Here is a 143,727-nt window from a genome sequence, read left to right as displayed (position 1 = left end):
TTGGACTTGGGAGGTCCTATGTTTTGCAGTCCCAGCGCACAGAGTGGAAATCAGGTGTCTTGATAAATGATGGAGTTCACGGTGCCTCAGAGCAGGGGGTTTCACCAGCCTGAAACTTCAGTTGTTTCTATGGTCCAAATACAATGTGGTTTTTTCATTGGTTTTATTTTCTCTGCAGTTCCTAACTGTGGGCGAGCGCTGTGATACCAAGCTGGCAGATTTCAACTGCAGCATCCCAGGAATACTGGTTAACCACTAGATTATTAGCTTATGGCCTTAGGCAAACCTGAAGTCATTAACAGCCCATTTGTTGGGCTAATGACTCTTTTTTACTAGATGTATAATTTAATATATGGTAACTTTCATGCTTAATTATGCTCTTCAAAGCTTCTTTTGAAGGAATTTATTTTTCTGCATGCATGTGTATAAAAGGGTTGGGAGCTGGCTGACTTTGCTTGCATGACACTCTGTGTTAAAATCTAGATAGTTTATTTAAGAAGATCTTAATTTAGATACGAGTATTTCCTCCTTTACTTGTTCTTTCAATATTTTTATCTTTGAGTACTTGAAAAATAAATAATGATGAATTACCAACATGTTTAAAATGGCATCATTTTATACCCCATTGTAGCTCGCTACATTGTTTTGGACAAGACGTAAACCCAAAGTCCTGATCAACAGGGCCATTGTGCCAGCAGCTTCCAAATGAATGCAAGTCTTGATCTCAGTGTCCTGGCCATGTTCCAGCCTGGTTCACATTTTACTCAACAGCAAGTCCCACTTCTGTTCTCGCTAACCTCAGTGAGAACAGAGACAGATCACTGTAAAATGCTGCTAATCCCATGTGCCATTTGCATGCAGAAATTGTAAAGCATTCTGGGATCGGTTTGGATGAAAAAGTCTATGCATGTAAGATGTTTTTCATTGGCATCCAAAATCCGGTGGTATATCAATGAAAGAAAGTTATGACTTTGTCAATCGGGATAATTTTTTTGAGCTGGGCAGCTGATTGAGAAGGATAATAAAAATGAATTTGATTTTCTCTCTGTGAGCTCTAGTGTCCCCTTCATGGAGATTAAAAATTTCCCGGTACTGTTTTCAGCTCCACAGAGCAAGCAAAAGATAATCTCCTGCTTGGATATACTCACACTATTGCAATCCACTAATAGGATCGCCATACAGTTTTGACTTAACAGGCACTGGGAGAGGATAATCCTGTTTATTCGGTCATCCAAAGCACTGATGAACTGAGATAATCAGTGGACTGAGAGCAGGGGAGGAGGAGAGTTCTGTGAGGTTCTCTTTGCCTGGGTGGTTCATCTGGTTGGATGCTTAGCACTGGGGAATGGCTTGATCTCATTGCAGCAGCCCCGACAGGGCATGGGAGGGAACTGAAAACCATCTCACGACACAAGCCACAGAGAGGCCAGCCTGATAAAATAATAGCATTTGGCAGAGTCTGATCCAGATGTGCTCAACAATATTGAATTGTTATTTTTGTGACTGTTTTAATATAGAAAAACGGAGGTGAGTGCCCGAGTGGCCACATGAAGTAGTTTGTACAAAATGCTTTAGCGACCAGGTCGCAGTGATTGCGTGGTAAGTGGATCGCCTCCCCATATTCACTCACATTTGGTAAGTTAAATAAAGCTAGTGTCTTGTACTTGGATTCAAAATTGCTAAAAGTACAACTAATGCCATTTTTGCTAGACATGAGACACTGCTTTTTCATAGGACATCGAATACTTGTATGTGGCCACTAGATCTCTGTGAATGTAGGAGCACAATCTGCAAATCTCTTTCCAAAAAATGCAGTCTGTAAGACACTTTGAAACTGGTGTGTGCAGAATCTCTTGAGAGGGCACATTAGTGAACTTTCAAAGGATTTCTTTTTCTGTTATTGTGTTCATTAAAGCTTTCACACTTCATATTATATCGTAATCACTTGCCCATTAATTTATTGGCTTGGGTTTCTGTGAAAGGCCCTATCTTCTATTTTATCTCAGTCAATGTGTGTATTTAGCAGTCAGTACTTTCCTATTGTAGATAGTTTTGTATTTATAACATTAACCTTTACAGCTGACATGAGCTTCAAATAGTGATGTTGACTTGTAAGACTTATTTTATGGTCTCTGGGCTGTCATAGTCCAGATGACAGGTTTATAGTTTAGGAAGCCAGTAGCAATGGCTGAGCAATCACTCACTAGTCTTTAATGCACTGTAGCTAGGTGCAACCCCTCACCATGGTGACACTTGCAAATATTGGACACACATAAAATGATTCATGGGACCCAGCATAATGCTTACTTTAATTAATATTTTACAAGATACTAGCTTTATTTAACTTTCCAAATGTGAGTGGATATGGGGAGATGATCCAAAGGACAGAATGTTGCTCTGTAAAATTTATAGATGCTCATATTTGTGTGCTTGTTTTTAAGGTAAGTTTTTTTTAAAAATATTTTTTTTTCTTCTCTCTCTGCTGGCAGATGTTCAGGGCCCTGCAAGTGGTTCCTGTGCATTTTTTTGTGTGTGCGTTGAATGATGAGCTCTGAAATGTGGTGTTCTTGCTCTCCTGCCTTCCTCCCTCCCTTTGCATTCAAATGCAGTCAGTATTGCAGGGCTGTGTCCCTCCTGAAAGTGCTTTAGGATCTACCTTGGGCAGAGAGCACGGTGCAGTGGCACAGCCCCGGTGGGAGGTGCACAGCATCACTCTCTACCTGCTGTAGGCAAACGCTGCTGTACCCCAGCCACCAGACCCTTCAGACTCAAGATTTAGCCAATTTCCCCTAAAGAAACAACATGTTTTGGGCAAGTGACACCAGATTCTTTACTAGAGTTGGTAGGAAATAAAGGAGTATGGTGGTTACAGACCTTTGGGGTTCTGTGGATCTCTTCTAAAGAAACCTCAAGGCACGATCAAGATTAACAAGCCTTCTGGCACTGACTATAAGTGGTTTTGTAAATACATGAAAAATCTTGCAAGGCTTGCAAACTGGAAACGACTGATGTTATTCAGTGGGCTGAAGTGGATTTGTTAGGTGCTAGTACTTCTGAAATCAGCCCCCAGGGAGCAGTAAAGTGGCACAGGCTTCCTTTGGTGAGTCGTTGCAAGGACAGAGAGGGTTTCCCCTCTCCTCCTGCCTCTGCCAGTTGCTTATCCTGCCTGCCTGCAGTTCAGCCCCATCCTTGGGGGACCCTGGACAGCCCCTCTTGCTGGAGAGGACACTGTGGAGGTGGCTGTCCCTGACCTTCCTTCCACCCAGCAGGACCATGCGGCCAGCACGCAGTGAGGACCTAGCACCCAGTGATGCCCGTTCATCGGCCGAGCAATGCCGAGCCTCCCCCCACCCAGAGCTCCTGTTGATGCAGAAAGCTGCTTTTGTGGCACCAGAATCAGCCTCTGGCTGGAGATGAGCTGGTTGAAGCTGATGCCAGGTAGGTGATGCTGGAGATGTCAAGCTGTGAATGCTGTGCTTCCAGGAGGTCCTTTCTAATGCTCCAGGGCTTTCTTCTTCCCAAACACTGTGGGAGATCCAAATAGCCATGGCAGCAAAGTGCTTCCATAGGAAATTAGCCACAAGACTGTACTTCTGAAGTGGACTGCTGTGATGACTTTTTTCCAGATTTCCATGCACTTTAACTGGAATTAATTGGACCTAAAAATCAGTCTACAGACCAGGAAAGAAGTTTCACCTGACAGAAGCATCAACTCACCTACCTAGGTGGTGTTCACGCCATCCTTAAGAGTGATCATATTCAGGTGCTTTCCCTTTGGTTATGTCCTAACAATCTGAGATACCACTTCACATTCATAGCCATGACCTCTTATAGCAATGACACAATGACCAACAAGGAGAAGGCTTGTGAGCTTCACAGTGTGGAAACCACTGAAAAAACCTGTTTCTCAACGCTTAGATTTATATATAAATTTCCCTTCTACAACTAAGATTTCCTTTTGTAATTTTTCCAACCATAACTGTGAGTAAGCAACCATTATCCAATCTTTTAAACTCATGGGCATTCTTCTGCAAGCAGGATAAAAAATGGCCCATCGTTACGCCTGTTTGTCACATGGCTCAAAGAGAAGTGTCCATTAGTGTGTGTCCAACCCCTTTACATAAAACTGAGAGCAATGAAGACACAGCAGTTTTGTCTATTTTGAAAGCTGCAGAGATAATAGAAGGAAAAAATCCTGCATTAATAAAATAATAAATTCCTATTCACATTAACATAAAATACCTTTACAATGCTGAAAAAAATTGAGTTAACTCCAGTGTGGTTTTCCCTGCATGATTGGTTTTTGCATTTCTTTCAGCTTGCTCTTAGTAGTCCATTTCCAGTTGTGTTTTTTTTCCTTCCAAGTCTGACACATACAGCATGATGATACAAATTCTGGCCTGTGACAGCTTGAGGACTACGTTTATTTGTTTATACAAAATCTCTTTCCTTCCAAGTCTATTTTAAATGCAATGGAACCGTTCTCTTAGTCGTGAGGTTTTGTTTGTCATTGTTGGTTATTAAAAACCTATGCTCAAGGTTAGCAGTGACCCAACCATCCTTTGCAGGAGACATCTTCCACAGTCCAGGAATGGCTTTGGGAAGTCATTAGGGAATGATGGAGAGGAAGATCGAGGGACAAGAACTTTTTCTAGATGATATGAAAGGTTTCTTTTTCTTTGAAGTGTGTACAACCAGAAGTAACCACGAGGCAGGAGCTGAAAGCTGAAACTGTGCAACACTCAAGACCGGCACGGCCCAATGGCAGGAGACAACCTCTGGTTTCTTCCCCTGTCCTCACAGTTGGGAATATACCATGATTTAAAACTGCTGTAGCATTAACTGCCCCATTACACAAAGCAGAAAGCTGAGTGACTGACCTCATCTGCTAGAACAAGTGTTTTAATGCTGTCCAAAGTTCAAATCAATCAAAAGGTCAAACTTGTTTAAGGCAGTGAGTGATAAGAGAGGGGATGGCTTGGGAAGCTCATTCCCAGCCGTTGGAGTAGAGCCAGCCTGGCTGCAGGAAAAACTCTAGATAGCACAAAGCCCGGAAAACACTGACTGCTGAGAAACTGAGGGCTGAGCCTCCTTTTGCTGGAGTCAGTGGCTGGAGGGAATTCCCATCAAATGCAATAGAAGAAAACTGGACACTGTTGAATAGAACATCAGGTAGCTCTCCTGGCAAGGCCTGATCAGGAGTCAAGTCATGGTTTCTTTATTTTGGTGCAGTTTTCAGTCAGGTGATGGAATGGACTGTTAGAGGAAAATGTGATTTTCTAGCTGAAAGATTTGCCCCTGTGAAGAAGGAAAAATCAAGGTTACATTTGTAATTAAGTGTGCTCATAGCATAGCACCTCTCTGAAATAGCAGATCTCTGGTGGCAACTCCATCAGCATGGGCATGGTGGCTAAAGAGAGACGTGCAAAACTTCTGGTTAGTAAGAGGGGAGCTGAATCTGCCTGAAAAAAAGAGGACAGTTCATCCCCTTCGGGAGGGATGAGGAAATCATACCTTGCCCAGTTGAGACTGGTACAGACCTTTTTCCCACACCATCAAAGGCAGAGGTTTTCCCTCCCAGTGTTTTTTTCTGTGCAGGGGAGAACATGGGCTCTGTGGAAAACTTGCCTTCTGATTCAGTGTGGGGCTGCTCAGCACCTCCAGCAGCTCTTTGGAAAACTCTTTTCACAGTTTGTACTGGCTGTTTTTCTGAGGATCTAATGGCTTTATTTAAAAAAAGAAGAGGGAGTGAGGACTTTTTAGAGTATGTTCTTGCCATTTGAATTATGATGGGGGGCATTACTGGGGAACTAGAAAGCCCATTAGACTCCATGGCACATGGCCATGCTTTCATAAGCTTGCAAGGGATGGATTTTTTTATATATACTTTTTTTTTTTTTTTTTTTTTTTGTGTCAAAGAAAGCATTCTCTAAGGGCCAACTACTGAAAAAGTCCCTAGCCTTTTTGGCAGAATTCCCTGTTACTTAGCCAGGATTTTCTGTGTTCTAGCTCTTGTGTGTGACCCATGTTCTCAACACATCCAGAGCCAAATGAGGATCTTTTGGCTCGGGGCTGAATCTGACAATTCTTGTATGGAAAAGATGTAAATTATTCTACGGGCAGATGAAGAAAGGTGATACTCAGGATGAGGAGAGGTGGCCCATGCTGCTGGCCTGGCATTAACAGAAAGGATGGGTTGAGAACCAAACCACAGACCTGCAGTGTGACAGGACCACCACTGCTTGTTAGATCCAATGGGAAGTGGGGGAAGGACCATCAGACCTTGAAGGAGGCTACAGCAGCCTGGGAACAGCAACTCATTTGTCTTGCCATGTGTTACTCTTACCTAACTGAAAGTAAGCAATAACTGAAAGCAACATGACTGCCTCTGTGCTCAGTTCTGCAGAAGCAGTAACATGGTGCAGGCAACAGGCATTTTGTGATGTTCTGGGCCTCTTTCTCTTGATCACGGTCTTCTCAGCATGGAGCAATACCATGGCCTCATGTTTACCAAGCTGGTGGCCACTGCACAGTGGGCTGCACCCCAAAAATGCTGGCATGGGGGTACGAAATACAGGGTCTCCCTTGGGAAGGCAGGAGGCATCACGGATCTAGGATGCAGGTGAAGACCTGGCAAAAGTTCCCTGCAGCCCAGCTCCAGACTGCTCAGCCCAGGAGGGCGTCTGCACATCCCGTCCCTCCAGCCTCAGAGGTTAGATCTGCTCTGCTTTTTACTCACTCTCAGCTTCACTGTTGGCGAAACCAATACCAGCAACGCTGCAGCAGAGAATAGGTTTTCTCTGAGCTCTGATTCATGAAAGCAAATGTGCCTGTGTTTTTTTCAAGCTCATTTGAATATATGCAATGGACTTCTTGCTTTGCAAAATCATCGGTTAACAGATGTCTTTTAAATTGTCTACCTTGCAAAATCACCAGTTGCCAGATGTCTTTTAAATTGTAAACCTCTGTAGCCAGAGGTTAAATCTGTGTCAAAACAGTCACTGATAAGAATTTATATTACACTTAAAATACACTATGATTTCTTCCATCTCTTTCCCCTGAAATGTTCTCTCATGGAGATTTTATGGCTCACAAAAGATCTACCACCCGCCCATTGCTATAGTTTCAGTCCCAGATTTACTGATAAATGCTTTTAATAATTAACAGTTGCAGGGCTCTGTAGGTCTGTCTGATAAATATCTCTCTGACAGTAGAAAAAAAAGTCCTATTGTAACTGGAAGAGTCATGAGGGCTGTATGCTGGTGGAAGGTACCTGCAGCTGCACAGTCTGGGTCCAAATGCAGATCTTCTCCTATGACTGGAGTTGATCGTAAGCAGAATTTTCTCCTGAGCCCAGTTTTGAGCTTGAGGTAGCCAGAGGAGCTGGGATGCTTGCAGAGTTCCTAAGGTAAAAGAGGTTTTGGGGCCATGTGGGACTGGGAAGGAGCTGTACAAGTCAAGAGGATGAGCAGGTCAGGCTGTGACTTTCCTTCTTAACCCGGCTCTCCAGGGTCTCATCCAGCCTCTGTGCTCGCTGCCAAAAGCTCATACTGAGCGGCTATTTTGGGATAAAGCAACACCGAGTGTTACTTCAGAGATGTTTGGAGAGAGATTTAATAAAATCAACTAATAAGGTTTGACGTGCTGAAGATTAGAAAGAGCCATTCTGAACATCTGCCCTGACCTGGGTGGTGGGAGGCTTGAGGGAGACACACGTGTCCCGGGGCCGGGGTGCCCTCCCCTGAGGTGGTGGGACACGGCCCGCTGCTGCGTGCTGTGCAGACAGCTCACCTCTGCAAAGCCTCCCTGGAATTGGGAGGGCAAAACTAGCATGATAACCTGGCACTGGCCATTTGCCTTAAAATAAATAATAAAAAAAAAAAAAAAAAAAAAAAAAAAAAATAAAAGAAGGAAAAAGCATCTCTAAGCTGTTGTGTGTTCAGGGCTGGGAGCAGCCAAGCTTTCAGTGCAACAGGCAGCTGGGGGTGGGAATTTCGGCAGTTGTCCCCGTGTAAATCATCCTGTCCTGGGATCAGAAGGCTCACGTGGTTACCCTGGGGGAGCGGGGGGTCCCTGCCGACGGCCGGGCCAGCTCTGCTGAGACAGCACAGCCGCGGCTGCCCTCGCCGCTTGTTACGGGCACAACTGCAAATTGCTTTGGGTTTTCAGCTTCTGGTTTTGTTTTGATGGTTTGGTGAGTTTTTTTCCTTTTTTGTCATAGGACCAGCCCAGAATAGAATCATGAGATCGGGTTTTATTACTTTCCAAATAATCTATACACTGGTTTTAGTGCTGACACTGTGTGTGAAAGGCTGTGTCACCGCTGCGCTCATGTTTCCATGTGACACTGAAGCTTACTGTTTTTTCCCATTTCATAACTAATAAGTGAAATGAGTTTGACAGCCTTGGTTTCAGCTTTAGCCTGTTGGTTCCCATGTCACAGATAGGCTCGGGTAGCAGCAAATTCTTGTCAGAATTACGGTTCAATCTTGAAATGTGCTAGCTCTCAGTGCAAAGTTTTAAATTCTTGACCAAAGTTAGATGAAGTCAGCTGAAAGTGTGACATTTGAAATACACTATCTATTTATCTTTTCTTTCTGACCAAAAATACCTACAGTGAAAATATGTGTCTTGGTTGCATGCAAGCAGAGAACAGTTGAGCTCCTTCAAAGAAAAGAGTAAACACAGCATTTTAAATATTACATTTTTTAAAATCTATGCAATCCGCTCTCTCCCTATATGTGTATATATTATCTATATTAAAAAAAAAAAAACAACCAACCAAAATCAGTATGTATGTAGACACATGTCTTTAAAGAAAAAAAAAAAAAAGGAATGATTGGTTTTCAAGGTGTAGGAAAGCTTATTTAACTGGCAATAAGAAGAAAAACGTTAGCTCTCCCACAGTAGTCATTAATAGCTCTGAGTTCCAGCCTGAGTACAGATGGAGCTTTGATATTATCACAGTTTTGCAGTGACTATATGCTGTATATCCTGCTGCTAATCCTGTGGTGGAAATCAACTCCTCTTAACACCTGGTGCCAAGACACAGCCGTTTGCCTGAACCTGACACAACTGATTTCAGCTACAGCATATGCAGCCTCGTGTGCTGGATTTGGGCATATCCTGGCTCAGTAAGGCAAAGCCGGTCACTTTCTCTGGCTTGTGGTGTGTGTTGAGGTCCTCTTGCCTCCTCGTGTCAAATCGCTCCCCCAAAGCCGCTGTTCCAGGCTGTCCTCCTGGGTCTCTTTCAGCTCAGCTAGTTATTCAAGCTCCGTTTTTCTATGCTCATTGGGGACTGCTCCTCCCCTCCGGGCACACAGAAAGAGGATTTGTTTTTAGACAATGTTTTTAGTTATAGTTTCCAGCAAGATGAGCTATCTCACATCCCAGCTTGGGCGAGGGAGGAACAGCATGTGAAATATAGAGCAGCTTGTGGGGTCAAATGAGGAGCAAGTGCCTGTGGAGCTGGGAGCCCCGGGCTCCCCGGCTGCAGCCCTGGGATTTGTCAGGGCGATGCTGTTCACTGAGCCTGCCCGACTGGCTGTGGCCGGGAGGGGAACATGAGTGCTGTAAAACCGAAGTCAGATGTAGCGTCCCGATGTTTTTGGCCTCTTTGCTAACTTTCGGCAGTCAGGTCTCGTTCTTTAAGAGTTTTCTAGAAGCTGAATGGAAGACTTCAGGGGGTTTTGGAGGGGCTTTTTTTGGTAACGTTTTGCTAAATTTATGGTTTAGATCTGAAGGGACCCTTAACCTGACCTCTGGTTTATAACACAGAGGATTGAATTTCATGCGCTTAACTCCCACAGTCTATCAAAGAACTGGCTGATCACAGTGCTTTTCTAAAAAACAAAATGCTCTTAAATGCAGTCATTTCATCATGGTAGAAATGTTTCTTGTTCCTAATAACATGCCAATAGCTAGGAGTCACGTGGATTTTCAAGAAGGCTCTTGGACAAAGATCTCCTGACCAAGGGTCTCTCTGTCTTCCCTTTGACCCCATCGCTCTCCCCACATTGCACTGTCTGCCACTTGTCTCCTCTCCTGGTCATGCTGGAGGTTATAGACACATTAAATAAGCTAAAGGGGCAGAGGGGAAAGAGGTGTATCCACTTCAGGAATAAGGAAGGAACAGGCTGGAAGTGGGGATCATTTAACCCAGCTCAGCAGCAATGGGGCTAATCTGACCTTGCTCTTGATTTGGGTGGGAAATTGTCAACTCAAAATATGTATTTATTATTCCACACAGATGTTTGCAATGATGCATGAGCCATCACTGCTATTCCTTTGCCTTGCAATAGTACTGCAACACAAACACTGTTGGGCTGGGCACTTCACTAGTGCAGAGGAAAAATCTGTCCCTACCCCAGAGAGGTCTTGGACTTACAAGGTAATTACTTATCTTCATCTGTTAATTCCCCTTTTTCATATTTTTTTTTTCAGCACCCAGATAATATAATTTCTCTCCCAGACTCTCAAAATATGATGCCAAATAAATGATTTCATGTAAACTCCTGAGAGAGGGAGAACCAAGATAGACATGTTGCCAGCAGGCACTGACCCTCCTGGGGTAACGGAAAATGGGGGGATTCGGGGGCAGGGGGGACTGCACAGCTCTGGAAAACAGCAGCATGGCTTTTATAAAACACAGACAAAGATATTCTAGAGATTATACTTCAAAACCTCAGCGGTCAAGGGCTTAATGACTTAAATAGCAGTCAAATGTCTGCTTATTTTCAATCACCTATTGCCAATTGAACTGCGCTAATGAAAATTTCTTGATAAAAGCTGCCTTATCATCTGGAGCTGAAATACGTGGTCTAATGTGCTCCTGCAAGGCTTGAGGAAATGCTCCGTTCAGCAGCAACAGAGACGATGTGTTGCCTTCCTGAATTAGGCTGAGTCAAATGGCTGGTCAGGCTCTCTAGAAGGCAGCACTTTCTTTCACCTTTTGGTGTTAAAGAATTGCGTTATCCATGTGCTAGAAAGGATTCTGGCTGCCTTGCAAGAGTGTAGAGCCCAAGCAAACACACCTCGCTGGCCCTTTGCAGTGGCCTGGGCTGAAGGCCACCGCAGCAGCGCAGGGCAGTGTCATGACCCCCTGAGGAGAGAGCACAGGGTGTTCACTGTGCATCCTTCTGCCCTAACCCATACCTCCCTGGAGAAAATGGGTTGAAAATGGTATTTAATATTGTTGATTACGATTTTTCCAGATTTATTACCTGTTTTTTTGTTCACTGTTTGGCTGTTTGCTCTCCCTCCATCTGCCAGCCCTGTAATCCACCTCCTCTTATCTCAGCACAGTTCGCTCCACCTCTTGCTCGTTTTCATTTTATTGCCTAGCTAATCTCATCTTCCTGCTTTTCCTGACACTGCTCCCCCCTCCCCATCTGTGGAGATTAAATCACTGCTCCTTTTGTTTGATGCCACTCAAAATTCCCTCATTTCACTCAGGCTTTGGGATGCTTCCAGGCACTTTTGCTGTTGTTGCACAGATCCATTTTCCTGGCACAAAAAGGCCCATCAGCATCTGATGGAAGCGTTAGTGAGTCCTCGTTTCAAACAGTTCTCAGAGATGTCCTGAATCTGAAATGGAGCTGAGCTCAGCCTGAGACATGCACAGTGTATCAGAGGCAGCTATACGTGTCTAGTCACCACAGGAACATCATCAGGATGCTTAGGACAGCTCGGCACCTGAATATTAGCTGAGAAAAATCTAGATCTAAGTCATGGGCTAGAAAATCTCCAAATGTGAAGTTTTGGAAGTGGTTTCTAATATTGTTAGATGATGTATCAATGTAGTCGACCCATCATCTGTATTTACAGCATCTAGTGGCATGACAGTATTCATGGCCTCATCTGTCTCACATTCTAGTTACTGCTGAGAGTTGCTGAGGGGTTTAGTCTCAAAGTTGAAACCAGCCTCCCTGTTCAAGGGTACTAAGTGCACCCTGGTTTAGGATCACAGCTGCAGGTACAGGTGGGGACACTGGATTTTCAAGCCACGTGTTTCTGGCAGCCTCCCACTTTCCCACAGCTGAGAACAGTGCTGGAGATTCTCCTACCAGTATTTCCTCCACCTGTGTGACTGTGCAAATCCACTGACTTCAGCGCTGCTGATGTCGGCTCAGAACTGGGACCAGCAGAGCCTTTCACCACCTGGCAAACCCCAGACGATTTCAAAATGGCTTACAGCTGAGGGACCACGTCCATTTACAGGACTCCTCGCAGCTGCCAGTCTGCTGTCCTTCCCCGCTGTGAGCACCCAAGCGTGTTTGCTGCCAGCGGTTGGATGAGAACAAGTTCTAAAGCCTTTATTCAAATAAACCCCGCTATGAGCACATGAGAGATACTCCCCTTAGTGAAGACTGCTGCTGTTTGGTCCTAATCATTGAGTTTACATATTTATTTTTAAGCTGGGGTTTATCTCTTGCTTTAATTCTCAACTTGCAATGCCAACCATGATGCATTTGTTATATCTTCCCTCACTACTTTTATCTGCCAACATGTTTTAAATAAGTTTAAAGTGTACAAGAGCTAAAAGAAAAAAAAAAAAAAAATCAGGCAGCTTAAGATAAAAGCCAGCAGCATGCTTTTAAAAATAGACCGGGCAGCCCTGTGAGAAGTGCCGAGTAAGTGGGTGCACGGGAGGGGAACAGAGCAGGCTGAAGGGGCACTGTTTAAAAAGAAGGTAAATAAGTGGCAGGGGGAGCTGCAGTTCATTTTGTTCCCTTACGTGTTGCTCAGATAATGCAACATATCTTCAGGCAGCCTGGTTCTAAAAATGGATGCAGATCTTGGGTTTCACTGGGTGACACTCAGGCTGCGGCTCTTGCACAGTCTCCTGTGAAGCATCCGTGGGAGCGGCACGAGTGCTTGTCAGTGAAATGGCATTTAGTGTTTCAAAAGCAGCAGCAATACTTGGGTCTCAGCACTGGTACTTTATGAAGAACACTTTTGCAGTGAAGAATGTATGCCTTTGTACTACTGAGGTGCCTGATGCAGAAGAGGCTGCCTGTAAATCCCTGAGGTCAGGCAATGTTTTGTTAAAATTCTGTTTCCTGCTGTGGTTGACATGTGAAAACAGCAACTGTCTGACAGTGATAATGACGCTTAATTACTAATTCAGGATTGAAGTGTCCCATACAGTGAGTAACTTCACAGAAGCAGAGTTTAGGATTGAAGCTGATTTAATATAGCAAAACAATTGTCTTGAAAGCCTCCTTGGCATTTTAATGGTGTTTTTATTTGGTCTAAATATACATGAGAAGTTGAGAGGATGTATAAACCTGACTGGGGAATAAAAGGAGCTTAGAGGTCTTGTCCAAACTCCATGGTATTGCGCAACTGTGTGAGCCACTGGCTTCCTTAGGATAGGGCATCATCCCAGAGAGCTGCACTAGTCACCATTCCTCTCTCACTGCTCCAGGATGAGTGTTAGTGTCTTTATCTTTCTTCTTACCCTCCTCTATCCTGCCTAGCTGATCTCAGCTCAGCTGTGAGAAGAATAAGTATTTTTAACTTTCAGTGGCTGCAGCAATGTTCAACCAGCTCTTCCCTGTTCCCAAGGAGGCTGCATTTGAACTGGGCACATGTTCTCCATTTCTTGGCTAAATGAATCCTCTCAGGCTGTCCCTGTTCCGTAAACAGCAAATTCAGGAGATACAGGGCAGCAGCGCTCCTTGGCCAAACCATGGCAAGCCGTTATGTTCTCATAAAGAAGAAGGCAGAGCATGCAGCCTTCCTCCTGGGAATAGAGTGTTCCCCTGTAAAGTTGGTGCCTGTTGGGCAAATTGTTGCCTACAAGATTAATTAGCTGTGGAGAATGAGTTAGAATACTTGGGAGTAATGAATCATAATGAGTTGTTATATTTGAGGAGTGACAAGCTAAATTCATGCATGTTTTAGACTTGTTTTGGTCAGAATGGAAAATAGTGTTATACATTTTTCTGTTGTTCTGCTTTCATTTCTAGATGTCTGGAAGTAACTCAACATGGCATGAGTTTATAAGGTCTGGCAGTGCTTGATTGTGCAATGCTTAATCTCTCTCCTGAGTTCTTGAGCTGGTCTAGGAGCAGCAGCTCTTCTGGAAACAATATATTTGCCCTCACCTTCAACAAGTGGGGGTTTGACCCATTACTGAGGAAACGTGAAACTGCTACTAAGCTAAAAGAGAAAAAAAATGTTGTGTTGCCCTAATACTGTAAGTGGTAGTGTTATTTGGCAGTTCTGATTGAGGTGTAGCACCCTCATCTAGGAAAGCAGATTAAATGATAGATTTACCTCCCATACCAGGGTGAGTCAAGGGACCTGTTGGTCACAAGACTCATCAGATCCTTCAAGCTCCTTCTGTCCCCAGAAGAATCTTTGGAGTTTTTCTATGGGATTAGACGTAGCTAAATAGCAAACTAAGGGGTAGACACAAATTGTAGCCCTTGAAATACCTGGGAAGTAAGGATAAGCAAGCTACTCCTACCTGGAAGATAACTTCTGGAATCACAAGGTAAGATGAAGAACACCGTGAAAAAGAGGATCTTGATGAGAAGAATTTCTTCTTAGTCCCCTTCAAGAACCATAATATGTCCCTGGGTGAGCTGAAGTCTGACACAAGCTGGTGCGTTTGATTTTGGGTTTTTTGGTGTGGTACCAAGGTTCAGCTGGTTCAAGATTGGAGGAGCTGTGAGCTGCGGACAATAGGAGGATTTGAATTCGCAGCTTTTCTTTTAGATAGATCAGTGGTTCCAGGAGAGTGAGTGGGACTGCTGCAATGTTTAAGTTCTTTGCTGGATTGATGCCTCTGGAAGTGTTTGGAGAGATTTGACAAATCTTTCTGTCTCTTGAAGGTTCACACTGGTGTTAGCCCAGCCATGACTGTGTGAGGCAGGCTATTGTTTCTGTCACCAGTGGGAGAAGACATCTTTCTCATTCACAGAACAAAGAACACTTCGGAGCTCAAAGACAAAACATACCAACCGACATTTGATATTGCTATTAATTATGTGTCAAAAACTAATATAGGTTAGCACTGAATTAGTACATGTCTCCAGATGTTTTCACAGTTGCCCTGGCTGCAGCACAATGGGTTATGTTCTGAGCTGTTAGGTACGCATACTGGTCTTTCTCATCTCCACTGATGTGGTTGCTCCTAGCATGATCAGGTGCAGACTCCCACTTACTAAGTGCTATAAAAGGCATCACTGACACAAAGTGGAAAATTCTCCTAGGGGTGCAGAGCTCTTACAGGAGGCAGTCAGTGGGGGTGACTGCTTATAGACCTGGCCCCATGCTTTGAGATGTGAATTCATATACAATATCTTGTGTGAAAGCAGCTATTCTTGCTCTTGCCAAACTGCTCTGAAGACCCATACAATGATGTTAATTGTAAGCCACAAGCTGGCTCTTATCTTTGAATTGTTTTTCTCTAACAATTTTAAGAAGAGCTCAGCATGTTCTCAGTAGGAGCTGATAGATGCTGAGCACTTCTGAAATCCTGCCAACTTCATTTAGGTTCCTAAATGGGAACTGAGTGCTTTTGAACACATGATCCTAAGGGTGCATTTTATAACACTACAGCTCTGTCCATATAATTTCTTTCCTCTCTTACTATCCCCAGAATGCTCCCAGCAGTGACAATAACACTAGGAGCACCAGGCTAGTCAAGGCTTGAGTGATGTCTCAGTTATTATGTCAACTCAAGCAACACCGAACAGAATTAAATGGCAGCAGTTAAAAGGCAGGTGCCTGTCTGCAGGAGGATCTCCATCATTGCCACTAGCAGTACAGATACAATTGAGATGGCTTCAGTGCATTGTATGTATATGTATGTATATGAAATAAAAAATCTAGTGCAAACACTGCCTTCTTTCTCAGAGTATTTCATCCTGTGTTTCAGGCTATGTACACTGTACTTGGCAATGCTCTGACTCAATTTCAGGATTCAAATTTTCTCCAAAGTAAGTTCTTGGGGCAGATATAATGAATAGTTTTTAGTATTTGTGGGGCAGAGGAGGAGAGAGGGCAGGCCTTTATCTGAAGCTTTTCCAACAGAGTCAGTGCATGGGAGGCATCTGTTTTGGCCCTGTGAGGCTGACATCCTCTCCCAGCAGACTTGGCAGTGAGTGGAAGAACCACATGTCAGAAAATCTGGGGGGCCCACGCGCTGTGGACAAAAGTATGGCAAAGAATTTAAACATTAGCAACTGGAGTGATGTTGGAGGGCTGACTAAAAGCGATTAGCATAGAGCTCTGGAATGTGGCGTTTCAATAGCCGCTCCAGAAGGATCTGCAGCCCCATTGACTTTTGCAGCGTCAGGAAAGAGCCCTTGCACTCCGGCTTTTGCCAGTTTGAATGGGTGAACGTGCAGGGCAGTATGTGCAGTGATCACAGAGCTCCCTGCTCTGGCTGCTCACAGGGCACTGTGCGCCCTGCCCCACATGCCTGCTGACTGGGCTGTTTTCCTTTGCTCCAGAGAAATCTGATGCCCCACCGTCTCAGGTGGCTACAAGGTCCTCATGTATTGCCAGAACCCCCCTTGACAATCTTCATCACTGCTAGGCTATAACCTGGCTGTTTGTTTACCCTGGGCCAAAGCACTAAAAGCCGCCTTTGGATGTGATCTGCCTGCTGTTAGCTGTGCACTGGGGTGCTGTGTCGGTGGTGGGGTTTGGGTCTTTTGTTTCCACGTGTGTCGGTGTGGGGTTTAGGTGTTTTGTTTCCACTGCTGCCTGGGTTTTGGTCTCTTTGGGAGTGCACTCAGCAGGACTGAGCATGTGTCTGTGGTCACACTCACTTGTTTCGTTTCCTTTTCATTTTACTTCTTTTTTTTTTTTTTTTTTTTCCCCCCTTCTGATTTCTGGGTAGATAAATCAAAGTGTGGAATCAATTAAAAATAAAGCTGGATAGAAGGCCTGGCTGATGTGAACACATACATTTTTAGTTGAGGTGGGAAAACAATGCACTCATTCAAGTCCTCATCTAGGGCAGGGAATTCCCTAGCTTTTGTCTAAATATGGCATGCAAGAGCAGAGCACAGGCAATGCAATACTTCACTGAGTATTGTTTAAAAGGGTGCTTGGCACCAACCAGCAAGTAGGATTCTTGTAAAAACATGGCACGAGGAGTTGTTTGACAGATTCTGACATAGCAAAGTCTTTACAAGAGGAGAAAAAAAAAAAAAAAAAAGGAAAAGAGAGAAACTGCAGAGTAGATGAAGCCAGAAGCATACTCTCTGCCTAGGAATAATGCAGAATAAAAGGCACTTAGCACCAAGTCATACCCTGTGTGCTATATGGGTCTAATCCTATTAGTGATCGATGACACTGAGTTAAAAATCCACTCCTAAATGATTGCCTGCTGTCAATCATTCAGGAGAGGTGATGAAAAAGTAGTGAAAGCTGGGGAAGAGACTGCTATAGCTTGAACCCACTGACCAGAGTCTCTTATCACAGACTTTCCTGGTTGGATGGATCCATCCTCTGCTGTCTGGATGCTGCTGTGCAGTGGTTCACCCTGCGGGCAGTGACATTTCATTAGCATATCTCTGGATACAACACTCAGTTCCAAGCAAACCTCTGGTTTGGGTAGGTGTCTCCCTTTTTGCAAAGCTTATGCTGCGTTGTGGCTTTGAATATCTATTACAGCACGGAGCAATGATTTTGTGCCTGGAAGAAAACCCATCTCCCACTGCCTCCGCCATGTCTGGAGACACTGCAAGTCCCTCAGAGCACAAAGACCCTTACACATCTCAGAAATGGAGATTTTTGTCTCCAAAATTCCTAGTCTCCTCTTGAAACATGGTCATTATGTGAGTGCATTTTGAGGGAGCGAAAACTTATCTGGGATTCAGTCTACTTCTGGAGGTTTCAGATTAGGATACCTCACTCAGTGACTGACACCAGCTACTCAAGAGGCTGTGTAGCTCAATCAGAAAAGGTCTCATCTCAGTCTTCCCTGTGTAAAGAGAAGCCCTTCCTTGAATTCACCTGGAATGCAGCATCTATACTCAATCACAGCTGGAGCTTCCTCACGTCAAGGATAAGACACTCTTCCCCAGGTTGGTTGATTGGATGGTGTCTTGCAATATAAACTAGGAAGAGGAGACAAGAGTAGTCTGTAATTAGCACATAACCTCAGGCAGTTTGTTGTTCCTGAAATGCAAGGATTGTGTTCTGCTGCAATAGTATTGGCTTAAGGTGAGTCCATTAGTTGCTCTGCATTTGTACCAGTGTTACTGAAAGATGTTCCCTAGGAGTTGCAAAGCTGTCTGGTATGGAACTGGAACCATAAGGTCTCAGATCCACTCCTGTGGGCATCTTCCAGTGAAACCAAAGGGAATCCCATCACATATTTTAATGTGTTTACCATGAGATACACTCAATGGCAAAGCAACGAAGTCCAAGAGTTTCTGGGTCAACTTAACAAATCTCAGGAGATAGCAAATGCACAGAGCTCCCCCACCCTTTTGAGCATTTCAGTTGATGTTGTTAATGGTAGTGGAGCTGCTGCAAATATTTCTGAAAGCAAATATTTGATGTCCCCATCCACTAGAAAATAAGTGGAAGAACCGCCCGCCTGCCCACTCACTTGGTCATCTCAACAAAACCAACCCAGGACTGAGAATAAATAGCAGTGACTGCTGAGCTTTTGTAGTCAGCTTCTCTATGAACAAGAGATGTGATGGGAGAGCAAACAACACCTGCCCGGGAGGAACTGGGCACGGGCTGAGAAGGGAGGGGAGGCTGGTGAGCAGCGGTTGTTTGTGCAGCCACGGGTCTCCAGCGTGGAGCTGCTGGCAGGACCGGAGGAAGGTCGGCTCTCCACCAGCCCACGCTGAGGCAAGAGGCAGAATGGGCGAGCGCCCTGCTGGCCCGAGCCCCGGCTGGTGAGTGATGGGCTGCAGCTCCCCCGTGCCTGCCGGGAGGAAAGCCTCCGGAGAGGAACTGCCCCCCGAGCGGCCCTGCTCCTGGCTGGTGTGGGGGTCACAGCAGAGGACAAATCACAGGGTTGTCACAGGGGAGAAAAAAGGTGGACAGTCCCTTATCTGGCAGAGGAGGCAGATCTTCACCTCTCACACCTCTACCCAAGTATGAATCCTGCTAAGGAAACCATTATCGCTTTGCCCAAACTGGGAAGCAGGGGAGATGGCATGTTCTTTACGTGCTCTGGCTGGGCACACGCACGGCCCAAATACTCAGTGTCCAAGTGATGTGTGTTTGGGTGCTGGGATTTTTCCTTAAATTTTTTTTTGTTTGTTTGTTTTAACGTTCTAAATACAAACTTTGGATTAATCAGATGGAAACAATCTCATTGTATTACTGATTCACTTTCCTGGGAAGTTAATCTTCTGGTGTAATCATGGGAAATTCTCACCTGCCCTTTTTTATTTTTCTTTAACCGAGTTTCTATTGAAATTAGCTTGGCAGGCTAACAACCCAGAAGGTAAGGGACAAAAGACACCACTTTGTTACTATTAGGGTTTTTTTTTAATTTCATGAATTACTTACCAGTCTCATGATTTTGGGGAGATAGAAAGTGCTCTCTGAATATTTAATTAAATGTATCCAAATCTATAGAGAAGGCAGGCTCCCTCATAATACATTTTACCAACACAGTAGTCTGTCCCACTGCCAACAAAAAAAGAATTAAAACCCAATAATTAATTACTGCTCTATCTTTTGTAGTTTTCTTTGAGCTGCAACACTTTCTGTTCACTGCTACTCTTTTTCTACCACTTACAAATTCTTTGCACAACTGGAAACCCGGCTCCGCAAAGCCAATCCAATATCACTGTGGTTGAGCGAGGAAGGACTTGGCTCCTCTTCAAAGGGAGCTTTTATCAAGTGTTTAGTGTGATGTGACAAAGCAGGGAAGTGTGCCATGGATGCAATGCTTCCAAATCCCCCCCTTCTACCTTGATTAAACTTGAGAGCGATTACTCTTGCCAGGGTGATGAACCCTGCCAGTGTGCATCTTGTTTACAGCTGTGCTGAGATTTTAACGAGTTTTCCTGTTTTGGACTAGGACAACATGCTTCCGCTTTATGCTCTGGATAAAATCTCCTTTAAAATATCAAGTTTCTAATGTTTTGCCACCAGAATCATAGCAACCAGAAAGCCATGGTTCAGACTGGCACCCCAGATGCCCCATGACAGTTTCTTGTGTGTGAAAAGTTACACTTGGGCCCCAGCAGGCCTGCAAGGTCTTGATGTCAGTGCAGGAAAGCTTTGGATGGGTCCAGTAGAAACTAAAAAGATTTATCCTGGGACTATTTTATTGTGCTTGGGACAAACATATGCTGTCTGGTGTGAGTGGGCTTTAGATGCTGCTATAAATTCCAGAGGGAAATTTCACAGCATTTTCCATTTAATTTTGCCCTATTTTATTTTGTGTGTTTCTTTCTTATTTCTAGATTCTGCTTTATTCCTAGTTTTGATAAATTTATAACATTGGATCAAAGTGGTCTTTAAAAAAAAAAAAAAGCAATAAACCAAACCACATCACATTTTGGCAAAAAATACTTGGCAAAACATCTTTATTTTACCAATTTCTCAGCTGTCTATAGCAGTCATTTTTAAAATGGCTGCATTTAATGAATTTTACTTGAAAATATCCTCTTTCTTTTTTTCTTTTTTTATCTTTTTTTTTTTTTCCTTCACAAGAAGCAGGCCAGTTTTCAGAAAAACTTTAACAGGAAAACTGCACATCAGCACTCTGTGAAATTTCCATGTTTGGCTTTGAATCTGTCAGATTATGTGGAGAAAAAATGTGTTGTGAATTTTCTAGTTGAGTGACTCTGTAGTTTGGTGTTGTTGTCTTGCAGTTTGGGCTGAGTACACTGCAGGACAGGAGCTTTCTCCCTGGTCCTTCCTGCCTCTGCCCTGTGTTTCATCCAGCTGGCCCCAGCCCACTGCTTTGTGCCCAGACAGCCAACTGGCCTCCTCTTCTTTTCTCTGGGTAATCTTCCCTCTTTTTGTTGACTAGAATGACATGAAACGCTCTATTTCAGTTGCAGGAAAAATCAAGATGATGATACGGAGCTGAAGCTTTCTTTGCTGAGGATGCACAGGTTACCTCTGAAGCCATTTCTGGATGGTGGTGGGATACCAGACCCGACTCGTGGTTGACCTTGACTCTGTGCCGTGACTCCAAACAAGGCACAGAGCTGCAGCTGCGCTTGCGCCCAGGACCGGCGTGGGGTCACACTCAGCACGGTCCTGGGTGCAAAGGCACCTTCTGTGCCGTGAGGAGGGCTTTCTCACGGGCCCAAGCTGAGGCAGCACCAATTCAGCTCTTTGCTCTTCTGCCCACCCTGAGTGGAGAAAAAAAACCTTGGCTTGGCCTGGGCAAGATCTTACCTTTGAGCGTTTGGAAGGGGGAAGTGCCTAATTGCAGGTTGGTGCACGCTGCTGGGAAATAGCGTTGGCCCTCGGCCAGCCCGAAGCAGGGAGGTGGCAAAGCTGCCTTTGATGCCCCGGCTCCTATTGAGTGGTAGCTCCTGGAGGGGTGGCCCTGCGAGCAGAGCCGTGGAGAGGTTCTTCAACAAGCTGTTGCCATTCCTGTTCACCGTGGATGCAGCAGCCCACCTGCTCTCCGCTGTGCTGGAATATCAGCCGGCGCTGGCTCCTTGGCTCTGTTGTTTCAGGCCGCAATGAGTAATTTTTAATCCCTCTATTCAGAGCGTTTCGAGGAGCAGGAGGAGAAGCATACGGCATATGCTCACCTCAGCTCCCAGGAGGTGTGGGGGAGTGCATCCCAGCAGCTGCTGGAGTAATCTTTGTCCTTCTGTCCACAACCGCATCCAAAAGATGTGCTCAGAGTACCTGGGCATCACCCCACAAGCAGGACTCGGGGGACAAAGTCCCTTTCTCCCCTCTGTGGCCCAACAGGGTCACAGGCAACGGCACGTGCTGTGCAGAGGGACCAGAGGAGGGACTCCATCCTCTCCTGGGACTCCTTCAGTCAGATCAGCTCCACAGCGGCACCTAGAAAACACAATTTATCCCAGAACAGTCACAGTGGGGCAGAAGCTTTCAGGATACAGATGCCTTAGGTGACTGGAAGTTGGTTGTATTAAGGACTCGTGTTTGACCAGAAGGAACTGTGGTGAGATCCAGGCTGGATGCAGCTGTGGCCTCAATGCACATGAGATATCTGCAGCAGCAGTAGGTGGGGGGCAGGCTGCAGTCTTCCTGATGTCTTCCCTTGTCATCAAATCTCCAGCACATCATGCCTTGATGTACTCTCATTGATCATCGCCCTGGCTCTCATCCTGACCCTGCTGCAGTCAACAGGAACAGAGTTGATGGCACTGGTGGAACCAGCATCTCCTCTTCTCCCTTTGCTTGTTCCCTCCTGCATGTCCTCCTGCCTGCCCTGATCTCGCTCTCGTGCTGCATCGCCTGCTCTGGGCACCATCTGGTGAATTTTGGACTGTCTCATCTCACCAACTGTCGTTTGTCCTGGCTGTGGTGTAAACATGCTCACATATTGCATCAAAGGAGCCCTAAACCATTCACTTTGTGGACCAGCCAGCCTGTCAGAGAAGAACCAAGCAGTTGGCACTCAATAAGCAATGAGCATTAATAAAAGCATTACAGTGAGGTTAGTGCCTCATTAAAGTAATGCTAACGAACAGGCTGCCTTCCAGAAGCATGAAATTTTAACTAACACTTCCTCCTTCTGATTTTATGTATAATTAAATGTTCCTAGGGAGGCAAAATTCAGTTCTCCAGGCTGCTGCAGTATAAGCAAAGCCAAATTCAGAGGAATTACTCTGGAAATGCACCAGTGCTCCTGGGAGTGATCTCCGGCCCCATCCTGCAGCCTCATCGTCCATGTACACAGTGCAAAATCCCTGTGCAGCCATGCTGTGTGGTCGTGGCAGCGTCCTGGGGGCTCACTGTACCGTAAACGCCAGCACACCAGGGTGCACACCAGCAATGGGGGATGCGGCTGTGCCCCCAGCCCTCCCTCTGCCCCCGCCCTGGGCCTGGGCTCCGCTCGCCCCCCATCCACTGCAGGTTTGGTTAGCGTGGGATGAAGGCAGGCTCTGGACCCACGCTCCTAGCCCAGGTTAGAGCAGGCAAAAGGAACCACTAATTCAGCCCCAGGCTGGCACGGATCTGGCCCCGGGGTGCAGGCAGTGCCATTCATCACAGGTCTTCTCTGCTTGCCAGGAGCAGGGTGCAGCTGGGAGGCTGGGCCAAAGGCTGCCGTTAGCTCACAGAGATACTGAAATGGAAGGCTACACAGCTCGTGTTTGCTGCTAGCACCCTTTTCCAGGTGTGTCTGGGAGGGAGAGGTCCCACAGCTTGTGTGTGGAAGCTGCAGTGCCCTGCGGTCCACGGACACTCGCTGCTCCACAAGTAGCACCCGATCTTTGCCGGATGGAGATCGCCGGGTTCAGGGGCTGGGGACTGATGTGTCTTGGCCGAGTGTCTCAGATGGGAAGCAGCAGGGATTTGTACCAGAGGGGTTTTGCTCTGGGCCCCTCTCCAGCCTCCTCGAGCACCCTTAGGGCTGGCTCCAGGTGGTGCTCCTGGCTCCCCACACAGCCCCCGGGCTGCGGCAGCTCTGCACCCGCTTCGGCAGACACCCAACCGCCTGCAGAGCCCCATGGCTCCTTTGTAAAGCAAATTAACTCTCCCCTGTGCCGAGGAATAGTCGTGCTCTCGGGAAGGTTTGGCAGGGGCAGTGAGGAAAGCAGCTGCTCCAAGACTCACAGCCCCTTTTTATTTCATTTGCCTGGTCTTAGCAGCATGTGACGGGCACGTGAGCGATGGTGCTGCCGGACACGCAGCCACTGGGCGTCTTGCCGGGCGGCCGGCTGAGGCTGCTGTCTTCCCCACTCATGTGTGAGTACACATCTTCTCCTTGCTGGTCCTCCTCCTCTCACCTCCAACAGATTTTTATTCTCATGCTCTCTTTGAAGCAAATCCAGAGGATTCACTGTCAAAAGACAGTGTTTGATGGATGAATCCCTCTCTTTTACCTTCGTGATAGGGAAGGTTCAGGGCAAACCCAGTGTTATTAACAATAAATACCACTTTCTTGAATGGAAACAACCAATCCAAATAGTTTCTGCTATGTTTAGCAGGCCATTTGGGAGGTCTGCCTGGGGGAGAGGGTACCATCAGCATGAACTTGGTGTTACACCACTGTCTTATGTATGACTTGTTGCAGAGACTGACTCAGAGCTCAGCGCAGCTGCAGGTTTGTGCTAAGGATGTTCCCCTGCTGCTTCCTAAAGCTTTGGGTTAAAGGGAGCTCCACGAGCAAGCCCCCCCCCCCCTCCCCCCCGGCTTTTGGGTGTGCGTGCCTGGGGCTGGCAGTGTCTCAGGGTGTGGGATGACCACAGCCTGGGGGAGTTCACATCTCGCTGCAAAATTTCCTCTTCCTTACAGGCATCACAGCACAGATTTTCATCTTGCAAAGGCCCCAGCTCTGCAGACAAGCACTGTCTTTGCTGCAGTGAAATTAATAGGGTGTCTAGGGGCAAAGGTAAAACTAGAGTACATAAGTAAATGTTTGCAGGATCAGGACCTTATTCAGGCATAAATCAGGTAGCTTCAGCCAACAATAGAATTACCTAAGTATAAAATCCCATGTAAGCCAGTAAGATCAGCTCCAAACCTGCTATGAATTTGCTTTTTGTTTCCATGCCAAGAATATATCACTTCTAACTGCTGCAATCAGGTCTGGTCCTTTTTATTTTTTTTTAAGTGCTTTTGGGCACGTTTATTTCCCGTCACCAGCAGATACGCACGGAGCCTGACCCTCCTATTCTTGGGCATGCCCCAGCCTGCTTCGCCCACAATAAGTTGTTGCTATCAGGGAATATTTTTTTTCTTTTCTTGCCTTTTCTGTTACTGCATCCAGTAAACAAAGGGACAGCAGTGACGATCCTAAACCGTTCTTTATATTTGCCTGGGAACAGAGTCAACTATTTGTTGGTCTTTTGTTGTCAGGGTTTTTTTCTTCTTTATCTGGTGACCATTTAAATGGTTACTGGTACCTGTGGTGCAGCATATACTGGTGTTGCAGGATTTGTAACCAGATGGCACTGGGCAATCACGGCGGAGGCAGTGAAGGGGACAGAGAACTGCATGTGGGAAGTGTCAGATCAAACCAAAGGTCCAGGGCACAGTACTGTCCTTCCCAGAAAACATGAAAATAGCCTTGCAGGGTTTTCCTGGTTGTTGTACTTGCCTCAGTTTCCCCAGTTCTCAGCACACTGTTTTGAGATGGTGTTCCAAGACAAGAACTCTGGTGATGTTTGCACCCATTTGAGCCAGGATGAAACTGGCTCTTGGAAATGAACTTGGGCAAAATACCTCAGAGAAGGAAGGCAGGGAGGGGTGGTAGAAACAGAAGGAAGCTGGAGGCTCTTTCAGCTCGAGGGAAAACCTCTCCATCCCTGGGGTCTGTGCAGCAGCAGAGCAGGCAGTGAAGGCAGCTCCCGGAGCAGTCCCTTCCTAGCAGACACCAGGAGAAGTGTCCCGGCTCCCATTCCCATTCCCACCTGTCCCTCCAACTACATCCCACAAAAGGCCTCTCCGAAACACTGGGCAGAGCCTCCCCTGCCCTGTTACAGTGGGACACAGCAGTCCCCAGCACAGCAACTGTGAGGAACAGGTATGCATTTTCCAAGTGACATTCAGGCTCTTCAATTATTTTTGAAAACGGCCCAGAGGATCCTAATTCATGTGCTGTAGAAAAATGCTGCCTGTGACCTGCTTTGCCATGAACACACCGTACAGTGGGGGTTTTTTATAGGCTTTGCCATCTCAGTCTTGTGTCTTGAAGCAGAAGCCAAATCCACCAGGTAACTGTAACTTCTGTTCTCACCGTTGTGTTTTCCTTGTGGCATACATCTGCCATAATCACAGCTCGGTATCTTGGGTATGTCTGAAATGGGAGTCCTGTAACGCCACAGAGGGGATGGAGGGATGGCGAGGAAAATAAATCACCCTGAGCTGGCATCCTTTAGAAGCCATTATTTCAATAGACCACAAAAATGAAGAAGTGCTGGGGGGAAGCCAAGTGTGACTCGCAAACGGCCACACCGGAGCGCTCGCCCGGGCGCCTGCCCCGGCTGCTGGGCTGGGCTGCCAGCGCCCTGGTCCCGGCACAGCGGCTCCCAGGTGGGGTCTGCAGCACAGCAGTCTCCTCGCTCCTCTCCGGGTGGTTTTAGGAAATGTTTTGCAGCCCCATGAGGCTTTCCACTTGCGCCGTCCTGCATGGGAATGGGCAGGGGAGGCAGTTCTGCGCCGCTGCCCTTCTCGAGTGTTAGTTTTGTTTGGCTCCAGAGCAAAACCCAAGTCCTCTGAGTGACTGTTCAGACAGCATCAAATCATCCTCTTGCAGTTCCAGAGCTGTGCTTTCCTCTCACATGTCCCCATGCTTTGGGCACTGGTGTGGGCTGGGTACACCCTGGTGCCATCAGAGCCATTTGTCACCCCTGGGCACTCAGGAGCAGGGGTGGGAGCTGCTCCCCTGCCTCTGCCAGCCATAACCATTGTGCTGCAAACCAAACCCCTCCGCAGCAAAACATCCCTGGGAGCCATATGGCATCTCTGAGGCTTTGATCAAATTGAATGAAACCCAAAGCAGCCCAGCAGGTTAGACTGCAAGCCCCAGTGCGTCCGGAGGGGCCTGTCCTACCCTGCCTGGGGCATGCAGGCTGCCAGCCTGGGCAGTAAAGCAGCAGGTGAGTGTGTCCTGCCAGTGGAGATGCTGGTGGGATGGAGGGCTTTGCACATAAAGGAGAATGGTTCTGTGGTCAAGTGATACAAGCAGAGGGAACAGCACCTCAGGCTGATGTTTGAACCAGCCAGCAGACAGAAGGTGGGTCTAGGGGCCCTGGGGTACACGGTGTTTGCTGTAAACCTGGGCCATAAAAGCCATGTTTCAAACCCATTCTCAGGACTGAGGCCGGCTGTGCCAAAGCCACCATGAATTGCAGCAGAGCCCAGACCTCAACTCTTCTCTTTCAAGTGGGGATAAACAATCCTGGAGCACATCAGAAGGAGAGAGGTACACATGGAACTAGCCTGCTGTTCTCCACCAGAACACACTCTAAATTCACAGAGGCAAGAATAAATAACCCAGGAGAATTTCTCCTGGATTTTACCTCGCACCTCACTGCAGTACTTTGCAATGCTTTGAGTCTGCTATGGAAAAATAAGCAGCCCAGGTCTGTTGAATCCCAAAGCTCATATTAAGCATTTACTGTCTGGTCTCCAGGGCAGAGCCGTCTTCCTGCTGTCAGCCAGGCTCAGGCGTCAGACTTGCCCCTGGTCGGACTGGGGGTGGTTGTGAGCAGCATCCCCCCGTGCCAGGACGCGGCAGGCTGAGGAAGGATGTGTGCCCCCCTGCCAGGAGCCATGGGGGCCAGAGCAACTCCCTCATTTCAGGAGACTGTCCAGAAAGGACAACGACCTGGTGCAGAGGATGGATGCTTAATGTTGCATAGGTTTCTGGACGTTTGCTCTATAGTCCTCATTATGTAAAACGCCAGATTTCAAAGTTTACTCTAAAAGAAAAAGGCGGGTGGAGGGATGATAGTTTCTGACCGATTATGGATTCATTTTTTATTTGTGTACCCATAATGTGCTGTAATGCAAAAAAAAAAAAAAAAAAATCTAAGCTCTACAGAAACTCATTTCAAAATGAGCAACTGCTACATTTTTTTCAGTCATTGTCTAGAAGGGATGTTTCAGTATTGCTGGGACTTCCCTTCTCCCCCACTTCACCAGAATACAATATTCTGATATAATTGATCAGGCATTTGGACTCTGATAGAATTTGCTTCCACCCAGTTTCTTGTGAAAACTCTCCTGCCACCTCACAGAGCTACACAAAGGTATGTAAGCTTTACTGCCCTATTTTTCCCTCCCAGAAGAAGAATGGGAACTAGAAAATTCCTCCAGTTCCTCAGCAGAGGGGTTGAGGTGATACTGCTCTGCTCAAAATAGCTCTGGCAATGGACTCTTGCAGCAGTTTTATCTGCTTGCTGGGCTGAAAATTGTGACCTCAGCCATGGCAGCAGATGCTCTCTGGAAGCACCCTGCAATGAAATCTGTTTAAATGGCAATAGCAGAACTGTTAGAATAATTTCTACATCTGAACTAGCAAAAGTGTTAATCTGCCTCAAGGGCAAAAAAAAGAAAATCCTGTGAAACTTCTAGAGGCTTTGCTTGGGTTTTCTGCACCTGAACAGGCTCTTAGGCCTGTGCCTTGTGCTTGTGCATCGCTATGTGGAGGAGAATGCCCGCCACAGAAAGGCCACTTCTGATAATAACAGCAAAGTTGGTGTCTGGTCCTGCTGTCAGTGGGCTTTAGGTTAGGGAGAATCATGAATCAGCTTGCTTTGTAGCATTTTTACAGCAAAATAAAAGATGCCTGGAATTATTTGTTGGTCACCAAGCAAACGTTTTACTGCTGAAATGTTCCAGAGGCTGTTTACAAAGTCTTGATTGGCAAAAGTGCTGAAAACTTACAACCTTCCACATGCCCTCCTCTCCCCAGAGGCAACCCAGGCCCACGGCTGGGATGGGAGATGGAGATGGTGGAGATGGAGATGATGGAGATAGAGCTGGGGTCACCCAGGGCTGAAGAGTGGGGAGAGGCCCATTTGTTATGCAAATGTATGCTTGAGCCTGGCGTAGACAGTGGAAAGCTCTTGAATTATTTTAAGCAGAGGACAAAAGTTCTTTCCCTCCCCCTATCATCTTGGATCCTTATAAAAACAAAACAAAACAGAAACCTCTGTGTGAACCATCTGACAATGATCAGCACTCGGCTTTCCTGGCAAGAGTGGGGCGGCCGGGTGTACGCAGGCACATGGAAATAGAACAATTATGAAAAAACCTGTATTTTAATACAGCAACTGGGCTTTATTTTGTCTTGATGACAGCGTGAACTAATCATCCCCCAGCGTTACCTGTGCTGGGGCAGGCACGCTGCGGCGGGCTGAGGGGCTGTCCCTGCGTGGCCGGCAGAGATGGTTCCCCACTGCCTGCCTGGGTGGGAGGGTGGGCTGCAGCTCAGCCCAGGCTCTCCGGGCAAGGAGGGGAGCCGGGGTGGCTAGTCTGGATGCATGAAGCACTTGCAGGCTAAAAGTTCAAGCTTGCAGCCTGGCTGGTGCAGAAAAGCCACCCGTGCGTGGCGGCGAGCTTCCTGCGCCGGCCGACGGCTGGGCAATCCCGGCCACCCGCTCCCGCCCTGGGCACGCTTTGCATGAGCAGATGTGTGTGTCACGGCTGCTAAGAAAATCCCGTCAGTATTTACATAGCGTCGCGGGGCGCCGAGGGGACCAAGCGGAGCCTTTCCCACGTGGGCTGTGGGACAGCAGTGCTGCACGCCACGCTGCTGTTCCCGCAGGGAGAGCGGCCGAACCGCTGAGGTGTGCTCCTGGAGCTGTGCGAGGGAGCAGCTCTGCCCATACTCTGCTCCCAGGGTGCTGCAGCAAAAACCTGTTTTCCAGACAGATTGCACCTCTCCGGAGTGGGTGTCCCCTGAGCCAATTTCTCCCCCAGTGTCAACACATCTGTGCTCCCACACCGCACGAAAGCCAAGGTGGGCAGGGGAGCTCTGGTGTGTGGAGGGCTGGTTAAACTGGGGATAAATCAGCTTTTAAAAAGGATCTTCAGAAGGGTCATTGCCTTGTGCTGGCACTTAGGTGGCCGCTGGCTGCTCCTCAGCCGGGGCACCCATGAGTGGGATGTGCAGCACTGGGCCCATAGGACTGTATTTTGGGGATAGCAGCATAGCAGAAGGGGCCAAGAGAATGTGAGGTTAATTAACATGAGCCTTTTGGGGCCTGTTTCTGGCCATGTCGGTCACTGCTGGGGAAGCAGGGGAATCCCTGCTCCTTGTAGTGATGTCTGTCTGTCTCTTCCCTTGCCCAGGGCTATGGGAGGTGGGGAGGGAACCCTAAGGTTCTGCAGCTCTACAGTCAAATACAGGTGCAGCAAAAGAGCCCCTTCCCGTGGGGCTGCCTGCCTGCCTCGCTGGGCGGCTGCTGGCATCACGCTGGCACAACCTGGCCACTGATGGGGGAACTTCAACCTCGATTTTTCCACGTAGCATGTGTCATGCAGGTCATTTCTGATGATTCCTGCATGGGGTTTCCCCACAGCCCCGTCCCAAAAACATCAGGGGCATGAGATGCACCGTGCTACTCCTGCCTGGAGAAACCCACATCCCTGGGGCTTTGCTGGTGTTGCAGAGGGAGGTGAGGGAGGCCGGGGAAAACACCCCCTCAAAAGCCCCAGCCAGCCTGGCAGAGTTAACTTCAGGTCGGTGTGGGCTCTGCTGGCTCCTCAGCTCAGTGCCAGCCGGCATCCCGGGATCCTGCCTGGGCACGTGGCATCCCTGCGAGCTCATGGCTCGCCTCGTCCCCGGCTCAGCTCGCTCCTGCAGTGTGCTGGGGAACTGGAGGCACTTGGCCGGTACGTGTGGCACTGGCTGCACACGTGTGGGGATGAGCTGCCACGCTGGTGGGTTCCGAGTTGCACACCACTGCCCTGCCTCACTGCCACCCCATCCCATGGGAGCCCGCGGGGCGTGGGAGAGGAAGGAGCGTGTGCCTCCACACAGGGAGGTCTGGACAAAGCCCCCACCATCATCTGCACCACGGAGTATGAGCAAAAAGGCTCATTCCAGGGCCATGAGCTAATTGAAGTGAGCTCAGTTGCTTTTACTAGCCATATCATTAATAAAAGAATTAGTATCGTGAATAAAAGGATAAACATGGTGCGTCACAGCAGCCTGTCCTCAGAGCCAAACTGTGACTGGCTGAGACTGGAGGTGATGCTGCGCTGGGGAGTTCATGACCACCTCCCGAGCTCTGCAGTATCCACAGGGCAGAGCAAATGGCAGGATTTTTCTCGTCATGGCCAGGTGATGCTGGCAGGACTTCCCCAGTAATCCCAGTGTGCCTCCTTGGGGCTGCCTGCTACCAGCCAGGTGTGAGACGGTCGCAGTGAAAGGAGCTTGGGTTTGCAGTGTGGTAGCGTGTGGACCACAGTTTCCTCCCTAAATTAAATGCTTATTTCCTTAGTGCCATGTCTGCGCTGCAAATTCTCCGCTGCTATTCTTTACTGCTTAAAAGCAGTTGCTCTCATGGGCATTTTTGAAATTGTTAGAAAAAAAATTTGTGTGGGCATTACAGTGTTTGTTTTCTCTGATGACTATTTTTAATCTTGTTTTCCATTTAAAAAAAAAAAAAAGGATCAAGATAGATATGAATTGAAACTGCGCCTTTAAATATGGCATGCTAATAGCTGCACAAAACTAAACACAAAATTAGGGAGAGTTGGAGTGTGTGCCTAAAATCTGCGAAAGGCTAAAGCTTTTTATGATATTTATTTGGCAGCACTGCCGAGAGCCCAGGGACCAAGGCCAGGGCAGTGCCCTGGCCAGCTGGCACCAGAGGGGTTAAAGAAGTGGGTTCACCCTGCAAGGAGGGAGTTGGAGCTGGAGCTGCATTGGCCTCTCCAGGAGAGGATGCTGGCATCAGCTCCTCCAGTCTTCCCCACAGCATCCAGCCTCAGCAAGCCACTGGTGCAGCCTGGCCAGGCACACAGCAGCCCAGCCTGCAACGTCCCCAGGGGGGGGACGAAGGCAGCGAGGGGGATGTTTCACTTTTATGCCCCGTTGGTTTCCAGCGTTGGAGAGGAGCCATGCAGGGAGCTGTGCCCTCCCCCAGCTCCCTGGCCCGTTGCTGGGGCTCTCTGCTTTTGTTCCCTCACTGGGGACTTGGCCAAGTGGTGCTTGGTCCGAGCCAAAGGAGAGATGGTTGAGAGGGTGTGATGCTCCCTGCAGCAAGCTGGGGACAGGGGGGGCCCTATGGCAGGGCTCTGCAGGAGCAGGGGGCACCCCAAAAGCAGAGGCAGAGTCTTGCTCCGCAGTGATTGGTGCCAGGTACAAGAGCGGCTCTACACGTGTCCTGCTTTGGTTTTTAGGAACCCAGCCTTCCCCCAAAGCCAGGGAGGGAGGACGGAGGACAGCAGCGTGTGGGAAGTGCGGTGGCACCCTGGCGAATGTCACGCTGAGCTATTTTAAGATTTTTATCTTGCTGCCCTCTGACAAAAATGTGCTTTGGAGCAGGGCTTATCATGTGCAGTTTGGCCCATGTGGGGCTGGTGAGGGGGCTGTGGTGTTTATCCCCGGGAGCTGGGGGTGGGTGATGCAGCAGTAGTGGGGGCTGCAGGAGATGGGCCCCAATGGGCTCTGGCCTGACCCAGCTAGCCTGCCTGGAGGCTCTCCAATGGGGCAGATAAAAAACAGGTATCTGAGCCAAAATCCCAGCCCAGGTCTGAATCAGGGGAGCACCAGACTTTGCTGTGCTCCCAGCTTGCCAGCAACACTCTGCCCATGGGGTGGCCGAAGATGGACCTTGGCTGGGACCTTCCTTACCTCTAAAAAAAGTTTCCAAACTTTGGCTCATCCTCAACAGGGTGATTTATCAGGTGAAGGATGCTACCTGCTGTAGCCACCTTTCTCCATGGTTATGCCCCAGGGAGCACAGGGCATCAAGTGCAGAGGCTAGCTGGGCGGGCCAGGGTGCATGCCCTGTGGTTGCCACCACCACCAGCTCCTGGGGGTGCTGGGCTGGGGGGGGACACACTGCAGAAACACCCCCCCTCCCCGCTCCGAGGTGAGGGCATCTCTGCAAACACTCAAACCAGCAGCACCACCCCCCTCACTGCTTTGAGCCTGGGGTTTGTGTGAGTTATCACCCTCACCCTCTTGGCTGCTGGGGCTGGAGATTAGGGAGTTGCTCCTTATCGTCCGCCAGCCCCCCCACCCGGCCCCGCACCCACGGGGCTCCTCTTTCAGTCTTACTCACTGGAGAAATGAGTAAGCCTGTTGTAACCGTTACGCTGCGACGCTCTCAGGCAGCAGGCTCCAGCTGCGCTTGGTTGGGTTGGGGTGGTTGTCTTTTTTTTTTTTAAAGCACCTCGGCACACAAACCTGTAGCAACCAGGATGCGTTACAGACCCCTGCGGGAGCTGGGGCTGGGCTGGAGTTCAGTGCCTTGCACGTACGGAGCTCACCATGTGTGATGAGGATGGGAAGAGGAATGTCTGTGTGTGTGTGTGTGTGTGTGTGTGTGTGTGTGTGTGTGCGCAAGAGCAGGGGAGGGGAAATCCAGGGTCCTCACTCTGCCAACAATCTGGCAGTGCCTCACTCACACAGAAACCCCAAACGTGCCCCTAAACCCACTGCCTGCACACAGCTCTTGGTCCACTCCCTGAACCTGGACCCAACGCCTCTGTGTGTCCATCCATCTGTCCGAGCAGGTCTCAGCCCCCCCCCCCCCCCCCCCCCCCCGCCTCCTCCAGCACTGCTCCGGGATGCTCTGCACAGCAATCATTTCTGGCAGTTTAGATGGCAGCTACAAGAAAATATTCATTCGCTCTTCAGCTTTACTAGGCACATGACCTGGACAGTGCCAGTGGTATAAACATTTGGATTAAATTTATTATTTTTCTACAGCTCTGTCTTGGCTGGGCAACTGCATAGTGGCTCTGGGGCTGAGGCTGCTCCCCTGCCCAGGGGGACAAGGGCCGGGACAGGAGGCTGGCAGTGCCTGGCTGAGGCAGCCAGGCAGTGTTTACCCAACTCGATGGGATATTTTTAATTTTTTTTTTTTTTCCATTCAAGCCCATGCAGAGCTGCTGGCAAGACTGGAGCTTTCGTCCAGATTGCAGATGCCCAAAATATCTGTATTCTGGACTGAGCAGACTGAGGCTGAAGTGCTCATGGTTGACTGATTGAAGAGAGCATGCAGGAATGCAGAACGACGGACAGCCAGCCACCGGGCTCTGCTCAGCCCAGGACTCCCTCCAGCAGGAGCAAAAAACGACCCCAGACCGTGCGTGCCCATCTCCCAGCCCCGACTCTCACATCAGCATGTGATCTGTTTGCTAATTTTTCCAGCCTGCTGAAACGTGAGCTCAGTCCAGGACACGGTTTTGACCCGGACTAACTCATGTTCATCCCAGAGATGCCTGGGCACAGCTCAAGGGCTGGGTCCTGCCCAACCTTGTCCAGCCTCCCAGAAAACTGTCTGCGTCCACGCCAGCCATGGACAGACCTTACTGGGACAGAGACGGTGTTTCCAGCCCTAAGTAAATCAGAAAAGCAGTCCCAGATTTAGCCTTCAGCCCAGGGCTGAGCTGAGCTGGGGCAACAGTAAGTGACGGGGCTCCTGCAAAGCCTCAGGCAGCCCTTGGGGTGCTCTAGGGTGGGCTCAGCAAACAGGGAGCCTGGAAAGGGAAAACGCTGCAGCACACAGTGGGCTGGAGTGGGGGGAGTGAGCGCTGAGCCCAGCACGGTTCATGGACCTCCTGGCAGGAAATGTCTGAGCACCTGTAAACAGGTCCTACCTGCCATTAAATTTAGTTATACTGCTGTTTCTTATGTTATGTTATGTAATGTTTTATGTTATGCTATGCTATTCATTTTAGATTATTTTCTAACCTGTGATTCATCTGGCACCTTCAGCAGCCGGGATTTATGAAATAAAAGCTAAAATATCAGTTGAAATAAGGCATTCATATGTATTCTTTCACACACACATATGAACACACACACAGCTATTGATAGAAAACATGTGCTTGTTCATACATACATGTTTCTAATCAGATTTATATATAATAGACATATATAAATATTTTTGTACATATAAAATTTATTGGAAACAGGAAACCAAATTAGTTTACCTTACTAAAGTGGCATGAAATAAAGAGTAGCATACACTGTTGAAAATAAGGTAGGATGTGGGTTTTGGAGGGTTTTTCTTCCCCTGAGGGCTCCTTTTACCATGTTTATGTCTAAAACCTGCTAATTTTAAAGCCAGCTCACAGAAAACTAATGGTAGGGTTTATTTATTTTATTTCACTTTCATTTTGCAAAGTTCAAGCTTTGCTCAATGTGCTAGCATGTAAGCAGCTCATGTAAACACCTCCAGCTGATGCTCCCGGAGGAAGCAAATGGCTCTTGGTATCTGTGTGCACACACTGACTCCCCAGTGTTTATCTAGAGGTAGAGATTAAGCGGGAACCACTCAAGTGTGCTTAGTCTGATTTTAAAAGATCTTTTGAGTGTTAAACACATAAGATGCTTAGTGCTATTTTCAAACCAAGAGGTGTTCCTGGCTGATTTACAGAGGCCATGGTCTCCAGCTTTATGTGGGTAAATGTTTTTAAAAAGTGACTTTTAAAAAGTGGCATTTTGGGGCTCATCAATCCAGTAGGACTTAATAATCGAGCTGCTTCCCAAAGTGGGAGTTGTGCTCCTCTCTCAAGTCAGTCCTTTAGTTTATTTCACTTTACACTTCTTTAGCTCATTTATGCTTAGAGATGGGTATGGTCCCTCTTGAAAGAAGATGCAAAACATCCTTTAGTAAGGGGCCAGTAATACTAATGGTGTCTTGGTGCAATTTTTAATACCACTTGTCTCTTCTCTCTGCCATACCGCACTAGTTTGGTGGTGCAGCCCCCCCTTCGCTGCCTGGCACCGGGCAGGCAGCTCCAGGAGCCAGCCCCTGCACGGGGGATAACGCGGTCCATAACCTGGGTAACCGGGCATCATCACACCTCTGGTAAATGTGCAGCTGATGGCGTGGGAACACAGCAAGCCCAGGCGTTGCTGCAGACCCTGCAGCTCAAAGGTGCCCATGGGGAGCAGGAAAAAATATTTACTTTGTGTATAAGCATGTGTATTTTTATATATAAACTATATATGTGTGCTTAAACGTATCTGTATATAATTATATATTCAAATATATATGTTTAAATATATATACAAATAAGTAAATTTACTCATGCACATAGATTTAGGATCTCTGGAGATGGCACATATGCCCTGTGCTCATGGTGGCACTGCCCTTGCCCCACCCTGGCCCTGCATTTAGCAGCTGAGGCTGGGCACAGCCTGTACTCACCACAGTCTGGTTCACCAGGGGTGTGCTGTGCCTTTATTGCCCAGTTTCACCCTAAAACATTGCAGCACTTTTGGAACAACAATTTCTGGCTTCTCCATCTCTGTCGTCTCCATCTCTGACCTTTCCATCAGTAACTTCTCCATCTCCAACCACTCCATCACCACCATCAGCCTTCTGAGCACAGGCACACAGCTCATAAATCTGAGCCTTTAATTGCCCTCCCACACAGTGTGGCCTTATCTGAGCCATTGTCCCGCTTGCTGTGCCTTGTCACACCTCTGTGTTTCCAGGTTTGTGCTGCTGGTGTCAGCAAAAGGGTAAAACCACAGTTATTTGGCTTTGGTTTTAGGTAGAAATCCCCCCAGTAACACATTCTTGGTTGCATGGTCCTACATGATGTGTCTGCCACAGCAAAGTGGCTCTGCCTGGGGAGGGGATTTTACAAACCCTCTGCTTTTATCTCATCCAAGGTCCCACTTTTTTGACTATATATATGTAGCTAAAGCTATGCAAAAGTTAGGTGGGGAAAAAAAAACACAAATCCCACTGCTAAAGACATCAGTAAGGGTGGAGTGGGGTGCTGGGACTACTGAGGCTGGAGAAGCCCCGATCACCATTCGCAGCTGGTTGTTACTCAGGTCACAAGAAGACCTGATGTCTCTGGTACCCAATGGAGATTTATTTCTCCCCTCCACCCCATAAATTCAGGAAGTTTTTCACAGCTTTCTGGGAGAGGGGGGCTGGCGTGGCATGGGTGCAGTGGTATCAGCAGCCACAGGTCTATCGGGCTGAGCAGAAGCTTTTCCAGGAACTATCTAGTGAAACACATGACCGTGCCCCCGGCCGAAGGGCGATACGTGACAGGCATTCACCGGGCTCCCAGAGAGTCAGTTGACTTTGTTATTCAAACTATTTTAGTGATGGTTTTTAATCCCAGGCTTAAGTTTTTATTTTTCTTTTTTTTTCCTTTCTTTTTTTCTCTCTGAACAAGGGAATCTCTACGCTGGCAGGATTCAGAGAGGCACAAAGGAGGGAAAAACAAGTTTCAGCCAGAAGAGGGGAGAAATAAAAAAAAAAAAAAGGATGCTGTTAGCATTCCCTGTATGTGAGGGGGTAAAAACATTTTGCTGTGAACTTTATTTTAAAGGGTAAGTGCCAACAGCAGCCCAGTTACTATGCAAATAAATCCTGCGCTCGGCCTTTCCCTCTCAGCCGTAAAGTTTTGGCGCTGAGGCTCATTTGCTGCGGGAGCTGGGCTGCGGGGGCTGGCGGTGCCCCGGTGCCCCCAGCCCTCCCTCCCGGGGACCGACACTGGCTGGGGGTGCCACTGCAAAGCCCTGGACCTGGATGGGAGCCCATGGGGCTCCCCAGGCTTCTCAGCCAGGTAATGTGGGGCGGTGGGGGCGAGCACTGCAGAGACGTGGGCTCGGTGCCCCCCTGCCCCTTATCACGAGCAGGTTCGGGAAGCTGCTGGCAGCAGAGCCCTTGGCTGTGCCCTGTGACAGGGGACATCATGGGGTTAGGTGGTGCCTGGGAAGGGCAGAAATCTCCCCAGATTCACCCCCTTCCCGCAGCAGGCAGGTAGGGAGGGTCTGGCAGCCTGGGGTACGGGGCTGTCACTTGGCTGGCTGCTGCGAGGTGGGAAGGGAGGTGATGCCAGGCTGGAGCTGGACTCCTCCAGGCGATGACCAGGACCCCAGCACTGATATTTATGGTGATACTTCCCTGTGACAGCAGAGGGGCTTGCACATGCTCCAGCCCACACAAACCAAAGCTCACCCTGGCAGCCCTGGTGTGATGGTTTCCTATGAAAAAAATTTGAATTTGTGATGCAAATGACTGCGCAACGAAGGCACAGATGCTGGGAGGTGGCCTGGACCAGGTCAGTCACCAGCACGGCCGTGGGGATGTGCCCAGGACAAGGTCTGGTCCCCCACAGCTGCTCCCACCCCCAGAACCTGTGCCAGAGAGATGGTGCTGTCAGGACTGCCCTGCCAAAACCACCCAGCCCTCACCGCTCCTCCCTGGGGCTGCACGTTTCTGCACCGAAGCTCTTACAACGGCACCGTGACTGCCCAGCTCGTGCCCACCCTGGGCTCCCGTCTGCCTGGAGCAGAGCTGAGCTGCTTGGGTTGAGCTTACTTCGTGATGGGACAACATAAGGCACAGGGTGCAGGTGAAAGAGGATGTTCTGTCAAGCAGTGCATTAAAAAAATAAATTAAACAACACTTTTAAGGAATTGCAAAGTGCTTTAAACACTTGTCCTGTGCTATCCTGACCAGGCAGGAGCCACGCTGCCACTGCCTCATCCACACCCCACCACTCATACACTGCATTTAACTTCTGTCCCTCTAACACAGCGACCCATCGGGCTCTTCCCACTTTTCCAGCCCTGCACCAGGCCAAGGAAGCACTTGGGCTCCTTTTTGGGCGGCCACAGGCTTCCCCTGCCACCTGCCGCCGCAGCCCCACTTCCACCCGGGAAGCCTGATGGCAGATTTCATTATTCTGCCTGGCCGCAATTTCACAGTTGGGTTTTTGCGAGCAGGAAGGCAGCAGGTTGGGCTGTTGCTTTGATGTGGTTTCTCAAAACGAGCCCGGAGCAAAGCTGAGGGGGATCCAGGAACGGCATCGGGCAGCAGCGGGCTGGGTGCCGGGTGAAAGCGGCGTGCTGCTGCTCAGCGCCGCCTGCGCCCTCCCGCCCCGGCCAGCTTGGACACCTTTTGGGAAATGTCAGCTAAATGGAAAACCATCACTCTTTTCACTTCAAAATGCACTGGACGCCTAGGTTTTTTTTCAACAACAGATTAATTTTCAGAGGCCTTGGTCTTCCTATTGACCGGGGGAGATGCGGGTTCGCAGTGAAGACAAGCACCGACGTTCAGCAGTGCTGGAGCCAGGCAGAAGCGCTGCCCCGGGATGGGCACCCCAACGTTGTAGGGCCAGGACCAAGCGCTCCCCGGCAGCTCCCAGCACACCCACCCGCCTCCGAAATCCTCCCCTCCCTCCTCAGAAAGACTCATGACAGGGAAAAAGAATAATTGCTGAATAATCTCCAGCCCTGATAGTACTTCAAAGGCAGGTTTCTCCAGCCAGGCTGTGCTCCTTGCCAGCGCTGTGCTGGATACGGCACTCAGCTCTTACTCCTTTGGCAGCCCCACGGCCATATCCAGAAAGTAATTACTTAAAAAGGAAATAAATGTCACCCACATGGTTGTAAGCAAAACCCTGGGCAGGATGAACAGAGCCCCACAAGGATCTGCATTCTCATGCACTGGGAGCAAGGCAGGAACGAGCTGTTTCCATTCATCGAGATGGGCTGTTTACTCTGAGGCCTACCGATGACGTTAGACATGCCCACTGTGTGCCTTTAAGTTTACCAGGGCAGTCGATCAGACACGGTGCTGAACTGCTTCTGCTTTTGTCCCACAGCACCCTCTTCCCCCAGGATGGCTTTAGGCATCATTGCCTCCAACAGCAATGTACGCTGCTGCCAAAGACATGGGGACTTCCTGGCACCAGTTCTGCCGTAACCTTTACAGAGCTAAACCAGATATTTGGCATGATCAAATAGAATGATTTTATTTACTTTCAAGAACTGTTACTTGAAGTTTGTAATTGTCACAAGTTGAAAACCAAATTTCTAAAGCAAGTTGGTTGGGGAAAGCCAAATGAAGCCATCTCAGTAACACAAAGGAGGCTCAGGGGTGTGAGCACCCTGCCAGAGCCTCCCTGCTGCCTGCGGAATCCATTTTGGAAAAAAACCTTATTCTAAGCAAATAACAGAAGGAAAGAGATATCCTGAGGATTCTGGGATGAGATCTGATCTCAGCTGTCCCGGTTTCCCCCAGAGCTGCACCAGGACAGCAGGACCTCACATCCCCTGCTCCGCAGAGGCCGAGCGTGAGCAAGCGCCCGGTGCCGGGCACGAGTGGCTCCAGCACGATGCTCGGGGAGCTCCGAAGCCCCGAGGTGACCCGGGACACACGGAGCGGGTAGCGGTGTGTGGGACACACTGTGAGTGACAGCGGCACCCCTGCAAGGGGGGGCCGGGCCCCGCAGGACACTTGCTCCCAGCGCACCCCCCACGCTCACGGGCGAAGGACAGATCGGGGCAACTTGAAAATACTCCCTCGTGGACTTCAGCCAAGCAAACGTGGCACCATACAGTATCGAATAATTTTAAAAGTTAAAATAGTTTATTGCTGTTCTTTGTAGAAATGCACTTAACTTACATTGTCTGTTCTCTTCCTTTATCTGGCTGTTGGATTATAGGCATAAAAAAGTTACGTTTATCCATTTGTTCAATGACTTAACACCTTTTTTTTCTTTTGCTCCACTCATGATAGTCTCCTAAGATTTGTTGGCCAACAGCCCCAGATCTCTTTTACATAAATACTGTAAATGTCTCCATAGGTTGCAGCATTGTAACAAAAGATCTACCAAAGTAGACAAAATGTTCGGTATTCTTGGTTGTTTTTTTTGCATTTAAAAATATACCTAAATTTGAGATAATCTTAACAGAGTAACAATTACAATAAGAAAATAGTACAGTGCGTTGACTAAAGGAATATTCTGCTCTCCTTCAAGCCAATATTCCCTTTTGCATGTTGAAGTGATTCAGCAATTACTTAAGAACTTTTACCTACATACAATAATTTAGTAAAATGAGAATTAAACAAGGCAGATACTTACTACTATTCTTCTGTCTGCAATTCACAGCTCATGCGAATAAAATCGCAATAAATATTAAAAAATAGTTTTTCTTTTTCTTTTGTTTTTTTCTTTTTTCTGTAAGGCATCTCTGAGTATTACAAAGTTTTTGTACAACCAAAAAATAAGATTGCTTTTTTCCATGTTCTCCAAGTACCTCTGTACCTCAACAGTAAATAAAAGGACTGCAGGTTTGATGAGGAAGGAAGGGCTGACGGGGCAGGGGTGGAAAGAAGACCACGGGTGATGGAAGCAGACCGCGATGTGTGCAGGAATCTGTAGTTTTCCTGTGAAACATTTCAGTCACTTTTAGAACATCTTCAAGACAGTAACTGTCCAGATTGGAGAAAAAAAAAAAAAACAAAAAAAAAAACCAACAAAAAACTTACCAGAAGTCCATTTTCATAAGCACAGTCAGACTGCCAGGGTTTGGGTTCGCCCTTAACACTATAAATAGCTTAGGTATTGATATGCACCTACGTAAAGGGGTTAAAGGGGCAGGGTGATTTTTTTTGTTTTGTGTTATTGTTTTTTTTTTTGTTGTTGTTGTTGCTTTTGTTGTCCCAGCCATCTCCTTCCGTATTAAAAGACTGTCCCGGGTGGCAGGGCCGTTACTGCATGCGGTCGGGCTGCAGCTGCTGGGGCTGGTACTGCACGAAGGCGGTGGCGGGCGCCGCGGGGTTGCTGGCGGTGATGGGAGGCTGGACGGCGCCCGTGTAGCCATATCCCACGAACCCGGCAGCGGGGGAGGCAGCGTAGGGGTACTGGTCATAGGCAGCTGTGGTGTACTGGGAATAGGCTTGGCTGGCGGCGGTGTAGTCAATGTAGGGAGACGTGATGGACTGCACAGGGGTAGGGATCACCACGCTGGGCTGGATGATAGCTTGGGGGTAAACATAGTGAGGCGTGAGTCTGTGGAGGCAAAGGGAGAGAGTGAGCGAGGGGCTGGGCTCCCTCCAGCCTGCACGTCCCCCCCAAATCCATCTGCATCAGCCCCAGAAATGGTGCTGCCCAGCGGTGCTGCCCTCGGGTGAGGGGTGCTGCTCGGGGTGGAGGGAATGAAAAGCAAGCCACTCCTAGACCCCAAGGGTGGAAGTAGTGCAAAATGAAGCATGGACTGCAAGAACGGGCACACACCCTGGTCTCCATGTCTTCAATCTCCCACTATCCAGGCTGCTGGTCCCCAAAATAACCTCCTTGCATGGCCACGACACAGCCCCTGCCTGACTGGCTCGCCCCATCTCCCTGGCCACAACATGCCCTGCCTGTCCCTGCCAGCCTTGTCGCCTCCAGTATCCTCCAGGTCCATGCTCCACCCCACCACCCAAACCCTGGTGAAGGCTCCTGAGGACCCACAGCACCGGGGACACCAGGTCACTCCTCTGCTTGTCCCACCAGGGATGACCACTGTACCCACGCACGGCCGCGGGCCTCCCAGCTTGCCAGCTGTTATCAGTCACTACACATTTAAGCCTATGTTTCCATAACACTGGATGTTTAGGGCAATGCTACAGGGTGTTTGTTGCAAAACTCAAGATATTAATTCTGTTGCTTTGCTATTTTTTTTTTTTTTTTTTTTTTCAGTAACACTCCTCAGTAGTGACCGTGCCAGCAGCCCCCGGCCTGGCAGTGATATCTGTGTGCCCGTGAGCTTTTACATCCAGTCTCTGTGGCCAGCCAACCCCCGGCATTTCCTCTGCCCTTTCTATACAGGTCCTAAAGCGTTGCTTTTCACCAGCTGGTTTGTCCCTGCCCTGCGGTAGCCGTGCTGCTGAGAGGAATTTAACAACGCCACAGTCAATTAAAGTCCATAGACTGAAAGATCCTAGAGATGATTAATGCAGGATTGCCCACCAATTTGCTAGAAACTTCTAATCAGGTGGAATGAAAAAAAAAAAAAACCCAACAAAAAAAAACAGCAAAATGAAAGGGTTATATTTTCCAAAGGACCTACAAGAAGTCAGGACTCAGATGAGCAAAAACTGTGCAAACCTGAAGGTTTAGGTCCATCCACACAAACTGCCATTGGCCAAACAAAAATGGGCAATTGCACATCAACTGCAGAGTGCAAACAGTATCTGCCTGCACAGCCCCCAGCAGCAGAGCACTCCACTGTGCACTGTCTTGACAGGTTTGGGGCTTGTTTAAGAAATAGGGGGGTGCAGACTGTCACCAACAAACAGCATGTGACCACTGAAAGATCAAAGCCACATGCACCAAAAATTGCATGTGGTGGCAAAGGTTCCTCTGGCCGGCTGCTTGATGAATCACATAAGGCAACAGCATGAACCAAAAGCCATCCTCTGCAGAGCTCATTCCACCCTGCCCCCAAACCCAACTCGTTTTGGCAAACAAAAAAAAAAAAAAAAAAAAAAAAACAAGGTAAAACTCTGAAGAGAGCTTATGCAGATTCAAATATTTTGAGGATTTTTGTGTGGATGTGTGTGACAGCACATTTTCAAACAGGACCACTTTTAAAAGCCTCCCACAGGCTTTTCACAAGACACAGGCCTGTACGTGCCTAAACTGCTCTTCAAAGTTGAGCTCAGCTGCTCAGGGAGAGGATATCTTGCCCACTCGTCCACTTGATCTCGGGTTGGCTCCAGCAGATTCACCATGCTGCCCAGCAGCGGGACCTGGTGCTCTGGTGCTTCACAGGGATGCGCAGTCAGGGACTGGACATTTCTGATGGATGGGTCACTGACCACCCTCATTCCACCCAGGTGTCCATCCTAGGTCTCTGCCCCCACCTACAATGTACTGGGGTTCACCTGGGGCTGGTCCCTCCCATCCAGCAGTTATGGGGCTGTTTCCATTTGCTTTACAATCAGCACTGGATGGTTTAACCTGCTCTTCAGGCAGGAGAAAGCTTTCTCACAAACAAGTGCCCATCTGAACCGAGTTTTCTCTCATTTTCCCACTCAAATACGCACTTTGTTTTTTCTTGAGGCAATCTGCATGATGTGAGAATGATTGTTCTGCTCCCCCCACACAGCAACACTGCCTCCAAAATCAGGGTCCTTAGATATAATGAGGCCACCCCCAGAGGAGCAGCACCAGGGAGGATGGATGGTGGAGAGCAGCACCTCAACCTGTGGCTGATTAAGTGCAAGCCTGTCTCCCCAGGCCAGAGCCATCCCCGGTGTAGAGCAGAGAGGGACCGCACAGCCCTCCAGTCCATAAATGAATGCACCATACCCAATATCACCCTGGGACAAACAAGAATGAGATGAGGCAGCAGAAATTCACTGAATCACTTTTGGTTTAGCTTTCACCTAAACTGAGGCCAGCACAGCTGAATCGGAGCTAGAGCTTATGCACCATTTCAGACCAAGGGCACTTAATGTCACACACTCGCATCAGGCAGCAGCCGCCTCTTCCAAGGAGATGGGTCTAGTCCCAGCCCAGGGGTTCCTCGTGCTTGGTCACTGGGGGTTTGTTTCGTTTTGTTTTAAATAATGCAGAGGTGCAACACTGCAATCTCTTCCTGCCAGGGTCTGGGGAAAGGCTCCCCAGAGGGACCCCATGGCACTGGCCCATGCAACCATTGGGAGCGAGACAAGCAGGCCCCCCCACACGCCTCCTGCTCTACGCCCCCGTAAATCAGCAGCTCAGACAACAGCCTGCATCCCAGATTGGTGATGGATACTTGGGCTGCCTGTCACTTCTCCCTACATGTGGTGTCCCACTACCTGGCTTCCTGCTGCTCCAGGTCTTGATGTTAAAACCACTCCACAAATGCAACAAAAAGCAAATGCACAACCCTCACACCCAGGATTCACTAAAAAACACCCACCAGAAGGAACAGAGGAGGGGCCTGCACTTTTCCTGCTCACAGGCACTCAGCCTGCACCTGCAAAATGACCAGGAGGATGATCCAAGCGCCTCCCAGCAATCCACTCTGAGCATCAGCCTGTTTAAGCAGCTCTGCAGGTCACCCCCCCCCACGTCCCTCACTGCCACCCAACTGCTCTTTGGAGCTGGCACACCCCACACAAAGGACGAGGACACGGCCACGTGCGGGGCCGTCGAGGCGAGCACACACTCCCAACTCGTTCCTGGGAAACTCCGCATGTTGGTTTTGCTTTCATGTACTTCTCCATCGCAGCTCCCATGGTGTGCTCCAGAGAGACAGCAAATCCACAACATCCTGCATTACTTTTTTTTTTTTCCTCAGCAAGGAAAAATTCCAGCTCTTCAATGCTACTTTGAATAAAAAGCACCATTAGCTAGGAAGACAATAAGTACTCCTGTAACTCTGTTTCCAGAAATACATCCCAGCCCAATGCATACACAAGCACACATCACACACCATAGCTTACTGCACTAGAAAAATCACACTCAGCAACTCCAGAATCTGCTTCTATGTAAAAGGGAAGGTTCTTTTGGTCTGTGGGGTTTTAATAATTTAGCTAGAATTTTCAATCAAGATATTATGCAGTTTGGACTTCTGAATTAGGTGGACAGATGGCAACTCATCGATCAAAACAAAACACACAACCAAAGGTAAGGTCACTTTGATAACTTGCAGCTACAAACAAAACAGAACAGTGCAGTACAATGAAGTTCTCTGCTGGCTACATTTAGCATCCACAGAAAGTCTTAAAATATTTTCCCCCTTCCATTATTTCTGAAGAAGATCTTTCAAGGAAAAAAAAAAGAAGCTCTTTTGGAGTTCTTTTTCTAGAAATCAGCAAACTCTAATCTGAGTATCTACAGAATGAGTCACATCTGTGTTTTAAGATTCCTTTCCCTTCCTCCCTCCCTGCAGTTTTCCTCCATCCCCCACGATAGGCCCTGCCAGCCAAAAGAGAACTTCATCTAGAATACACTCAATGTGATTATAAAACATCAACCAAGTGATCAGCCATTGCCACCACACATCAGAGTCATCCCGTGAACAGCAGATGCACGAGATGCTTGTGGTGTTACAGTTAATTGCCGGCAAAGGCCACAAAACGCAACGAGCACAGTCAAATCCAAGTCTAGAGCCAGCAGTGGCCGCAGGAGGGACTCGGGAGGCCGTCGGGGCCACCACGCTAGCCCACGTTCCTAACTACGTGGCACGACGCCACGCTGCCCCGGCAGCCAAAATGGAAAGACACAGAACAAAAGACGTGGTTACAGAGCCATTGGCAGAGGAGACGCGGGCTCGGCTTCTGCTTTTGCTGTGCAAAATGCGAAGGACAGACCAAAAGCAGCCTGGTTTTGGTGCAGTCCTGGGTGGAGATGTTCAAATGCATCAGGTGAAGCTTGTGGCTGCCAGCGCCCTTGGCTCCCAGGAGGTGCTGCCTGCTGAAAGAACGGACTTTTTAAAACCTGCCATCACCTCGTTCCCTCCACCGCAACCGCAGGGCTGCCGGGGGCGAGCTGCAGGGCAGGGGTGGCTGGCGGGCAGCTGCAGCGCAAGGGCAGCCAGGAAGAAGGGACAAGTCAGATGGCCATGAGTCCCACACCTCTTCCCAAACAGGGAAGAAGAGGAATGAGCTAATGAAGCCCTCTCCCTTGTCAGCAGCCCTATCTGGCAGCTCATCTGGGAGGCACTTTATATATTTGATTATTTTACATCAGATTTACACCTAAAATGTGTTTTAGCTGCACCTTCTCAGCTCTCTCCCATCCTGCAGGACTTCCTACACGAGCCATGAGCAGCTCCTGCAAACTGCACAGGTCTGGGAGAGCAGTGAGCAGTCCCTGACCCTCCTGATCTCTGCCAGCCACGCTGGGAGTTGGTTTTGCTGTCTCTGGAGAGGTGGGAGACAACTGCAACCCTCTGTCAGGAGGGACACAGCATCACACAACCACTTGGGCAACAAGGAGGGGCACAGGGCTCTTGGCAGCCTCATAGAGATCAGCACACAAATGCCACCATCACGACCAGCCTTTTATTCCTTGAAGAATAAAAGAAACAGAGCCCTTTGTGTCTGGCAGTGAAGGCACAAATTCTGGCATTTGACCCCAGGAATTTGGCCTCCATTTCCACTAGAGTTGACCCATTAGATGCTACAGGGACACCCACACTACCACGACACGTGATGGCAGGCGGTGCCGAGCTTCAGTTGGTAGGTGGTACTGCAGAACAAGCTGAGCACAGCCACAGCTGTCCACGACAGCAACGTGAAAGCTACCTCTGGTGAAGTAACACCTCCAACCGCAGCCTGGATGACAGATCTGAAGCTGTATTTTGAAGTGGGTTTATGAGCTTAAGAGCAGCAGATGGAAGCTGCCCTGGGAAGCACACCCCAGCAGCACAGCGGAGTGCCGCAGCAGTCCAGGAGCTCTGCACTGGCACTAGCAGTGCCGCAACACCACCTCGGAGTCGGTGATGCACAGACACATCCTGATGTCAGTCGTGCCCCAAGAACATCACTCCTGAAGGACACTCCCAAGAAAGCAAGCACCCACCTCGCGGAGCCACTTTAAGTAAACCTGTGTGGAGTGGTGGCAGGCTTGGCAATACCTACCATATGGGCCCCAGCCACACTGACAGGCAGTAGAGACATGACAAACTCAGGACCTGTTTGCAAATCCAGACATGATGAGGAGGGGCTACAGGCTGGAGCATGGCCAGGGCAGTCCCTGCCTGCCAACAAGGACCCTTGCTCCGGGAGGAGGTTGCAGAAGAGTTTATCCACCAACACCCTGGCGCAGATCAGAACATTCACCATGCCCTGACCACTCCACCATCCATCACCAGTCACTGGCATGGGCACTTCAACCACTGACGTGACAAACCTCCGAATCCTGAAATGTCCCTAACTAAAGCAAATTTAAACATGCATTGAAATGTCAATAGCTTCTGCCTCATGAGCCAGCTCAAAGCAAGACAAGGATGAACTCTGCAGCTCCATGCTACAGTATTTATCCTCACCTACCACAGTATGACACAAACACAAAATAGCAAACCAACCAACACAATTTCTGCTCATCTTGTAACTAATTGGCCAGTCTGTCTTCTACTCATCCTCCTCTGGCCCTGTGAGATTTACACAGCAGCCTGTGGTACACAACTGGGTTTCCTGCTTCCCTGTCAGGACCATACATCACCACAGAACAACCTGCCACAACAGACTGTCCCACGCTGGAATCAGTACAAGAGAAAAAAGTGAGTATATTGCAGGATTCAGTGATAAACTCTGCTGGTTGCTGAGCCTACCAAAACCATTGCTCGAGAAATACAAATGTCAACTTAAGGGTACAAGAGCAATTTATGATTTCAATTTATTTTAAATTTGGTAGGAGAGGGAAAGCTTAAGGAGCAGGAGGCACTGCAGTAGCTGAGAACCTATCATAGCCCAGCAATGTCCTCATTTTAGAGTGTAAGCACATCTTGACTTCACGATGCAACAAACCAATGGCCCGCAGCAGAAGGTGGTGGATTACACAAAAACAAGTAAAAAGAAATGCTATCTACACCTTCCCCCCATGGCTGGTGCAGAGGTGTAAGGAAAAAAACAGAAGAAATAAAAAAGGAAAAAAAAAGGGGGGTTTCAGACCACAGATGAGAGTACATCTTCTCATAAAGATCTAATCCTTTTTCTCAGCTTAACCAACAGCCCGAGACCAACATGCTGAGCTCCAGCAAGAGTTAGCCAGGATCAACAATTTACAGCTTTATCCTCTGCATCTTGCTTCCCCCACACCCAAAGGAAAAAGGAAAAAAAAAAAAAATAATCCCAAACAAAGGCATGTTAGGCCAGACCAAAAATAGTTTTGGAGAAGCAGACTGAAAAACACTCAGGTAGCAGAAGATAACATCTGCCTGAAACAAGAGCCATCTGGCACCAAGGAAAAAGCCACATGGAAGTTTATCCGCAACTAGTCAGCTATCCAGAGAAGGAAAAACCCCTCCCCTTTCAAGTTATCAGCACAGCCAAACCAGAAATGAACTAACAGAAGAAACAGAAAATGCTTCAAACCAGTGCACTACAGGGGCCCAAGTACTTCAGCATCGATGTGAGAAACCCAGGAGGATGCTAGTCATCCCATCCACAGAGGAGGAAAACCAGAGGCTCTGACAGATTAACCCAGGAAGTCCCGGGAATTCTGCCTTTAACTAAACTTTCCAATTTTCTTTTGCAATCTGGAGAAAACCAAAGGCTGCAGAAACATTCCTAAAGTCTTCTCAAGTACCTGACAGGTTTTGGCACAATATATATTAAACTGACTATTTTCAGCTTGTTCCATTTTTTGACAGACTTACTTTCTTTACACATGATCCCTTCCACTGACTTTTAATTAAAACCATCCACATATTTGATTTATCAAAAACTTTCTTGGATAGATTAAGTATTTTGAAGTAGAATGCTTTAGCTTTGGAAGAAGCAATGAAATATCTATTTTTCATAAAAGAAAGCCTACACTGATAAAACAAGTAATTTCTCAGGCAAGAAAGAAACTCCATTTTAAGAGTTTCTGTGATCTCTTCTGCCAGTGGTGCCTTTGTTGTTCTGAGGTATCTCTCTCCACACCTTCCTGCAAGCTGGAATCACGGGGGGAGGCTGCGAGCCTGCCCCCAGCATGGCTTCCCCCCTCTGCTTTGGCCCGAGCAGAGCCAGCAGCACCTCAGCTGGGACACACGAGAGCTGAAACACTCAAAGCTGGCGACAGGGAAATTGCAGGGGACAACACGATCCTGTTTACAGGATTCGGAGACCAATAAATAGGAGAGTCAGTTTTAACTCTGAGGTCCACAACTTTTCATCTTTTGTGATCATAGAGTATATTTAGCTCTGGTATGTAGCTTGCTCCCATCTGCGCGGAACAAGTTCTTCATATAAGTCATATTTAGAAGTGACCCGGTGTCCTTGCTACCAAATTATCAGCACAACAACTGTCTCGTTCCCCCGCTGGTATCCTCAGCTCAGAGGCAGGACAGCCAGAGCTGCATTTATCATTTGGATTACTGGGCATGTGTTTAATACTACAGTTAGGGACCAGTGTGCCAACAGCTGTGCAAGGGAAAGATGAGATCAAGTACAAGCTGGACTGCTCTGAAAATTCAGACACGTGCATGAATCTGCCACATTGGGACTAGGCGGCACCAGCCAGATCAGAATTGGAGAATTTTGCGTCTGCCACTCCCCAGGCTCTTACAACATGGGGAAAGGACTTAGGGCTCTGTTGCTAAGGTGGCTGCTCTCATGCTCATGAGGATAAAGAGCAAATCCACCAAAGGCAACGGACGCACGCAGAGAAGACGGCACAACTCAAGTCATACGCTGTAAAGCCAAAGCTAGGGCCAGCTCAGCCCGGCTCTCCATCACACACAGGCCTGCGCCTGGACTGCACTGGGATGGCGCACAGCTCCCTCCACCCCGAGCCTGTCCCCTCCAAAAGGTCCACTACTGCCTTGAGTCTGGCACACCATTTATGTAGCCACGTGTAAGGTCAGTATATCAGACCAGGCTCTCTTTTTGTATTGTTCTATGGGCCTATACTAGATGCAGGGAATGAGCAAATTGTGCCCAAAACCAAAATGAATTCTATACCAAGCCCTTGGGTCTGAAACCAGAGTTTGCCACCTTGAAGCGGATGTTCAAGAAAATTCACAAAGCCATCTGATCTGCTTATAAATACATATTTACTCAAAATAAAAAAAATAAATAAATAAAAAGAGCTCTTTGACTGGCAAGCATTTTGTCTGAATAGCAGTAACCATGCCCAAGAACTAGCAGCTGAAGCCATTTGGAAAATGGATTTGAATGTTTTTTAGGAAATCCCCCCCCTCAAAGCTTTCATGGTTTTGGCACATGATTAACAACAGGTGCCGGGTGTGCCATCCCACGGGAGCTCTTGTGACCGGCAGAGCGGGCCAGGGTCCCGCAGCCGGCCAGCTTTTTGGTTAGTGGTGTGATAGGAAGTCGAAGCCGGGGGGATGCCAGCTGACAGAGGCTGAGCAGAGCAAGGCCAGCGTGTGCTGTTTTATAAGCGTAACCACAGAAAAGATGAAAGTTTGTTTCCTTTTTATTTTTAACCCAATAGAGAAGTTTTAAGGATAAACAGCTGCAAGGGAGGGTGGGCTGACACAAAGAGGGACTTTCTTCACTTCCTAACTGCAGCAGCATCACTGCACAAAATTTCAAAGATATTTAACTCTTTCTGATGCTGCCTGAGACCAAATGTGGGCCAGAGTCAGAGGGCCACCAAAATAAGAAACTGCACAGGGATGGGCAGGGCTGCCTCTGGAGCAATGACATCCAGTGTGCACATATGGCAAGAGCTAGATCCTGCTACAACAGACAGCTATATGTTTCCAAGAGCTCAGTCACTTACTCAGTCACTGGTAGATCTCCCACACAGATAGCTCCTCCGCTGAGGCACAGCCGCAGGAATGCATCCGCCATACGCTGTTTGCATCCACAGCAGCAAGCACGGCTGCAAAGACGAGAACCAGGGAATCCCCGTTCCCCACACAGGCTTAAGCCTGTCCCAAGCACTGGGAGTCACAGAGGAGAGGACCAAGAGACAGGCACCAAGCAGCTCTGCCACGTCACCACGTACTACTCCTGGTCAAACAGTCTACACGGTTGCTCCACGCAGCTTCCAAGAAGTTTCACGTATTTCTCAAAATTTCTTAAAAGGGACACTGCTGCAGAAAGAGACAGCTCCATTTGGAGGGAGCGGGTCTCTCCCTTCTCTGATGGCATAAGCGCAGCTCTGTGCTGGCCGGCAGCTGCAGGGACACGCTGGGGCATTGCCGGCTGCTCCCAGCAAAGCTCAGTCTAAGCTCCAGGCTAAGCCCCCAGGCCTAGTGCTCCTTCCCTAAACTCAGAAGCCAGATCTCCGAGTTACCCTGACACGGACACATCCTTTGCCATGTGTTACTGTTAAGATCTCCAGTTATGACAATCTAGAGACGACTTTTCAGAACAGGATTTACTACCGACTCCGTGTTGTCTGCTGTGCGAGTGCCTCCCCTGCCAGGACAGCAGGAGGAAGGGGAGAGACTCTTCATGGTTTCTCTTTCTGTTCCGCATACCCCAGGCAATATTTACAGCTGCGTCTGGGTGCCTGAGGCTGGGGGGGTGGGGTGGGGAAGCCTTCAGTTTATAAATAATCCTCACTGATGTTTGGGTAATTTTCATAGTTTCCATTCATTTCAGGTTTCACCAAAACCTGCATTTTGTGGCTCGATAGCTGGAACACAACTGGCTGGCTTTCTCTTTATTTAACTGCTTAGCTGTTAATGGGTTGTTCATTCCTTCCTCACCAAGTCCAGCTTGCACACCTAGTACCGTGTCCCACAAGAACTGTCTTTTGGAAATCACATGCCAGCCCCTGGGCAGAAACACACTGCAGAGACTGGAGCTGCAGGGGGGAGAACCAGGCAACGTCTTACACCATGGGCAAAGCAGACAAGCCACTGAGCTTCATTTGGGGAAGGTCAGGATCCACTCCACCATGCAGAGCAAATGGACAACAGCAATTCAATGAAGCCTCCAAAGACAGACAGATCCTGATAAATTCATCCATCCTCAAATCCCACAGAGGGCCAAGGAAATTGTAGGTTCAAAAGAATGCAGGAGTTGAGCCTGGAAGGCTCCTAATTTTGTTGGTCTACTGATGAGACAGGGAACCGACAGCCAAGCTCTGTTGCTTGACTGAGCACCTGATGCTTTGCTCAGAAACTACAGAGCAGCCCCAGTCGTGGTGCTCAGGTAAAGGGCTCCACATTTTGCCAAACCCACATTTTCAGTGATTCTGCTCCAGCAATGCCTGAACACAACAAAATTCTTGTTTACTGATGTTTGCAAATAATGATATATAATCCCCTTTCTCCAACCCTCCAGTCTCCTGGTTCCTGTCTCTTGGCAACTGATAAATAATTTATAGTGCTCTCTGCTGTATGTGCTAACTGCAGCTCTGCTGGTTTAATGATGAAACCAATGCCTAAGAACTGGAACAGTAACTGTCTAGATCACAAGGAACACACAGACAGTTGATCCCACACTCCTCTGTACGTGAAACTAAAAGCAAAGTGTTCAGAACAAAAAGCTGTGTTTTCTAGAGCTGCAGGGCTGTGGCTGGCTGCTGGGTAGAAACGGCACCCACAGGAACAGCAGATTATCTGCAAGAGGAACAGGCGTGCGCCAGCACTCCTGCCAATATGAGGAGTTTAACGCGGTTCACCATTTTGCTCTTTTCTGTTAGCATGCGTGGAAAAACTCACAACAGGCTGGTTTTATCATCAACTTCTCTTGTGCATGCTTGTGCAATTTGGAAAGCCTCTGAGGTTCACATCTTGAAGGTACTGCTGCTGCCTGCTTTGGGGGGTACAAAAGCTGTTGTGGCTCCCATGCACGGAGAGCTATTAAAAAGCAGCATCTTGGCTGTGTAGACTACTGTGACTCTTGTACCAAAAAAATAAAGACTCTTCATTTCATGACAGATGTTCTTTGAGTCTTTCCAACAGATCCATAACCACTTATGAACACTGGCATGTTTGAACCGTACACAGCACACGTACACTGGGTGTGCACTATTGTGGCAACACAGTCTCTTACATCCATAAACTCATTGGAATGAGATTACCCAGGCGGTTGGCAACTGCAGCCATAAGGGCAGAGGAGTGAAAGTTTCTGTTTTGTTGTTAGCAGATTTTTTTCTTTACCAAAAAAAAAGAAAACACACCAAAAAAAAATACAACACACCCCAAGAAAACACAAGCAGAGAGCAGGAAAGGGATAAAGTATTTCTGTTGACAAAGGCCAAAATCCCATCTATTTATATTAGAGTCACACAAAAACCACAACAGAGCAGTGCTCAAAAGCTTTAAAAAATGCACCTACTTTCTAATGCTCTTAGAAAACAATAATAAAAAACCCCTATCAATATTCACTTTCTGAAATGGTGTAAAAAAAGAACTGCATCAATCATTAAACAGTTAAATGAAGGCAGTATGACAGTCACTATTGTTCTCATGAAGCACACTTGTCTTTTGCCGAGCAGCTGCCAGATCCTATTAGATGTATAAAAAGAGGACTTTTCTAGCCGAGTAGGGATGGTATAAGCTATTGAAAACAGCAGACAAAAGCCCACTTTTGCAGACTATTCAAGCCTTGTATAACATCTGTCCAAAATCAATTTTTGACCTAATGTTACTTTCATTAAGTAACAGACTTTGTTTCCAATGCAATTTGTTTTCTAGAATAAAACTGTATCCTGAGCATTATTACGTGGGAAACGGCACAGAGGAAGCAGAAGATCTTATTTGAGAAACATGAGAACAGAATTTGCTTAATTGTTTTGACACCTTAAGTACTATAATAGAGAAACTATTTTCCATTTATTTGAATTCTTGTGAATTCTTGAAGTTGGCAAAGCGGCAAGCAATGCATTGGGTTTATTATGACTAAGATTTACTGAGGATAAAGGAGGATCTTTGGGAATTACATTAAAGCTGACAAATGCACAAAACTTCTGAAATCTTCACCAGAAATAAAGTACTCCAAACATTAACAACAGCTGTTGAGACTGTCCGCTCCTGATGGCTAAGGCTATTTTCACGCATCTTAAATAATGAGGAAGTTGATTCATGAATTTGATTTCAGACTGTTAAGAAACATTTCCACTTACCCAAAGGGCCTCTGAATGAAGGCTGGATGTAGCTGCTGCACACCTATGGTAAAACCTAAAAAAAAAGTTCAGGAAAAAAACCAAATATTAATGAATGGCATCCATTGTACCACTGAACTTGTAATATACATCCATAATTACACCTCAGACCACAAGTACTATGTGCATTTTATCTGCTATGCATGTGAGCAAATTCAGAGTCCCGTTTAGAAGCAAGTTAATTTTAATATGCGTATGTGATATACACGAGGGCCAGATGGGAATTCACATTAAAGAACAGTGTGAAAGTGCTGTTATTGAACAGACAATGGGGTGTAACGCCTTATTTTACACACTGGGTACTGTGGTCATTAAACCAAAAGGCAGAATGATGAAACAGATCTTACTGCTAATACCAACGTAACAACGAGGATAACAGGAAAATAGATTAGCCATGGAAAAAAACTGCTTTAACTCAGTTATATGAACTTAAGTGCACAACACTACTGTAACAGGAACGAGTAAGAAGAGATGGAAGAGAGGTAACTGGACTACACAGCGTCCTCAGTCAACAATCAGAACTATGAGGGGTAAGCACACATCATCAGATGAATCCAGCCTGAGGAACTAGTTTCCTCGTCTTACAAGTTATTCTAATAGAGAGAGACGGGATCTCCTGGATGCCTCACCAGTTTGAATACTCCTTGGTTTTGCTCCCAAATATGCCAGGTTCACATTTGCTTTCCTGCCATCAATGATGGGGTTCGGGTCTTTGCATGCTCTTTCAGCTGCAGCTCTGTCTGCCATGGTCACCTGCAATTAAGCACAGCCTTGTTTGTAGCAACAGCGCTTTGTAAACTCTCCGGCAACAGGCACTAAGCGGAGTTTATTTATTGGTCTATTTTGAACCAGGAGCTAAACGCCGGTTCACGCGGTCCCGCACGGCAAGATGCGAGGGGCTCCCGGGCTCCCCCCTCGCCGAGTCACTCCAAAGTTGGGCTTTCGCCGGTTGTTCTTCCCGTGCCTTTCCACCTCCTCCCCCGTGCTTTTTTAAGAAGTCGGCGGAGCCAGCCCCCCCCGACCTGGCCGGGGCTGAGGCGGTTGGGGGGGGGGGTGCTGGCAGGCGCGTACCCGCGCCCCCGAACACGCGCGACGCGGAGGCCGTGGGCAGCACGGCGCGCGCCGCCGCAGCCCGCGAAGGAACGAGGCGGCGGGACCGGGGTGTTGGAACGAACGGCCCGACCGGGGCTTTCCTCCCGGGGCTCCCCCAGCACAGCCTTTGTCCTGGCCGGGCCACCCTGCTCCCGCCCGCACCGGGGGCAGCCCTCCTTCCCCGGGGCGATAGCGGGGGGGGGGGGGGGGGGGGGAGCAACCCCGGCGCCCGTCACCGCGGCGCCCGTCCCGTCCCGCAGCGGGGGACACAGGCGCACGGAGCGGCACTTACAAAGCCATATCCCCGGGATTTGCCGGTCTGCCGGTCGGTGATCACCACCGCCTCCTCGATGTCCCCGAAGACCTCGAAGTACTTCCTGAGGGAGGAGTCGGTGGTGTGGTAGGGCAGACCCCCGACGAAGATCTTGGTGAAGGTGGTGTCCTTCTGCACGGTGTGCATGGTGCCGGGCGCGGCCGGCCCCAGCCGGCATCCACCCCGCGCCGCCGGCGACAAGAAACACCTCCCCTTCACCACCCCCACCGTCCCCCCCGAGCCCCCCGCGGCGGCCGAAGGGAGCGGAGCGGCGGCCCTACAGCCGGCTCATGGCCGCGCTTTGTCCCGGGAGCGCGGGCGGCCCCGCGCCCTCCCGCCGGTGCCGGTGAGTAGCGGCCGCCCGCCGCCGCCGCCGCCTTTGTAGGGCAGCGCCCGGCCCGCCCCGCCCCGCCCCGCCGCCGCGCAGGGGAGCTCGGGGCGCGTAGTCCGGCACCGCGCCCGCCCGGAGGAGGAAGAGGAGGAGGAGGAGGAGGGGGTCGGTCCCCGTTGCAGCCCCTGGTCTAGCACCGCAGCTGCCCCCCTCCCCCACCCGCTTTGCCCCACGGGGCTCCTGCCCTGCAGGCAGAGAACCCCCGCGGGCATCGGGGACCCCCCGCTGACACCCCGCTACCCCCCCGCCAGCAGACGGGGTGCTCCGCGGCCGGCCCCTCAGTCTGAGCCTGGCCCAGACTACAAGTCCCGGCGGCTCCCGGGGTGCAGCTACACCACAGCCCACACCCCACACCCCGCCCCGGGGCGTGGGGGTAGGTGAGGGGACTGCCACTGCAGGAGCCCGCCAAAGAAAACCGCTTCGAAAGAGAAATGGGTTGGGTTGGTTTTGTTGTGTTGGTTTTGGTTGTTTGGTTTTTGGGTTGTGTTTTTTTCTTTTTTCTTTTTTCTTTTTTTTTTTTTTTTTTTTTCACCCCTCCTTCCCTCTTTTCAATTGCACAATAATCTCCACTGCAAGTGTTTAATCCCTGGCAGGTTCAGACACCGGGACAAAGCCGTCAGGCAGTTTGCCAGCCTTTGGGGCATGCCGAGTGGCAAAGGCATGTTTGGAAGCCAAGGGAGGAGGAAGGGATGCTCCTGAACCAAGTCAACAGGGAGGAAGAGCCAGAGATCCCAAAGTATCTTTCGTAAGCAGGTTCCCAAACTTCCTGCTTCTCCACTGGTGGACAACATCAATCTGTGCAGCCTGCCTCTGTGAGGCAGGGATGTATTATTCCCAGTTCCACAGGTAGTCAGGAATGGGGTTCTTTCTGCATTTTGTTCCCTCTAAGGATGAGCAACTCACACAAAGGAGGCTGTGAAATGCCCCTGCCTTTGATTTGACCTGCAGTTTTCACCCCTCACTTGGGAAGGCTGTGATTCAAATCTGGGAGTACTGTTAGTGTAATGCAGCCCCATATTCCATTCATGTACCCCTCCGTTCATAAATGCAGGGAAACAAAATCTGAGAAGCCACTCGGTGCCTCAGAATCCACCCTTGGAGAACACTCCAATGGCGAAGTGCTTGCAATGCTTTAATTCCTCCCCCTCCAACATTGGTTAGAGTCTGGGGTATGGGAGGGAGGCCTAGAAATATTTTTTTATTCTAGAAATCATTTTTCATTCACAGCTTCCATTACCCAGATATTCATCAGCCAGAACCTCAACAACTGCCCCTGTGCCTGAAGTTTATCTTGCCTCTACAGGGTTATCATTTTGTAGAGAAAGAGATATTTTTTGCCACATGATAAATGTAACATTTTAGCAAAAAAAGCCAGTGAAGTTCTAAATCACCAGCTACTTTGGCTTCTGTACAGCAGGTTCAGGCTCTACAGACATTTTTCTTTTACAGAGAAAAGCCAGTTATTTCAAGACAAAGGAATGTGTTAATGTCTGCACTCCATAGTTATTCATTAATATTTTTCTTGCACTGCTTCCATAGTTCTAAACACCCCATGCTTCATAAGGGGAGGGGGGGGAAAGCACCAAGGAAAGCCATTAAGCTTTTAATTCCTAAAGCACCAGACTTCAAGACACATTTCCATTGATTACTGTGGACGAAAGATGGAGCTAGGCCAGCAGCACCCAACACCACCACCACACTATTAACAGCCTTCTGCAAAAGGGTCTGTCATGTGGGAATCCTTGGAGCCTCCGTGGCTTATGCAGTGGTGTGTATTTGTGCTGTCCCTGGTCCATCCCAACAGCAAGCCCCGAACACACCTTTGGGGTCGGAATAAAGCCAGAGGCCAGGGCCTCTCCACCACTGAGTCATACCCCTTCTGTCTGCATGACTTCCACCACAAACTGCACATCAGCTGCTTCCCGGGCTGCCCGAGCTAATGGCAACCCAGTTGGCATTCAGTCACTGTCCTTTTACAGAGCTTAATTCTGCTCCAAATGATGGCAAAGATTCAAATCATCCAAATAGACTCCAACTCCTCTGCAAGGAAGGCAAGGCTCATAGTTCTCAACAGCTACCAGAAGCATCTCAGTTCATGATGCTTGTACTGGTCAGGGGGAGAAAAACATCATATACTTTTTCCCACTTCAAACATGAGCCCTGCATCTTTCAAAGGAGGAATCCCAGTTCCTCTTCTTTCCTAGAGGCAGGAACAGAAGTTCTCTTACAGGCTGAACAGAACAAGAAAGAAATTAGGGCTAAGCCTGTACTTGGTGAACACTGCAAACCCCACAGCACTGCAGGTGTGGATGGGGGGAGTGTGCATTTGTTTTGCCACACCCTGGAAAGCAGGATGGGAAATGAAGTCTCCTGGTACAGCTATTACAAACACAGGGTCTAATGAGCGGTTACACAAATACTGTAGGAGAGAGAAGAGAAAGCAAGTAAGAGTAACTTTATGGATTATTTCCCCCACCTCCCACCCCTCCCAGTTCTTGTGATAAAGTCATCCTCCCTAAAACACCAACAGATTAAATCCATCAGATCAAAACTGCAGGAGCTTGGCAGAGCTAGTTTGCTGATACTTTCCTGTGCTTTTACTACAATAATAAGAGTACCCAAGAAAAGTATGTTTCAAATTTCTCTGGTCAAAGAGAGCTCCTGCAGAGATAGCCGTATCTCAAAGTACGAAGCTGCCTTGGGGAATGCTAGACAATGCTTAGCACAAATCTGAGAGCAGACTGCAAGCAAAAAGAGGGACACGCATCTGATACGTGTTCTTGTGGAGCTGTATTTGCTTCTTTGTAGTTATTAAGAAATAAAACTACACTGGTCAATCAATGAGGAGGCTGAGAGAAAAGTCACCTTTAGCAGCAGTGTGCAACCATCCATATTCTTAAGGTATAGGCTTTGTATTGCAAAATCCAGAGCATCCTATTCTCATACAGATTGGGAAGATTTTTATGGTAATTCAACATAGTTAAGAGCACTCACTGGCTTTTTACTTACATGTTAATATATTCCTTGAGGTTTATACAAAAGTGATACACAAAGGCTCCTTCTGGTGGACTTCAGCAGCATTATCCAAGATGTAAAATGGAGGAGCTGCAGATCACCAAACCAAGCATCCTGATTCCACTGAAAATCTTAAGAGAAGGTGGCACTGCAAGACCATCCAAGTACAGAACCACGTAGAAATGGTTCCTGTCTAAAGGAAGAAAAACAAATTATGGCAGAAGGAGTTGTATCTCTAGGAACACAAGAACAGGACAGAGAGATGGGGAAAGAGTAGCAAATTCATTGCAGGGGAAAAGCTAGCCCTGTTCCTTGCCCTCTGCAAAGCCACAAAGTGTTTTCTATTCTCGTCCCTCCCTTGACAGGGAGCGGTAGAATGAAAGTCAGTGAATCTCTGTGGCACTCTCTTTGTATACTTGCCTGAGCATTTCCCTTTCTTTCCCTGGTGTCTTTGGGAGAATTGTGTTGAGACATCTCAGGTCTGATCTGAAAGCCCTTGAAGAACCTCCTTCATTTCTTAGGAAACTGATGGGTTTTATTTTTAAAATGGAGCAGGGCTACTGTGGAGCTCTGACCTTTTTCAGTTTCTGCTGCTGTTTAGCCAAGACTTCATTGCTGTAGGGCAGTGCCCTTTGGTTTTGTCATGGATACCCGCTTACTGGTTATTGCAACAAGAGTAAATGAAACATCCCTCTCAGAGGCTCCGCAGTTAAATAAGTTAGCTGGAGAGCAAGGGACTTACTGTGGGAACTGTTTGGTTTGTTAGTTTTACTAATGCTCAGTCTGGATGCTGGCCACCAGCTAGGCTGTGAACAGTAGCGTAGTTGGGAGATCTTGAGGGAAGCTGCATGCAGTGGCATTTTGTTTAGGTTTTAGCAGGAAATTCTGCATCTAGGCCCTTTGTCTCAGATTTTCTGCTTTGATGCCCTGAATACATCGTGACCACTGCTTAACTCAGAGCTGCTGCTGCAACAAGAATTAAAAAATAAAAATTCTTCCTCTTCAGGCCACTTGTAACAAAATATTTGAGCAGAGGATGTTCCTAATCAGGACTGGTTTTTGAATAGCCTTTTGCTTCAGTAGGAATCTTCCAGTAGGATTATTTCCTCTTCTGAAATATTTCAGAACTAGGGATGCTGAGTAAGCTCTATTTCCTTTGCTGGCTGTGCTAGTTACATAGAAGCAGACCATCAGCTCTAGTAGTCACAGAATGATCTGTTTGAATGATGCAGGTAACCTGCAGTAAAAGAACACAGTAAGATGGCAGATGGATATGGACATTGGTAACTAGGACTGATAGAAGCAACAAATTGCACACCTGATTTGATTCTGCTGGACCACAAACACATTTCAGAGAGTGGTGAAAGGAAATGTCATTAAAAGACTAATTCTATGTCTCCAAACTTTCCTGCCTTCCCACTAGATATCCCTTTGCAAAATAAAAATTATGGGTCTGTGCCATGACAAAGGACAAACTGAATTGTGGTAACTTCTAACAAGATTCCCTAAAAATAAAACAGAGCCTAGGGAAATTGCAGAGCTTGTAACTGCTTGGAAGATCTTGCCACAGGAAGGCACAGCTGCAATGCAAGCCTTGGATAAAAGTCTGGAGTAAAATATAGGTATAAGAGGAATAATGGCCAATGTAGCTAAGAGGCTGTGCTGTCATATTGCTCATACACCTGCAACTACCAGAAAGGAGAACTTCTACACTCAGGAATGTTGTGCTTTGTTCTTTTTTGATGGTATGTGTCCTGAGCTTGCTATTTCTTTCCCCACTTCCTCTGGTCCTGCACTTCCCAGGACCAATAGGCAATGTTAGGAATCAAAGTCCACTGGATGGTAAACCACTTCCAACTGCTACTGCTGGGTGCAGCCGCTGTCAGAGCTTCCTTTGCTCCTATCTACCAGGAGATGAGCTGTGGCAGTAAGACTCCCTGCAGCTCACAGCTCCACAATCACCATTTCCTCTGAGTTTCGCAGAGACTAGGCTCAGCTGCAACACAGCAGCTTGGCACTTTTTCCTCCACACGCTCTTGTGCCGATCACGCGTGTCACAGGGGAAAGCGAGCCACCTGTTTGGGACCAGGAAGGATTGGGTCAGCAAGGAAAGGTGCTTCAGTAGACTAGTGATGAACATGTGCTGCAGCATGCCCTGACTGGTCAAACCTACATTTATTGGTGCTGGTGTCAGCAAACTGGTGCTGGTTACTCTGTTCTTGGGGAATTTCTCCTCCGTGATCTATGATGCACTGTTAATCACAGGTAGCCTCCTGGGAGTTGTGTGTGTAAATGTCTGTCAACCAGCCTATAGCCAGTCTTGGCAAAGCATGCTAGGGAGCTGGAATGACCATGCGCTGAGGATGCTCGGGCCTGCCAACTGGTAGTTGTCACAGCCTGGCAGCAGGGAGCTGGGCTGGCCTTCTGAGCAATGAAAATACTGCCCTTGGTTAGGATTGTTTTCTGGCACTGTTGGCATCTATACCAAACAGTTGTGTCATCATCAGTATTGTAAAGTCTCAGCCTAGAGCAATGGTAACCCTTGCCTTTCCTGGGACCTTGGGAATGATCGCTCTTTGGCCTATTAGTTAATAGACTAATGAAAAGTGCTCTGATGTTCATACTGCAGATAAATTATGTAACAAATCTATGAAACTCTTCACTAGCTGATTTCAGTTTGTTATTTACTTTGTAGGAGAAGGCAGGAAAGGGATGATGAAGGTTAGAAACAGAAAACAGAAAGGACAAAGAAAAGAATTCTTGTTGGTTTCTGGACCAGAGGTTTCCAAACAGATTTTCTACCACAACTCCTCCACTGATAATAAGTAATGGTGATCGGAAGCTGTAAGTTAAAGAGAGATCCAGCACACGTTTCCTGCTATTGACAGCATTAGGTGATGTCAGAAGAACATTAAATATGCAGGCCAAAATACTGCTCATTTCCTCAAGTTTACCTTTGGTGATGCCATAGAGGAAGAGTCTCTTCAGAACAGGCTCGGGTATCCCCAAATCTTAAGGGGAAGGCATGGGGAGAAGGGAGAGAAAGATAAAGAGACAAAACCATTAGTCATCATCTGCTAAACACAACCTCTAATAAAGATACTGTTCCTTTCTTGAATTTCTGCACAGAAATTCTGGCGGTCTTTAATGGAAATATTGTCCCATCTCTCTCAGGCTGGGATTTAATTATCAAACAAAAGTGTTGTCCTGCCTGAAAAAGTTTTTTAGAAAAAACACTCCATTTGAGTCAAACTGCAAAGCTTACATCTCAAAATAGTTCAACAAATGTTTTCGCTATTTCCATTTTATGTTGTGTTTTGGTAAAATATTAATTGTTACTTCATACTTTTGTTAGCATTTTGAAAACCATAAGCTACATTTTAAAATGACCAAGAAATCATTGCATGTTCTTTAAAGGAAGGAAGTAGAAAAATTCAGGCATTTTGAAACAGCATTAATAATTATTTTTACTTTTTTTTTTTTTTTTTTTTCCCCCAAATATTTATTGAGCTGTTATATTAAACCTAAGTGGTATTTTCCAATTTAAAAAAAAGAAAAGAAAGTGCCAGAAAGTTCCTAACAATCTCTGCCAGAGCTGCCAGGGCCATATCCCATGACCTTTTCATGGGATTGCACGTGACACTGGTAGCACAAACTGAGCAGGAACTGTCCTCCCACTCCAACCAGTGAATAGTCAGGACACAGAAGAACACTAAACAAGATGTCTCAGCTCTGGGACATACAACATAATTGTATGGACATAACAGTCTGAACAGCTAAAGAAAAGTGAATTCAGAGCTGGAACATATTGATGGCACTGACCTGAGATCTCAGGTGGGCCCTTTCTATTCAACCTCTCACAGGCAAGCATACCCAGGTCTCAACCGTCTGGATTGTCTCCTTAATCTGGTGGTGTCCTCTTCTCCAGGTTGCTGTATTTTAGACCTCACTAACACAGACTCTTTTGTCACATCCAATGAGATAAATAATCCATCTACTCCAATATCATCCTTCCAATTTCTGACACTTTTAGAAGGTACTTAATGCCTGCAATGAACCTGGCCGAGTGCAGAATACCAAACAAACAAACAAACAAAGATTGGCATGGTATGTAATTAACTTTCTTTAAAGGTTTAATTAGAAACTCTTAGAGCCTTCTACTTACCATGTCTACTCTATTCAAACACAATGACTGTTTGCAGTGGTGCTGAACAGGATATGAACACAACTGAACTGTCAAAACATCAAAACAACGTATCAGCACTGGATACAAAAGCTATATCCGTGGACCCTGGAAAGGTATTTAAAAAGAAAAACATAGTTACCTGAAACCTGGGAAGAATTCCAGCTTCTACGTGATCTCAAAAGGCCTAAAGTGTGTCTTTTACAGAAACAGTTACCACACTGCCACAGAACGGCAGCCCCACCACAGGCTGCAAGGGTCAACACTTGGGTGATGCCATCCAGTTCCCAACAGTACAACACCCACACCCAACCCGCTGGAGCATCGCAGTCATTGCTGATGAGGAAAAGCAATCAATAGCTCAACAGGCAACTGCCAGCAACACGATGTCCCCAACACTGCAGCAGGACAATGACTTCAGCTGAACATGACAACTGAAACAAAGGCAGGCCATTTCCTGCTAAATCACACAGACCAGTTACTACATCATGCTTTTAGTTAGTGGATAAGCGCATAGAGATGAGCATAAGACAATAAAAAGGCTATGTATTACATGCATTCTTAGAAAGACAAAAAGGTTGGTAGGTCCATTGATCTGTATTTTTGAAGTAAAGTCAAGCTCATGAATGAAGCATATGGATTGGTACTAAATCAGGAAATCCAAACGCTTCGTGGAGTACGGTTTTCCTTTTGCCAGCCTGGGGGATGCCAAGGCCAGTCCTACTTCAAAGGACATTTTCCTCAGCCTACAAAAAGAAAACAACTCTTCTGTTACCTTACCACAAGGGTAGCTTTGACAGCACTGTCCATGAAGATAAGGAGGCCTAGTAAGAGCAAGAGAGTAGTAAGTAGGTGCTCAGATGTCTCCATAATGGGGAAGTTACTATTGGGGAACTTTCCCCTGGGCCAAGCCATGTACAGAATAGTTTGGAAAGTTCAATTATCTTCTCTTTCATTTCCCCACTGCTGCTGGCAGGACCACCAAAGAAGGTGCTCAGATGATGAAGTAGATGACCCAAGCCATTGTGAAAGACGCAGGTCAGCATTACAGCATGACTCGAACAGCATCACACAGCCTATGGTTGAACAAAAGCTTGATAGGAGAAGGGTTCAATGAAAAAGCTTTTGCTAAGCTGTTCTCTTTTAATAGACATTTCCCATCTTTCCGTGTTTTTGTGGCAATCCCAATCCCTTTCAGTCCAGTGAATGTGTTTCTGAAATGCTACATGCTAATGTTTGAAATCTGACAACATTCAACAGATGCAAAAGTTGTTCTTTACAAATATATAGGTACTGTTCCATAAATTAAAAATTAATGCATAAACAACTGATTACTGTCTGCAACCCTGCTGCTTTAGACCATGAATGAACACGATGTAGAAAAACGAGACCTCTAAGGAATAGTCAGATATCTGCAGAAAGCAATTCCCTGTCAGTAAGTGATGTCTGTCCTTTTGAGTCCATATAAATCCCACTGTGTTACAGCAGGAGCATGGCAGACAGCTGTCTTTCCAGAGTAAAAAGACTGTATTTTTACTCTGGTTTTAGCAGTTTTACACTAGTTTGAGCTACTGCATTATGTCTGCACTTCACCGAGTACAATAATCACGGCCTGTTCTAAACAAGATGTATCTCCATTTGTTGTAGATTAGTACTGTAGGCTAGCAGAGGAAGGTGACTGAACCAGTTGACAGTGGCTCAGAAAAAGACATTTGAACTTACACATTTCTGGAAGATGGCACAACTGTGATAAAGCACTTTGTGAGGGTCTGAAGAAAAACTGTTACTTGAGTTTTGCTTCTTGGCGTTCCCAGGAACTGAACATTATCATTCTCCTCATCTGGTCCAGCAAACCAAAGAATGTAGCGCTAATGATTTGCATTTAAAAAACATTAATGACAGAAAGTATTCCGTATCAAACTACAAAGCATTTGTTAATACACCATAAAGCAAGGAGACTTAACGGACCCAGGTATTTAACATACAGCTTCCAGCATTCTTCTATTGCTACAACAGATTCATTATTGGATCTCAGCATATACTTACTTCACATGTATGAAGCAGCTATTGCCTGCAAGTATATACTGGACAGTGAAGGGTAGACTCTTCCTATTCGCAGTTAAGAGCATTACCTTAATCTTTTATCCAGGCCTGTTTTTCAGTGGCACTTGATACAGGAGCTATACGAAACACTTCCTTGAATACATAAAGCCAGAGGTTCAGTTACACATGATTGAAGATCTATGCCACTAGTAAGACAAAAGCTCCTATATTACCTGGCACATGCCTGCTAAATTATTGAAGTGTCTCTTCAAACTGAATATATTCACTGGATAATTAGTCAACAGAAGAAAACGGTCTCTCTTTACAAAGCTAATGTTGACAGGTATTGTATCTTTCATGCACTGTAACAAAGAGTATTTGCAGAACTGATGCAACACAAACATTTGGAATTGCTCTGTCAATGCACAAGTGTTCCTGAGGCACATGGCCCCCTTTGTGATATTGCCTCCGTCTCATATTACCTTACAAGCAAGTCCTAAACTGTGTGACTTCCTTTTACCTAATGTAGCACTATCTCCACTCCAGAAGCGGGTAAACGGTACAAATAAATGAACGCTTGCTTTGCATTTGAGGAATGAGCCTCACCAAGCTGAAATCGGTACCTGCAAGCCCGACTCCAGCCCTGTGCTGTGCTAGCCTCTGCTGCCGTGTCATGCGGGCCCCACCCAGGGCAGGGCAGACAGATCACTGCCACTCTTAATTCCCAACACTCGTAGTCGCGATATCCCAGCGTGCCGCTCCAACGGCTGCATTCTCATGAGCTTGTTTCCTGCTGCAGATTCTTGGGAACACAGGCTTCTCCATGTGCACACAGAACATACTGTACAATGAAAGTACTAGCATCTGTCTGCTGAAACCATCGCAGCCAGCCAGCTGATGTTGCTTCATTTATTCTGACCTGGCAAGGGAAGAACAGTAGCAAGTTTCCACATTTAAAATGGCTGTCCTATTGCCGAGAGCAGTAGGATGGTCTCTGTGCTGCCTGTATATAAACCTAAGCTTACCTGGAAATAATAGATGGCTTTCAGTTGTTTGACCAGCAGCTGTAGGATGAAATACACAGTTCTACCAACTCCAACTCACAGCCTGAGGTGTGCAAAGACAACATTCTGTCAATGCAGATATTACTCTTTTTTCTTTAAAACTAGCCTGTCACCTGACACTAAGGGGACAGACAGGCTCTTTTATGGATCCTTAGCAGAATGATGACAGCACTGAGTTGTAGTTACTTATGATTAGTATAGCACAATTTATTATGAGAATGGCACAGTATTTCTACAAGTACAATCGATATGGTACAATCTATAAGTAACATAAAACAGAATTTATAATACAGCTTAATTTATAATTGCTTATCACATGAACCCTCTACAGATTGGATCTTAATACATGGTTATCTGTATCAATATAACAATCATAATCTAGATTTGAAAATCATATAAAAGATGACAAGTCACTCGATCCTCAAGAGGAAGCGGACAATGGTGGAAGCATCCCTGGTCACTGGGGGGGTCACTGGTCTCACTGTCCAGCAGCAGTTTGGGTCAAAGTTCCCCAGTTTGGACTTGTAACTGCTTGATTTTATGGACAGTGCTCCCTGTTCTGTGGTGAGGTCATCACCAACACCGGGCTGACTGGGTGCCTGGGACCTTCAAGGCCAGCAAGGAAGGGAGTAATCGGCCTGGCACCCAGGAATTCTGAGGTCAGCAGGGAGGGGAAGAAAATACCTATTTGGTTTGTCTAGTTGGTTCACAGCACCTTCAGGGACTGATAACGAGGGAAAGGGAATGAATACGTTACCCACTTAGTAACCCAGAATGGCTGTTCGCCTTCTAAAATGGTGTTAGTTATGCCAACCACATTACCAGAGGTTGGGAGCAGGGGCTACCAGTCACATATGCCCCAGGGACAAAATAGCTGCATGGGGTTAATAAGCGATTTAAAAACATATTTATATCTTGTTACTCAAGACTATTCCTCCCTTTTATTATCTGGTGCATTTCCCAGTTTTAAAACAAAAATAAAAGACACTACATTACAATTTTTTGGAACAAAGTGCCCTTGGTTTTAAGTAGCTTGTCAATGAGCTTACCTGTTTGGGTTTTAGTGAAGTATTTTTACTGTCCTTTTAAATTCCTCCAAGAATTCCACTTTAGAAAAAAAAAAAAAAATCTAGAGTTGCTTACCAGTTTTAAACCTAGCCTCCTATGACAGCAGTATGAAAACTAGTGTAAGTTATTAAGATTTGCCTTAGAAAGGGAATTTAATTAGAACACTAGCCAGTAGTCCAGGTCATATGCTAACTCAGTCAGCTCTACCCCCACCTAATTCTAAACTCCTTAAATATCTGGTACTCAAACATGCTATCAACACCTTTAATACTACCTAGGCCACAAACTCAGGCAGCCATACAGATGTCTCTTTGAGCAGCTAAAAGACCATCACATGGATTGTTCTAAAAAGGTCTTCATTTACATTTATGGATAGGTATCATGTACAGTCCTGTAAAACTCAAATTGAAAAGTATTTCCATCCTGTATGTATCTTCATCCATTCCATGAGTATTTTGAGATAGGTCGATATTACAAATAACTGTATCTTGTATGACAGCACACGTGCAGTAGCTCTGCAGGGCACTGCCAGCTCCACAGAGAACTGCAATGGAGCCAGGGGAGCAGCAGACCATGCTGCAGGGAAAGCTTTCGTTAGGAACCATCAATGCTGCCATCTCCTGGCACAACAGGAGATTTACAACAGCTTTAATTTACACATTTAGAGCGTTTTGTGCACAATACAACTGCTAGTGTAGAAAATTTTATTAGGGAATTGTTTTTTACTCTGAACTTGTTCATTCATTGTTTTGTGTTGCAGCACTAGATGATGATTCTCACCTGGCTGATATGCTGAACAGCCTAAGGGAAATGCTATACATAGTGAAGCTCCATCAGAAACTTTTGGAAATAGTTAGGTTGGCCTTACCCCAGAAAGCAAATGACAGTTAACAAATCTGGAGATGTAAAAACATAACAGCATAAACCTTAATATTTAATTTTTTCCCTGGTTCCTCTCTACAAACAGCAACAGCAGAAAGGCAAACAAGGTAAGTGGCTTCTATCATTTCAAAGGCCATAGTGTAAACCTTTTGAGACAGGTTTGACAATTCCCTATAGTGGACAGTTGCTCAACACCTCATCTGCAAACAGCACTTGATCACAATTAAATTGAACCAGGCCTAAGCAACAGCCTTTATGAAATTTCCCACATACACCTAACCCCGTCTCTATCTCAAATCCATACTTCTCTGGAGAACTTCTCTAACTTGTTTTCCTAGCCTAGGAGCTAGGCTGGAGTAGTCACCAAATTGGCTATTGCATTTCATCTGACAGATGGTAAACTAAGATACTCTGCCTGACCACCTGCCATTGTGCAAGCATGTCTTGCTTTACTTTGTGAAAGGCTGTAGCAGATGATTTCTTCATTTTCCAAAATACATTTTATTAAACTAACGTGCAAGACCACTAACATGTGAGACTATCAGGAAGAAGGTTGAAACAGCTTATTTTGTAATGTTTATAAGATGTCCCCATTTTTGCGGGCTTAACTGAGTTTCTCCTTATGCCAAAGTTTATTTTTCTGCAATAAAACACAAACACTGACAGCAAACTTTCCAAAAAATCAATGAAAATGAGTTTTTTTTATAGATCTAGCATTCCTGTGGTTAGCTTTTTGTTCATACATTACAATCTTACATTCTACTTCATTCTTTTTTGGACAGGTAACTGCCATAGAGTAGCAAGTTAATGCATTTCCAGAACATGCACTAACACTTATTTGTGTGTGAATAAGCTCTCACTACATGTTTGATGCTCGAAGGGATACAGCTGTGTGTACTTTGCAATATAACCTTGCAAAAAATCCAAGGAGGAGTACATTGCTAATGCATTCTCTTAACCTGGGTAACGGAAAACAATCAGTTCAAAGTTTGACTCTGTCCTCCCAACTGAATATATCTAATGTGCACAGCAACACAACGGGAAATATGCCCTTCTAAAATGAGTCTGAAAAAATTAATGTGATGACTAAATAATTCTGAACCCTTGCTGACAGATAAAAAGAAACTGATTCCAACAGGAGAATAAGGACTCAACATATTAGTACAGAACTGTATTACCAAGAGAGACTTACCACTGCTGGCTTCATTATGAAAATATATGTGGCCAAACTTAGTATCCACTTAAGTAGGTGCAACTCCATTGGATCCAGTAGAAACGTACCTGCTGAACTGAAGTGAATCTATTTTCTGCCTCACTCATTCACACAGTTAAGTATTTAAATGAAGAAACATTTTTTTTTAAACAAGAAACAGATGATACATTCCATTCTTCCCTGCTTACACCAGTGGGAGTTCTGCACACAAGAGATTAGAATATGTTTTAATTTTTTTTTTTTTTTTGCTATCACTGATGACACACATGTAACCTTGAGCCTGCAATTGCTTGATAGAATTAATTTGACATGGGAGACTGGAAAAACGTACTAAACCCCAAAGATTACAGCAGAACAATCACAATCTTTAAAAATAAAATTCAACATAAACAAAAGAAATGTTTGAGCAAATGACCAGCTATCGATGTAACTGCTGGGAACTCTTTCCTGTCTTCAAGAAAACAAATAGTCCATGAATGTGAAATCTAAAATCATATAAAAATAGAAGTAGCAGACAAAAAAAACTAAATTGAGAAATAAAACCCAGAAAAGAACATCTCTAAACAACAGCAGAATGTATTGCATGGACTTTCCTCAACTATATCAAACAAGAAATACACACCCAACAAAAACTGATGAACACCCTAAAGAGAAGAGTCTGAAGTTAAAGGACCTATAGTAAAGGCTCTGGAGGGTTTAAAGATAGTACGATTCATTTGTACTAAAGACAAATTGTCAGGTGTTTGGCTGTTGAGATAGCAAGGAACTTGATTCATTCTTATAAAACAAAAGGCCTTTCGTAGTAGTCCTCTTAATTCTTGGACGCAAAACCACAAGAAACATTCATAATGAAAGAGCAACTGGAAAAAAGCATTAGATTTCCAGCTCAAGCAGCTGGGGGAAAAGTAGTTTCAGAAAACGTATCTGAATTACAGCGAAAGGACAAGAAGCTGCTTTTGGAAGTCAAACACACCATCTTGTCCATGTTATTGTATATAGAACTTTTGAATATAAAAAAGTATTTAGTAAAAATTTTATTTGAAACTTAGCATGAATCCATAAGTGTTACAACATACAGTTTTACAGAGAATTTGTACATTATGACAGATACGTCTATACATGTGCTCCCCCACCCCCCATTTTTATTTAGTCATTATCAAACAAACAACAGTTAAACAGGAATAATAAGCATTCACTTCTAAAAAGAAAACTTTGGCATGTATACAACTGGCTAGTTAAAAGTAAACAGTGGTAAATTCAAGTCAGAAAGAGACCCTCTTGTTTTGTTTCACAGCATTTTTGATCAGGATGAAACACACCAGCACAATTTTCTAGTTAATACAAAAATGAGTACTTTTTTTTTTTTTCAGTCCAGAAACCCCTGTTAAGGGACAGAAACATGTTAGGAGAGATGCAAAGGAACCAACTTTTAACTCTAAAAGGTGTCAGTTTTAAAGCAGTTTAGGCCACATGTATTTTGCACACATTGGTTTGGTCATGAACAAAACAAACCCTTTCATGGTTTCCTCATATTACTGAACTACATACCACTTGGCACAACTGACATTTTCTCCTTTGGACTAGAATAAGCATGAGTACAGCTGGCTCAAAGTCACCTCCATTGCTGGAGTGTAAGAAAAAACTAACGTAGAATTTGCACTGTGCCCATCTTCTGTCTCGAGTTTCTGTCACTGCTGTTGGCCACTTACATACCTACTAAATTAATCCAAAAAATGAGGGAAAACAATTTGCAATGCATTTCTTCCTAGCATACAGTAGACAATATTTCCATTTTGAAAATCAGAAAGCAATGAAAGAACCCCTGAATAATAAGCAATAACAAGCTTCCTTTGAGAAGAATTACTTGCAATTCTTCAGGTACCTACAAAAAATACAGTATTTATACAACTTCTCCAGAACTATTATAGTTAACATATTTTAATGTAGTACTAATAAAATAAATCCATAGATACAAACGGTTGCACGTATAAGCGGGAATATCTACCTCAATTTAGATTTTGCTGCAATTTCATTATTGCTGTGGAACAGACAGTGATTAAGTCATGTGAATACTAGCCTCTCTTTCTCACACACATCAGAGTATCTAATTTGAAAAAACGTACTCCAGCAAGTCAGAATGCATTTAAGGTTAATTTTTACAGTTCCTGCTAAATGTTAGCGATCCAAAGTTGACGGAACCGTGGTGCAATAGGGCGCAAATGGCAGAAGAGCAGTGTAATAGAGGCAGGAATGGCAGAAACACAGTAGAGTAACAGAAGTCAGACTCATACTCACTACTTCTTATTCCTAGGCTTTAACTCTTCTGCTGCATTTCGCAGAAAAATGTAGTTTTTCTTTTGTGGATTATAAAATTCATGACCCTAAGAAGAAAAGGAATCTGTATTTACTCTCTTCAAAGAAGAAATAACAACAGCATTATCTTAAAATGTAAGAATATGAATATTCCATTAGTTTGGTTTATTAAGATTTAATCTTAAACTCTTTAAGACCAGGTATTGGACAACACTGGTGGATTAGAAACAGGTTACTGTAACAAATAATTACAAGACTTGTATATAGAGAGTAAAATTTAAGGGACATTTATCCATTTTTAAGGTATAAAAAAATAAACACATATCCCTAAGGTCTACTTTACAGATGCAGCATAAGAGCTCAATATGATTTTGCTTTAAAATGTCATTCCAAGCAGAGAAGAAACTAAAACTTTAATGGCCACCCAATTTCACTTTATAGTATCTACCTTTTAGATAAAATAAGGTCACATTTTTTCAAAGCGAAGCCCAAGTTCCACAGGCAACTGCAAAAATATCTGTTCCCCAATTACAAATGCAAATATACTATTTTGGATATTGACATTATTTGCATACACATTACTGACTCAATATGCCAGTATTCAAATCAGGGAGAGTAGACACTAATGAAGCTATTAAAGTCCAACGCACAACTTGAAAATTACCAACTCCGCTTGACAGAAATGGTTCTGGAAAGAAAATTTACTGCCTACTGGTTTTACTACTTAATATTGATTTACAGATCTGAAAGAACCTCGGTACATATCTACCATTGCAGTCTACCCAAGCACTCAAGAACAGAAGAATTCATCTGCCCTAGCATCTAACAAAGTTATCTTACTGTGGGCAGCATCCAGAAGCCTAGATACAATGCAGTAAATTCAAACGTTGCTCTCTGTGGCATACAGTCAAGCTCATCTGTGCGATTTCTGCATTCATTTCAGTTAAAATCACAAAGAACGTTATCCTCAAATTTAAAAGCACTAGTTATAACAGGAAAGTAATACTTTAATTAAAAGTTGCTGTTCTATTGAAATCAGTTACATTTCAACCTGGTTACCCCTCCTCTTAAAACTATTAAGCCGCATTGATTCTTCAAATATTATGGTTTGTTGTGATTCTCTTGTTGAGATTTATTGTTGAGTCAAGTTTGGAAGAGAAATACATAAATTTAAGTGCTATCAGTAAGCTGCACTGAATGGTACTGGAAATTTAGTACATGACAGTCAAGCACTCGTTTAAGTGTTCATAACCAGAGTCACAGCTTTTTTTAAAGTTAAGTTAAAGAGAATCTGCCCGAGCAACAGAGATGTGCATTTCAAAGAGATCTGTAGCAACTTGTTAGGGTGCCACATTGCCCCATGACACTCTCCACAGCAGAATACATGTGAGCAACCAGAATAACTTCTGAAGCATGTAACTTACATGTTGCTCATCCACATTTGCAAAATAGCATTGTTTAGCAACCCTATCCAACTGAAGCTAAAAACCAAACGCACTGCTTCAGTGTTAAATTTCATAAAAATGTCTAAAATGCAGACCATTGTAAATTCTCTTGCACGTTTGTAAAATTAGACTCAGCTACTATTTATAAAGAACAGTGAAAGCCTCATGTGAAAAGAATAGTCTTAGTTGTCAACTATGAAGGAGTCACAACCTTTCTTACCTTTGACCAATCATAACTTGAAGCATATGCAAATATATTGCCATTATGGTTAAAACAACAAGCAGATATCGGCTGGTCAAGTTGTTCTGATGTTTTTAGCTTTGTTCGTGCATCTTTATCCCAAAAGCTGAATCTACCATCAGATCCTACTGTTGCAAGAGTACCATGGACAGGGTGAAATGCTATTCCATTTACCTGCAGAATCGTAAAAAATACCATGTAAAACATCACATGTGAGAACATTCACAACACATCTTGAATCCCGAGACAGTAAATACACATGAAACATTGTTTTCAACTAGATATAGGGCTGGTTTTTTGTTTGTTTGGGTTTGGTTTTTTGTTTGTTTGGGTTTGGTTTTTTGTTTGTTTGGGTTTGGTTTTTTGTTTGTTTGGGTTTGGTTTTATTTGTTTGTGGTTTTTTTTTTTTAATGTTTTCAGATGTGTTCTCTGGAAACAAAAAAAACAAAACCAAAAAAAAAAAAAAAAAAAAAAACCCACAAACCACCTCACCAAAGCAACAAGGAAAGCATCTTCTTTTCTGTAGTACCTAAAAATTCAATGCATAATCCAATTACCCAAATATATAAAATATTGCTTCAGTATCAGCAAAAGCATCATTTCCACCGAGATGATTTAATTAATGGCTGATCTGGATTTAAGGGAAGTACAAAAATGTCTTTCCTCTTAATGTACGACTACGACTGGTCTTTAAATATATCTCTAAGATAGATTTAGGCAAGGTCAAGATCAAAGAGAACAAACAACTCATAGCCAATTTTACATTAAGAGTGTAATTGTCCTGTATAAATGATCTATGGTTTATGCTGAATACTTACAGCATAGATATCCTGAGGTGCTGATGTGTTTGTTCCATTGGAGCGATGACATTTAAAAGTGAAATTATCTTTTGCACTGTGAGGAAAAAAAAAAGTCTTTTTACCTTCCTCATTGTAAACTGAGCAATAAAGAAAGGATGCTTCTTAAATGGTACTTACGGATTTGGGGGGTTGATATAATGAATAGCTACTCTTCCTTCGATACTTCCAAGGGCAAATCCAGTAGGTTTATTCACTTTGTCTTTAAAAATAGCAACACAGCGATGCTACATTTGAGAAAGATAGAGGATTTCAGGCATAGGCCTGAGGGCCAGATTTATTCTCAAAGCCGTCTGTTTTCCATGGGACACAAAACATCATATACATCAACGCAAAGTAAAGTGAAAACACAAACAAGGTCAAGAGATAGGTCAAATTCTATTGAGAATTTGGGCCACAGTATTCACATTTCTAAATTCTTACAAAGACCAGCAATAGATCAGTGGCAAACCAGGACATATGCCATAAGAAAATAAAGTACTCTGGCTTTGAAACACTGTTTTTACCAAAAAAAGGCAAACCCAGATTTTCAATCATCTCTATAAATACACTTGCAATAAAGATAATCATTTACCTGGTGCTTAAGAGGAGATTCTATTCTTCTGAATTCAGACGGTTGATTCTCTAGCTGATAAACTATCAAACCCCTTTCTGCAGTGGCCACAACAGCCATAGGATGAACCTGGATATGGTTGTACAAACAGGTTGGAAGAGACACACTTGTGTTAATAGCATGGCAGAGAATTCTATTTATTATTTCACAGAAATCCCTGAAGAAGTTAAAGGAATTAGACTATGATCTGGGGCAAATAGAGGGAGGGAAAAAGGAAAGAAGAGAAAGAACAAAGTTAATTTGTAGGCATATCTCAAACAAACTTGTATGCAAACTCATCCAGAAATGAGGGTAGGTCAGTCCTAGTGCTGATTTGGCTTTGTGTTGTTAAAAAGTCACTAAGCGTGTTTTGGATGATGCAAATACCGACTTTCTAGAGCTTGATTAAGATCAATTTCTGTTTTATTGCTAAAATCACAGAGACTGAATACTATTCTATGATTCTATGCTAACAGCTGGTGTTTAGTGTTAACCTTCAGACGCCTCAAGACAGCCAGTTTATTCATACTCCCAGTCATCTAGCTGACACTAGTTTACCGTACATCACGGCTTACCACATCTGCACAATAACATCTTTCAGGGAGCTGCAATGTCATCATAGGTGTTGGTGAACGGGTATCCCAGAACTGACAAAAACAGAGAAATGAACAAACTTACACCTGGAGTTGAGGATACACCATTTAAATTACTTCAGTAGAGAGAATGCAATTGGTACCTAGTTGATTCATTCTTGACTGTAGTCAGAATACTGCAACTCTCTGTGAAGTGAGGCTACTACACTAATCTGTTTCTTTGTATTAGTGTTTAATAAAATATTTTCACTTCACATAAATATTTTCATACACAGATTACAAGCATGCTTTGTGTCCATTTGTTCACCTAAAAATCATACCTTCAAAGTTTTATCCCAGCTTCCTGTCATCAAACAACTATAATTTGGTGCTTTAATCCAATGGATAGTCTTCACAGGAGCATCATGCTGAAGGAAAAAAGGACAAATACACACACATTTGCTAAGATAACAGTTCATATTCCTTGTTTATGCTCCTCCTATTTTTTGTATGCATTCATACTTCTTATCCATCTAAGAAAAGTGATTCAATATTTTAGTCACAGTAGTTAGGATAAGGGTTGGTCATGACCTTGTGTTGTGTAGCGAGTGCTGTAAAAATCACTCACATAAGAAAAAAATGGTTCCTGACACAAAGAACTACAATCGTCACCCTATACAGGAAGATGGTCACAGCAGAAATACAAATTACGAACAGCATGACTTTCTAGTTATTTGTAAAGGATATTATCCCTTATGCCAAAAATCAACGCTTTGCAATAAATAACTTACTATACTAAATGCATAAAAAAAACCCAGCTTCTGACAACAGGTATGGAAGAAAGGCCTATGTTAATTACACCAACAAGATTTTACAAGGCTGAGAATCTGAACTTTATGACCTCAAGTAAGCTACAAGAAGCAATCATTAAAAGGACTCACTCCCAACTTGTATAACTGCTAACTCATTTTAGTCACCGTAACTACATATTCTGTCAACAGACACTCACTTCTAAATTAAGAATGCAAATTATAATCCATGTTACTGCTGCAGCAGAAAGGCGGTATTTGTGAAAGTGGAATCAATGATTTCTTAAATTTTTTTTCCCCATTAATGCAGCAAGGTGACTGCCCTGCCTTCCACTGGGATAGAGCTAATTTTTTTTTCTTCTTAGTAGCTAGAATTTTGGATTCAGTATGGGATTTGGTATGAGAAGAATGTTGATAACGCACTGATGTTTTCAGTTGTTGCTTCAAAAACAAGGACTTTACAATTTCCCATGTCCTGCTAGTGCACAAGTACACAAGCAGCTGGAAGGGAGCACAGCCAGAACAACGGACCCGAACTGGCCAAGGGAATATTCCACATCATCTAATGTCGTGCTCAGCGTACAGGTAAGGGTTGACTGGGAAGCTCCCTCTCGCTTTCAGGATTGCAGTTTCATGATTCTTGCTTCTCTGGGATCGCTAGCCAGGAGCAGGCTGGGCATCGGTCAGTGGGTGGTAAACAACTGCACTGCACATTATTCGTTTGTATTTTCTATTATTATTATTATCATTATTATTTTTATTTTATTTCAAACACTAACTTGTTTTCATCTCAACCTATGAGTCTCCTTACCTCTGTCCCTCCAATTCTCTCCCCCAACCCCTGGGGCAGGGGAAGGTGAGTGAGGGGCTGCGTGGTGTTTGGCTGCCAGCTGGGTTTAAACCAAGACAGGGACTTAGTGAGACAACGGCAGCAATGGAAAGAGCTCTCAAGTAAAATAAGAGGAAACAGCTGCACAGGTTATTCAAATCACTTTGATTGCAGGTCTCCCTATTCATGTGCACTTCATTACCTCAAAAATGTAAAAAGCACCCTACAGCCTCTTCTTCATATAGCAGGATCTACTTCAGAAACACTAAACGTTTGCTTAATTTGCTAATAAAGGTAGCTTTTAATAAAAACAGAAAAGGAAAAAAAAAAAAAAATCACCAAATAGCTTGGGGCTTACTTGTGCAATCTGAATAGCTTGATTACTGTTGAGATCCCACATTTTGGCAGTTTTATCACAGGAAGCAGTAAATACTTTACTCCCATCCTAAAAAAACAAGAATAAGGCCAACAGATTAAATAGCTCGATCATGCAGTACCTATTAGAAAACTGTCAAGTCTTATTCTCTTCTAGTAATAGCGTAACATTAATGTAACATATATAGGGATTACAAGACAGAGAAGAAACACAAAAATAGAAACTTATTTACAACTGTATGTCATAAAAGAGAAAACCATGCTAGCTATTATCTAGCTTTAAATACATTCTTAGTTTTAAACTCACTTTTACCCTTACACTCATGTTATTCTATTAGGACATGCTTAGCACATATTTACAGTAACGTAAATCCATACAATAATCACACACTGCATCTACATATGGCACTTTGTCTGGAAACCACATGCCAATTTATTTAGTGTTTTGGTAAAAATTGTTTATTTTTTTTAATAAGAACATACATCACTCCAGCAGCCATCTAGTACAGGCCCTGTGTGCATCTGCTGAGCCTTTGGAATTGTCTGTCCATTATCCTGAACTTCCCAGCAGCGAACCTGCAACAGGAGAAGTGTATACAGACACAGCATATTAACACTGAGAACTGAAAAGACTTCTCACCTTGAGGACCCCAGCCTTAGCTTATCCAATTAAAAGTATCATTATAAACACCAAGCTTTTTTCAGAACTAGTGAAACCTTATTTTCTCTGATTACGTTGCTCTTACCTGTACAGCCACAACTCAACCCCAACTCAGACGTACCTTATGACCACGTAACACCTCCCAGTGCTCTCCTGGAGAGCCCTTAACTGTCAGCTAGAAAGAAGCTGCCTGCTGCAGGCTAACAGCCAACAGACCAAACAGAGCAGTTAAAAAATGTGCTCACATTGTCTTCCCTCCCTGTCTGTGCCAGTTGGGATCTCACCCTTCAATCCAAACACACTTCAAAAACTGGAGGATTTACCATTACAGTCACAGTTCTTTCACTGGGAAAGCATAACTATGTCAGCCTAACTGTATAAGAAAATTAAGCTAAAACCAAGTAAGAAAAATCAAAGTAATAACAATCTAACAAGGAAAACACTGACTTCACATTGCAAGCTGAAGCTCGTAACACAGAGTCAGAGGAATAGCTTATCTGGAGATCACAACTGAATTCCTCAGTTGAAGCAGCTCAGCTGTGTCAAACTTAGTGCCCTGGCACCAGACACAAGTTCTGCGGTTCTGCAAAGGGAAACATTTTTCAGGTGTCCTGGCACAAGTTTTTAGGATCACATTTTGCAGCGCTGACACCAATGCTCCCCCTTATTCAGCTATAGGTCTGATTGTGAGTACTTACATCATTCGCCCATGACCCTGCAATGAGGAAATTTCCCGGCAATGTTGGTGGACTAAATGCTAAACAAGATATGCTGTCATCAGGTGGAGATGTTACTTCAATATCCTACAACCCACAGAAGACAGAACAAAATTATCCACATTTGAAAACCGTGCACTGAGATCCTATTACTTCTATAGGGTGAGTCAGTAGGTACTGCTGTGACACATGAAAACACAGCAGAACAGTGGCTCCCAGAGACTAACACACCTACCTTCATTGGATTATGGTTATCTGCAGTCGTACTTCCAAACATGCTGGTACCTCCAGTCCCAAACCCTGATGTCGATCCAAACAGACTCATCCTTGCTCTGCAAACAAGGAAAAGGCTTACTGAGAGCTGGAAGGCCCTCAAGCATCCCTAGGGGGTCTCTGCGCGGCCGTTACAGCAGCACGCCCCTCACCCCGCCTGGCAAGCACCCGGGGACAGGAAAACATAGGAAGTTTTAAAATTTTTAAAATGAACGCTTCTCGTTGCAGTTAGATCCCTCGCATCTCCCGATCGGCCGCCCTCTCACCGCTGTCACGGGTCCCGCTCCTGGCGGCAGCTCACCCCTCCCCGCCTCCCCAAACCCCCCTCCCCCAGCACCGCCGGGCTGCCGGAGCCCCGCACACGCTCTCCCCCCGCCACAGCGGCCAACCCCGCTTCTCCCCCCACAGCCCGCCCGGCGGGGCGGCCAGAACGCCCAGCAAGCGAGGACGCGCCATTTCGCGGGGGTCCCACTTCCCCGCCGGCACGAACCGCCCGGCGCGGGGAGCGGCCACGCCGAGGAACCGGGGGTGGGGGGACCTGCCGCAGGGAAGGCGGAGCCGGCCGCCGGCCCTCACTCACCCGGACGGCGGGCCCGCTCCAGCCCGCGGCCTCCAGCGGCACGGCCCCACGGCGAAGGCGGCCGCGTCGCTCTGCGCAGGCGCCCTCGCCCAGCGGGGCGGGGGCGGCGCCTGCGCGCTGGCGCGGCTGCTGAGGGAAGAGAAAAAGCATTAATAAGTTTTACTTTCCCTGCGCTGCGAGGGACGGGGCTCGGGCGGGCCAAAGCACGTTCGGCTGTTGCCCGGTGCTGCCGTGGCACTGAGCACAGTCAGTGAGCGTGGGGAAACTTGGCTGGCACAGCCCGCGCTTCCCGCTGGGTCGGGATGGGCCCTGCACCCGGCCTGCGGGTGCCACCGTCGGTGGGAACACCGCTACTGGGCGATAAAGAAGAAGAAATTTCAATTCCTTTTGAATTTAATGCTGGTGGAACAGTGGTAAAAAGCCCCAACCAGATAAGTCGACTAAAAATACTAGCAGTAAGATCCATGCCGATGACTCGGCAGATCAATTTTGGAAAGGTTTTCTATGCAGTTGATCAGGTTTCCTCACACAATTCACTGAGCACTTTAATCACCACAGTTTTCTGCTCCTTTTTACAGTTTCAGGGCTAACTAAAATAAAATGAACAAGGGATTCTGTTGTCATGGGCATCATTAACAGGATTGTTTATTAAATTCTCAATTAGTAACATCTGCTCAATTGTTCATTGAAGACAACTAGTAATTTGGTTGCTGGAATGTTCATAGCTGCTGGAGATAGGCAGTAATGGAGCATTATCTCTGACTTTTCAGTCTGAATTCACAACAAACACAAAATGCCACAATGCTGTACTTAATTTCCAAAAGGAGGCACGTGTGATAAATTAACAGTATTACTCTCTTCAAAAATAAAAAGGTTGGTACAGCATCATCTTGTGCTTTAAAACAGAAGGCAAAGCAATTCCTCGATAGATTTTTGAACTTCCTATTTTCTGACCAGAAAGAACATAGTTCATTATCTTTTTACGTACGTACCACTGCATTTGGCATTGTTACACTTCAGAAGCCACACAATGGAAGCAACTATTCTATAAAATAATTGTAGTTTCTCTTATGGTTTGAAAGAGGAAAAAGAGATGATGATAATCTAGATACAGTGATAAAGAAACCTAACAAGAAGCTGAAGCATGCTCCTGTCTCTATGCGTCTTTTTATAACAGCAGTCAACAAATCAGTATCGAGAAAAAACATTTCATTTGCAACAAGCATTCATAGCCATCCACCAAATTGTAGTTTGTTTGGTAAATAGACTCTGGAAAGGTAATCTGATGAAAGAGAAGTTAAAACTTGAATTTCAGCCTTCAGTTTAGATGCTGCCATGATTTCCAGCTAAAAAAAAAAGAACAAATTAATGTGTGATGCTGTAACAGCCTGATCCAGGGTTAGGTAATTATTTAAGTAAGAATTACACTTGTTGGATGTGCATGTAACACTGAAAAGTGAGTATTACTGGAAATGGTGCTGCAAAATCCCTGTCACTGAGCTGAGATTAAGTTTATTGTATGGTCAGGGGCTCTCTAGTGTGTACCTCACAGCGACACAGACAATTTACGAGTATAAACAGGAAGGAGAAGGTACACAATATCTTTTCTTCCTTTCTAACAATTTCACAGAATCTATGCCTGAACTGAGATGTATGCTTTAAAAGTACAGGCAAGATTAGAGGTCTAGTACTGAGTAAGTAGCTCCTGTAAGCATTCCCCTATTTGGAAAGATGTAATATATTCTGTAATACTTAGGAAAGTAGTAAAATCCCATGTGATCATCAGATGACTAATAGCAGGAAAGCTTAAGAGGCTGCCAGTTCTGGCCTGTGGGCTGTTGAGGCCAACTGATTCAGAGAGACATCCCAGGGCATGGCATTTCTCAATCCTGCCTTATTTTAGGGCTGCAAAACCTTACTGGTTCTGCTGTAGTAAGGGTTTATCATCATAAAGATGAACAGGATTGCAGACAATAGGATTTGTCCTGTGCAGAGTAAGAAATAGGAAACAATAGGTTTATACATACTTCTTTTTTCCACATTGGCTGACAAGCAATGTAAGGTCTCTTCTGTATACTTGCTAACTTATTTTGATCTTGCTTTGTAAATGGAATCAAGACATCTTTGTGTATATGCAATCTGAAAATAAAATAAAGTTGTTAAATTTTCTCATATACTTAAAATATATTTATTCCAATTTATTTCTTGATATTAAGCCAAAATAATCTATGAAAGGAATAACAGATTTAAATGTCAGTTGTCTTTTTGTGCATTAAGTCAGACTGCACTTTCTGTCTGTGAAACAGAAGAATACTTCTGTTTCTTTTGGGGAAATAACTAACCTCTCAAGATCAGATGGAAGGAGACCAAGCCACTTTATAGATGGAACGGTGAGACGGTGGGCCTCAAAAGACATTGACTAAAATAAGAAAGCTCAACTATAACATTCAGTGACTTATTAATTTAAATTATTTGAGATACATGTTTTGCAAGGTCATGGCAAGATTTTATTACAAAGAAAATTAGGCATTTTCACTACCAGAATGGTATAGGAGAACACAGTACAACTGAAGCTTACCATATCCCCTTGTCAGAAACTCTTCCTTTGCCAAGATACGCACCCTTCAGCCTATGACAGATTCTAGGCTAGTCCAGTTTAGGCTGGCCTAGTCTGAATAGTTTTGTTTCATCTTTTACAATAAATATGAGTCTGATTGCCAAAAAAAAAAAAAAATGAGTAATGACAATCAAATCTGGAAATTTCTGATATTTTCTGCTGGAAAGCACATCATATAAAAATAGCCCAAAGGTTCATCTGGTCCAGTGTCATGGCTGCAGTAAATATCTTAGTGAAAAAATGTACAAACAAATACAGAATTAATGATACTTCTCAGAATACTCCCCCTGCTCCCAACTGTTTGTGATTCCAGCTTTCTGAGCTAGAAGTGGTGGTGGTGTAATACTTGATTTTGTCAGGTTGCTTTTAGAATCCATGAAAACTTCTGTCATCTACAGCCCCCTACAGCAAAGTATCACAGTTAAATTGCATGTTGTATAAAGGAATACTTCCATTGTTTGTAAAGAACTTGACATATTCTAGTTTCATTTGATACACCTGTTGCTCTGTAACTGAACAAAATAAACTTTCAAAAGAACCTGACAATTTAATTGAATCCTGGAAGTGTTTTATCAGTTTACCCACTTTTGTAGCAGAGCTGAAGGCGTGACAGCTCACCTGAAAACTTGGGAGTTCTGTCTCCCTGGATGTCCTTGATGCATATGTTACAATATATATTTGAACTCTTGACATCATTGATGTCTGACAGTTTTCTGAAGTTCGTTTTGCTTTGGTTTGTTTTGTTTGGGTTTTTTTTTGTTTGTTTGTTTTTTTTTTTTTTTACTTTGGATGTTTTTTCTTCTATGCTTTACTGAACAGTTCACCCACCTGCTCCTGCCTTTTGCTTTCACCTTAGCCTGCCTGTCTTCCATACTGTCTTCCTGTACCTCCTCTTTTAGCAATGTAATATAATAATGCCTTCTTGTTCCCCTTGCCTCTTCTTCCATAAAGTTCCACACTAACACATGTATCCATAAGCAAATTCTCACCCCAAAACAAAATCTTTACCAACATAACATGATTTTGTGGTTATGTCTTCCTCCTCCCAAGGCCCCTCCAGCTGTCGTTTCCAAGGCAGAAACAAAGCAAAATGGAGAACACTTGTCTATTTGGACTGTCTGAAAACTGCCTGTGCATCAGGGAAAAACTGAAATACAGTTAAATGAAACACCAGCCATTGTTAGCCAGTTTCTTCTTGTTGCAGGAAGAAGCCATTTTCTGCAGATACACAAGGCCTAAAAACTGTGTCTCTGTGCTGAAACAAAATGATAAATGGCAGTAACTATTCTAGCAAAGGCTATAACATTTCATACATTCTGGATTCAAGGCTGGGCTACAAAACAGTGTATTTGAAGTGGAAAAATTATACTCACCACAGATCCATATTTGTAGATACACATTATTTCTACACCTAGGTTGCAGAATACCAAATGTCAAGTGTCTGTTTATCTGCACACTGGGCATGTTTAAGAGGACTTCATTAAGAATTCAATTTTATGGCATAATGGTTACAGCTTTATAATTAGTGAGGTTCCTTCTGGTTTACAATTGTTTTTAGAGCATGTCAAAATAATCAGAAGTTGAGCATAATATTTCACCTTTATATAGTTAAATGTTTCATGCTGTCTGTGCATAGTCAATTCAAAACAAAGGATAATCAGCTATTTTACACATTGTCCAACATCTATCATGAAAAGCGTCTTTCTTTATCCTGTGTAATCCGTATCTCTTCATGCTTTGAGCAGCTGCTTCTTGTTTTGCAGTAATCTCCCTAATTTCAGCTGGGATCAGTGGGGATACATTAGAGGTTTACTACATTTTGTGTATGTGAATTCAGATTCTGAAGTCAAACTAAGGCATACACACTCTCATACAGAATCCATTGTGAAATGAGTTAAATTTCCGACCTACTGCTGATGTAATAGAATAGCACATCCAGAATGGGATGAACTTTTTTTAGGATTAACTTTATTCCTGCTAGCATCAGACTTGTAGTTGCTAGCTTTCACTACTGTAAACTGTTGACATCAGTGCTGAATTATTAATAGAAGTGCACGTGAACTACTTTAAAGCCAACAGAAGACTCACTTTGCTCAAACATACTGTGTTCTTTGTGTCTGTCTGGCCTAAGGATCATAACATAGTAAAAATTTTGCTTTATACTAAACTGAGCAATGTTTACAAAAGTTCCTGTTATTTCCTTTTATTTCACAAAAGGAATAGTATACCAAACACTTGGAATTCCTGACAGAGCAACATTTTCAATGGTATTGAAATCTGTAAAGACTTAGCTAGGCTATATCCTGAGGCTTTTAGAAGTGGTCATTAAAATCAGTGGAACCATGCAAAAATAGATCATAAAATGCCACTATCCTTATCTTCATTTTCAGTCCAATAGGTACTTTCAAAATATAGCTTTATTCTGAGCTGCAAATTCTTTTTTTTTTTTTTTTTTTTTTTAACTTTTTAGGTACAAGGTAAGATTCTTATTAATACCTCAAACCACAACAAATCTCTGCAACTTCTTTCTTACTCCTAGGTATATTCTGCATAAATTCTGCATAAATCAGGATTATGTTGAAACTCTATGCTCTGAGTACCTTCCCATAAAAGTGAGACAATACATTCTAAATAAATTTTGCTTTACTTTTATGTCATTGAAGCTCTACAGATTTACCATGTGGATCTGCATCCATGAGGGTGAAAACAGGAATTTGAAAAGAATCCCACAGCTTTCTGACCAAAAGTCGTGTATTAAGATCTGGTACGCCTCTTCCCTAAGGAAATAAAAGCAGTTTTAAACTAATTAAAACAACATCTGGCTACATATATGTTTACATTTGTCATCTAAAAGCAAGCAAATAAACAAATAAAATGCTGGCAGAAGTATTTCTCCAGCAGCTATTTTGCAGGGAAGGTTCCTTGTTCCTGTTTTGGCTCTGTGAGGAGGGAAGGAGGAACGGGCTGGGGAGAGCCCGGCAGATGCTCAGGATTACAGGCACTGTGGAAGTGTCATACATTCATCTATTTAAGGAGTTTGTAAGGTAAGGGAGTTGTATAGATGTACCCTGCTATCTGTATAAGCTGGTGTAAGAAGGCCACTTCTTTCTTCTCAAAAACATTTACGACACTAATGAAACCATATAAAACAAGTTCTTGTTATGACTGACTATAACTGGACAATATGCTGCACGGTATCAATGGTTATCTCTCTTAGGCATGGGGATATGTTTTTTCCTCGTTGTGGGCCAAATTTATCCCAGAACAAGTAGGTATGCATATTCCATTTACACATTCCTATACACATTCCTATTTATTCTCCAGGCTCCACAGCTCTTCCAGTAGAATCCAAAAATCAACCGATGCTGTTTCATTTGGGTTTGCTAAACTTAGGATCCTGAAGGACAAAAGATCACCAAACAGTTAAGCCTTTCTGAGACTGAGTGGGGCAACTACTTTTCAGCGGCACATGAAGTTGATAAGCTATGAAGCTCTAAGGAGATGTTTGGAGGAAGTAAGTCTTTAGAATGTGTATTTTGTATTTCTATGAGGATAATAAAATTGTAAAAAATTTTGTTAGACACGTTTCATGTTAATTTCATTATGGTCTTTTGACCACATTTGAGCACCACTACAATGCTAAAGCTTTATTCTTACATCTAGCTAAACGATATGAAATGTAAGATGCATACCGTAATCATTATACATGGGGACGATTTATTGCAGAAGTCATCATCCAGAAGTCTCTGAAAAGTTGCATCTTTTTCTACAATTAACATAAATTTGGCGTGTGAGATTAAATCTTTTCTGTTAAGGCTAGCTGCATGTAAAATGATCCATCACACCAATCAATTAAAACTAAATGCTCTAGAAGACCTGTTCTGGAGCCAAAAGCAGTGTTCATGACTCAATTTCAGAGCCAACAAGCAAAGAAAAAATTACCAGAACGTTGTTTAACTTGGAATATTCTTTGGTTTTACTTTATTTTTTCAGTCTACAACGAGAATTCTTGCTGAAAGGATACTTTTAATTCCTTGAACATTAGATGGTACAGTGACTGCCTAAAACAACAAAAATGAGATTAATAATTTTAAATAGAGAAAATGATATATTTTAAAATAACAGTATTAGGTAATGAAAGACACAATTACATCCTAAAACAACCATTCATCTTCTGTATAAAAGATCAATCTTGACATTTTCACCTCTTTTTAAGTGTACTCAACCATTCATATCCTGCTCTATTGTATGGTTGTGTAGTTATCCTCCTATTATAACAAGATGCTTTTCAAGAGTGTTTGTGCTACTGTCACAGGAGATTGCTCATCATGTGGGCATTACAGAGACAACAATGTCCTGATTAATTTTTTTTATCTGTTTTAGCCAGAAAAAAGAGTCAGCTTGGTGTGAAGATTGCAAACTTAATACAGGCTTAAGATACTTAAGTATTCTTTTTGGAAGACTATTAAATCCTTTATTAACCTATAACCTGATTTTATAAGTATTTTGGAGCAACAACTTGAAGACACAGTAATGTTTACATCTCATATTAGGATTGGCTCAATCTGGCAAGCATATGGATAACGAAACAGGAACTGTAGGAAGAACTTGGCAAAAGAGTATGTATATATTGAAGTGTGTGGTCTGGTTTTACTTCTGACTGCTAAATCACCTCCGGTGCCAGGGTGGAACAACTCAACAAATAAAAATACGAAGAGCTATAGATGAGCATTAGTAACAGGGGACTTTATGCTCTGCTTAAAAACAAACTATAACAGACAGCTAAGCTTTATCTTTCCATTTTGAAATTACCTACTTAGGCTTACAATGAGCACATTTTCCAAGAAATCATGACAACAGTCAGCAAGTCTGAGTTCTGTTCCTGCCTTCATATGCTGCACAGCTATAGAAAATCTTTCAGGACTATATTAGTTGAATCTCATCTCCTCAAACCACTTTTGGCTCTTGACTTTATAACCGTGGTTATAAACTTCTCTTTAGCTCAGTGCCAACTCTGATAAAATTAGTTGACAATACAAGCCCATCTAATGTCTGTAATTCCTGTATAAATGAAAATCCTGAAACCAAACAGCCTGATATTATACACCTTTGGTTGTGCAGTGCTGGGTACATGAAGAAAATATCAACTCTTATGCTGAGGAGTATCATCATTAAAATTCTGTAAATGAGAACGTAATTTGGGTCCAGAAAAACATTGCCTTCTCTAATTACAGAGGTTCAGTTCAGTCTCTCATCTGTGCTGTTGCCACTTGAGGAGTCTGCCCAGTGTGGCAGAAGCAGCTCACTGAGGACTGAGGACCATATGAGTATGTCAACTCAGGCTTTAAGACTTGTTTTCTTACTCTGCCAGAAATCAATCTATTGTGACAGAAGTGAAGTATGTTCAGAGTGCCCAGGGTTCTTAGACTTGGAGCACTTATTTGACAGAACACTGTAATATAAAGCCTAAGATACACAATATATACACCTTCCTCTGCAAGGCTCCCATCGTAGAAGGTAGTGCTAAAAAACATATCCAAAGGATATATTCCTTGTGAGTATATAGCTGAGCTTCGGAATTGCAATACAGTTGAACAATACTTTTTATCTCTCTTTTTTCACCCAGGCTCTAATGTCTCAATTTGTCGCAAGCACAGGTCTGTATAATAAATGTATACAGTAGCCTGAGCTACAAGAAGTGCAGGATATCATGCTAAGGTAGATGCTACGAATGACTGTTACTGTTTTATAATACATACTGTTGCACTGCAGGTACAATTCACTTTTGTACCATCTTCCTCAGTGTAACTTAAATTTCCAGCAACAAAACCTTTAGTTGTAGACAGCTGAAAAAAAACAGTAGGTTGTATACAATAAATGGGAAGTTACGTGCTGTAGTGTTACTATATTGGCCAGGTAAAACAAGAAACTTCTGAAAATAATTCTGACCAGTAATAAGCAGTTACTGACCGCCATCAACCTTTTAAACACTAAGCAATGTTGTTGTCATCATGGACATAAAGGCATACTTATAGTAAATTACATTAACAACTGAATATTTAGATACAAAGGAATTCTTGTAAGGCATGAGATACAAGTAAATTTGAAAGGTTGTTGCATCTCTAACATACTTTAAATTTTCATCTAACACCCAAGTTGGCAAAAGAATTTGAGTACAAATTGCTAAACAGGTGTCTTGCATTCTGAAGTTTAAGCACTGCCTTCACTAGATAATAGCAAAAGGCCCTGTGATTTTAGCTGGCAGTTAGTCCCAAACTCTTTGGAGCAAGAAAACTGATTTTTCTCTGAAGAAAGAAACTTTTTGAGTGCTATGATAAACCATAATTAGGTTTCATTTGCACAAATGATACTTTTAATTTTAACTATGTATTTCCTAGTGATAACCTTTCTTGCTATTTCACCCTTCCGTTCAATCTATATGATTTGGAAATAATGATAAAAGCATTCATAATAAGCCACTTACTATATGTAGACTTCTCCGAGGTATCTTAAGCATGCAAGAAATGTCATTGATTATATTGTCCACAACACTTTGGCTACCAAACAGTAGTGTATCTGAATAATATATATCTCTATCAAGACAAAATATTGTATTTGTAATTATAACACTGAAACAGCTGTGGGCTCGTCAGAATTTTATAGAGGGCATGGATAATCAGATCAACCTAAAGCATTTTACATACAGGAATCCATTATCCTATGGGTTTGCATTCTACAGGCTGTTTTTCACAGTAACATTCTTAAAATACAACTTCATCTGAAATTACAGAAATACAGTATGTTACCTTTTAGTTGCATAAGTATTAGTCTGTACCATCTTATAGATCACAGATAATATCTTGAGCATCAGAGCTGAAAAAATACAATGCACAAATATTTTATAAATTTTCAGAAATGCATATGCAATAATTTGTCTTTATAATGACCCATATTTGTGTCTCATAAAATAAAACTTTGAAACATATTTTAATGTGCTGTGAAAATACAGAGAGACTGTACTAATCAATAGACTTAATAATTTCTAACATAATTAGAAAAAATATGATGGAGTTAAGTGAGAGAATGTATGCCCTGATCTCCAGGCCAAGAAATTAAACGACTGAGTTAGAAAAAGAAATTAGCCTATTGTCTGTATTCCAAGATTGCTTTACTAGCTAGCTTTCTGAAGAACGGTGATGTTTTTGCATTACGACCTTTTGAACGTGCTTTCAGCTGACATTCATTCAGGGAGGGTTGAAACTGTAAGAATGCTGTATTAATTTCACTGTCACTCACTATAATTTAATATAGAAGAGAAAAGCTGAAGGGCTGGTCATAGTATCAGGTTATATTAGCCATACACTTCTAAATTTCAGTGCATTTTATATATATATATTTATGGTTTGTTCAAAAATATACAATATAAAAACATAACAGCATAAACCTTAATATTTAATTTTTCCCTGGTTCCTCTCTACAAACAGCAACAGCAGAAAGGCAAACAAGGTAAGTGGCTTCTATCATTTCAAAGACCATAGTGTAAACCTTTTGAGACAGGTTTGACAATTCCCTATAGTGGACAGTTGCCCAACACCTCATCTGCAAACAGCACTTGATCACAATTAAATTGAACCAGGCCTAAGCAACAGCCTTTATGAAATTTCCCACATACACCTAACCCCGTCTCTATCTCAAATCCATACTTCTCTGGAGAACTTCTCTAACTTGTTTTCCTAGCCTAGGAGCTAGGCTGGAGTAGTCACCAAATTGGCTATTGCATTTCATCTGACAGATGGTAAACTAAGATACTCCGCCTGACCACCTGCCATTGTGCAAGCATGTCTTGCTTTACTTTGTGAAAGGCTGTAGCAGATGATTTCTTCATTTTCCAAAATACATTTTATTAAACTAACGTGCAAGACCACTAACATGTGAGACTATCAGGAAGAAGGTTGAAACAGCTTATTTTAAAATGTTTATAAGATGTCCCCATTTTTGCGGGCTTAACTGAGTTTCTCCTTATGCCAAAGTTTATTTTTCTGCAATAAAACACAAACACTGACAGCAAACTTTCCAAAAAATCAATGAAAATGAGGTTTTTTTATAGATCTAGCATTCCTGTGGTTAGCTTTTTGTTCATACATTACAATCTTACATTCTACTTCATTCTTTTTTGGACAGGTAACTGCCATAGAGTAGCAAGTTAATGCATTTCCAGAACATGCACTAACACTTATTTGTGTGTGAATAAGCTCTCACTACATGTTTGATGCTCGAAGGGATACAGCTGTGTGTACTTTGCAATATAACCTTGCAAAAAATCCAAGGAGGAGTACATTGCTAATGCATTCTCTTAACCTGGGTAACGGAAAACAATCAGTTCAAAGTTTGACTCTGTCCTCCCAACTGAATATATCTAATGTGCACAGCAACACAACGGGAAATATGCCCTTCTAAAATGAGTCTGAAAAAATTAATGTGATGACTAAATAATTCTGAAACCTTGCTGACAGATAAAAAGAAACTGATTCCAACAGGAGAATAAGGACTCAACATATTAGTACAGAACTGTATTACCAAGAGAGACTTACCACTGCTGGCTTCATTATGAAAATATATGTGGCCAAACTTAGTATCCACTTAAGTAGGTGCAACTCCATTGGATCCAGTAGAAACGTACCTGCTGAACTGAAGTGAATCTATTTTCTGCCTCACTCATTCACACAGTTAAGTATTTAAATGAAGAAACTTTTTTTTTAAACAAGAAACAGATGATACATTCCATTCTTCCCTGCTTACACCAGTGGGAGTTCTGCACACAAGAGATTAGAATATGTTTTAATTTTTTTTTTTTTTGCTATCACTGATGACACACATGTAACCTTGAGCCTGCAATTGCTTGATAGAATTAATTTGACATGGAAGACTGGAAAAACGTACTAAACCCCAAAGATTACAGCAGAACAATCACAATCTTTAAAAATAAAATTCAACATAAACAAAAGAAATGTTTGAGCAAATGACCAGCTATCGATGTAACTGCTGGGAACTCTTTCCTGTCTTCAAGAAAACAAATAGGCCATGAATGTGAAATCTAAAATCATATAAAAATAGAAGTAGCAGACAAAAAAAACTAAATTGAGAAATAAAACCCAGAAAAGAACATCTCTAAACAACAGCAGAATGTATTGCATGGACTTTCCTCAACTATATCAAACAAGAAATACACACCCAACAAAAACTGACGAACACCCTAAAGAGAAGAGTCTGAAGTTAAAGGACCTATAGTAAAGGCTCTGGAGGGTTTGAAGATAGCACGATTCATTTGTACTAAAGACAAATTGTCAGGTGTTTGGCTGTTGAGATAGCAAGGAACTTGATTCATTCTTATAAAACAAAAGGCCTTTCGTAGTAGTCCTCTTAATTCTTGGACGCAAAACCACAAGAAACATTCATAATGAAAGAGCAACTGGAAAAAAGCATTAGATTTCCAGCTCAAGCAGCTGGGGGAAAAGTAGTTTCAGAAAACGTATCTGAATTACAGCGAAAGGACAAGAAGCTGCTTTTGGAAGTCAAACACACCATCTTGTCCATGTTATTGTATATAGAACTTTTGAATATAAAAAAGTATTTAGTAAAAATTTTATTTGAAACTTAGCATGAATCCATAACCATAAGTGTTACAACATACAGTTTTACAGAGAATTTGTACATTATGACAGATACGTCTATACATGTGCTCCCCCACCCCCCATTTTTATTTAGTCATTATCAAACAAACAACAGTTAAACAGGAATAATAAGCATTCACTTCTAAAAAGAAAACTTTGGCATGTATACAACTGGCTAGTTAAAAGTAAACAGTGGTAAATTCAAGTCAGAAAGAGACCCTCTTGTTTTGTTTCACAGCATTTTTGATCAGGATGAAACACACCAGCACAATTTTCTAGTTAATACAAAAATGAGTACTTTTTTTTTTTTCAGTCCAGAAACCCCTGTTAAGGGACAGAAACATGTTAGGAGAGATGCAAAGGAACCAACTTTTAACTCTAAAAGGTGTCAGTTTTAAAGCAGTTTAGGCCACATGTATTTTGCACACATTGGTTTGGTCATGAACAAAACAAACCCTTTCATGGTTTCCTCATATTACTGAACTACATACCACTTGGCACAACTGACATTTTCTCCTTTGGACTAGAATAAGCATGAGTACAGCTGGCTCAAAGTCACCTCCATTGCTGGAGTGTAAGAAAAAACTAACGTAGAATTTGCACTGTGCCCATCTTCTGTCTCGAGTTTCTGTCACTGCTGTTGGCCACTTACATACCTACTAAATTAATCCAAAAAATGAGGGAAAACAATTTGCAATGCATTTCTTCCTAGCATACAGTAGACAATATTTCCATTTTGAAAATCAGAAAGCAATGAAAGAACCCCTGAATAATAAGCAATAACAAGCTTCCTTTGAGAAGAATTACTTGCAATTCTTCAGGTACCTACAAAAAATACAGTATTTATACAACTTCTCCAGAACTATTATAGTTAACATATTTTAATGTAGTACTAATAAAATAAATCCATAGATACAAACGGTTGCATGTATAAGCGGGAATATCTACCTCAATTTAGATTTTGCTGCAACTTCATTATTGCTGTGGAACAGACAGTGATTAAGTCATGTGAATACTAGCCTCTCTCTCACACACATCAGAGTATCTAATTTGAAAAAACGTACTCCAGCAAGTCAGAATGCATTTAAGGTTAATTTTTACAGTTCCTGCTAAATGTTAGCGATCCAAAGTTGACTGAACCGTGGTGCAATAGGGCGCAAATGGCAGAAGAGCAGTGTAGTAGAGGCAGGAATGGCAGAAACACAGTAGAGTAACAGAAGTCAGACTCATACTCACTACTTCTTATTCCTAGGCTTTAACTCTTCTGCTGCATTTCGCAGAAAAATGTAGTTTTTCTTTTGTGGATTATAAAATTCATGACCCTAAGAAGAAAAGGAATCTGTATTTACTCTCTTCAAAGAAGAAATAACAGCAGCATTATCTTAAAATGTAAGAATATGAATATTCCATTAGTTTGGTTTATTAAGATTTAATCTTAAACTCTTTAAGACCAGGTATTGGACAACACTGGTGGATTAGAAACAGGTTACTGTAACAAATAATTACAAGACTTGTATATAGAGAGTAAAATTTAAGGGACATTTATCCATTTTTAAGGTATAAAAAAATAACCACATATCCCTAAGGTCTACTTTACAGATGCAGCATAAGAGCTCAATATGATTTTGCTTTAAAATGTCATTCCAAGCAGAGAAGAAACTAAAACTTTAATGGCCACCCAATTTCACTTTATAGTATCTACCTTTTAGATAAAATAAGGTCACATTTTTTCAAAGCGAAGCCCAAGTTCCACAGGCAACTGCAAAAATATCTGTTCCCCAATTACAAATGCAAATATACTATTTTGGATATTGACATTATTTGCATACACATTACTGACTCAATATGCCAGTATTCAAATCAGGGAGAGTAGACACTAATGAAGCTATTAAAGTCCAACGCACAACTTGAAAATTACCAACTCCGCTTGACAGAAATGGTTCTGGAAAGAAAATTTACTGCCTACTGGTTTTACTACTTAATATTGATTTACAGATCTGAAAGAACCTCGGTACATATCTACCATTGCAGTCTACCCAAGCACTCAAGAACAGAAGAATTCATCTGCCCTAGCATCTAACAAAGTTATCTTACTGTGGGCAGCATCCAGAAGCCTAGATACAATGCAGTAAATTCAAACGTTGCTCTCTGTGGCATACAGTCAAGCTCATCTGTGCGATTTCTGCATTCATTTCAGTTAAAATCACAAAGAACGTTATCCTCAAATTTAAAAGCACTAGTTATAACAGGAAAGTAATACTTTAATTAAAAGTTGCTGTTCTATTGAAATCAGTTACATTTCAACCTGGTTACCCCTCCTCTTAAAACTATTAAGCGGCGTTGATTCTTCAAATATTATGGTTTGTTGTGATTCTCTTGTTGAGATTTATTGTTGAGTCAAGTTTGGAAGAGAAATACATAAATTTAAGTGCTATCAGTAAGCTGCACTGAATGGTACTGGAAATTTAGTACATGACAGTCAAGCACTCGTTTAAGTGTTCATAACCAGAGTCACAGCTTTTTTTAAAGTTAAGTTAAAGAGAATCTGCCCGAGCAACAGAGATGTGCATTTCAAAGAGATCTGTAGCAACTTGTTAGGGTGCCACATTGCCCCATGACACTCTCCACAGCAGAATACATGTGAGCAACCAGAATAACTTCTGAAGCATGTAACTTACATGTTGCTCATCCACATTTGCAAAATAGCATTGTTTAGCAACCTTATCCAACTGAAGCTAAAAACCAAACGCACTGCTTCAGTGTTAAATTTCATAAAAATGTCTAAAATGCAGACCACTGTAAATTCTCTTGCACGTTTGTAAAATTAGACTCAGCTACTATTTATAAAGAACAGTGAAAGCCTCATGTGAAAAGAATAGTCTTAGTTGTCAACTATGAAGGAGTCACAACCTTTCTTACCTTTGACCAATCATAACTTGAAGCATATGCAAATATATTGCCATTATGGTTAAAACAACAAGCAGATATCGGCTGGTCAAGTTGTTCTGATGTTTTTAGCTTTGTTCGTGCATCTTTATCCCAAAAGCTGAATCTACCATCAGATCCTACTGTTGCAAGAGTACCATGGACAGGGTGAAATGCTATTCCATTTACCTGCAGAATCGTAAAAAATACCATGTAAAACATCACATGTGAGAACATTCACAACACATCTTGAATCCCGAGACAGTAAATACACATGAAACATTGTTTTCAACTAGATATAGGGCTGGTTTTTTGTTTGTTTGGGTTTGTTTTTTTGTTTGTTTGGGTTTGTTTTTTTTGTTTGTTTGGGTTTGTTTTTATTTGTTTGTGTTGTTTTGTTTTGGTTTTTTTTTTTAATGTTTTCAGATGTGTTCTCTGGAAACAAAAAAAACCCAAACCAAAAAAAAAAAAAACAAAACACAAACCACCTCACCAAAGCAACAAGGAAAGCATCTTCTTGTCTGTAGTACCTAAAAATTCAATGCATAATCCAATTACCCAAATATATAAAATATTGCTTCAGTATCAGCAAAAGCATCATTTCCACCGAGATGATTTAATTAATGGCTGATCTGGATTTAAGGGAAGTACAAAAATGTCTTTCCTCTTAATGTACGACTACGACTGGTCTTTAAATATATCTCTAAGATAGATTTAGGCAAGGTCAAGATCAAAGAGAACAAACAACTCGTAGCCAATTTTACATTAAGAGTGTAATTGTCCTGTATAAATGATCTATGGTTTATGCTGAATACTTACAGCATAGATATCCTGAGGTGCTGATGTGTTTGTTCCATTGGAGCGATGACATTTAAAAGTGAAATTATCTTTTGCACTGTGAGGAAAAAAAAAAGTCTTTTTACCTTCCTCATTGTAAACTGAGCAATAAAGAAAGGATGCTTCTTAAATGGTACTTACGGATTTGGGGGGTTGATATAATGAATAGCTACTCTTCCTTCGATACTTCCAAGGGCAAATCCAGTAGGTTTATTCACTTTGTCTTTAAAAATAGCAACACAGCGATGCTACATTTGAGAAAGATAGAGGATTTCAGGCATGGGCCTGAGGGCCAGATTTATTCTCAAAGCCGTCTGTTTTCCATGGGACACAAAACATCATATACATCAACGCAAAGTAAAGTGAAAACACAAACAAGGTCAAGAGATAGGTCAAATTCTATTGAGAATTTGGGCCACAGTATTCACATTTCTAAATTCTTACAAAGACCAGCAATAGATCAGTGGCAAACCAGGACATATGCCATAAGAAAATAAAGTACTCTGGCTTTGAAACACTGTTTTTACCAAAAAAAGGCAAACCCAGATTTTCAATCATCTCTATAAATACACTTGCAATAAAGATAATCATTTACCTGGTGCTTAAGAGGAGATTCTATTCTTCTGAATTCAGACGGTTGATTCTCTAGCTGATAAACTATCAAACCCCTTTCTGCAGTGGCCACAACAGCCATAGGATGAACCTGGATATGGTTGTACAAACAGGTTGGAAGAGACACACTTGTGTTAATAGCATGGCAGAGAATTCTATTTATTATTTCACAGAAATCCCTGAAGAAGTTAAAGGAATTAGACTATGATCTGGGGCAAATAGAGGGAGGGAAAAAGGAAAGAAGAGAAAGAACAAAGTTAATTTGTAGGCATATCTCAAACAAACTTGTATGCAAACTCATCCAGAAATGAGGGTAGGTCAGTCCTAGTGCTGATTTGGCTTTGTGTTGTTAAAAAGACACTAAGCGTGTTTTGGATGATGCAAATACCGACTTTCTAGAGCTTGATTAAGATCAATTTCTGTTTTATTGCTAAAATCACAGAGACTGAACACTATTCTATGATTCTATGCTAACAGCTGGTGTTTAGTGTTAACCTTCAGACGCCTCAAGACAGCCAGTTTATTCATACTCCCAGTCATCTAGCTGACACTAGTTTACCGTACATCACGGCTTACCACATCTGCACAATAACATCTTTCAGGGAGCTGCAATGTCATCATAGGTGTTGGTGAACGGGTATCCCAGAACTGACAAAAACAGAGAAATGAACAAACTTACACCTGGAGTTGAGGATACACCATTTAAATTACTTCAGTAGAGAGAATGCAATTGGTACCGAGTTGATTCATTCTTGACTGTAGTCAGAATACTGCAACTCTCTGTGAAGTGAGGCTACTACACTAATCTGTTTTTTTGTATTAGTGTTTAATAAAATATTTTCACTTCACATAAATATTTTCATACACAGATTACAAGCACGCTTTGTGTCCATTTGTTCAGCTAAAAATCATACCTTCAAAGTTTTATCCCAGCTTCCTGTCATCAAACAACTATAATTTGGTGCTTTAATCCAATGGATAGTCTTCACAGGAGCATCATGCTGAAGGAAAAAAGGACAAATACACACACATTTGCTAAGATAACAGTTCATATTCCTTGTTTATGCTCCTCCTATTTTTTGTATGCATTCACACTTCTTATCCATCTAAGAAAAGTGATTCAATATTTTAGTCACAGTAGTTAGGATAAGGGTTGGTCATGACCTTGTGTTGTGTAGCGAGTGCTGTAAAAATCACTCACATAAGAAAAAAATGGTTCCTGACACAAAGAACTACAATCGTCACCCTATACAGGAAGATGGTCACAGCAGAAATACAAATTACGAACAGCATGACTTTCTAGTTATTTGTAAAGGATATTATCCCTTATGCCAAAAATCAACGCTTTGCAATAAATAACTTACTATACTAAATGCATAAAAAAAAAACCAGCTTCTGACAACAGGTATGGAAGAAAGGCCTATGTTAATTACACCAACAAGATTTTACAAGGCTGAGAATCTGAACTTTATGACCTCAAGTAAGATACAAGAAGCAATCATTAAAAGGACTAACTCCCAACCTGTATAACTGCTAACTCATTTTAGTCACCGTAACTACATATTCTGTCAACAGACACTCACTTCTAAATTAAGAATGCAAATTATAATCCATGTTACTGCTGCAGCAGAAAGGCGGTATTTGTGAAAGTGGAATCAATGATTTCTTAAATTTTTTTTCCCCATTAATGCAGCAAGGTGACTGCCCTGCCTTCCACTGGGATAGAGCTAATTTTTTTTTCTTCTTAGTAGCTAGAATTTTGGATTCAGTATGGGATTTGGTATGAGAAGAATGTTGATAACGCACTGATGTTTTCAGTTGTTGCTTCAAAAACAAGGACTTTACAATTTCCCATGTCCTGCTAGTGCACAAGTACACAAGCAGCTGGAAGGGAGCACAGCCAGAACAACGGACCCAAACTGGCCAAGGGAATATTCCATATCATCAAATGTCGTGCTCAGTGTACAGGTAAGGGTTGACTGGGAAGCTCCCTCTCGCTTTCAGGATTGCAGTTTCGTGATTCTTGCTTCTCTGGGATCGCTAGCCAGGAGCAGGCTGGGCATCGGTCAGTGGGTGGTAAACAATTGCACTGCACATTATTCGTTTGTATTTTCTATTATTATTATTATCATTATTATTTTTATTTTATTTCAAATACTAACGTGTTTTCATCTCAACCTATGAGTCTCCTTACCTCTGTCCCTCCAATTCTCTCCCCCAACCCCTGGGGCAGGGGAAGGTGAGTGAGGGGCTGCGTGGTGTTTGGCTGCCAGCTGGGTTTAAACCAAGACAGGGACTTAGTGAGACAACGGCAGCAATGGAAAGAGCTCTCAAGTAAAATAAGAGGAAACAGCTGCACAGGTTATTCAAATCACTTTGATTGCAGGTCTCCCTATTCATGTGCACTTCATTACCTCAAAAATGTAAAAAGCACCCTACAGCCTCTTCTTCATATAGCAGGATCTACTTCAGAAACACTAAACGTTTGCTTAATTTGCTAATAAAGGTAGCTTTTAATAAAAACAGAAAAGGAAAAAAAAAAATCACCAAATAGCTTGGGGCTTACTTGTGCAATCTGAATAGCTTGATTACTGTTGAGATCCCACATTTTGGCAGTTTTATCACAGGAAGCAGTAAATACTTTACTCCCATCCTAAAAAAACAAGAATAAGGCCAACATTAAATAGCTCGATCATGCAGTACCTATTAGAAAACTGTCAAGTCTTATTCTCTTCTAGTAATAGCGTAACATTAATGTAACATATATAGGGATTACAAGACAGAGAAGAAACACAAAAATACAAATTTATTTACAACTGTATGTCATAAAAGAGAAAACCATGCTAGCTATTATCTAGCTTTAAATACATTCTTAGTTTTAAACTCACTTTTACCCTTACACTCATGTTATTCTATTAGGACATGCTTAGCACATATTTACAGTAACGTAAATCCATACAATAATCACACACTGCATCTACATATGGCACTTTGTCTGGAAACCACATGCCAATTTATTTAGTGTTTTGGTAAAAATTGTTTATTTTTTTAAATAAGAACATACATCACTCCAGCAGCCATCTAGTACAGGCCCTGTGTGCATCTGCTGAGCCTTTGGAATTGTCTGTCCATTATCCTGAACTTCCCAGCAGCGAACCTGCAACAGGAGAAGTGTATACAGACACAGCATATTAACACTGAGAACTGAAAAGACTTCTCACCTTGAGGATCCCAGCCTTAGCTTATCCAATTAAAAGTATCATTATAAACACCAAGCTTTTTTCAGAACTAGTGAAACCTTATTTTCTCTGATTACGTTGCTCTTATCTGTACAGCCACAACTCAACCCCAACTCAGACGTACCTTATGACCACGTAACACCTCCCAGTGCTCTCCTAGAGAGCCCTTAACTGTCAGCTAGAAAGAAGCTGCCTGCTGCAGGCTAACAGCCAACAGACCAAACAGAGCAGTTAAAAAATGTGCTCGCATTGTCTTCCCTCCCTGTCTGTGCCAGTTGGGATCTCACCCTTCAATCCAAACACACTTCAAAAACTGGAGGATTTACCATTACGGTCACAGTTCTTTCACTGGGAAAGCATAACTATGTCAGCCTAACTGTATAAGAAAATTAAGCTAAAACCAAGTAAGAAAAATCAAAGTAATAACAATCTAACAAGGAAAACACTGACTACACATTGCAAGCGGAAGCTCGTAACACAGAGTCAGAGGAATAGCTTATCTGGAGATCACAACTGAATTCCTCAGTTGAAGCAGCTCAGCTGTGTCAAACTTAGTGCCCTGGCACCAGACACAAGTTCTGCGGTTCTGCAAAGGGAAACATTTTTCAGGTGTCCTGGCACAAGTTTTTAGGATCACATTTTGCAGCGCTGACACCAATGCTCCCCCTTATTCAGCTATAGGTCTGATTGTGAGTACTTACATCATTCGCCCATGACCCTGCAATGAGGAAATTTCCCGGCAATGTTGGTGGACTAAATGCTAAACAAGATATGCTGTCATCAGGTGGAGATGTTACTTCAATATCCTACAACCCACAGAAGACAGAACAAAATTATCCACATCTGAAAACCGTGCACTGAGATCCTATTACTTCTATAGGGTGAGTCAGTAGGTACTGCTGTGACACATGAAAACACAGCAGAACAGTGGCTCCCAGAGACTAACACACCTACCTTCATTGGATTATGGTTATCTGCAGTCGTACTTCCAAACATGCTGGTACCTCCAGTCCCAAACCCTGATGTCGATCCAAACAGACTCATCCTTGCTCTGCAAACAAGGAAAAGGCTTACTGAGAGCTGGAAGGCCCTCAAGCATCCCTAGGGGGTCTCTGCGCGGCCGTTACAGCAGCACGCCCCTCACCCCGCCTGGCAAGCACCCGGGGACAGGAAAATATAGGAAGTTTTAAAATTTTTAAAATGAACGCTTCTCGTTGCAGTTAGATCCCTCGCATCTCCCGATCGGCCGCCCTCTCACCGCTGTCACGGGTCCCGCTCCTGGCGGCAGCTCACCCCTCCCCGCCTCCCCAAACCCCCCTCCCCCAGCACCGCCGGGCTGCCGGAGCCCCGCACACGCTCTCCCCCCGCCACAGCGGCCAACCCCGCTTCTCCCCCCACAGCCCGCCCGGCGGGGCGGCCAGAACGCCCAGCAAGCGAGGACGCGCCATTTCGCGGGGGTCCCACTTCCCCGCCGGCACGAACCGCCCGGCGCGGGGAGCGGCCACGCCGAGGAACCGGGGGTGGGGGGACCTGCCGCAGGGAAGGCGGAGCCGGCCGCCGGCCCTCACTCACCCGGACGGCGGGCCCGCTCCAGCCCGCGGCCTCCAGCGGCACGGCCCCACGGCGAAGGCGGCCGCGTCGTTCTGCGCAGGCGCCCTCGCCCAGCGGGGCGGGGGCGGCGCCTGCGCGCTGGCGCGGCTGCTGAGGGAAGAGAAAAAGCATTAAGAAGTTTTACTTTCCCTGCGCTGCGAGGGACGGGGTTAACTGCGTGAGGGGGCTCGGGCGGGCCAAAGCACGTTCGGCTGTTGCCCGGTGCTGCCGTGGCACTGAGCACAGTCAGTGAGCGTGGGGAAACTTGGCTGGCACAGCCCGCGCTCCCCGCTGGGTCGGGATGGGCCCTGCACCCGGACTGCGGGTGCCACCGTCGGTGGGAACACCGCTACTGGGCGATAAAGAAGAAGAAATTTCAATTCCTTTTGAATTTAATGCTGGTGGAACAGTGGTAAAAAGCCCCAACCAGATAAGTCGACTAAAAATACTAGCAGTAAGATCCATGCCGATGACTCGGTAGATCAATTTTGGAAAGGTTTTCTATGCAGTTGATCAGGTTTCCTCACACAATTCACTGAGCACTTTAATCACCACAGTTTTCTCCTTTTTACAGTTTTAGGGCTAACTAAAATAAAATGAACAAGGGATTCTGTTGTCATGGGCATCATTAACAGGATTGTTTATTAAATTCTCAATTAGTAACATCTGCTCAATTGTTCATTGAAGACAACTAGTAATTTGGTTGCTGGAATGTTCATAGCTGCTGGAGATAGGCAGTAATGGAGCATTATCTCTGACTTTTCAGTCTGAATTCACAACAAACACAAAATGCCACAATGCTGTACTTAATTTCCAAAAGGAGGCACGTGTGATAAATTAACAGTATTACTCTCTTCAAAAATAAAAAGGTTGGTACAGCATCATCTTGTGCTTTAAAACAGAAGGCAAAGCAATTCCTCGATAGATTTTTTGAACTTCCTATTTTCTGACCAGAAAGAACATAGTTCATTATCTTTTTACGTACGTACCACTGCATTTGGCATTGTTACACTGCAGAAGCCACACAATGGAAGCAACTATTCTATAAAATAATTGTAGTTTCTCTTATGGTTTGAAAGAGGAAAAAGAGATGATGATAATCTAGATACAGTGATAAAGAAACCTAACAAGAAGCTGAAGCATGCTCCTGTCTCTATGCGTCTTTTTATAACAGCAGTCAACAAATCAGTATCGAGAAAAAACATTTCATTTGCAACAAGCATTCATAGCCATCCACCAAATTGTAGTTTGTTTGGTAAATAGACTCTGGAAAGGTAATCTGATGAAAGAGAAGTTAAAACTTGAATTTCAGCCTTCAGTTTAGATGCTGCCATGATTTCCAGCTAAAAAAAAAGAACAAATTAATGTGTGATGCTGTAACAGCCTGATCCAGGGTTAGGTAATTATTTAAGTAAGAATTACACTTGTTGGATGTGCATGTAAAACTGAAAAGTGAGTATTACTGGAAATGGTGCTGCAAAATCCCTGTCACTGAGCTGAGATTAGGTTTATTGTATGGTCAGGGGCTCTCTAGTGTGTACCTCACAGTGACACAGACAATTTACGAGTATAAACAGGAAGGAGAAGGTACACAATATCTTTTCTTCCTTTCTAACAATTTCACAGAATCTATGCCTGAACTGAGATGTATGCTTTAAAAGTACAGGCAAGATTAGAGGTCTAGTACTGAGTAAGTAGCTCCTGTAAGCATTCCCCTATTTGGAAAGATGTAATATATTCTGTAATACTTAGGAAAGTAGTAAAATCCCATGTGATCATCAGATGACTAATAGCAGGAAAGCTTAAGAGGCTGCCAGTTCTGGCCTGTGGGCTGTTGAGGCCAACTGATTCAGAGAGACATCTCAGGGCATGGCATTTCTCAATCCTGCCTTATTTTAGGGCTGCAAAACCTTACTGGTTCTGCTGTAGTAAGGGTTTATCATCATAAAGATGAACAGGATTGCAGACAATAGGATTTGTCCTGTGCAGAGTAAGAAATAGGAAACAATAGGTTTATACATACTTCTTTTTTCCACATTGGCTGACAAGCAATGTAAGGTCTCTTCTGTATACTCGCTAACTTATTTTGATCTTGCTTTGTAAATGGAATCAAGACATCTTTGTGTATATGCAATCTGAAAATAAAATAAAGTTGTTAAATTTTCTCATATACTTAAAATATATTTATTCCAATTTATTTCTTGATATTAAGCCAAAATAATCTATGAAAGGAATAACGGATTTAAATGTCAGTTGTCTTTTTGTGCATTAAGTCAGACTGCACTTTCCGTCTGTGAAACAGAAGAATACTTCTGTTTCTTTTGGGGAAATAACCAACCTCTCAAGATCAGATGGAAGGAGACCAAGCCACTTTATAGATGGAACGGTGAGACGGTGGGCCTCAAAAGACATTGACTAAAATAAGAAAGGTCAACTATAACATTCAGTGACTTATTAAATTATTTGAGATACATGTTTTGCAAGGTCATGGCAAGATTTTATTACAAAGAAAATTAGGCATTTTCACTACCAGAATGGTATAGGAGAACACAGTACAACTGAAGCTTACCATATCCCCTTGTCAGAAACTCTTCCTTTGCTAAGATACGCACCCTTCAGCCTATGACAGATTCTAGGCTAGTCCAGTTTAGGCTGGCCTAGTCTGAATAGTTTTGTTTCATCTTTTACAATCAATATGAGTCTGATTGCCAAAAAAAAAAAAAAAAAATGAGTAATGACAATCAAATCTGGAAATTTCTGATATTTTCTGCTGGAAAGCACATCATATAAAAATAGCCCAAAGGTTCATCTGGTCCAGTGTCATGGCTGCAGTAAATATCTTAGTGAAAAAATGTACAAACAAATACAGAATTAATGGTACTTCTCAGAATACTCCCCCTGCTCCCAACTGTTTGTGATTCCAGCTTTCTGAGCTAGAAGTGGTGGTGGTGTAATACTTGATTTTGTCAGGTTGCTTTTAGAATCCATGAAAACTTCTGTCATCTACAGCCCCCTACAGCAAAGTATCACAGTTAAATTGCATGTTGTATAAAGGAATACTTCCATTGTTTGTAAAGAACTTGACATATTCTAGTTTCATTTGATACACCTGTTGCTCTGTAACTGAACAAAATAAACTTTCAAAAGAACCTGACAATTTAATTGAATCCTGGAAGTGTTTTATCAGTTTACCCACTTTTGTAGCAGAGCTGAAGGCGTGACAGCTCACCTGAAAACTTGGGAGTTCTGTCTCCCTGGATGTCCTTGATGCATATGTTACAATATATATTTGAACTCTTGACATCATTGATGTCTGACAGTTTTCTGAAGTTCGTTTTGCTTTGGTTTGTTTTGTTTGGGTTTTTTTTTGTTTGTTTTTTTTTTTTTTTTTCACTTTGGATGTTTTTTCTTCTATGCTTTACTGAACAGTTCACCCATCTGCTCCTGCCTTTTGCTTTCACCTTAGCCTGCCTGTCTTCCATACTGTCTTCCTGTACCTCATCTTTTAGCAATGTAATATAATAATGCCTTCTTGTTCCCCTTGCCTCTTCTTCCATAAAGTTCCACACTAACACATGTATCCATAAGCAAATTCTCACCCCAAAACAAAATCTTTACCAACATAACATGATTTTGTGGTTATGTCTTCCTCCTCCCAAGGCCCCTCCAGCTGTCGTTTCCAAGGCAGAAACAAAGCAAAATGGAGAACACTTGTCTATTTGGACTGTCTGAAAACTGCCTGTGCATCAGGGAAAAACTGAAATACAGTTAAATGAAACACCAGCCATTGTTAGCCAGTTTCTTCTTGTTGCAGGAAGAAGCCATTTTCTGCAGATACACAAGGCCTAAAAACTGTGTCTCTGTGCTGAAACAAAATGATAAATGGCAGTAACTATTCTAGCAAAGGCTATAACATTTCATACATTCTGGATTCAAGGCTGGGCTACAAAACAGTGTATTTGAAGTGGAAAAATTATACTCACCACAGATCCATATTTGTAGATACACATTATTTCTACACCTAGGTTGCAGAATACCAAATGTCAAGTGTCTGTTTATCTGCACACTGGGCATGTTTAAGAGGACTTCATTAAGAATTCAATTTTATGGCATAATGGTTACAGCTTTATAATTAGTGAGGTTCCTTCTGGTTTACAATTGTTTTTAGAGCATGTCAAAATAATCAGAAGTTGAGCATAATATTTCACCTTTATATAGTTAAATGTTTCATGCTGTCTGTGCATAGTCAATTCAAAACAAAGGATAATCAGCTATTTTACACATTGTCCAACATCTATCATGAAAAGCGTCTTTCTTTATCCTGTGTAATCCGTATCTCTTCATGCTTTGAGCAGCTGCTTCTTGTTTTGCAGTAATCTCCCTAATTTCAGCTGGGATCAGTGGGGATACATTAGAGGTTTACTACATTTTGTGTATGTGAATTCAGATTCTGAAGTCAAACTAAGGCATACACACTCTCATACAGAATCCATTGTGAAATGAGTTAAATTTCCGACCTACTGCTGATGTAATAGAATAGCACATCCAGAATGGGATGAACTTTTTTTAGGATTAACTTTATTCCTGCTAGCATCAGACTTGTAGTTGCTAGCTTTCACTACTGTAAACTGTTGACATCAGTGCTGAATTATTAATAGAAGTGCACGTGAACTACTTTAAAGCCAACAGAAGACTCACTTTGCTCAAACATACTGTGTTCTTTGTGTCTGTCTGGCCTAAGGATCATAACATAGTAAAAATTTTGCTTTATACTAAACTGAGCAATGTTTACAAAAGTTCCTGTTATTTCCTTTTATTTCACAAAAGGAATAGTATACCAAACACTTGGAATTCCTGACAGAGCAACATTTTCAATGGTATTGAAATCTGTAAAGACTTAGCTAGGCTATATCCTGAGGCTTTTAGAAGTGGTCATTAAAATCAGTGGAACCATGCAAAAATAGATCATAAAATGCCACTATCCTTATCTTCATTTTCAGTCCAATAGGTACTTTCAAAATATAGCTTTATTCTGAGCTGCAAATTCTTTTTTTTTTTTTTTTTTTTTTTTAACTTTTTAGGTACAAGGTAAGATTCTTATTAATACCTCAAACCACAACAAATCTCTGCAACTTCTTTCTTACTCCTAGGTATATTCTGCATAAATTCTGCATAAATCAGGATTATGTTGAAACTCTGTGCTCTGAGTACCTTCCCATAAAAGTGAGACAATACATTCTAAATAAATTTTGCTTTACTTTTATGTCATTGAAGCTCTACAGATTTACCATGTGGATCTGCATCCATGAGGGTGAAAACAGGAATTTGAAAAGAATCCCACAGCTTTCTGACCAAAAGTCGTGTATTAAGATCTGGTACGCCTCTTCCCTAAGGAAATAAAAGCAGTTTTAAACTAATTAAAACAACATCTGGCTACATATATGTTTACATTTGTCATTTAAAAGCAAGCAAATAAACAAACAAAATGCTGGCAGAAGTATTTCTCCAGCAGCTATTTTGCAGGGAAGGTTCCTTGTTCCTGTTTTGGCTCTGTGAGGAGGGAAGGAGGAACGGGCTGGGGAGAGCCCGGCAGATGCTCAGGATTACAGGCACTGTGGAAGTGTCATACATTCATCTATTTAAGGAGTTTGTAAGGTAAGGGAGTTGTATAGATGTACCCTGCTATCTGTATAAGCTGGTGTAAGAAGGCCACTTCTTTCTTCTCAAAAACATTTACGACACTAATGAAACCATATAAAACAAGTTCTTGTTATGACTGACTATAACTGGACAATATGCTGCACGGTATCAATGGTTATCTCTCTTAGGCATGGGGATATGTTTTTTCCTCGTTGTGGGCCAAATTTATCCCAGAACAAGTAGGTATGCATATTCCATTTACACATTCCTATTTATTCTCCAGGCTCCACAGCTCTTCCAGTAGAATCCAAAAATCAACCGATGCTGTTTCATTTGGGTTTGCTAAACTTAGGATCCTGAAGGACAAAAGATCACCAAACAGTTAAGCCTTTCTGAGACTGAGTGGGGCAACTACTTTTCAGCGGCACATGAAGTTGATAAGCTATGAAGCTCTAAGGAGATGTTTGGAGGAAGTAAGTCTTTAGAATGTGTATTTTGTATTTCTATGAGGATAATAAAATTGTAAAAAATTTTGTTAGACACGTTTCATGTTAATTTCATTATGGTCTTTTGACCACATTTGAGCACCACTACAATGCTAAAGCTTTATTCTTACATCTAGCTAAACGATATGAAATGTAAGATGCATACCGTAATCATTATACATGGGGACGATTTATTGCAGAAGTCATCATCCAGAAGTCTCTGAAAAGTTGCATCTTTTTCTACAATTAACATAAATTTGGCGTGTGAGATTAAATCTTTTCTGTTAAGGCTAGCTGCATGTAAAATGATCCATCACACCAATCAATTAAAACTAAATGCTCTAGAAGACCTGTTCTGGAGCCAAAAGCAGTGTTCATGACTCAATTTCAGAGCCAACAAGCAAAGAAAAAATTACCAGAACGTTGTTTAACTTGGAATATTCTTTGGTTTTACTTTATTTTTTCAGTCTACAATGAGAATTCTTGCTGAAAGGATACTTTTAATTCCTTGAACATTAGATGGTACAGTGACTGCCTAAAACAACAAAAATGAGATTAATAATTTTAAATAGAGAAAATGATATATTTTAAAATAACAATATTAGGTAATGAAAGACACAATTACATCCTAAAACAACCATTCATCTTCTGTATAAAAGATCAATCTTGACATTTTCACCTCTTTTTAAGTGTACTCAACCATTCATATCCTGCTCTATTTTATGGTTGTGTAGTTATCCTCCTATTATAACAAGATGCTTTTCAAGAGTGTTTGTGCTACTGTCACAGGAGATTGCTCATCATGTGGGCATTACAGAGACAACAATGTCCTGATTAATTTTTTTTATCTGTTTTAGCCAGAAAAAAAAGTCAGCTTGGTGTGAAGATTGCAAACTTAATACAGGCTTAAAATACTTAAGTATTCTTTTTGGAAGACTATTAAATCCTTTATTAACCTATAACCTGATTTTATAAGTATTTTGGAGCAACAACTTGAAGACACAGTAATGTTTACATCTCATATTAGGATTGGCTCAATCTGGCAAGCATATGGATAACAAAACAGGAACTGTAGGAAGAACTTGGCAAAAGAGTATGTATATATTGAAGTGTGTGGTCTGGTTTTACTTCTGACTGCTAAATCACCTCCGGTGCCAGGGTGGAACAACTCAACAAATAAAAATACGAAGAGCTATAGATGAGCATTAGTAACAGGGGACTTTATGCTCTGCTTAAAAACAAACTATAACAGACAGCTAAGCTTTATCTTTCCATTTTGAAATTACCTACTTAGGCTTACAATGAGCACATTTTCCAAGAAATCATGACAACAGTCAGCAAGTCTGAGTTCTGTTCCTGCCTTCATATGCTGCACAGCTATAGGAAATCTTTCAGGACTATATTAGTTGAATCTCATCTCCTCAAACCACTTTTGGCTCTTGACTTTATAACCGTGGTTATAAACTTCTCTTTAGCTCAGTGCCAACTCTGATAAAATTAGTTGACAATACAAGCCCATCTAATGTCTGTAATTCCTGTATAAATGAAAATCCTGAAACCAAACAGCCTGATATTATACACCTTTGGTTGTGCAGTGCTGGGCACATGAAGAAAATATCAACTCTTATGCTGAGGAGTATCATCATTAAAATTCTGTAAATGAGAACGTAATTTGGGTCCAGAAAAACATTGCCTTCTCTAATTACAGAGGTTCAGTTCAGTCTCTCATCTGTGCTGTTGCCACTTGAGGAGTCTGCCCAGTGTGGCAGAAGCAGCTCACTGAGGACTGAGGACCATATGAGTATGTCAACTCAGGCTTTAAGACTTGTTTTCTTACTCTGCCAGAAATCAATCTATTGTGACAGAAGTGAAGTATGTTCAGAGTGCCCAGGGTTCTTAGACTTGGAGCACTTATTTGACAGAACACTGTAATATAAAGCCTAAGATACACAATATATACACCTTCCTCTGCAAGGCTCCCATCGTAGAAGGTAGTGCTAAAAAACATATCCAAAGGATATATTCCTTGTGAGTATATAGCTGAGCTTCGGAATTGCAATACAGTTGAACAATACTTTTTATCTCTCTTTTTTCACCCAGGCTCTAATGTCTCAATTTGTCGCAAGCACAGGTCTGTATAATAAATGTATACAGTAGCCTGAGCTACAAGAAGTGCAGGATATCATGCTAAGGTAGATGCTACGAATGACTGTTACTGTTTTATAATACATACTGTTGCACTGCAGGTACAATTCACTTTTGTACCATCTTCCTCAGTGTAACTTAAATTTCCAGCAACAAAACCTTTAGTTGTAGACAGCTGAAAAAAAACAGTAGGTTGTATACAATAAATGGGAAGTTACGTGCTGTAGTGTTACTATATTGGCCAGGTAAAACAAGAAACTTCTGAAAATAATTCTGACCAGTAATAAGCAGTTACTGACCGCCATCAACCTTTTAAACACTAAGCAATGTTGTTGTCATCATGGACATAAAGGCATACTTATAGTAAATTACATTAACAACTGAATATTTAGATACAAAGGAATTCTTGTAAGGCATGAGATACAAGTAAATTTGAAAGGTTGTTGCATCTCTAACATACTTTAAATTTTCATTTAACACCCAAGTTGGCAAAATAATTTGAGTACAAATTGCTAAACAGGTGTCTTGCATTCTGAAGTTTAAGCACTGCCTTCACTAGATAATAGCAAAAGGCCCTGTGATTTTAGCTGGCAGTTAGTCCCAAACTCTTTGGAGCAAGAAAACTGATTTTTCTCTGAAGAAAGAAACTTTTTGAGTGCTATGATAAACCATAATTAGGTTTCATTTGCACAAATGATACTTTTAATTTTAACTATGTATTTCCTAGTGATAACCTTTCTTGCTATTTCACCCTTCCGTTCAATCTATATGATTTGGAAATAATGATAAAAGCATTCATAATAAGCCACTTACTATATGTAGACTTCTCCGAGGTATCTTAAGCATGCAAGAAATGTCATTGATTATATTGTCCACAACACTTTGGCTACCAAACAGTAGTGTATCTGAATAATATATATCTCTATCAAGACAAAATATTGTATTTGTAATTATAACACTGAAACAGCTGTGGGCTCGTCAGAATTTTATAGAGGGCATGGATAATCAGATCAACCTAAAGCATTTTACATACAGGAATCCATTATCCTATGGGTTTGCATTCTACAGGCTGTTTTTCACAGTAACATTCTTAAAATACAACTTCATCTGAAATTACAGAAATACAGTATGTTACCTTTTAGTTGCATAAGTATTAGTCTGTACCATCTTATAGATCACAGATAATATCTTGAGCATCAGAGCTGAAAAAATACAATGCACAAATATTTTATAAATTTTCAGAAATGCATATGCAATAATTTGTCTTTATAATGACCCATATTTGTGTCTCATAAAATAAAACTTTGAAACATATTTTAATGTGCTGTGAAAATACAGAGAGACTGTACTAATCAATAGACTTAATAATTTCTAACATAATTAGAAAAAATATGATGGAGTTAAGTGAGAGAATGTATGCCCTGATCTCCAGGCCAAGAAATTAAACGACTGAGTTAGAAAAAGAAATTAGCCTATTGTCTGTATTCCAAGATTGCTTTACTAGCTAGCTTTCTGAAGAACGGTGATGTTTTTGCATTATGACCTTTTGAACGTGCTTTCAGCTGACATTCATTCAGGGAGGGTTGAAACTGTAAGAATGCTGTATTAATTTCACTGTCACTCACTATAATTTAATACAGAAAAGCTGAAGGGCTGGTCATAGTATCAGGTTATATTAGCCATACACTTCTAAATTTCAGTGCGTTTTATATATATATATTTATGGTTTGTTCAAAAATATACAAGAATATACAAGAAAAAACAAGAATTCTGCTTTTGGACTTTTTTGACTTACCAAATTTTTGTGCTGATCTAGGGCAATCACTTCTTATTTGTTTTGTAGCACAATGTGGTGTCATCTGTAGACCTACAGAATCTTTAAATCTGATACATTGCAAACAAATACAATAAAACTGTAAATTCTTATTCAGACCCCTTTCCTATAATCAAATACGCTAGTGCTATTTTCAGACTCATACAGAAACCATCAACTTGATTGGAGTTGGAGTGGACAAAGGAAAAAGGCAGCCCGTAGTCATCATCTGCCAAAATGACCCATTCAAAACATTACTGAACTGCTGATCTTTGGCTTCAAAACATTAAAAGGGTTTCTCAGGAAGATGTTTCAAGACTGAATTTAAGCCTAAAATACATAGTTTTCCAGACAAAAGTAGAGACAGCAGAAATATTTTATATACATTTATAACTGTTAATGCATCAGCATAAATTATTATTTAGCATGAAAACAAATTAATAAATGACAGGAAAAATGTGAGTCATTATTAGAATACAAATCAAGTCTGACACAGTGACTTTCTGATGTAGAATGTATGAAAAAGTTATTTCATATTACAATAATATTACCTGATTTATGCCCTTAAATTGTCAGAATAACTCAATTATATCTTATTATTAACTTTTGGAAACAAAAATGTGGTCCATCCTATCCTCTAAACAGCTGTTTAATCTAAATGAGCTTCACCGTTTCATGTTTCACCCTTTCATGTCTGAAGGTGCACATTTCACCAAAAGAATTAATTCTTTTCTTAATGACACTTCATCTTTACACTTAAAATTAGTGCCTGTGGTGACACGACAGTCCTGTCTTTAAAGCATGGTTTTTAATTTCAGAGTTTTGTATGTATTTTTAAAAAGTATTGGTGGTAAAATGGCCATAATTTTATTTAACCCCCCATAACGTTTCTGTTTCTTTGTCAAAGGTTTTGCTCTGTGCATCCTTTGGGTGGCAGAACACACACACCACGGTGCATCTGCCTGCCAGTTTTAAGGTAACTTTCTTGCCTTTGTGCTGCAAGATTTAAAAGGTATTTGTTCTTTTCACTTGCACTCTCCCTACGTTATAACCACAGGGGAGAAAAACAGTAATCAACACTCCACGGGATTGCTTCCTCAGGTTAAATAAGGACACTCCTTTCAGATAATAGTATGCTGAGGAACCTGAACAATGCGGCTTCCACTGATATTTCAACTGCAAACTGACACTAGGTTGGACATCTAGCAATTCTTCCTAGGATTGTGTTTACCTCAGCAGAATAGTTTTCTATAAAATCTTCTTTCCACTACTGTTTTTTTTGTTTGTTTGTTTGTTTTGTTTTGTTTTGTTTTGTTTTTCTGGAAAGATACAGCTGGACAATGGAAACTGATTGTACTACTCAAGGCCTGGCATTCTCACCGATTATCATAATTCTCAGGTAAATACCCCTGGGCATCTACAAATGTTTACAAAGAACATTTCAAACATGAAATCATTCTCTCACTCTACTATTTTCTGCCCAGCAGATTCCAGCTGTGTTGATTAGGTATGAAAAAGCTGCCTAAAAGAAGAGGAAAAAATGCCCCACTGACTGTATTTTCTTCCATTCGTATTATATTTTGCCATTTTGTTTTTCTTTTTATATGTCTATTTTAATTTTAATCTTCTTAAACTGCTGTATAGCGGGATATAGGTCACTATTCAACAGAAGTGCATATCTGAGATTACATTTCTCCACCATAAGTAATGGTTCAGCTTTTTTAATGTGATTGATGAGTCTTATTTTTAACATACTGTGATGTTAACTTGTTTTAATTTGAATGTTTTTCCTCCTATGTGTTCTGATGGCAAATAACATCTTGCATTTGTTTTTCAAGCCTGGAATGCCATTTCCCTTAAGATTGCCAAAAACTGCAAAACTTTGTTATAGTATTTTAATTTTACAAACATCTGAGTGAAACATTTTTGTCAAACTATCAAGACACAAATCATTAAATTTCCTGGAACATACAAGCCTTTCAGTTAACTGATTACCTTCAGGCTCCTCAGGTTTTTTGATTGACAGAAATTTATTGTTCTCATTAAATGAGTATTCCACCAAAGTGGTATGTGTGGAAGGTTTGCTATGCTTTCTCAACCTCAGATGTTTGTAGTGTGTCCACTTACAAGCACCTCTGCAATCTTATCAACCTAAATATCCTTTAACTCACTGACATCCAAAGCTATTACAGGGAAAGAAATAGATTTGTGTCTTCCTTTATCTTTTTGCTTCTGTATTAAAAAAAGCAATTAATCTCTCAGTTTCGGGTATTTTCAGTTTAAATGAGCTCCTTGGAAAAATACTGTTGCACAAGCAGCTTCTACAAATCACAAAGTGTGTTATAAAGGAGGACAGGTTACTTTTTCTCTGATCCTATCTAGATAAACTGGCATAGGATCTGAAATTTAGATAACACCGTAGAAACTTGGTTTGCTGTATTTGGCTGGTTATGAATTTAGAGCACAACACAGAGGTAAGAATACAACAGAAAGAGGTGAGATGCATCTTCTCTGATGAACAAAAAGATAAGTTTATTACTGTCATTTTAAGAAATAAGATACTACAAGAAAAAGCAGAGAAAAAGAAGAGAGGAAGCATAGTAAGGGAGAATTAAATTGCTAGTAATTGTTCCCAGCCTAAACCAGATTTTTTTCACTTTAACACAATTTATAATTTCTGGTTTCTACTGCTTCCAGAAAATGATTTGTTTATAGGACCTCCCTTTCATTTCTAACCCCTATTACAGTAGTTTCACATTACCCTTTATGCTATGGTCTGCTATTACTTAATACATGATGCCTGTTCATGCAGAGTGGTTACTAAGCATCACTTTCTATTTGTCCATTACTTTTTAAGAAGTAAAATTATCTATTGATTCTAATACTTATAGAACAATGTATGATTACACTTTCTGGTAGTTATATAATCAAATTTATATTCATATAAGGCAGGACTTTAAACTATAAAATACTTACTCTATGTTCCTCCAATCTGATCTGTCAGCCAGTGTGAGAACAGGTGCTTTTTTTTGGGCCAAGCTTTTAAGTACATCTTGAATAACATTTTCTATTGCTTCAAGAACTTCAGAACTGAAACAAAGAAACTTAATGATACAGATCATATGATAAAATCTAGTTCTACTTTGAGTTTTGATCATCTATCCTCAGTCCTACAAAAATCATGTAATCCAAACCTGCTTCAAGGATATATTTGTTTCAAAAATGTTAAGGAACTCTTTTGGTTTTCTATTTTATTTTGCTCAGTTTCTCTAAAATCTTTGACTTTCCATTCCAGATGTATGACTGAGGACACTATTAAAAGTACATTTTTATTCAATCCTGAAAACATCAAATTTTTCACCAGCTGAACTTTTAGACCAACTGGCTGGTTAGTGACTAGTGATTAATGTTTTACTATAAATGATGTAATATTGGCTTTGGCTATGATTTGGGCTAAGTCGTTTTTAAATGCTGTAAATTTAAAAAATGTTCAAGAGTACAAATACTTCCTGTTGTACCATTCCATGTTAACCTTTTGATCTTCTGCCCTGAACAAACTGTTAAGGGTTTTAATTATGTGAAGGCTTAGTCTCAACAGATGCACTGGGAGAAGAATAAAATCTGTATCTTTCACCTAAAAAGACAAAGTAACCTTGCAGCAGATCCCTTACAGCAAAACTCTAGGCTGGTTTGAGTGTTATGACAGATGCTTTTTATTTTCGTAAGCCATCTGACTCCAACATTTCAGCTGTCCTTAAAATTACAAGTGTACTATATACCATCATAATTTCAGGTAGAAATTAAAAGAATAGACAAAACTTATTTTAGCTCAAAGTTTTATCAGCAAAGTCCAATTTTGTCATTAAGTAATATACTAAGAAAAAAAAGTCAATACCAGTGCACACCACACAAAATCAATTATCCCACTGTTAGAAAGTCAGCAAGAATGATTTTTAAAACCTAGTTATGAGTTCCCTAAACAGTAATGAAGTATCACTGAAGTTCTCTTCTATCAGCTGAATATCTTTCTTCAACTTGTAGCTCAGCTTCTACTTAGTCCTCATTCTGCTGAAACTGGAGTATAATTTTTCGAAAGCAATTTCTGGAAAGTATTAACCTTTTATTTTAAAATGTTATTCATAATAGTATCGGTATAAAAATTCTCTACTAGTATTACTAACATTCTTGTTCAATAATATTAAACCATCCAACAAACATAAATGGAAGACCTTTTCTGTTTTTCAGATTAATAAACTTGGACACAGAGAGACTCATGGCTTTACAAAGGTAAAGCAGTGAAGCATTTGCAGTGCTGATAATGCAAGAAGACCTGGTCATGCAGCCAATATGTAAATTAATTTTCTACTGTATAATAGCTTCATAACTGAGTCCAAGGTTCCCTAACTTTCAGACTCATAGTCTCCTCCTTTCAATTAAAATCCTACATCTCACTGCTATACCCAAAATAGAAATTCTATCAAGCACAGAGCAAATGGTTGGCTGGTGAGCTAAATGTGTAATGCAGCAAATAGTAAGTGTAAAATAGGTAAGCAAAGCTGATTGTGGTGTAAACCTCCAACATAATAAAAATAAGTGTGTTGAAGACCATAGAAATATGTGCGAATAGATGAAAAGACAGGAAATCTAAACCACATCATTGCTTTGTCATAAATATTTTACTTATTCGTTTTGTTCTGTCCACTGTAACTATCTTAATATCCCAGATGTACTTCAAAGTTTGCTGTGGAATTTGAAAGTCCATGTTTCTGTTCCAATCCCAATTTCATAATTTGTTGGCCAACAGGAGTTGTAAATGTGGCAAAATAGGAGGAGGAGGACAGCAATTCTCTGTGTACCCCCTGCTGATATTCTGTCTCTTTTTGCAGAGATTAACTGAATTTTAATAAGCAAACATACAATACTGGCCAAGTATGCCTACTTAAAATTCACTCTGGTTTAATTAACAGCGAAATCTGAGCAGAGAAGGGACAGGCACTGTATATCTCACAGGGTTTGCCTGATCGTTTCTAACAGGTTGCAGCATGAGTAGATACTTGTTTCTGTATCTTCAACATTAATAGTATAAAATGTTAATATTACAGCACCTTTAGCAAGCAAAAAAATATAAACACACAAGAGAAACAGTTAAAAATAAAAATCTACAGTATAATAAACCAACACACTCCAAAACCCAGAACTGTGCATCACTAAAGCCATGTGGTTTCCATACCTCATTACAAAGACCTCCTTTTCCATTTAAAACACTTTTAAGATGCTCCCAGTCTATCCTAGCCTCTGAGGCTGATATACTGTGTACAGAAAGAGTCTTTAAAAAGCTGATGAGAGTTTTTTGTTAGTGAAATTCAGGATATTTGGTTTTTTTCATGCTTTTCTGTATTTCTGTCTGTATCTACAGACTTTTTGATGAGGTCTGAGGGAACAGACATGCTGTCTGAAGTGTGAGAGCCTTTTTGTTTTTGTAGGGGAGTACCATTTTCACTTTTGCACAAGCCCATCATGTGCAATGGTGCATTACCACAGAAGATTATGGGTGCTATTTTTCACATCTTTTACCTAGGGATGTGGTTCTCATCACCAGACAGACAGATTTCCCTGAAGCTGGCCGTATTCCCAGCTGGCACTTCGGTGGAACACACACTGTGGTCCTCCATGAAGATTGGTGCAGACCAATCCAACTTCTCTGGAAGGGATGAAGCTGTTTTTAAAAGAGGCAAAATAAATTACCAAATAAATTAGAAAAGGCATGCTGCACTTAAAACTCACAATGTGAGGCCCAACCATAGGGCCAGAGAGAAAAAGCAGAAGATTTCTGTAGAAATGAAAGTCAAGATTTTCCCACCCCTCCTCGCTGACTGATTAAGGGTTTTTTTGTCCTTTTCTCACAGACAGGAGCTGGCACTGTCCTTCCTCCTGACTGAGGACTTTTCCCGCTCTTTCTGACTGACCAATGGCTTTTCCCGCTCTTTCTGACTGACCAATGGCTTTTCCCACTCCTTCTGACTGACCAATGGCTTCTTCCGCTCTTGCTAACAGATAAGAGGTGGTCCCGCCCACCCTACCTGGTGGGACCTTCTCCCGCCCTTCCTGACTGACCTGGGAGCTGAACCTCAAAACTGCCTCTGGAGCTGCTGTATGTGAGCAGACATTTAATCACAAGCTCTGTAGCACCCAGATCTCAGGGTCACTGGAATAAATCTGGCCCGACTGGCTAAAAAGCAGACAAATGGCTTATCAATACTTTTCTCATCCTTTCTGAATGACCAGCACTTTTTTTCCCCTCAATACCAAATGTCTTCTCCTGCTGGTTCTTAGTGCCTGGAAGAAAGCTGAAAAAGTTGAAAGCTCCAGTGCTACTCCAAGCGATGAAAAATCAGCTTCCTTCCCTGAAATGGAATTCAATTTCTACTGAGAGTAAAGATTTAACACTATTTTTATCACTTGCTTTCAGCATTCTGAAGTTTTAGAATAGACTTGGGATAAGTTTTCAAATCTTTCTCAATACATTGTTAAAAACTTGTGTTCTGAACAAACAATAAACACCCAATTCTAAGAGTCACGAATCACCAGCTTCCAAGGAAGCCAAGATTTAAGAAAAAGATGCTAAAGTTTGTAAGCTGGCAGCTGAACCAGGAGCTTTATGGTTCATACAGCATCCTTAGCCAGAAGGAATCTCTTCAAAATGGACAATACATGGCCAGAGACAGACTGCAAATTTGAAAAGAAACCCCACATGCGATTACCATTTTGTATCTGTTGTTCACCTTTTTTCTACAAAACGTGTTCACCTTTTAGTACAAAAATTTCAGTCTCCTCTTTCACTTCAGAAACTTCAGTACTTCTGGGAGACATTGTGAAGGCAAGAAGAGCGCAGCAGTGTATGGCCAGTTCCTGCTCGTTGCCAAAAGAGCTCCCTCCCAGCCCCGGGTACTCCTGGAGCAGAACCAGATGCTCAGTTTCTCCAGTGGGTTTTGAGTGCAGAGATCAGGGCTCTGTCACTGGCAGCTTGCTGATGAAAAAAGCAAATCCTAGAAATTTAAACTGCTTTTACCTTGGCAGTTACATGCCTAAGTGTATTTTCAACTCCTAACTACCTCATTGTAACTGACTGCCTGATAATGGTCATTCTGAGAGTGTTAGCAGTTATTTAGGAGATAAATATCTTATGGCTTCTCCTTTCTAGAGAAAATTTTTTAAAGCCAACTGTTGATAACATCGTCTTTTATGCACAGCAGTCAGTAATATTGGAAGCTATGCTGCATCTAGCTCACTGCCAACAGCATTTTGAATGTTGCGATGTTTAGACTTGTTAGCAAATTAGATGACATAATGCTTAAAATGTTGGAGGCAGCTGGTTTCTCCTGCTGTTCCATTAGCTGCTACTGTGGAACCTTTCTTCTTCAGTAGTTGTAAGAGTAAGCAGTCCAAATCCAGCTTGGGTAGGTAATTAAAAAATTCATGCATTGATTTATTCAAGGAAAACCTCAGGCTATGATGATATGAACACAAAGTGCTTCAATTAATAGAGGCAAGCCAAAGAAAGGGGAATTAATAAATTGAAATTTTCAGATATTGCATCTTAAGTCTTTGGCCTTTAGGTACCTTGAGATCACTCCGGAAATATTTATGTAAAATCTCTGTAGTTCTGTCCAACAATTCAACATCGAAATCAACAGATTTTTGTTTGATATAGAACTGACAAAATTATATCATGCCCCTAGCAACAGTCTGCAAACAAAACTACATCCATCAACTTGTGAGAAGCTAATTTTATGACTTTTTTCTTCTTCATAACAGCAAACAGCAACTATAAGAAAGCATAACCAAAATACTCAATGTTTATACCTGAGTTAACAAAACAGAGATTGGAAAACAAGCAACAATAACAAAAATTTCCACACTTCAACCTTAATATTGCACACATACATGAAAATATATATACACATATATATAACCACATAAACTAGATCCAGAAAATGACTGGTAAATGACCTACAATCAATAAATGAACTAGTAGGTTCATTTATTAAAGACTTCCTTCTTTATTTCCCCTTTTTAAACTCTGCTTGTAAAAAAACAACCAACCAACCAAAAAAAAAACCAAAACCCTCTATTGCAAATACTGACTGCATTTTTTATAGATACTAGAAGGAAAATTATTAGGAAAACAAATAATGAACTATTATTAAATCTTAGGATGGAAATAAAAATGTGAAAAAAGCAATATAACCGATGCAGTTATCAGTGTTTGTCTTGCTTCTACAAAGATGTGCAGTAGAGGGCACCACAGATGGCAGAGAAAAGATTACTCCTTTGAAGCTGTTAAATTTAACACTGATTTCACTAATCCTTGATAAAACAAGCATGATAGGTAATGAAACACTTTCAGATTTGTTTACTTTAAAAGATAGCCTGTTACCAAAAAGTTCCGTTAAGATTGTTTCCTTATATAAACATATGCTCTTATCAGGATACTTTTGGAGGAAGCTATGTAATGAGATAGTCTGTATGAGCTGTCTGATGCCAATTTCAAAGTCTGTCTGTAACTGCTGAGGAAGAACCTGTCTGGATCAAAAACTGTTGCTATCACTACATACTACACAACAAAAGAGCTATACAGAACAAAAATGTGCATTTACCTTAGTGCCAAGATTTTAAATTGCTTATTACTGATTTCTCATATATAACTACAATACTAGAATAAATAATACATAAAATATGTAAAATCATATGTATGCTTTTTCCTTTTCTTCACTGTATACCTTGCAAAAAGTTTTCTCCTCTTTTCATACATAGCTTGTCTCTTACATTAAGTTTACATAATTTCTATTTTAAGTATTTCTCTCCAAATGGTCTGCCCTGAATTCTTTTAGTAGACTGGTAGGCACACCAGTAGACCTGATATGCCTCTTTTCAGTTAATGTCAAATAGCATGTGAAATTCAGTCTTTCACTTAAGCCTAAAAAAAAAGAGTCACCTCTGTAGAAGATAGTGATTCAGTGCAAACGGACGTATTTGGGCCAGTTGGGAGTGTTAAGGAGATAGATGGAGGTTTAAAAACTACAGCAAGAACAGGAAAAAAAATTCCCCACCAGCCATTTTAGAGCTTCTTGGGAATATGGCTACTGTGTTCCAGCAAGCTTCAATTTCTTTCCAGCTTCCTTGGTTGTGATTTTGGTTGGAAGGACAGACATTTTGTGAGCCAACATATTTTACTGTGAATAAATTAGGACAGAACAGGAGCCAGATCTATCACCTGCCAGTTACATGAAAAGTCACAGATCTTTTTCTAATGAGCAAAGCACAGAGAAATACAAGATGAAAAGTCATTCACTGGTAACAGCTAACAACTTCAAATGTGATATCTCTTTCCAACTAACATGGTTGATTAAAAAAATCCCCAAAACTAATACATGTTTTCAGTTTACCTAGCTCTGGAGTGAGAAACACCTGTAAAATATTTATTCTGCGGTGAGCCAAATCACCATAAGAGGAAGTGGGTTTTTGTTACCATCCCTTCTTTTTGTGTTTTATCTTTCAGCCAGAAATAAACTCTAACAAGCCTTTCTTAAAAGAAAAAGTAACTTTCATCCAACCTCTGTCAGTGATTTTCAGATCCAACATTTTATAGTGCTTTTAGTGGCAGTAATGTATTTTGGGTGGCAGTGCAAGACAGGTATTTGAGACAAAGAAACACAACGTAAAATAAACAAAATCATACCTTTTCTCAGTTTAGTATAAATGCCACATGCACTATGGTTCATTGACAATAATTAAGCTACAAACAGGCAGCATTATATGAGTGAACATTCGAAGACATAATTTTTACATGCTGAAAAGGTTGAGCTTGCCTAGTACTATCATAGCTACTATATCTCATTCCTAAACACTAAGATAGGACACTCCTTCAGCCTGATTCTCTCTCTGTAGTCCCAATTACTCTTTCAACTTCTCATACTTGCTGGAGTTTTAAAACAGGAACTGCAGGCTGTAGGCATATACCCTGCCAGAATAATAAAAGAGATCAGGCAAATACATGGTATCACTCTCAGCACCTAATGTCCATCTATTTCTAAGAGAGATAAACACCTATCATTTACCTATTACCCCATTTTTCCAAAAAAATTGCTAGGAATGGGAATAAAATTAAAATCTGGGCTGAAGTGCTTATATATCAGCTAAATAAATAATAAGACCAGGGGACTAAAGGGGAGTTACAGCCAATTCCCTCCACTCTCTCTGGCAACTCCCAGAAATCAGCTGCTCTTATGGTCTGTAAAGTAAAAATCTGACCAAACCCATTTGTCAATAGTGGTAAGTTCTCAGGTAGCTACATGTCATACTGTTGAAGCAGTAATAATATCTAATTAATTGATTTGTAAACATCTATACACTTGTAAAAATCCAAATCTCGTTTTAACTGAACATTGAATAAACATGTTATTAGGAAAATTTCTGATTAAAAATATGTGTTAAAGGGAAAATATGTTGCAGCAAACAAATGGAATACATTTGTGCTAAAACATAACTGGAAAGCAAGAATGTCTTCTATCCCATGTTCATGTGACAGCTTGAACATAGCAGTCTTGGAAACAGCTGCACCATTCCTTCTGGCTTTCAAAAGGCAAAAAGTCTTGTTTATTTTCTGTTTTCCTTTTGTTGGCAAAATCCTAGAAAGCATGAAAACTCAGGTGTGATTTTGCTCTTTAAACCCAAAAATGCCAGCTGCTGTACATTAAAAATACTTGAGCCAAAATCTGTTCTTTCATTTATATGAATGTTATACCAGTGCTGTCATGGCCCTAGATTTATGCCAACAGGTAAAAGTCAGGATGGACTTTAGACCTTTGTTATTAACTATTTAATAATGCCTGGGGAAAATGAAGTAAGAAGGTGACGTAGGAGTCTATTCTGACACTGAGTACTATGGGCCATATATAAATAATGAAAAGGGTGGGGCAGTTGATTAACAGACTTCTACATTTTTGGAAGCCTAGATTAAAATCAACTTTATGTCATCCTTTAAAATGCATTTGGTGATTTTAATGAAGCTACTAATGTTAATTGGTCCACACCACAAAAATGCCAGGGGCGCTGTGATGTAATTTTGAATAAATGGCAAGCTTTGCTTTTGAGGGTCCTAAGGCTCAGTAAAAAGTGTATGAAATTAAAAAAAAATATCATAGATGTCTTATCTTGGTTTGCTTTTGTTTTGTTTTGTTTTGTTTTTTTTTTAGTGGAGAAGAGAAAAAAGCATGATTCAAATATAAACATGAATCCAGCCCAAAACATGTCTTACCAAGTTCTTGTATAAGTAGTTCTGGATGCAGTGAGATTGTTAACTGGCCTTCAGTGAAGACTTCTCTGTGCTGCCTTTCCAGGATTCATTTTTAATCCATTCAAACGTTTTTGTAAAGTCTTTCTGTATATTTATAGACCACTCTTCTCTGTACTCAGAGCAAACTCAGATATGTCAGCTGGGTGTCACTGCTGTAAACCATCTTATGTATTTGGGCATGGAGGAAGGTATGACATTTTGCTCTGTTTTGCCTTGTTTCACTGCTGTTGGTGATGAAAGCTACCAACTGTCTTGAGTCTGGATAGATGGATCTTCCAGTCAATTTACTGTCTCCTAATCTAGGACTGGGGTTCAGAAGGTGCTAGACCAGAAGAATCACAAGGATGTCCCACAGCCAAAAATGTATACAGCTCACAGCTACGAGAAGGTGTTAATTAAATGTTTGATTAATAAAACTATGGAGTCTGGGCACATAAATGCAAACTTCTACAATATAAAGCTCTCCCTGGCTGATGTCATGTATTGATCCCAAAGGGAGTTCAGTGCTGAATTTGGGCCTTAAATTATTGAATAGAGCAAATTTATACTATTCTCTAAAGACAAAATCTTCTGGCACAAACAAGAGTGTGGAGCTGTGGACTAAGGCTTTTCTACACTGGAAAATTGACTGGAATTGCTATTGCAGAATAAGCTATTCTGCAACAACTTACTGTCTGACCCATGACTTTTCCAGACTAGAATATCCACACAGGGAGCTATTATGGATAGTTTATTCAGAAATAGCTATTGCGGTCACTTTTCCCACATAGATAAATGCACAGTGTCCATGCATTTCTGTAATAAGGAAAAATCCTGGGTTTTTAATGGAGGAATACTTTTTTTCTGATATATAACATTTGGCAAAATGGTAAAGTAGACATGGAACTTTCAATCAGATCCTGATGCAATTGATTAAGACCCTTTATTGAATTTACTAATATAAGATATATTATAATAATTTACTGTGATTACTTACATGCTAAGAACATCTCTACATCTGCAAGGCTATCTCCCTTACAGGATATTGCATCATCTTAATTCAATAATTTTTAAAAACCCATATCTAATTAAGACAGTGCAAAAATATTAACAAAATCATTTGCTGTAGTCTCTGATTGACGGATCTCACATCCCCGTCATCAGACTTCTGATAAAATCATACATGTCGTTAGAAATATACAACAGTTCCATGCCTCTACAAAAGCCAAGCTTTTTTGGTGTTATCTCATTAATTTTAATAAACAATAAATAAACTATAAATAGCCACTTGCTGTCAGCAGTACAACTTCTAGGTTAAGAATTCCTGTTTATGCCTTAGGCACAGGTGGATGACTGATGGGTCTAGCACTTGTTACCAGAGAAAGAGTTCCTTTCTAAAAATCTGGTGCAGTGTTAATTTATTATTTCAATATTTTTCTGCATGTCCTCTACTCTGTAATGTTAAAGGGTCTCTCATGCATTGTGCTGGAATGCTTCCATGTTTGGATCCACTCATGAGGAGTTTTGAGTGCCAGGAATGCAAGACCCTAACATGTTGAGAAGAAATAAAAAAATATCTGGTGTAGAAATAGCATTGCTAAAGATACTATCATCCATCCATTAGTTCTAAGAAAACAGTATTTAAAGCTTTCTCTGTAAATTAAGCTGAAGGTTTTCTTTCAACCATTTAATAAAGTTTGATACTTCATCAGAAGGAAAACTAACATGCTCATCAACCAATCCAGATTCTTATTTGGTGTGGAGAGCTGAATGAGATCATATCCTCAGCAAAATTATAGAATGTTAAGAAGCAAATTAGGAGAGCCAATTCCTAACTCTCATTTTAACGACAGGGTGCCTCATATTAGTGATGTAATGTAAGCAAATAATAGGTGTTGCTGAACAGCTGCTATTACACTATATTGGCTCTTCTCTCTTAAGGATTCGAGCAGGAGGACTGTTCCTTTAAGTTTTAAATAAATTGATTATCTAAATATTTCAGCCATATTATGATGGCAAATACATCAAAATCTCCACTTTGACTTAGAATAATTCAAAAAAATATTCCATTAAAATTAGTTATTTTCTGTAGAACATGTTTATTCTATAGAGACAATATTCACTGAAATGTAGATGTACTTCCAGAAAATTGGATTAGCCAAACAATTTATATTGTGACATGTAAGGATAGTAGTAAGAAAACCAAAATGTTGCCTCTTGGATACTTTAAAATTATTTTTGACTTTCTATAGTTTTTCAAGGACTGTTGATTATAAAGATTTATAATCTAAAATAAATATTCATATATATTCATGTATAGTCTGACAGAGACAGATAAAACTTTATATAAAGCCACTTTTGCCAACAACGTTGCCACAGGGAAATAGATACCCAGATTCACACAAATATTTAGTAATAAAATGACAATCTGAATAAATCATAGGAGGAAGACAATTACACCACATCAGTTGTCTGGAAGGATCCAAATTTCTACAGATCTGTGTATGTAATGGGATTACTGACACACTAGTGAAATATAGGCACTTCTGGCCTGGCATTTGGAAGTAATTCTAACAGTTCGAAGAAGTGCTGTGCTGACAGTATGTTTTCTGGGAATCATGGCTCTACCCATGGGAACTGATGGGAATCAGATTGTCCACTCATACTGACAGAATGAATGGCCACAAGAACAATTTTGTATAATCTCCTTGGGGAGAAAAAGGCTGAGCAAAAGGATTCCTAGGGAGTCCTGGGAAAAAAGAAATGAGGTTTCATTCTGGTGCAGCAATCCATTACAAGATTATTACCTAAGCCCTTTCATGTCACTGTTACACTGGAAAGAACCAAAGGAGTGGCTAGTAGGAATAAAATGATAAATAAAAGTTGGAAAGTCAAACCACATCACTCAGGCTAGAAGTGGAAAAAGCAGGACAAAGAAAGGCTGGAATAGGAGAATTCAGTTAAGCAAACAGGTGGAATTATGGAAGAAAATATTATATTTTTTTCTATTGGAATGTATTTTGAAAAACTAGGGCATAGCCTTCAAACTCAGAGACTGGAAGTCTGAAAGATGACTGACCAAAAGGTTTTTGTAACACTGTGCCCATTTTTTGATTTGTGTGCATCTCTCCAGAAATTATTTTGCATTCATATTGTACTTACTCTCCTTGTGCAGAGAGAAAAACAACACAGAACCAGCCAAAGAGGTCACTGCACTCATATGAGATGGAATTAGTCACCGATAATGTAGAAATTAAAAAAATTAAAAAAATAAAAAAAATCAATTATTTACATGATACAAAAGCCAATATTTATACAGTTTCAAACTGATTTCCAATCCTAGTGGAAAACTTCTCATTTCATAAATTAAATAGTGCCTGTTTTACAAGGTAAGTTCTGCAGAATATATAGTCATCATTCTCATTCATACTAATTTCCTACTATTATGGGGTAAGAATAACAGTTGATTTTTTCTCTGTGTTACAAATCATTCAGTCTTCTGATGGAGAGTTAAACTGAAAGTAAACTTTTAGTTTGAAATGATATGTTTCAGTGTTTTGTATGACACATTTGTAGTAAATATATTAAATTATATGCTGAGGTCAGTCATGCTCAAACACTTTCTGCTGAGTGTTTGAGAAATGATTATCAATAACTGTTTTCAAGCTGTCGTCATTGTAAAATCCCAAAATAGACTTGATATTTCAGAAACATTTCTGTGCAGCACAAATGCATATTTTATTGTAATTTTAAAAGGAAAAAAGTGTAAAGTATTGCCAGCTGACTTCCTAGGTAAGAGCTTTGCCTATAAATGCAGTGAGGCAGATTGGTGCTAACGGTATGTAAAGTTCATGTTTGTACTCCATTCATTCTCACATCATTACTGGCAAGATTAGTAATAGTGTACTTGCATTGATTTACACCAGCTATTTACAGTCCCCAGGGCACAGATGCAGAAGTTACTCATCCATGGAAAAACCTGTCATACTCTCCTTTTCTCTAGTCATGCCCCTGTCTATGTGGTCATAGGGAGATGGAGTTTGTGTCCCTGCACAGAAGTCAAATTCTCTAAAGCCAAGTATAATGGAAAAATCTGCCTTTGCTAATAGTTGGGGAAGGTGACCTAAAGATGACAATGAGGAGAAGGGTGAAGTTCTTAAACCCCTTCTTGCACTGCTTTGCACAGGCGCACTGTGCTCCCAGACCTCGGTGTGTATCGGCACAATTTGGCAAGGGAAAGGGCAGCCAGCAGCGGTGGAGCAACACAGGGGCTCCCGGGTGAAGTTGGAAGTATTCAAATAGATGGGGCTGGTTATACTGTGCCCAGCTTTGGCTCCCCCAGTTCAAGAGCAGCGTGGAGAATTTAAAGGAGCTTCAGCAGAGGGTTTCCAAGATGCTCAGGGCCAAGAGGACATGACCTAAGTGGGGAGATTGGAGGTGCTGGGCTTGTTTATCCTGGTGAAAAAGAGGCCGAGACTGACCGCTGCCTGAACGGCAGATGCAGAGGTGATGGCCAAGTTCTTCTTGGTAGCTAGTGTCACATGACAGAACGAGGAGCAACGGCCGTGAATTACAACGCAGGAGGTTCAGTTGAAAATTAGGAAAAAACGTTACTCATTTTTGGGGCATTCTTTGAAAAACAAGAAAACAAACCCTTCAACAACTACAAAAACAATGCCCCAGTATGACTACAATTGAAAAACTTAATATAAAATAAAACATTGCCGTATAAAATTAAACATCCTCTGGTTTCTTACTATTTCAGGTATCTCCTACCTTCAATATAACACATATTACACTATTACACATATTTTGTCACACATATATGTTACATATGTTACCTGCATGCCACATTTTTTTGTTTAAAATTCTTTGTATGCAATTGGTAGTTGACAGGATGCAATTTTTTGGTAAGGAATGAGTTCTTTTCATACAAGTGAAACACAAAAGTGCTTTATTTGCAATGTAATATTGACTATCATCTACTGGAATCAAAAATTAGCTTTTTGTAATTAATTCTTTGAATTGTTTGGGCACCATTGCACTACTTGGTCCAACAAGACAAAGTAAAACTTGGAAAGAAAAGAAAAACTGTTGAAAGGAAGTGCAAAAATCCATTGGCCCAAATAATAATGAACAAGTTAATTAACTAGCAGCAGTTACCTGAATAATCAAGACAGGTTATTTCTTGTATTTATTACAGGTGCTTTCAGGTATTTATTACATCACTTGTGATATTTATCTAATCAGCTGTTCAGAACACCACATTGGAACATGTATGCTAAAATAAAGGGGTTAATTTTGATCATTTAAACTGTGATATTCTATTTAAGGCGCTCTGTGACACCAACAAGTTTTCACCTTTCCCTTAGGATTTTAAATTTACTAGCACTTTTCAGACAGCCTATACTTTAAGCTTTAGTGCTTCCCAAACCCAGTTCCAACCATTCAGCTTTTCAGTACCCAGTGAGAAAACTGGTTTTCTTTCCTTTGCAATTTTTCAGCTTCCACAGCCCAGTGGTTAATATTTTCAATACAGACAAAAAAACAGAAAATGCTTACAACATGGGTGACATAATTATCTCTACAATGTTAAAACCTGAGGCATGGACTCACCTCCAGGCAAACCAAGGCTTTCTGACCATTTGATTTCTGTCTCCACAGAAAATTTGCAATGGTAAAGATAATGACTGAACACATACAAATATTGATTTATACTTTATCAGATCAACTCATGTTTGAAACTTTTTTTTTTTTTTGGAAAGCCACTCCTGAGAGTTCACCCTCATTATACTGAATGAATCAGTTTGGATCTGATTTAATAATGTCTCTGCACTTCAACATACTGCTGAAAGGACTCATGAATCGCCATATAAATTTTCTTGATGAGAGGAGCTTTTGCATGAACTTTTTGGAGCAGCTGGCAACAAAATATAAGAAGCCTCTACCATGCTTCCCTGGATTGGTTTAAGAGATGGAAAAGTAGAAGGAGAACAAGCACCACAACACTTTGTAGTCCTGTTTGACAACTAAGGGCTAAATTGCCTCCTGACTTTTATTCTTAATAAAAAGCATAAGACATATTATACTTGTTAATCCAAAATCTATCTAACCTAATATTCTGCTTCTGCAATACTACCTACCCTAATATTCTGCAAGCAATACTGGACATCATGAGAAGAGTATAAGAAAAGTGTCTGGTGATGCTCTCCCAGCATACTCTCCCAGTTTCCTTCTGTTTATGACTCAAGGACTTCTGGAACAAGAGGTGGTGTCTTTGTATTCATCGAATTCATCTTCTGTGGAGTTGCACATGCACATTTTTAACATACAAAATATCATGTGATAGGGAGTTCCACAGATTAGCTACTCACTCTCAAAGATACATCTCCTTGATCTGGTCATCTACAAGACAGTGAACAATCAGTCTATATCCACTTTTCCCATGCCACTCAGTTGGTGGGGTTTTTTTTAGATTTTTTTACATATCCCCACACTGCTTCCCCTGCCTCCTATTGTTATGGACTAGGGATGAAAAACAAAGAAAAAAAAAAAAAAAAAGAGGTGCAGGGGAAAATGGGAACAAGAAGCAAAGATGGAGCCAGTTAGGAGCCTGAACAAAGGGGAAGAGAACACAGTGCTCAGGACGTGTGCAGGGTGATACCTGGGGCAGAGAGTGAGAGCGGGAAAATAAGCTGGGACCAAAAACACAGGAAGGAGAGTGGATATCTCTAAATGACAGAAAGAGGTGACAGTTCCAGGCAAGACCCCCTGTCTTGTTTTGAATGATACAGGTATCGAGATTCAGGAGGAATTTCAGTCATCTGAACTTGGCTGGAAGCTACACACTCCCTCTGTTCCTTCCTTCCCCCATATGTGTCAGCTCTGCAATCAAATGAACAAATCAGTTTTTAAATTCCTTAACATTTGGGCGTACATAGGCAGGTTTTACCTCCCTTATACTCCCTGCAGTCCCATTGATATTTCAGCCCATGTGAATCTGAGATCATAGTTTTGCTCCAAGGAAATTCAATGTACAGAAGTACATTAAGGAGATATACCATCTTTTCTCACCACTGGAGGGGACTTTTTTGCCCTAGCTTGAAAAAGAACTTGGGTGTGATTACGATAAAATAGATTATGGAGAATTTGATATACGTGTAAATGCCTCCAGATATTTAATCAATGGGGAAGCAGCGGAACAGGTTTGGGCAGCCTACAGGGTGATGACCTGTTCTGATAAAACCTGGCTGGACTATAGAAGTCATTCAATATCCATCCTTGATGCAGTTTCTCATGGCCAGCTAGCTACGCGGAGCACAGATTCCTGATTTTATTAGACTTTAACACTCACACAGGTTATTGCATTAGGATATAAGAAAGTAATCTGAAAGGAACATTGAAGTTTTGACTATCAAAAAAAAAAAAAAAAACCCCAAACCCATTATATATCCAGATTGGGATGGAGAGGAGGAAACTGTGGGAAATATTGGCTAGGAGTCCTACTATATGCATAGACATGAAATCTTGGCTTCCCACTGTATGAGCTAAAATGTTGGATAGTAACAGTGCTCTAGAAAAGATTGAACCCTGGGGCTTACTGCTAGGCAATGATGGATTTAATTAGCAGGGTGTGTCTAGAGGGAATGAAGGAGATTCTTCTCAGGACATGTCTACACTTGAAACTGTGTGGGTTTTTGCATCTCTGTTAAATCATTTGAAAAAACTATTGTATGATCAATGCACACATACCTCCTCACAGTACAGTTGTGCACATAAGATAACCTTATTTTCTGTCACTGCAGTTCTTCATGCAATAATAACATACTCTTTATGAGTGTAGTTTAATATCTCATCTTGTTTGAACTCCTTTAGCATTTTGTGCTATTTCCCAAATGTTCAGTAGTGAACTATTTCACACCTTTTCAGTTACAAAAAGAATAAAAATTGGTAGATTAGTGTGTAACCAAAACAAAAATACGCAGTGAAAATGCTAATGCTATGGTTTTACCTCTGATCAGCAGACTACATTAAATAGCACATTTCCATTTACGCAACAGAAGATTTTGTTAGTCAATAAATCCATGCAATCTGAGAGGAAAGAATTAATCTTACATAATTGGAGTTTTGTTTCAGGAAATGAATTTATACTAAGAGATTCAGTTTCTTAATTGAAAAGATTTAGTGTGTTTGCGTTCCACTTAACAGTTTTATTTGTTCTTTAATTTGCAGGAGTCCATACTAGGAAATAATTTAACAAAAATGCCAAGAGGAAAGGGATGTACATACCAGGTTTGTGTGCAGACAAGAAACAGGGTCTTTTGAGCTATGCTACTAGTTGTGAGTCTTAAAGACCTCAGAAAATCTCTGAACATTTCCATGCTAGTTGCTCTGTCTGTAAAATGGAAATTGAGCACTTGGTTATCTCACGTAACTGCTGTTAGAGTTGGTATTCATAGAATGTGCAGTTGGTAAGTGCACTACTAGTATTACGAATGTAACAAAATCAAAGAAAGCAGGATAAGATTTCATGGATGGGAAACACTGCTTTAACAAGAGCCTTTTTCAAATCTCTTTCTCTCCTTACAAAAGATGAGGAAATTACTAGTAAATGCATCAAATTCTATTACAGGGGAAAAAAAAAAAAAACCCTGCCATCTTTTATTCTGCCAAGAGGAGAAAACCACCACTGAGCTGTACTATGTACAAAAAAGTTTGCATATGGAGAGTGATCCTGTCTCAAGCCTGTGTTCCAGTGTGGGAATTTCGTTTGCAAAAGAACTGCAGGGATTTTTCTGCAAAGAGCATCTAAGCCTACGGACCCCCTGCCTTTCCCAGAACTCTTACTGCTTAGCTTACTCTTTCTGGCTGTGAAGTCTGAAAAGAGTTCACAGAGAAGCAACAGGATCAGGCTTCCCTCTCACCTTTTGTTGCAGAAAAATAAAAGGTCCTCTAAATCCAGTCCTCTAAAACCACTCCAGACCAAATTAGACTACAAACAAACCCATATTACACACAAAATGTACACTCACAAAAAAAATCAGCTTCCTAACTCTTAGAATTAAGATTCTGAAAGCTGTTATTTACAACCAAATATAGCCAAATATCTTTAAGACCTAATACAAATGATACTGAAACTATTGTTCACTATGACTTAAGTATTCCATAGTTCTGACTTTATCTTCCGTGGAAAACTGATGTAAGGAACCACCACCCATGGATGCACAGGCATATATACATGCACATATTTCATCCAACCCACCACTACCAGTACCAGGTCACACTGATTAACACTTTTCACATAAACACACTTTTTCTTATTTCAAATGTTAATGCCTGTTTAGTGCAAGGTGAAAGTCTATCCAACGATAGAATCTCTTAAGAGTGTTAATTAAACAGGACAATAATAATCCACTGGTGATTTATAGTGAGGTGGATTACTAGACCATAGTGGTTGGTCTGATAGGCATTTATTGCCTACTTAACCATTTAAGTATAACAAAAAAAATCATTGTGGTACAAAAGGTGATGAATGTTTCTGCTAAAACAGTCCATTAAGATGATTCATTAACATTACAAAGAGGTCTGCAGCCTCTGTGCCACTTGGAGCCTTTAAAAGTCTGGGAAAGTGAGAGGCATTACCATAGGAAATGCTTTATGCTAAATGTGTGCTGATAGAATCTAAAGTCCACTTTCTGCAGATAACATCACTTTTTACATTTTGCACTACAAGGTCGAAGGATGCTTTGTACTTCTCAGTTCTCCAGCTAGAGAATGTCTTCCTAACAGAGGAGTGCGGGAGGAGTGGAGTAATAAAAGTCACAATGCTCTGGCATACATTTGAGTCCTTCATGCTTCCCTTTGAACTGATGTTACTGGAATGCCGAATCGCTGGTTACACCACTGCAGAATGACATGGGACTCATGAGTTATAGTCACAACAGCTACAGCTTTATTAAATGCACACCAAATAAAGCTAGTATAATGATCTTTTCAGGTCAAATAACAGCAGATTCCTGCTGTGTAACAGCAAGGCGGTATACCAGCTACAACTGATACACAGAATTGTAGACGGGTTAAATCAGAGTGTAAACGTACCCAAAATACCAAAATTAAGACCTCAATATACTCCTAACAAATTATTCCCTGAAAAGTGGAACTAATGAAGCTTGATTCTCTATGGATTTAAGTTGTATGTCTTACATCTCCCTATTGGAATAACACCAGCCGTCTCCCTGCCCTCTACCACATCACCCTGCAATGCCTCCAGCCCCTTTCATCCTTCCAGGTTCTCGCCCCCCGCCCAAGAACAGGCAGTATATCTTATTCTCTGGGGAGTACCCTAGCATGCCTTGGCATCTTTCCCCTAGCCATCCCTTGACTTTTGTGATTTGGCAGCGGAATAAAGCAGTGCTTTTGCCAAGGAATATCAGAGCAATGTGGAAATAAGTCGAATGGCTTGCTGTTGTCAAACACAATGAATAATTGCCAAATTCTCCCTTCTTCCTCAATGGGAGCATTAATAAGGATTCTTTCCTCTACTTAGGTGTTAATTCTCGCAAAACTGGCAAGGACATAGTATCTCCGAAACATCTATGTAACCTGTGACAAAGGTGGCAGCATATTGGAAACTGGGTCAGACAAATAATAAGATTGCGTAAGTAGTTTCCCTAGGGAACCAGACTAAGAGGCGTGATAACATCTCCACTGACCAGAAGTCAGTAGAATCTTGTTTATATATTTCTTCTAAAGTAGAGCATCACCCAGCGCTTCCTCAATTACAGGAAGTGTGCACAGCACCTGTGCAGACTACCTGCGTTAGCGCAAAACCAGACAGACCAGGTTCTAGGAGCAGAACACGAAACTTGCACCTAAGCTAATAAATTCTGCTTCTCAGTAGGTAATTAGCCTATTTTATTTCTCAGTAAGTGCATTAGCACACCTATACCAAATCCTGGGCTGGATATGACTTAGATGGCTTTGCTGTCCCTGCATGGCATTCATTTTCTCTTCAAGACACTTCAGTTGTTCAGAAATGAATGTTAAAAGTTAAACATTACAGATACTGAGTCTGTACAAGCGAATGGAGCTGAGGCACATGTGACATCAAACATAGCTACCCTCAGTAATGTTCAATATCACTTAACTGCTTGGGGAATTAGGCAAGACACATTTAATGTCTGATGCAAAACAAATTTCTATTTTATTCTTCTAGGAAAACAAGGCATTGACTGCATACATAATCTGTACCAACGCTTTATTACAAGGCATGCTGAACTGGGTTGACTTCATCTACAGTAATGGGATAACTGTTTTCAAGTAGGGCCATTAACCCTGTAATCAGCTTTCCAATAACCAGTTGCAGAAATGGTAAACATCTCAAATTAACTATGTTGATGAATGAATTGAGAGTGCTGAGGCATGGAGGTAGCGCTGCTCTCCACCTCCACATGCTGCTCTCCACCTCCACATACGCATTTAGATTCCCCTGGGACACTTGCAAGACTCGGTTCTTAGTCAATAATGCCCAAGGGTGCACAGTGCTAGGGAAGTGCCTCTGTGGTAGGATCAGGCCTGGCTGTAACGCAGACAGCAGGGAGGAAGGAATACAAAATAGGGGGAGGTTGGCAGGAGCACAGGCTAAACCAGAAAGAGAAGCTGAACATGTGTGTCCAGTGGAGCTTGAGGAGATTCAGGGTAGGACTGGGAACAAGGATGAAAGGATTGCATTGACAGATCCACGGTTGCAAAGAAAAGGAGAAGAATTGAAATTTCAACCCAATAAATTTTCTGATTTTTTGTCCCTACATACTGAATTTATATTAATTTCAGTATTAGCTGAGAGTCAGTCATCAAGAGTTTTTTATATTTTACTCTATATATTCCTTATGAGGTTCCCACAAATTTACACACACAGATTGTATTATCCTAGATAACACTCCACTTGTGATCTCTTCTTAAACCTACAAAAATACTGAAAGTAAATGCCTCACATTTGTACAATACAGAGGTAGGTCTCAGCTCAGAAAAGCTGGTTGGGAATTTTTGGGCAAAGTGCTTTTTGCCATCAGAAAATGCCAAGTTAGCAAAAATAGAATTTTTAAAAGTGATATATTGATTTCCATGGAAATATAGCTAAGCAGACTCAGTTATTTCCATGAGAAAAATCTTTTCTGAGTGAGAATGAAGCAGAAATGTGGATGTTATTTTATTCACTCCCAAAGTCAGAAAAATACCCAAATATATGACAGCACCCTACCAAGTGCAACAGAATAATTGTCTGTCTATTCTCTATACAGCTACTTTACTTTGGGTTTGTTTTTTGTTTTTGTTTTTAAATAAAATTCCCTAGGCCAAAGAGAGACTGAGTGATGAAACAGCCTGATGACTAAGTCTCACCTATGAAGTACAGGACTCCAAGCAAGCTCTTTTTCAACCCACTTCAGAGCCCAAATTTGAGTCTGACAAAAATAATGTTGAAAACATTATGTCAGATGTCTGCTCCAAATTCCATAAAGCACTACTTGGATAAGGCCCAAGTAAATACCCTAGCCACTGGATGCTGGCTATTCTGGGATGTCTCATTCTTTCTATTCATGTTTTGTTTTTTAAATCATTCTGTGACAAATCTAAAACAAATGTCAAAACCGTTAATTTTTTTATATACTAGATTTTTTTTATTTCTGGACAACTCTAATTCTCAGTGCACCACCCTTAACTCTTCAATTCATTTTGTCTCTTATAACTTGATCCAAGTTGCTGGCCTTTAGATGAGTGAGAGACATTTCACTCTTGCATAAGGAAAAATAACTTGATTTGTGCATTCTATGTTGTCCTATATCACTGATTTTTAAAGTGTGCTTCGCAAGCATTTGGGACCCATGACCTCCTTTTACAGGGATCCAAAAAGGCAAATAGGACAGATTGTTTTGATATGACATAAAGAATTGGCTGCTGCCAAAGTCTGCAAATCAGAACATTTTAAAGATCACTGATTTATACCAATTACCTGTCTCCTACTCTTGTTAGTATAGGTTGAAAGCTTGCAATAAGCTTTTATTTGCACATAAATACAAACATTTTTAAAATCTAAGAGAATTACAAGATTGTTTCAAAGACAGTAAGAATATTTTGGCTCAGGAGATTCATCTATAACCAGATTCATTACTTTCAAGAGAAAACAATTTTACATCAGTCAAATTTAATATAAATTTCATGTTATTACTTTTTCCTCATATTTATCCCAATGTAATCCTATGACAACTAGGAAAAAATTATATTCTTTGACACTTGTTCTTCATGATTAGAAGTTGTCACATCTCTAATATGAGCCTTAAACATGAGAGTTTCTAGTCAAAGCATTAAATAAAATCTGGTTAGAAATCCACTTGTTCATTTATTCTGATAAATTAATTCCCATAAAGTTCTGTAATTGATTAAGAAACCAACGTCTTTTTTCAGCCTATTCATGTGGACTTCTCAACCAGAAAATCTCTAACGCAGCAAGTTTTAGTCAAATATGTTTAGTCTTTTTTCAGAATTTTTCAATTAAAAACAATCCTCAAATGTTGATTTTTGAGGAAAGATGTGACAAAATTAATAATGTACCTTCATTCCATCACATTTCACAGTTACCATATTTAATCCTGAAAACTAGATCTACAGCACTCTGTACAATGCTTACATGCATACAAATACGAAAACCAAAATTGCATTAATTGTAAACATTGGCACGTGCTTATGGACCTCCACACCACTGCCGTGAAAAGAGTCATTTTCACAAAAGACCAGGTCAAGTCTCAGCTGCTTGTCCTCAGAACTGTCCTTTAACAGAAGCATTTTCTCTATCCCCAGCTCAACAACACAGCTTGCAATAAAGAGATGAATTAGGCTCTGCATTTTATGAGCTCCCTTGATGTCCAAACTGCTCTTCCATACATACCAAATATAGTAAACAGTAAATGCTCAGCTTTTTGTTCTTGCCTCAAGGCTTAGAAACAACTTGCAAATCCTCTCAATTCATTTTACGTCCCCATTCCTTCCATTAGACTTGCTAACAGTATCTTTCACAAAGATTCTTTTGTTTCTACTGGAAATATCTTCAAGAATTCTTTGACATTTCTTTTTCTTTCAGTATCCTGTCACAGGGCACTGGACCTTCATCTTGCACTTACACAAATCCTTCCGTTTTCCAAGACAAACTGAAACCTTCCATCCCACTTTTCTATGAAGAACAAGTGTGGACACTATCCATAATCAAAAAACAAAAGCCCAAAGCTTCGAACTGATGAGCACTTCCCACGAATAGCAGAACGCCCTCAGACCCCCACCACATCATGGAGACTTGCAAGTGTTCTGAATCTTGGAGGAGATACTTTTCTCTGTGATTTAGCCTTTACTCAGAATATATGGTTCCTGTCTTAATGAGGGCTCTCCTCTCTTCTTCCATATCTTCCAATCTGTTTCCAAATGAAGTAGTGGCCCACGTTTTAAGTTAGAAATCCCCCTAATAAATCAGATGCTAGAACTCAAACTTCAGCTTCTTTCAGAAGAAACTGGCATTTCTATTTGCAAATGTAGTCAGTGTAATTCCCAAAACATCCAAATTATGAACTTTTGCTGCCTGACCTATCATCGCTTCCCAATTACATACAACAAAGATGCTCTGTAAATAGGTTTTTGTTTAAGTGGAAGGTCTTCTGTGCTATTCTTCTGGTGTATTCAGGACACAGAAATAGGGACAGAAATAATCAGGAAGTGATTCATAATCTCCATCACCCTCAACTGCATGAAGACACACTGTCTGCGCTACACGTATCTGTACAGTGTCCTACAGTTACTCATCTGGAAGAACAAGAGTTTGGTCCTTAGTGGATTTAATTTGTCACCATATCTTCAATTTCTCTAGAAACTAAACAACTGAACCCTTTCCCCTGCTCAGAGATTTCTCCTGCTCATGATAAACACACATTATTCACAAAGATGATTTTTACCCCCCCCCAAAATACTAGGATCTTATCTGAATGTAAAAATCTTAACTTCTTTGGACTTTACATATTTATTTTCATATGATCTTAACAGATAAAAAATAATTTCCTCCAAAAAAATTCAAGCTTTTATATGGAACTTATGAGTCTATTTTATAGACCCCCTTGATTTAAGTAAACAAACAAACAAGCAAACAAACTGCTTCCTTCTGCTCTTTTCCCGACAATCCAAATATTTAGAACTCTTTATAGGATGCTAATTGTGGAAATTCATGCTTTTAAATTATTCTTTTTGGGTGCCTTGAACAACAAAAACAACAGATTCTCTCTTGTGGTCAGACCACCAAAGCGGAGTAAAGTGCAGTAACTCTGAGAGTTTCTGCCCCATGTTCTGCTCTGCTTGTCCTTTTGAAAGGGGTCTCAATGAAGAGCCTTGTTGAGACCTCCGCTGGTGCCACTGTTTATAGAGGGGGTCATTAGGAACAGTTTAGTCAGAACAAAAGGGGTTTTGTTCCTATTGTCCCGCTTGCAGTTTGACTATGTCTTAACTGAAAAATTATCTTAATAGTCTAACAGTATATATTTGCCTATGGGGCTCAGACAACTGCAGAAAAGGCTTTGGATGAATGCTGAAAAGATGCACTTCACAAAGCAAACTCAGTGCACGCTAAGCTCTATTTAGGAAGCAAAAATGTTCCGACTGAAAACTTAGAAGTCCCAGTCTCAGAAAGATAAACTCTTACAGCGTTGCACTTACAACTAAAGTACCCTCCACGAAAAGAGCAGCAGTAATACCATCCACTCCATATACAGTCACCGGAGAGCGCCGGGTTAGCTCCTCAGTTGGTGTAAATAAGCATACTTCCATCTACTCACATGGTGCTATGCCAATTTACACCAGCAGAGGAAACAGTCCCGTCATATTATTTTAAAATCCTCCAGCATAAACTTCTGATTAACGATTTTCTGCTGCGAGAGCTCTGGGAGATTGCTTCACGCAGCCACTTGTAATGTGGCAAACCTCCTCCCTCGGCCAGACCGGGAGCTGGAACGTTCCTCAAACCATGGAGAATTGGGGCCAAACCGTGCTACTCTGCGCAACTTGGGAAGGGATTTTTGTGGCCAGGGCTTTAGAGAATCAAATGAATCTCCAACTTCCATCTTGTTTCAAACCAGTTCAGAAACACCGCTATAAATCATCGCGGATATAAAGAAAGTTATTTTAGAGGCAGGACCAGAGACAAAAAATGCACATTGTATCTCTGCAGCCCCATGCAGCTCGAAATTGGCAGCTCAGAGCTTCCAGTCTGAATGGCTCTAATATGTATTCAAAGTAAACTATTAAAATAATTGTTCCTATGGAAATGAAATATAAATAAAAGTAGAAGCTGAGACCATATTAAGATAATGTTGGACCAAATTCTGTATTTAAATGCACAAGATAAGCCTCAACAGGAGAGAAACTGTGGGGTGCAGCTGTTGTATATAATCCTGCTTCCTACAGACCTGTAAAACCCAGTCTCCAAAGATCTCTCTGCTCCAGCAACAGAAGTTTTATGATTCAGGGGCATGGTACATATGGTTTAGCATACACACCCCAATTTTCCATGCAACCTCCCCTGTTAGGATTACTAATACTTGTGGCATGAGTAGTTTGTACAGCAGCTGTGCAAGGGTTATGCAAGCATTTATGTACACATTGGAATAAAGGCACAAAATAATGGTTCTTTTGAGGTATTACTCTGCACCTGCCTGGAGAGAAAAAGTAAAACCATCCAAATTTGTCCCATTGCATTTTACAGGTCAGAATCGGTTATTGTTGTTCCCTCTGAAAACAATGAATAGGTTTTATATGCTTTTTGTACATAGCTGAGTGTAAAAATACCAAACACCTCTACCTTTAGTGAATACAAACAGCAGAAAACTAAAAAATACTGTAGAAGATGGAAATACATGCTAATAAGAAGAATTCAGAATTTCTGATGATGGACTATAAAAGCAAAGATCACCATTTATTATGAGAAAAACGTTACAACTAAACAGAGTTTCAGAAGCACATTTCCAAGGTGCTGCAGCATGGCTTAAGTCTGCTCCTAATAGTGACATAGGAGTGTGTTCTCAGCATGGTTTTTCACAAATATAAGCCTAAAATTTCAGATATTCAGATTACAATGAAGGAAACATCTGTGTTTATGCCAGAAGCTCCAACCAAATCAAGTGTGCACAGAATAATTTAATAGTATAAAATTAAATTCAGTTTTGTTTGGGCTGCTTTGGCAGTGTATGGACCTAAGTGTGGTCCTACGTCAAACAATATTCATATGTATGTATCTGTGCTACAGAAATATATTTCTTACATAGAGTTTAAAGACATTATTGAAGTATACTGGTGTATGCACATATACATGTGCTCGTACCAATATACAAACACTTACATTCAAACATATATATAAAATATAACATAGGCCTATATTCAAGCCGTATATAGATGTATGATAAATATAATAGTACAAATGTTCCAATGATATGAACTAATTTATAATGTTGTCTGGAGTAAATAGTAATAAAAGAATCCCCATGGAGATCCAGTTTTATAAAGTGAAGTCCTTTGAAGTGCTGAGCTCTGAAGGACTGAACTTTGTCCACCTTACTCAGTTGATGAACAGTAGATTCAGCACTATCCATTTCAGAAATCCAAAGATTGCTTTATATTCTAGTTATCACTAGCATCTCCAGAAGTAATAATGCCCTTTCCTACTCTAGAACACACACTCAATTTCTGACTCTCCTCTGATCAGTAGCAGTAAGAATCAATACTTAATTTTTATAACATAATCAGGATAGTCCAACCCAGCACAGTTCAACCCAGATCCATTCAAATTCCTGGATTAGAGCTAATATAATGGCTTACCCATAATGAGATTACTTTCATGTTGGTGAATATGTTCTCAGTAATGCTGCTGAAGAGATGAATAGAAACTTTTGGTAAGAATGATCCAATATAGCGTAATTAAATAAGCAAGCTAATTATGCATTCCTATACAAATAATAATGCTATTATTTTTGTTATATAAGAGTTATGCATGCACAGGACCCAGAGGAACAGTTCAAAATTCCCCAAACACATGCTATTTTAGTGAGAGTATTCAGATGAAGAAAAAAGTTTGCTATAATTTAGGACTTGCACTTTGTTCAAGACAAATGAGAGAAGATGCAAAACAGAATGGAAAAGAACCATGGTTAAAGTTAAAAAGAGGACATCAAAGTAGGAAGGCAAGAAACTGGAAAGTGATTCAGTAGAAAAGAAGAAAAAATGCTTTGTGTCTGATTTTTAAAAAGTCACGAAATAAATTTGTGAGCAGAACCCACACTCTGTACTGCCCTTTTGGTAAAACCGAATGCAAATGGCCAAATTCTGCCCCTGGCATATGCCCAATATGGGTGCGGGATGATGACATACAAATTTATCAAGCACAAACCTGCACATTTTTGTCCAGGTCGTGTTTTAAAATCAGGCCCTTTATCTCCTAAATACATGCTTCCAACTATACTGACTTCCACACAAACAAAACCAATGGCAGTAGTTGGTATAAAAATCAGATAAGAGCGTACATGCAAAGCTCAAAGAGATCAAAAAGTTACTCAATTGGTAATGTGGCTTGCACAGAACCTCAGAAACATTGGGAGTTTGTTTTTATAGAAATTATCTGAAGCAACAAGTGCCAACAAACAGGGATTACTTCATCATAAGCATTTAGTTTTCCTTCTCAAGAAGAGGAGGACACACAGAGAAGCAGAGAAGAGTAAGAGGAAAAACTGGTTTCTTAATTGATCCAGGAAGGAGGAGGAAAAAGACAATGACATGAAGGTGCCAATATTTCAGCAACCTGTGTGGAACTGATCCTACAGGAAGCAGGATGGGGTTTATGTAGCAGGCAAGAAAGGAGGGAAGAGAAAGATGTTGTCCATGAGAAAGGCAATCCAGTTTGTACTTTTTCTGTTTGAAAGGTATTTGAAATTCAAGCTTGGATCTGAGGACTGAACCATTGCAGTTTGAGATGCATCATCCTTTATTGTATGCAGCAGAATAAATGCTGCTCTTTGTTGTGTCCCGAAGCAAGGGGAGGCCAAGAGCCTAGGACTCCATATTAAAAAAAAATTATTCTTTAACATCCCCTTACTCATCACCTACTCCTGGAGTGTTTTTGTAATGCTGTTTTAGGAATCCATGCAAGCAGTATCCCTACTGCAAACTATCATGCATTTATTTAATGCTGTACCTGGTGCAAGAGCTTCATAGCAAATACTGCTATAACAGATTAAATTCTCACAACCGTGCCTATGAAAGCACAGGGTACAGTTGCAGCATTGCCCCCTCTTTAAAGAGCATAACCTGCATTAAATCAGGGTGAATCTAAATTTGGCCAAACCCAGACCGCTCAAACAAACAAGAAGGAAATAGATTGAAACATCACTTTTCCAAGAAATTTGTCAAATCAAAAGGTTTATTTTTCTTCCTCTGCTGTTTTCTCAATGACACATATGGCTTAAACAGTAGTTATCTAAGGCATTAACAAGTCAGGATCCAAACCCCCTCAACTATCTTTTTCTTTCTCTCAAAGAGTGATGTCATTCCAAAGCATGACACTGACCCGAAATTTAGTCAGTTTTTAAATGTGTGCTACAAGCAATTCAGGTGTAAGTAATTCAGGCAGCAGAGACACCTGCTCTCCAGTCCACCGTTCCATCCTTACAGATTTTTTAATCTCATTGTCCATGACAAAAGCAAGTCTCCTTGCCCTGCTGCTGCTTGATGAAAGGCCAGCACTTAAAACTCAGGAAAAACAAACTGCCTATACAAGGAGCAAAAAAGAAAGTGAAATCAAGATATCTGCAGCTGAGAGCGCGAGCGGAGGGATACTGAATCATCTATCTGCCCTTCCACCACCAGTTTAAGACAACCTAAAGCAGCCCAGCCCAGACAACCTCTCCTCGCTCCCAGCTGTGCATTCCTGTGGCCTCCCTAGTTCAGCGCAACATGCAGTCAGTCTGAACAAGGAGCTGATCCAGCAGAAAATTAATTCAGCAAAAACAAATACATAAATGGTTAAAAAAAGCAATTACTTTTAAAAACAGAATCAGCTTCCTGACCTGTGTGTGGATGTAAGTGGTAGTACCGGCATTGGAGAGGGGTGGAGTTGCACAACTGAATGTCCAGGCTGGGGTGGGATGAGAAAAAAAACATCTTTCTCAAGAGGAGTCTGGCTTTAGATCAGCTTAAATTGATCTAGAAACCACACCCTCGGCAAGAGAGAAATTTAGGCAAATACCTGCCTGGTTAAGAGCAGGTTAGTGCTGCTCCTCAGGAAGTACAGAAGGTGTTAGAGAATATGATCTTAACTGGGCATCCAAAATGCAACTGCTTAGGTATTGGCGTTTTCATTAGTGGGAGCAATGGGAAGGCAGTTACAGGGGTGGCATTTGAGCAGCCCCGTTAGTACCAGTGAGCTTAGGAAGTGCTCCCGTGTTACCTAAGGTGGATGTGGCTTCACAACCTCTCTCTCCTCCCATCCTCCTCCCAGAGCTTGAGCCATTCCTAAACATGTGTTAGGACTCAGCTAGGAGTTTAATGCTGGTTTCACCACTATTTAAATAGCTTGGTGAGTCATTTTGATGTCATGCCTCAGTTTCCCTGTTATTAAGAGATGTACATGCTGGCATACAAACACACTAAATCACTCAATGTGTTTCCCATGCAGCTTTTTTGACTAGTTACCTGCCATTCACACAATGATTTTAAACATAAAGAGCTGAAAGAAGTGATGAATGTTAGTTTCCAGAACAGATGCAGGATCTGGTGCTGGATACTACAGGATATTGCTCATCTGAAAACATCTGATGAACAATTTATCAAAAAAACAACGCTGATCTCTATCCCCTGCCCCTCTTCTTCCTCCTTTGCCTAAGGAACAAATCTTAATGCCAGCATAAACTTCAGTGTATATGTATATATGGT

The 143,727-nt window shown here is 42.1% G+C and overlaps 4 protein-coding genes and 3 long non-coding RNA genes across 9 annotated transcripts; 1 reads left to right on the top strand and 6 right to left on the bottom strand.

The window, feature by feature from the left end:
* Positions 1 to 27,714: 27,714 nt before the first annotated feature.
* LOC116959022 lies at positions 27,715 to 34,558 on the top strand. The gene is made up of 2 exons (XR_004405604.2): positions 27,715 to 27,863; positions 33,674 to 34,558. It is a non-coding gene; the product is annotated as an uncharacterized LOC116959022 (long non-coding RNA).
* Positions 34,559 to 40,135: 5,577 nt separating this feature from the next.
* Positions 40,136 to 56,024, bottom strand: RBM38 (RNA binding motif protein 38). Of its 2 annotated transcripts, XR_006166098.1 has the most exons (5): positions 55,673 to 56,024; positions 54,918 to 55,041; positions 54,250 to 54,304; positions 41,061 to 41,583; positions 40,136 to 40,958 (listed from the first exon to the last, which is right to left on the bottom strand). XR_006166098.1 is itself a non-coding variant. In XM_032982505.2 (4 exons), the coding sequence occupies exons 1-4, from the start codon at positions 55,838 to 55,840 to the stop codon at positions 41,283 to 41,285; spliced, it is 648 nt and encodes a 215-aa protein (XP_032838396.2). In that variant the 5' UTR covers positions 55,841 to 56,024; the 3' UTR covers positions 40,136 to 41,282. The 2 variants fall into 2 exon arrangements, 1 of the variants encoding a protein (XP_032838396.2); XM_032982505.2 differs by having other exon boundaries at positions 40,136 to 41,583.
* Positions 56,025 to 57,567: 1,543 nt separating this feature from the next.
* On the bottom strand, positions 57,568 to 69,877 carry LOC122154163. 2 transcript variants are annotated; one of them, XR_006166093.1, is made up of 5 exons: positions 63,265 to 69,877; positions 62,922 to 63,146; positions 62,054 to 62,110; positions 59,094 to 59,292; positions 57,568 to 58,284 (listed from the first exon to the last, which is right to left on the bottom strand). It is a non-coding gene; the product is annotated as an uncharacterized LOC122154163 (long non-coding RNA). The 2 variants fall into 2 exon arrangements; XR_006166094.1 differs by lacking the exon at positions 57,568 to 58,284 and having other exon boundaries at positions 59,028 to 59,292; positions 62,922 to 63,157.
* A 694-nt stretch (positions 69,878 to 70,571) lies between these two features.
* On the bottom strand, positions 70,572 to 79,916 carry LOC116959024 (mRNA export factor). The gene is made up of 12 exons (XM_042801023.1): positions 79,816 to 79,916; positions 79,198 to 79,294; positions 78,945 to 79,049; positions 78,069 to 78,161; positions 77,569 to 77,655; positions 75,914 to 76,000; positions 75,576 to 75,647; positions 74,983 to 75,090; positions 74,529 to 74,635; positions 74,370 to 74,445; positions 73,531 to 73,725; positions 70,572 to 71,933 (listed from the first exon to the last, which is right to left on the bottom strand). The coding sequence occupies exons 2-12, from the start codon at positions 79,285 to 79,287 to the stop codon at positions 71,847 to 71,849; spliced, it is 1,107 nt and encodes a 368-aa protein (XP_042656957.1). The 5' UTR covers positions 79,288 to 79,294; positions 79,816 to 79,916; the 3' UTR covers positions 70,572 to 71,846.
* Positions 79,917 to 80,435: 519 nt separating this feature from the next.
* SPO11 (SPO11 initiator of meiotic double stranded breaks) lies at positions 80,436 to 90,261 on the bottom strand. The gene is made up of 11 exons (XM_042800744.1): positions 90,242 to 90,261; positions 89,239 to 89,367; positions 88,917 to 89,025; positions 88,192 to 88,278; positions 86,457 to 86,493; positions 86,125 to 86,234; positions 85,110 to 85,209; positions 83,806 to 83,843; positions 82,158 to 82,234; positions 81,843 to 81,954; positions 80,436 to 81,161 (listed from the first exon to the last, which is right to left on the bottom strand). The coding sequence occupies exons 1-11, from the start codon at positions 90,259 to 90,261 to the stop codon at positions 81,042 to 81,044; spliced, it is 939 nt and encodes a 312-aa protein (XP_042656678.1). The 3' UTR covers positions 80,436 to 81,041.
* A 1,799-nt stretch (positions 90,262 to 92,060) lies between these two features.
* LOC104367851 (mRNA export factor) lies at positions 92,061 to 101,350 on the bottom strand. Its single transcript, XM_042801057.1, has 12 exons — positions 101,289 to 101,350; positions 100,671 to 100,767; positions 100,418 to 100,522; positions 99,542 to 99,634; positions 99,044 to 99,130; positions 97,392 to 97,478; positions 97,054 to 97,125; positions 96,461 to 96,568; positions 96,007 to 96,113; positions 95,848 to 95,923; positions 95,023 to 95,217; positions 92,061 to 93,425 (listed from the first exon to the last, which is right to left on the bottom strand). The coding sequence occupies exons 2-12, from the start codon at positions 100,758 to 100,760 to the stop codon at positions 93,339 to 93,341; spliced, it is 1,107 nt and encodes a 368-aa protein (XP_042656991.1). The 5' UTR covers positions 100,761 to 100,767; positions 101,289 to 101,350; the 3' UTR covers positions 92,061 to 93,338.
* Positions 101,351 to 111,379: 10,029 nt separating this feature from the next.
* LOC122154185 lies at positions 111,380 to 140,669 on the bottom strand. Its single transcript, XR_006166110.1, has 4 exons — positions 140,623 to 140,669; positions 116,964 to 117,105; positions 114,366 to 114,479; positions 111,380 to 111,460 (listed from the first exon to the last, which is right to left on the bottom strand). It is a non-coding gene; the product is annotated as an uncharacterized LOC122154185 (long non-coding RNA).
* Positions 140,670 to 143,727: the final 3,058 nt, after the last annotated feature.

This window comes from Tyto alba, unplaced genomic scaffold (genome assembly GCF_018691265.1).
Source record: "Tyto alba isolate M040663 unplaced genomic scaffold, T.alba_DEE_v4.0 Super-Scaffold_33, whole genome shotgun sequence".
In the NCBI taxonomy this organism is placed as follows: domain Eukaryota; kingdom Metazoa; phylum Chordata; class Aves; order Strigiformes; family Tytonidae; genus Tyto; species Tyto alba.
Note: the sequence above shows the minus strand (reverse complement) of the source record. Positions and strands in the feature narration are given on the sequence as shown.

What these genes read in the sequence shown, in the direction of transcription:
- LOC116959024 (XM_042801023.1), bottom strand. Translation starts at nt 79,287, where the DNA reads ATGAGTCTGTTTGGATCGACATCAGGGTTTGGGACTGGAGGTACCAGC. An exon ending in TATATCAACCCCCCAAATCC is followed by an intron (nt 74,446 to 74,528) that starts GTAAGTACCATT and finishes TTTTCCTCACAG; the next exon opens with TGCAAAAGATAATTTCACTT. An exon ending in CAAGTTATGATTGGTCAAAG is followed by an intron (nt 71,934 to 73,530) that starts GTAAGAAAGGTT and finishes TTTTCTTCTTAG; the next exon opens with GGTCATGAATTTTATAATCC.
- LOC104367851 (XM_042801057.1), bottom strand. Translation starts at nt 100,760, where the DNA reads ATGAGTCTGTTTGGATCGACATCAGGGTTTGGGACTGGAGGTACCAGC. An exon ending in ATAACCATAATCCAATGAAG is followed by an intron (nt 100,523 to 100,670) that starts GTAGGTGTGTTA and finishes TGTGGGTTGTAG; the next exon opens with GATATTGAAGTAACATCTCC. An exon ending in CAGGGTCATGGGCGAATGAT is followed by an intron (nt 99,635 to 100,417) that starts GTAAGTACTCAC and finishes CTCCTGTTGCAG; the next exon opens with GTTCGCTGCTGGGAAGTTCA.
- RBM38 (XM_032982505.2), bottom strand. Translation starts at nt 55,840, where the DNA reads ATGCACACCGTGCAGAAGGACACCACCTTCACCAAGATCTTCGTCGGG. An exon ending in AATCCCGGGGATATGGCTTT is followed by an intron (nt 55,042 to 55,672) that starts GTAAGTGCCGCT and finishes GCTTAATTGCAG; the next exon opens with GTGACCATGGCAGACAGAGC. An exon ending in TTCATTCAGAGGCCCTTTGG is followed by an intron (nt 41,584 to 54,249) that starts GTAAGTGGAAAT and finishes TTGCCTCCACAG; the next exon opens with ACTCACGCCTCACTATGTTT.
- SPO11 (XM_042800744.1), bottom strand. Translation starts at nt 90,261, where the DNA reads ATGGCAGGTGGTCAGGCGGA. An exon ending in TCTACAAATATGGATCTGTG is followed by an intron (nt 82,235 to 83,805) that starts GTGAGTATAATT and finishes TTCTTATTTTAG; the next exon opens with TCAATGTCTTTTGAGGCCCA. An exon ending in AGCCAATGTGGAAAAAAGAA is followed by an intron (nt 81,162 to 81,842) that starts GTATGTATAAAC and finishes TTTTTTTTTTAG; the next exon opens with CTGGAAATCATGGCAGCATC.